The sequence below is a fragment of the Semicossyphus pulcher genome, unplaced genomic scaffold (genome assembly GCF_022749685.1).
Source record: "Semicossyphus pulcher isolate SPU_LCO1_2020_fin unplaced genomic scaffold, fSemPul1.0.p SCAF_10, whole genome shotgun sequence".
NCBI lineage: Eukaryota > Metazoa > Chordata > Actinopteri > Labriformes > Labridae > Semicossyphus > Semicossyphus pulcher.
The window spans coordinates 31,439,372-31,581,820 of NW_027211604.1; the positions used below are offsets into that span (position 1 = coordinate 31,439,372).

The 142,449-nt window shown below is 40.8% G+C and overlaps 10 protein-coding genes and 2 non-coding genes across 15 annotated transcripts in view; 4 read left to right on the forward strand and 8 right to left on the reverse strand.

The window, feature by feature from the left end:
* Window positions 1–35,096: 35,096 nt before the first annotated feature.
* Window positions 35,097–39,105, forward strand: lim2.1 (lens intrinsic membrane protein 2.1). The gene is made up of 4 exons (XM_069676055.1): window positions 35,097–35,271; window positions 36,697–36,846; window positions 37,177–37,311; window positions 39,044–39,105. Exons 1-4 carry the CDS (start codon window positions 35,097–35,099, stop codon window positions 39,103–39,105), a joined length of 522 nt encoding a protein of 173 aa, XP_069532156.1.
* A 2,634-nt stretch (window positions 39,106–41,739) lies between these two features.
* Window positions 41,740–43,512, forward strand: bsx (brain-specific homeobox). The gene is made up of 3 exons (XM_069677387.1): window positions 41,740–41,983; window positions 42,537–42,727; window positions 43,255–43,512. Exons 1-3 carry the CDS (start codon window positions 41,740–41,742, stop codon window positions 43,510–43,512), a joined length of 693 nt encoding a protein of 230 aa, XP_069533488.1.
* Window positions 43,513–50,073: 6,561 nt separating this feature from the next.
* Window positions 50,074–71,313, reverse strand: jhy (junctional cadherin complex regulator). The gene is made up of 9 exons (XM_069665462.1): window positions 70,949–71,313; window positions 67,666–68,344; window positions 62,766–62,840; window positions 59,928–60,343; window positions 58,258–58,531; window positions 53,034–53,120; window positions 51,018–51,023; window positions 50,656–50,778; window positions 50,074–50,283 (listed from the first exon to the last, which is right to left on the reverse strand). Exons 1-9 carry the CDS (start codon window positions 71,311–71,313, stop codon window positions 50,074–50,076), a joined length of 2,235 nt encoding a protein of 744 aa, XP_069521563.1.
* Window positions 71,314–74,884: 3,571 nt separating this feature from the next.
* Window positions 74,885–79,167, reverse strand: hspa8 (heat shock protein 8). Its single transcript, XM_069677046.1, has 9 exons — window positions 79,081–79,167; window positions 77,849–78,058; window positions 77,292–77,497; window positions 77,056–77,208; window positions 76,393–76,948; window positions 76,091–76,293; window positions 75,697–75,895; window positions 75,386–75,618; window positions 74,885–75,312 (listed from the first exon to the last, which is right to left on the reverse strand). Exons 2-9 carry the CDS (start codon window positions 78,051–78,053, stop codon window positions 75,115–75,117), a joined length of 1,953 nt encoding a protein of 650 aa, XP_069533147.1. The 5' UTR covers window positions 78,054–78,058; window positions 79,081–79,167; the 3' UTR covers window positions 74,885–75,114.
* Window positions 75,962–76,054, reverse strand: LOC138605912 (small nucleolar RNA SNORD14). Its single transcript, XR_011309343.1, has one exon. It is a non-coding gene; the product is annotated as a small nucleolar RNA SNORD14 (small nucleolar RNA).
* LOC138605905 (small nucleolar RNA SNORD14) lies at window positions 77,568–77,660 on the reverse strand. Its single transcript, XR_011309342.1, has one exon. It is a non-coding gene; the product is annotated as a small nucleolar RNA SNORD14 (small nucleolar RNA).
* Window positions 79,168–79,862: 695 nt separating the features above from the next.
* LOC138604997 (cytotoxic and regulatory T-cell molecule) lies at window positions 79,863–86,205 on the reverse strand. Of its 3 annotated transcripts, none has more exons than XM_069677077.1 (11): window positions 86,135–86,205; window positions 84,866–85,006; window positions 84,584–84,736; window positions 83,751–83,870; window positions 83,186–83,341; window positions 82,533–82,754; window positions 81,612–81,686; window positions 81,357–81,425; window positions 81,033–81,182; window positions 80,682–80,768; window positions 79,863–80,206 (listed from the first exon to the last, which is right to left on the reverse strand). In XM_069677077.1, exons 1-11 carry the CDS (start codon window positions 86,178–86,180, stop codon window positions 80,031–80,033), a joined length of 1,395 nt encoding a protein of 464 aa, XP_069533178.1. In that variant the 5' UTR covers window positions 86,181–86,205; the 3' UTR covers window positions 79,863–80,030. The 3 variants fall into 3 exon arrangements, with proteins under 3 accessions (XP_069533178.1, XP_069533169.1, XP_069533160.1); XM_069677068.1 differs by having other exon boundaries at window positions 82,533–82,751; window positions 84,833–85,006; XM_069677059.1 differs by having other exon boundaries at window positions 84,833–85,006.
* Window positions 86,206–94,977: 8,772 nt separating this feature from the next.
* On the reverse strand, window positions 94,978–95,835 carry h2ax1 (H2A.X variant histone family member 1). The gene has a single exon (XM_069670053.1). It carries the CDS (start codon window positions 95,746–95,748, stop codon window positions 95,362–95,364), a length of 387 nt encoding a protein of 128 aa, XP_069526154.1. The 5' UTR covers window positions 95,749–95,835; the 3' UTR covers window positions 94,978–95,361.
* A 203-nt stretch (window positions 95,836–96,038) lies between these two features.
* hist2h2l (histone 2, H2, like) lies at window positions 96,039–96,730 on the forward strand. The gene has a single exon (XM_069670194.1). The coding sequence runs from the start codon at window positions 96,077–96,079 to the stop codon at window positions 96,455–96,457; it is 381 nt and encodes a 126-aa protein (XP_069526295.1). The 5' UTR covers window positions 96,039–96,076; the 3' UTR covers window positions 96,458–96,730.
* A 4,543-nt stretch (window positions 96,731–101,273) lies between these two features.
* LOC138594396 (zona pellucida-like domain-containing protein 1) lies at window positions 101,274–109,671 on the forward strand. The gene is made up of 10 exons (XM_069665472.1): window positions 101,274–101,367; window positions 102,101–102,327; window positions 102,404–102,588; window positions 105,503–105,575; window positions 106,284–106,381; window positions 106,497–106,577; window positions 107,121–107,292; window positions 107,678–107,795; window positions 107,911–107,931; window positions 109,520–109,671. Exons 1-10 carry the CDS (start codon window positions 101,274–101,276, stop codon window positions 109,669–109,671), a joined length of 1,221 nt encoding a protein of 406 aa, XP_069521573.1.
* A 2,216-nt stretch (window positions 109,672–111,887) lies between these two features.
* On the reverse strand, window positions 111,888–133,091 carry hyou1 (hypoxia up-regulated 1). Of its 2 annotated transcripts, none has more exons than XM_069673771.1 (24): window positions 132,935–133,091; window positions 131,022–131,097; window positions 130,722–130,815; window positions 129,064–129,142; window positions 128,776–128,930; window positions 128,307–128,383; window positions 128,028–128,209; window positions 126,163–126,278; window positions 125,636–125,822; window positions 125,210–125,344; window positions 124,728–124,810; window positions 124,435–124,567; window positions 121,723–121,907; window positions 121,249–121,387; window positions 120,502–120,559; window positions 119,119–119,195; window positions 118,758–118,961; window positions 118,477–118,640; window positions 118,303–118,390; window positions 117,032–117,288; window positions 116,853–116,937; window positions 115,220–115,481; window positions 115,004–115,108; window positions 111,888–113,527 (listed from the first exon to the last, which is right to left on the reverse strand). In XM_069673771.1, exons 2-24 carry the CDS (start codon window positions 131,089–131,091, stop codon window positions 113,478–113,480), a joined length of 2,985 nt encoding a protein of 994 aa, XP_069529872.1. In that variant the 5' UTR covers window positions 131,092–131,097; window positions 132,935–133,091; the 3' UTR covers window positions 111,888–113,477. The 2 variants fall into 2 exon arrangements, with proteins under 2 accessions (XP_069529872.1, XP_069529863.1); XM_069673762.1 differs by having other exon boundaries at window positions 118,477–118,643.
* A 2,641-nt stretch (window positions 133,092–135,732) lies between these two features.
* Window positions 135,733–142,449, reverse strand: part of vps11 (VPS11 core subunit of CORVET and HOPS complexes) — a 20,292-nt gene continuing 13,575 nt past the window's right edge. Inside the window, exons 9-16 of the mRNA XM_069671584.1 lie at window positions 142,319–142,449; window positions 141,251–141,448; window positions 140,988–141,149; window positions 140,678–140,811; window positions 137,314–137,516; window positions 136,986–137,157; window positions 136,500–136,722; window positions 135,733–136,310 (exon numbers count right to left, since the gene is read on the reverse strand). The exon at window positions 142,319–142,449 is cut by the window's right edge and continues 13 nt beyond it. Of these exons, the coding sequence (XP_069527685.1) occupies window positions 136,146–136,310; window positions 136,500–136,722; window positions 136,986–137,157; window positions 137,314–137,516; window positions 140,678–140,811; window positions 140,988–141,149; window positions 141,251–141,448; window positions 142,319–142,449 (1,388 nt within the window). The 3' untranslated portion in view covers window positions 135,733–136,145. The remainder of the gene's footprint in view (window positions 136,311–136,499; window positions 136,723–136,985; window positions 137,158–137,313; window positions 137,517–140,677; window positions 140,812–140,987; window positions 141,150–141,250; window positions 141,449–142,318) is intronic.

Below are 142,449 nucleotides of genomic sequence, written 5' to 3' on the forward strand. Positions count from 1 at the left end.
CGCAATTTTTTCGCAATTCAGTCCGCGTGTGCACGAGGGACGTTATTAATGACGTAGCGATCTAAACGATCGATCGTTACCAAATGACATCTCCTTTTATAATGCTTATATAGAGCGAGAATCAATGTATTTACAGTAGGGACGTACAGAGTTAGACAGACAATATCTCCTCATTTCAGTATAATATTGTGCAGCTTGCTGGAGGGAGATCGCCAGGGAGCTGAAAGTTTGATACCGACCGCACAGCTGATATGGGCATGTGGGTTGTTTACACTGCGTATTAGAACTGCGTGTGTATGCCGATGTCAGCGATGTGGAGCGGACCCTCTTTTGCCGTTAGAAGTAAACTGGTTCCGCTGTTGTTTATATGGTTGCCAAGATTTCACGAGTTGACTGTTTCAGTACCTAAATATCTTCACTGACCACCCCCAATTTAACCCCAGTGTCAGGGAAGTTAACAAAGTAAGAATGGCAATAACTCCAGTTTGAATTAAAAGTAATTTCTAAAACTTTTAACATGCTTACAAGTATGTACATAAGACTTTAAATTGCATAGTGAGAAGGATTTTGTGGATTTGGGTTTCCAGGGGCTTTAAGAATGTGGAAGAAGCTGTGGTAGGTGATCACAGAGAGATATACAGATGTAAGAACTCATACACAGTGAAATGTAGAAATGTCTGTCGGCCACGTCCTCACTGATGAACTGGTTTGATTTCTGTTCTTATAGAAGCATCAGTGTTCAATTGAGCATCTTCAAAAACCTCACAGTAAGCTTGGTATTTATTCCAAAAGGTGTACCTCATGAACTGTGAGCTGAGTGCACAGGAGCAGTATGTATTAACAAAATGTGCAGGCTGTGGAGAGACTGGTTCACAGTCTGTAAAAAAAGACCGGCCTGCCATAGGCATAGTGATACTGGATCGTTCAAGAGAGAAAATAGTGCCAAAAGAACGGCGCAGTATATAAAATTGTAGGATGATGATTTCATGTTGAAAATGGATCACCATCGCCTGCGTGTTGTCTTTGTAGGGTAAAACTTTTTGGTTTCATGACCCTGGCATCTCACCGGAACTACTTATTCCACGTACAGAACTGGCCAGAACTCCGACCACGGGACTCGGTGAGTAAGCTAATAGTTTTGCATCCTCTACACTTCTAGCAAGTATTTCATACAACTTGGTGTCTAAAAATCCGAACTATCTCTTTAATGGACATTAATGGCATAAGTCATCTGCAAAGAAGAACCCTCTCTTCTTCACCTAAGGTTTTAAAGAATTGGAAAACTGAATTTCTTTTAATAAAAGCTGTCCTCTTTTTGCAGCTGTGACTCTGGTTTTATTGAACAGCTAAAGACACGTAGCAAAAAGAACTGTCAAAACTTTTTTTTGATGTGACACGTGAACACGTTCTCAAAGATTCACATTGCTGCTGAAGAACTGTTGATCTTCTGTTTGTCTGATCTTTTCGGTTTTTCTCTGCCATATGGTTGTACGTGCAACTGGGAAAAACATCAACAAGACAAATTGAAAGCTTCTTTCCATTCTTATTTCATTCATACTTCATATAGTGAGAAACAAAGACGTTCAGAAAACTACTCTTGTATTAAACATTTGATATTATCTCTCACAGTGAAACGCTTCATGTGAAGCAGGTTTGATGAAAGAGACTTTAAGTGCAAAAAGAAGGCCGTATGCAGCTGTGACTGCACACCAGCCTCCCAACAGAAATGACTGCAGGATGCCAACATGTGAACGTGGTGAGAGCAGCGAGCCTCTTTGTATTCTGGCTGAATCTGCTGATTCATTAGGAAGCCTTTTCCAAGGTGCTTACAGGCTTTTCTTATGACCCCCTGCTGTGTCCACCTCTGTACACAGAGAAGCAACGCTTCAGCACTCGACTGAAATTGCTGAGAGGCTTTTGAAAGAAACCCAAAACTTTCTGCAGAAAAGAGCCATAGGTGAGCTTCTTCTCCACCTCGGCACAAAATGGCACAGGTAATACGAGGAAACAGCTGATCAAACTAAAAACTAGATGTGGCTTTGATACTGAACCCTTTTAACTTAACATTTACTTTCTAGTGAACATCATGTGTGAGTTACAGGCACCTGAGGGTTCATATAGCTGCTGATGCTGTTGTTGTTCCCGCTGTCATGGGAAGAAAGATAACATTTCCGCAAAGAACAAACAATCCATTCAATAAAATTATGAAGTGGCAATGATTGGGGTCCAAGCAGATTCAGAGCATTATGTTTGTTTTCATTGAAGTGCAAGAAGAAAAACATGTCATTGAGGTCGTCACTATAGACTGATGTTCTGTTAACGTATGAATGTAATCTCAGAGACGTTTAATGGAGCTTATGACTGTCAGTGAAAGACGTGTGCATAACTATATATGTAACTTCTCTTTACAAAGTTGATTTGCTCGTATAGTTGAAACAAACTGACACACTGAAGAACAAGTTAAGACCAGAGAAGCCTGTAGATAGCTGACTGATTGTAGCGGACGTTCATGAAGGGATTTTGAGAAAATTAAGGAGGAAATAAATCATGTTGCATTTTTAAAGCCGTTGATCAGATGCAGAGTAAGAGCAGCTTAACTGCTGTTACAAATGACTGTAGTTTCTACTGTTAAATTTAACTGTAACTTCCTGTTCTGTCATTTTACAAAGTTTAATTGTATATCGCAATGCATCATGGGTAAATAACATGCTGTTAAATCATAGCCAAGTTGTGTCCTGACTGTTGTGGATGCGTATTTCAGTTAAATATCAGACTGCTACACGTGGTTTCACAGAGGAACGTTAGAAGACAGACGCAGAGGGGTAACATGTCCATCCACTTCATCAGCTGTTTTTCTTGTGGCTATAATTTACAATTACTTTTGCATAATTGTATTTTGAATAGACACATTAGGGGATATAGGACGAGGCCATGCTGCTTATTTGTTTGTTCTTTTAAAGAAAAAAATAGCTAAAGCTAAATTAAAACTAGCTAAAGTGAAGTATTAAGTAGCTAATGTTGAATAAATAAAGTTTTGTTTAGACATTTGGAAACACAGCCACACAGTCAGCACATCCACATGTTTTCAAAACGTACATAAGCTCTGCTTTGTTAAACATGATATGGAATTGATCAGAATGAGTACATTATGAAAACATTTGTCTTTAACATGCAGTGAAACACGTCAGAAAAATGAGAACCTTCTGCTCATGGCACGCTTTGTCGAGAAACCTGAAACTAATGTTGCAGACCGATTTAAGTGTGAAATTATTATTGTATCAATCCTTTGAATATGTATTCTATTGGTAGGGTCTTGTTACCCTCAACAGTTGAGCTGAAGGTTAATTCTGAGTCTTTCTTGTTCATCTGTTAGGTTTAGTATGAGCCATATGTCAACAGAACACTGCAACTTCCTGACTCATTCAATCATTGTCTAAGGTACTGTATACAGTTTTATAAGTGTAGTGAAGCATAGAAAGACCAATAAAGGAAACAGAAGAGTTGTACAGTTGTGGACATATTTTTTTACATGATTTTTACATGCTTTTTTTGTGACAATAACAAGAACGGTTAGTATTTTAATCAGCAGCTTTTGCCCCAAAGGATTACGTTGCAGCATTTACGGCCTGTCTCACAGCTGCCAGGTGAAGACATCTATCAAAGCAATTCAGAAACTTTTATACAGATTTGTCATTTAGACCCTAAAATGTGTAAAAATATAGCCAGGGTTTAAAGATATCAGAATTCAGCTCTAAGCTCCTTTTCCCATTTCATGCAGCTTTATGTGAACCTGAAGTTTTTTCTGCGTCTGGTCCCTCCTACTGATTCACCCTGTATCTCCATCTCTCATCTTCAGCCTGACTCAGCCCGGCTGTTCTCCTCGCCCCACTTTCAGACTCCGTGTGTAATCACATTATCGAGTTGCCAGTGGAAGAGGCCTTTATTGAATGTATTCTAGCTTAAAACTGTGGTCTCCAGGGGTTCGGGAGGCTGTCTGAGTTTGTTTGCGTTGTTTTCCGTAAACACTTCCAGCCAAGAGCTCAGTCTGTTTGACTTCATCACTCTCTCGGATTTGATGCCTCTGCAGCTGCCAGCAAGTCATCACTGGAAGACATGAAGGATGAAACCTGGAGGAAGAAATGTGAAGTGATTAACTCCTAAGACACTTTATTCCCCTTCAGTCGGTTTAGAGAAGCTGCCAACTCCTCCCATAATGCCGCTGTCTGCTCTCTTAGGAGGTTTTTAGCATTCATTACATATTCAGGGAAAATGACTGGCGTTCTCCTCTCCAAGCCCTTCCTGCATGTCGGAGGACAGCTGTGACCACAAATAAGATCATTAATAACAGTAAGAAGTGAACATTTAATCAGAGTAGTGTGCTAGTTGTTAATGGGTGAAAGGTCTCGTTGTTTCCCGACATGAGTGTTTGACTCCAGTCTCAGCCGGATCTGCAGCAAAGCAGATCACTGCAGAGAAGCCTTGACTAAGGGGATTTAAAGCACGGATATCTCATCCCTCTGCTTTTAAACTGAATGCTTAATTGGCCCGTCTGTGTTTTCAGTCATGCATTTGTGGATTTACTGTTTTGCCACAGATGGTGGGAACGTGAACATTTGCTTTTTATAGTCACAACATTTTATCTGATGAACTGAAAGTAACGAGGACACAGTCAGTCAATAAACAGGTTGGATGTTATCGTGGCATCCAGGAGATGACCTGGAGTAAAACCAGAAGGAGCAACAACGCAAGCTGAGAAATGGAGACGGATAATGCCAACAAATGTCTGACCAAACAGGAATGTGATCGACATCAGGGGGAAAACTAGAGTCAACATCGGCAGGGTATGCAAATCATGGAGACCTTCGATTGCTTTTGGGGATCAAAACAGACCCACAACTAATTGTTGTCATTGAAACAAAACCCGCGTGCAGCGTTCTCTCACCGGGTGTAGCGTTTTTTCTCTCACAGCACAAGTGCTTCATCCCAGCTCTCTCCAGCCGCCCTGCCATGCCTGGTTAACTGATAATGATAATTGATGTGATAGTGATAATTTGCTGGTTCACCGGCGTGATTTGCTGTTTGGTTACAAAGCACAATGCTGGAGTCATGTGCGTCAGTGGATAACATCAGCTAACTCACGCAGACTCCCGGGAGCTGGGGTCCGTTTCACAAAGCAGGTTTATTGAAAACTCTGAGTCTGTTAACCCTGAAATGAGGGAAACTCTGAGTTTTCCGTTTCACAAAGGAAGGTAATTTAAGCTCTCGGTCAGTTACCGTAGTAACAGACTCTATGAACCTAACCTGGTCGTGAGCAGGTTTTCTTCAGGAAACTCAGAGTTTCGCTCTGTCTCCTCCCTCTAGAATATAAAACCCTCATTACTTCCTCATTCATTCAGCCAGTCTCACGCATGTGTTTGAGCGGTTACCGAATTTAAGAAGAAACGTTGCGTCTCTGTGCTGCTCTGACCCCTTTGCAAAAGTCTTTTATAATTATGATAAAAAAAATCAAGAGACAAATCTGTGTTAAAGTCATCATTTTTAGATTTTCCACCACCACTGCAGAGAGCACTCAAATAAGACACCTTAAGTTATTGGATTTTTTTTATTTATTTAAACTAACACATTCAGTTTAATCAACATAAGTTATAATGTATGTGAAGTCAGCATCATGTTAGGGATAAAGCTAATGCACATTAAAACAGCCACTGAATGGTATTTAATCTGTTTAATATTTAAAATATGATTGAAGTGCTTCCATGTATGTTTTTTTCTCCCGCTGCATTACTCCTAAATTAATATAAATTTTAGCTTCCGGTCGTGATTAAGTACAAAATAAATAGACCAGTTTAAACTTGCGCATTTACTCGAGCAGCAGTTTCTTCCCACGCCGATCGACTCAGAGTTCAGGGTTAGACTCAGAGTTTGTTGAACCTGCTTTGTGAAACGGACCCCTGATCTGGCTGGTAATTGGGTAATTTGCCCTTTGGTTACAAAGCACAATGCCAGATCCATGTAGTGTAGTTATGTTAGAGCTAGTTGGCTAACCTTAGCATGCTCGCTAACGTGATGATAACGGTGTTGTCAGTCTAGTAAATAACTTAGCCAGCTAACATGATATTAGGTATTATGACAAACAGTGTTGATTTTGGACAACATGATACCGGTCAATAAACACGTCTCGTCTGTGAAAAGTAAACAGAGCCGGTGAGTTCCCAGATTGAGCATGCTCTTCATTCAAGCGTGCGAGTGTCCGTGCGAGTGTCCGTGCGAGTGTCCGCGCGAGCGCATTCAAGAAGGTTGACTGCAGTTCACTCAACGGCCGGTCAGTTCAGAGGCAAACTCGGAGCTGGAGGCAGAATTAACGCTGCAAGAACTGTACACGGAAATGATGAGTTTGCAGAGCGGCAGAGCTCCAGGGATAGATGGCCTTCCTCTCAACTTTTACAAGTCCTTTTGGTCCCTCATAGGACAAGACCTGCTCGAGGTCCTAACAGACAGCCTCCTGAAGGGAAGGCTCCTTCTGAGCCAGTTTCCTTTCGGTGCCCATGTTAACCGATTGTGTTGTTCACACCAGACGCGTCGCGATCATTTCGGCGTCTGGTCTATTTTTTGCGCAAGCCGCGAGCGATCGCGTCAGTCCTGGCAGGAAGTCACACATGAAACAACGACAGAATCCGGTCAATTTTCAAAAATAAAACAATTTTCAAAATAAAACACCGCGATTGACAAATGCGATGTTATATTTGTGTGCTTTCATATATTTGTCAATATCTAAACAGAGCGCGAGAGAGATGAAGATACACACAGACACACACACACGGACATAGACACAGACACAGGCACACACGCACACATACACACACACACACAAGAAAGAGAGAGACACAAAGTGGGCTGGCTATAGGGGGTGCGGGCGGGGTGTCAAAACACACACGCAAACAGAGAGAGAGAGCATGATGAAAAAACATCTCCAAATGTGAGTAAACGACAGCTGAGGAGCAGAGGCGCTTGTCGACCGGCGTGAGAAATGCACGTCTGGTGTGAACGGAAGTGCTACGGCTCGCGCGCAATTTCCATTGCGCGGCGCTTCGCAGCGCTTCGGCATCCGTTGTGTCCCCATCGTTAGAAGGGAGACCTGCAGCAAATAAAGAACTGGAGGCCGGTCTCTTTGCTGTGCACGGATCATAAGATCCGGTCCAAAGCTCTGGCCCCCCCAGACTTACTGTGTACCTGGCAGGTTCATAAGTGACAATGTCACTTTGATTCGTGATGTTCTGGCTGTTTCCAGTAAATTGGGCACAGAAACTGGTCTTATTGCCATAGATCAGGAAAAGGCTTTTGACCGGGTTGAACACCAGTACCTGTGGCGGACTTTAGCCGGGTTTGGCTTCAACCCTGGTTTCATAGCCAAGATCAGGGTTCTCTACAGTGACATTGCGAGTGTCCTGAAGATTAATGGCGGGCTGAGTGCACCCTTTGATATTGAGAGGGGGGTGAGGCAGGGCTGCTCTCTCTCTGGCATGTTGTACTGTGTAGCCATCGAGCCTCTGCTCCACCAGCTGAGACACAAACTGACAGGTGTGTATTTCCCCAGTTGCCCTGTGTCTTTTAAAATGTCTGTGTATGCTGATGACCTCATAGTACTTGTAAACACTCAGAAAGATATTGATGTTTTAACTGACACTATTAATATGTTTGGTTTTATTTCTTCTGCCAAGGTGAACTGGGGAAAGAGGGAGGCTGTGATGGTTGGGGAGAGGCTGGGGGGTTGGCTCAGTCTGCCTGCTGAACTCACCTGGAAGAGAGGAGGCCTGAAGTACCTGGGGGTCTTCCTGGGGGATGAGACCAGTACAAAGAGAAACTGGGATGATGTCCTGGACAAAGTAAAAGGTCGGCTCAATAAATTGAGGTGGCTCCTCCCTAAGATGTCCTACAGAGGCAGAACCCTTATTGCAAACAACCTGGTCTCATCCTCCCTGTGGCACAGACTGGCCTGCATGGATCCTCCAGCCTCTCTCCTCTCTCAGGTACAACGTCTTTTAGTTGATTTTATTTGGGACAGGATGCACTGGGTCCCACAGAGTGTCCTGTTCCTTCCTAAAGAAGAGGGGGGACAGGGCCTGGTCCATCTAGCCAGCAGGGGGCCGCTTTCCGCCTACGGTTTATTCAAAGACTGCTAGATGGGCCAAAGGACACTCTGTGGAGAGCTCTAGCCTGCTGCATCCTGAACCGTTTTAATAGCCTGGGTATGGATTTTAATTTGTTTTTAATGGACAGCACCCATTTGAACAGGTCGTCTCTGCCTAGTTTTTATAAAAGTGTTTGGAACCTGCTTAAAAAGGAGAGACAAGAACAGGCAGACTCCCTGTACTGGCTGCTGCAGGAACCTGTTCTCCATGGGACGATCCCGGACTCCCCCAGCTGGGCGGGGCCCTCTCTGTTCTCTATGTTCCAAACTGCAGGGGTCACTACTCTGGGCCAGGTGGTGAAGCTGGCTGGGCCCCGGCTGCAGGACTGTGCTGGACTGGCTGTTAGACTTGGACTGAGGTCCAACAGACTCACCAAACAACTCCTGGACTACTGGAAAAAGAAACTGAGTGAACATGAACTCCTGCTGTTGGACGTTTTTTCCTCTGGTAGGACTACAGCCAGCACACAGGACCCCTTCCCCTCCATCCAGCTGACTGTAGACCTGCAGGACTGTACAGGCCCTCTACTGGACAGAAACAAGCTGAGCGGACGTACTGACTCCCCATGGAGAAGCCAGCTCGGGTTGGGGGGTTCAGGGCCAGCCTGGAGGGCTCTGTATAAACCTTCACTGACAAAAAGACATGGGGACTTACAGTGGAGGATCCGTCATGGGGCTGTTGCAGTAAACTCTTTTATCTCTGTTGTGAACACTGATGTGGAGGACAAATGTCCGTTCTGTGCAGCGAGAGAGACTGTTTTTCACTGTTTCACTGAATGTCACCGATTGTCTGCACTGTTTCTGTTTTTACTGCTTTTTCTGAGGTTTTTACCAAAGAGGTTTTTATCTGTGGATTTAATTACACTCGCCAGAAGAAAGAGAAGAGCCAGCTTTTAAACTTTGTGTTGGGCCAGGCCAAAATGGCGATGTACGTGAGCCGGAGGAGGAAGGTGGAGGGGGAGGAGACCCCCCCCCCCCCCCCCCCTCGTCCCTGTGTGTGTGGGACTCATCCAGGACTGTGTGGTGTGAGTGTTTTGTGTGCTGTAGCAGATGATGACCTGCTGTTTGGGAATGTGGTGGAAAATGTATTTATTTACTTTTTTTTTTAACAAAAAGAGTTTTTTGAAATGTGCAGTATGAAACTGTACAGTGTGTAAGAGCGGCAAATAAAGTCGTGTTTTAAAATAAAAAAAATCTCTCTCTCTCTGTGTTTATCTGTCTCTCTCTCTCTCTCTCTCTCTCTCTCTCTCTCTCTCTCTCTGTGTTTATCTGTCTCTCTCTCTCTCTCTCTCTCTCTGTGTTTATCTGTCTCTCTCTCTCTCTCCCTGGTTATGATTTGGCGCTATACAAATAAAATTAGAAATATCTTTATTTCTGCACCGTGGTCATAAAAAGTCTGCGCAATGTGTTGGAAACGTTCTTCTGAAAAGGATTTGTGAAAAGAACTAAGTTTTAAATCACAGATGTCTTTGGTGTCACTGCGAGGTGCTCAGACAGACACTGAAAATATGACAATAGAACACAAATGCAACTTTGAACCATGTCATACAATGTTGTAAAGGATTTCTGACGTCCTGAATCATTTCCATGTTTGTTAACTGCATATATCTCTAAACGATGTCTGTGACAGTGATACACTTCTGTTATCTTAGAAAATACATTTTTAGTATTAATGTTTTTATTTGATTTTGTTGTTTTTTCAGGATCAGCTCAGTTTGTGCTTCATGAAATGACCCTGAAATACAAAGATCATTATATGTACTGTAACCTCGACTGTGGAGGACAGACGCTGCATTTATTTAATGATGTTTTATTAATAACTTTTTTTTAAGCGCTGATTCCTCACAGCTGGAAGGTCACTGGTTCAAACCCCAGTTTGGACAAAGTGGGCCTTTCTGTGTGGAGTTCGCATGCTCTCCCCGTGCATGCGTGGGTTCTGTCCGGGGTCTCCGGCTTCCTCTCACAGTTCAAAGACTTGCTCGTTAGGTTCATTGGTGACTCTAAATTGCCCGTAGGTGTGAGTGTGAGGGCAAAAGGTGTTCTTTCTCTATGTGTCAGCCCTGTGATTGACTCGCAACCAGTCCAGGGAGTACACTGCCTTTCGCCCAGCGACAGCTGAGATAGGCTCCAACCCCCAACAACCCTGAACAGGTTAAGCGGTACAGATAATGGATGGATGAATATTTATTTTTTGCAAAAAATAATAAACAATAATAAACAAATTAAAACGTAAGTATTAATTTTTTGAATATTTTATCAAATAATTGATGAATTTTTATACAATGAATGTATTTATTCTTAATGTTATTTTGGTTCATTTATTGGAATATGAATTAGTAATGATTAATATTGAGTTGTTTATATGTGTTTATTTTGTTACTCAGGCAGTTTACGTCCTCCATCCATTATTGTGATGGATTAAACATTCAAACATATTTACATCATAATTAATATCAAAGACGTCTTATATGCACAATGAGAGATCATCATTCACTTACATGCACTGCCACTGGATTGTATTTTGGTCTTTACACGTTGTCTGAAGACGAAATATGCAAGAAGAGGTAGATTAAATATTCAGTCGGTCTTGATTAAATATATATAATTAAATATATATTAAATATCTAAAAAGTCTGTTTCTCAGTATGTATGTATAGTATATAAGTTTTATTTTGATGTTTGAACTGCTGTTGGTGTCTCAGTTTCACAGATTGAACACCAGAGGGCACTCCTGTTACACACGTAAAGATGGATGAACCAGGTCTCCACAGACAGGCAGCAGCATCTGTATCACTTGGTTTCATATCATGGAACTATTCTGCTATTGTTCATTCTGTGTTTTCATCATAAATAAATGTTAGTTTGTTTTACACATGAATGATTTTCTATCCGAACAGCACAACAACTTAAATACTGTCAGAATCCTCGCTCTGTCAGGTCATTCATCTGACCTGACAGAGCGAGTGAGCTTAAACTGTGTCTGAGGACACAAGATGTGCTGTCGATTCTCTGAGCCAAAACACATTTTAACTTTCTCTCTCCAACTTTTCCAGCAGCCTAGTCATTATAGGAGAAGAGAATTCCCCTTAACTTACTGTGCAAAATAAAGGGGATGTTGTTTCATGCTGGTGAGGCAACTTCAATTTTTTCATTGACTGTGTATGTTGGTGGATATGAATGTTCAGTGCTCACAAAACAGAGAAAGCAAAATATTCATGTGATTTATGATGAAAAATAAAGATACACTATTTACTCAACTGAAAAAGAAATATAAACAAATAATAAGACAAATCATAGGTCATACGGTTAATGACCATATATTAGGTCATTAACCCGTTCATGTTTCTTTCATTCAACTAAAATCTGTTGTCGACCAAGTTACGTTAGAGATGCTTGTCCACGCTTTTGTTTCTTCTTGACTACTGCCTCTCCCTTTTCCCGGTCCAGAGGGCTGCTGCAGGGTTGTTGACTGGGTCCAGCAGGTCAAGTCACATTACACCACTCTTATTTTCCAGCTTTCAATTAAATTCAGAATTAATTTTAAGTTTCTTCTTTTCATTTATAAAGCCCTACATGATCAGTCACCTGTGTACATCTCAGACCTGCTCCAGCCCTAATTCACCTGCAGATCCCTCATGTCTTCTGACCAGGGTCTACTTATCGTCCCTCATGTCCGACTGAAAACCAAAGGTGACCGTGCCTTTGAAGTTGTGGCTCCAACACTTTGGAACACTCTGCCTACTGATACTTTTAAAAAGCAGCTTAAGGATCGCCTTTATAAATTGGCTTTTGATCATCTAATGTAGTTTTGCACATTTGTTTCTCTGTTCATTTTTATTTCATGATTGTTATCACTATTATTGTAATATTTAGTGAAGCACTGCCAAACAAATTATCATTATTATTATTATTATTATTATTATTATTATTAATAATAATAATAATAATAATAATTATTATTATTATTTATTTATTTATTTTTGCATTGTGAGAATTCCGACTTTGTTCTGGACATTTTGATTTATTATCAAAATACATTAAAATCCTTCTTTTCTCATTAGCTTTCTTATGTTTGTTCATAGTTATCAATGACATCATTCTGATATTGTTGTAAATGTAATGAAACCGTATCAGCGACGCTTTCTATTAAACTGTATTCAGAGACATCAGTACGAGCTGTCCTCAGTTACAGTCAAGTGCAACTATACTCGTTTACAGTTTGGTCAGGGAGGACAGACTGACGGCTATGTCTCAGTCTGTCAGACCATGAGATGCTCCTCAGCTATGAAATATCAAATACAGGTCATTGTGACTGCACATTTTGTCTAATCCACTTAAGATGTTTGACAGTTTTAAAAAATAAATCTGTGTGGAAATAATACAATTTCTGTTAAATATTTCTATAAGACGACAAACACTTTACAAAGATCACAGATATCAAAGACATGTTTTTGTCTGTTGAAAAAGATTCTTTAAGCAACTTTAAATGTGACAAACGGGGCGGTGGGTGTCAACTGTACACCTCTCCGGTTTGCTCTAATTCAGATTCCGGTGGGCTGTGTTACATTAAATGAAGCTCCATTATTGTTATTGTTCACATAACATGTCTACGAGCTGATGATCAAAGTACTTGTGGGAAACCTGTATTGTCACTTTGCACAGATTGTAGGAGGGAGCGAAGGTGAAAAGCTTTAATGCTCAGCTGTGTGTCTGATTGTCAGAGGGCCATAGCAACCTGTCTGCATCCTCCTGAAAAGCTGGAGACAATTCATGCAAAGAGAGATTGTGATGTGAAGCAGAGACAGACGGTGTGATGGTGGAAGGGGGTCGTCTACAGTGGTGGGGTAGAGGTGCATTAGGGTGGACTAAGAGAGCACTTAACAATACTGGGGTGTGTGTGGGGGGGGGGGGGGGGGGGGGGGGGGGGTTGAATGAGGGTACAAAACTGCCTCAGAATAAGAGCACAAAAGGAGAAGAAGTGGCATTTCAGTGCTGTTCCTACTCTACACTGTAAGACTTAAAGTGCTTTCTCTGTGAGGTGATCTGTATCCAACAGGACCCTGATGCTTGTGGGCATTTTGAGTGGAGGCAGGCGGAGAACAGGCACAGTTAGCAGCACAGGTTTGAATCCCTGGCTTTTCCAATGGACACACAGTAGCAGGCCGTGCTCGAGGTGCCTGTGTTGCTGGCCAAGGCCACTCCAGTCTGGTCCATGAGACAGATTCTGCTCACCCTCATGTGAGTGTCTGCTGCCCGTATCGACTCCCCTCCAACACATAATTCCATTAATCAGTTCAATTTCCCTGTGGGCAGTGGTTTATTTCCGTCATCAAATGCCTGATGAAATCTTTAGACGCTGCGTATTAGGGAACAATCCCTACAAATAGCTGATAGTGTTAACCAGTCACAAGCTGCGCCGAGGCAGCGCTCAGCTCTAATTTGAAAGGGACTGAGGTGATAATGCGATGTGTCATCCTTTTGTGGGCGTGCATTAATGGCGCCAGCCAAGATGGCAATTGATGGCAAATCAACTTCTTCCAGCGGGAAGGGAAGAGAGGAGGGAGGGGGGCTCGGGCTGGAGGAGAGGAAAGAACATTGACTGGCAAACTGCAGAGCCACAGCGGCCTTTAATCCATTACTTCTGCTGATGGGGAAGCTTTACTGCATATTCTCCGTCTCTGTGTGGCTGAGCTGCTTGTTACTATGAGAGTGGTGGAGCCTAATGTGTGGAAGCTAAAGTCATTTTTGTCTTCTTAAATGCATCATACACATTTCAATACAGAATGGTTTTACAAAACCCACAGATGTACACACGGAGTCAGGTGTGTGCACACAAATAAAAACAAATCATCTCTCATTATTTTGTTGTATTTATTTATTGTTGTTTATTTTTGTGGGGTTGTTATCAGTCCCCCACAAAGACTGACTGCAGGTTTGGACTTTGCTGCACAGGATGTCTTCCCACACAGAATTGCTTGTAGCTCATCCAATTGTTTTCGCAGCGTTGAGATAAGAACACAGAATCATTGAAACCATGTTCAGCACATCTGAAATGCAAGGCTTTACACCTAACATGCAAACATGTAAAATATTTTCACTCACTGAAAAAGCCGGAGCAGAGTCTGTTAGTACAACTGACTGCACAGAAAGCTTTTATATGAATCTGATATTTCTTCTTTTTCTCCAAAAGGCTCCAACACCACAAACACGGCAGAGAGGCTACGATCAGTTACTGAATTAGCTGAGTGACCCCTAGCAGACAGCTAGCGGCACCTGTCACTCAAATCAAATCAAATCAAATCAAATCAAATTTTATTTGTATAGCGCCAAATCATTATCAGAGTTATCTCGAGACACTTTACAGAAAGAGCAGGTCTAGACCGACTCTTTGTTATGTTATTTAAAGAGAGGCCCAACATGAATCACCATGAGTAGCACTTAGCAATATTCGGCACATTGGCAAGGAAAAACTTCAAGAGGCCACGCCCCTCATTATTCATAAATTAAATCCTTTATATCGTTTAAAGCAGTGAGATGTATAAAGATTCACCCCGTACAGTTGTCTTAAGAAAATAGAAACATGAGCTATTGAGAAAAAAACAGGCTGTCAACCAGCATTGTAGGCAGAAATCACAGTGTGGGTGGGCAAAGAGAAAATCAGGTGAGCCTAGCCCATCCAAGACCAATCATACTCAATAGGTTCTGAATCGCATTTGTTAACCAAAATAGGTCATTACAACTATACTTGCCTGAATGCACCAAAGTTTAATCATGCCTTAATTCATCATAGGTAATGTTACAGACACAAAGACAAACATTTGGTATGTAACGGCCACATATTCACAAAAACACAGCTGACAGACGCAACAGCATCATTAATTAAGCATATGGATCGAGGTACACCGGCACCAACATGGTCAGTAACAGTAAAAATGACCACAAACCACGCATATGCACGCAGCCATGCCCCAAACCATGTATAACTGTATGAACCTCGACTGACTGCATGGGACCTTTTGGATGTGTAGAAAACACATTTTATTTCATTCTAGTTAGATTCTGACTCATCCTATCGGCATGTCTAGAGACTGAAATTACAGCGCTGTGTGTCGTGCGTAAATACGCACCGCTCCAGGGAGACGCACTCATCGTTTCTGCTGGTGGGATCACTACAGGTGATAAACTCAAAAATACCTGCAACCCAGTGATATGTAATTCGTGCATCACCCCATCACTACCCACTGCTCTTCCTGCTCTTCCCAAATTGCATCAAAATCAAAATCAATCAATGAATCAAACTATATCTGCAGCAGTGAGCTGTTGCAGTGTGTGCAGAATGATAATGAGCTGACTGTCAGCAGTTTATTGAAACCTAATAACAAACTAACCCTAACCGACTACCATCCTCCTTAACATCCAGTATGGCCTGTTACCTGTGGGTTTTCTGTTACCCGTGGATTTCTAAAGAGACAGTTTACAAGCTTTAACTGTTTGATGTTGAGCTGCCATCTTTTTAACTCCAGACTCTCCAGCTCTTTAAATAACATAACAAAGAATCGGTCTAGACCTGCTCTTTCTGTAAAGTGTCTCGAGATAACTCTGGTTATGATTTGGCGCTATACAAATAAAATTTGATTTGATTTGATTTGAATTTGATTTTGATTATTTTGGTGTACTTCCGCTAACCGGCACTGTGAAATTGCACATCAGCTAAATATTTAGTTTCACCAAGCATGTTTATATATAACATGTAACATTTTGATTTAGATATAATACCAATAATACATTTAATAAGATACTAATAATACATTTAATATTTAAATTTAACATTTAACGATCATATTTATATTTTTTTGAAGAAAAGTAAATATGACAAAGTTCACAAATATTGCTGTAAATCTGGTAAATGTTGACTTGAAAAAATTCACACCACTTTTGTTTGGAGCTAAATGTGACGAAATGTTGCTGTAAATTTCAGCATGCAACACTTTATAATTGCCCCATAGCAATTTGAGTAAGCGTTTAAATGATTTGTATTTTATCTGTTGATTTGCATTTCTTCGTTTTTTTTACTTAAACACATAACTACATATTTTACATGATAATGATACAATCTGTAGGTTTAACCTGTATTACAATGCCCTCTGGTATGTTTGCTTATTGTGTAGTATTTGTATGTTTTTGTATGAATGCTCTATCTGTTCTAGTTTTTATTTTAGATTGATTTTAGAAGCATGAAAACAATAATCAAGTTAAAAGACTGAGTCAGCCCACACTGGCGCACTTTGCATCTAAACGCATTAACACAACGTTATGAAGTCGTCAATGAACGTACAAAGTGATGACATTCTGAGCAAACAAAATGAAGGCTCTAGATCATAGTGTTATTATAGATCAATTCAAACTGTATTCTGTTACTGTATGCAAACTACAATCTCCCACAGCCCCTGCAGCAGGTCCGACTACCCATCATTAAGTTCCTTTTATTAGAGTGATTCAATCACTCACTTGCTTGTAGTGATGACTTTTGTTAGAAAATTAATATATCATCTGCATAGAGACGTATCTTATTATGTGTGTTGGGGCTTCTATCTACTCCTTGTTGGTGTTGGACAAATGGCTGTTGTTAATGGATTGATGAAAAAGGTGAAAAGAGAGGGAAAGTCCCTCTGTCCAACAGTGGAAACAGTGGCTGTAGGTGAGGTGTGTAGAGCCTTAGCCCAGCTAGTAAATGATTTACCAAAGCCAAATCTTTATAGTGTGTTGGTGTGAGGAATGGCCAGTTTACTCTACTGAACATTTTTTAGGATCTAAGGTGGCTGTGATGGTTTCTGCTTGTTTTGATATAAAAGGATAAATTACGTCGAATAGCCTGCTTTTGTTTCTACCTTTGATAAAGACTGTTTGATGTAGCCGAATCATGGATGAAGTGACTTTTTCTATTCTGTTAGCTAGAGCTTGGTGATGAATTTTATTTCTACATTGAGGAGCAAAATGGGACAATAACTGTATGGTAAGGTTGGGTCTTTATTTGGTTTAAGGAGAAGTCTAATTAACGCTGCATTCACAAACAACAAACTAATTGATGAAGGCAGTAGTAGACCAGCAACTCCCCTCTGTAGCAGTGTAAAATTATTGTTTTTGTCAATGAACTCTAGGGGCTGTTAGGGCCTGTGTCCACTAACGCCTTTTTTTTGTGCTGGCAGCGCCCACAACCTCAATTTCAGAGCGCTTCTCATAGGCATTTACTGTTGCTAGGTTACGAGAGTAGTCTGGTGGCAATTCCGCTTCCCTCAGAAGTGTGTGTTATGTCTGTATTAACTCGATCTGTATGCTCAGTGTTTGCTTTTATTCAATGACATTTTACAAAGAAAATGTAAAAACGATGGAAAGGAATCGTGCCCTGGCGTTAGCAGCCGCTCGACACCTGGAAATTGTACCCTCTAAAAACTAAACGATTAGCTTCTCCCCTGCCATTGTTGTTGACAGAGTTGATATTGGAAGCCGCGCCCCTTTTGATTTTGATTGGTCGGTGAAGGAGAAGTGACATTAAAGAGCAGGATAGCGTTTCAATCAAAGACTGTATATATAGATGGACGACATGACAGCTCCCTAAAAGTGAAGCCAAAACATTCCGAGCGCCCCCTGCTGATTGGCTGCAGTATTGGTCATAAAGCCCGCCTCCTCCATGTTAACAGGTCGGACATGGGTCAAACTATAAAATCAAAATACACGCCAAATACATTTTTCTCAAACATTTGTTTCTTTCATTATAACTAGTTATTATTATGCTGATTTACGTCCAAGTGTACTAATTAAAAATATACTTGTCAGTCACACTTGAGTGTAACTGACAAGTATATTTTTAATTAGTTATTTGATGCTGTAAAAATGATGATTGACAGCTTACAGCTCCTGCAGCCAATCAGTTCTGGGTTAACAGAGTGGAGGACGAACGGCGAGAGGAAATGTAACAAAAACAATCACTACAGTCATTGTAGTTTCCATACCTGTGAATGTTAACCTCAGACCAACACAGAGAAGCTGTTTTGCTGTTAAACACGCCGGCGAGCGAGATCCTTGCTGTTTTTTCGTATGTTTTTTTGAAGTTACGTTTTTTTAAGTTAAGTGTGTGTTTTGGTTGGCGGGAGTGGCTACGGCGGCGCCACCTGCTGATCTCTACTGCGCAGACTCTGGCTCCGTATGATGTCACCATCGCAAGATGGCAGCACCTATCACGGGGGCTATTTTGGCATCACTTTCGTAAAATGGGAGCAGATGGAGACACGTCGTCCATCTATATATACAGTCATTGGTTTCAATAGTTGAACAATTTTCTACTGACAAGTGACAAAAGACAGCTGACACTGAGGGCATTTTTGCGCTCAACTGCATTGGTTTTGTATAGAAAAAAGTTGCTGCCAGCACAAAAAAAAAACACTGTTAGTGGACACAGGCCCTTAAGACTGATTAAAAAAAGTATCTTACCTTGACAAAAAGGTTTATGCATGTAGAGATGTTCTCCATTATGTTGCTAGACCCTGTCTGTGGAAAAGACAAGCACTTTTAGTGGACCTTTGATCTGGTGCATTTGCCCTGAAAGATTATGTTGTAGCCATTACAGCCCTTTGGGCTGTGGGTCGACTGGAGCAATTCCAAATCTTTTTTGTCATTTAGATCCCAAAATATGTAACAACAACAAGGTTAGGGCCCAGGTTTGTGTAATACAAGAACTCTGAGACACATTGTTGTCAGGTTTATTATTCTGTATTTGTGTATATAAAAACTTATTTCATGAAGGAACCTAAAAGTTATACTGGACTGACTGAAACTAAAATATGTTGATGCCAGATTTGTCTATTAAAAACAAACTGAAAGGCCAACAACACATAAAAACAGTTTGGTGAATACATTTTGCTCTTAAACTACAAAAAACATTTTAAAAAAAAGACACACAGAGTCAATGGCTTCGTACTATGTGATAGAATATGTTTTTACAGGCAACTAAGATCCATATTTTTCTGCTCACACGGTAAAAGACTAACGTAGATGCCAGCTTCCTGATGAAATGAAGTATCATACATCTGTTCTTTGTGATTAGAATTGGAGCGGTCCAATCACACAGGAATGGGGCGACAAACTCTCAGAGCTTCCAGCGACTGGACCTTAATATTTGCATTAATATATGCGCTGCTTCTTTTCACAAAGACTCACACTTCAACAGCTACCTCCAGCCTTTTCAATGTACACACCAGCACCTCATTTCCCTACGAGGGGCGTCTTTATAATAGCCAATTGTTTCTCCATCACAACAAATGCACAAACTTGAGCCAATAAAGGAATCTATGAGTAACCCTCTGCACATTTCATCACACAGCTGCACTGAGTGTTCCCACAGTGTACATTACTGATAGACAGGCTTCACAGATGAAGAATGAAAGTAATATGCACAGGTCCTGCCCTTAATTTGTACATACATTCTTCTGCATTTACACAAAAAGCAGGCAGCAGGCGGGTGGCGAGGGCTGGGCTCTGCTAAGATTCTCCTCTTTGGCAGCTCTACAATAAGAAAGGCAACAGCTGTTCATTTGATACCGCCTGCACCTTTGTTGACCCCATTTCCGTCTGTGCGGTCGCAGAGACAGTGGAGAAATTAGTTGTATTACCCGCTCCCTACCGCGGCAGGTCTAGCTGTGATTCTGCCCAGATTCTGTCCATTACAGTGGCCCCTCTGTCTGATTAGCCCCAACACACTCACTAACATGCCAAATCACTGCCTCACTCAGCTGCCGCGAGCCTCCACTCTCTCACAAACAGACGGAGAAACAGCAAGTCCAAGGCAGACGTGTGGAAGACAAATGTGCTTTTTTCAATGCAGACAGCAGAACTATGTTGTTTTGTTCAAATGTCTGAAAGACGAAGGAGATAATTGAAAGCGTATCAGCAAAGATCATTTGAAAGTACAAAAACACATTGTAATCCATAGAATGACAGATTATCTTAAGCAAGCAAGGAGCAATCAACTGCAATCACTCCTCAGTACATCATAATAAGCAGGATCAGACTATTGATTTGCAAAGCTTTCATCTGCTGCATCAGTCCTGCTGTCCTCTATATGATATTGTGTTCTGATATTATAGAGAGTAAACACTGTTGGTCACTTTAGTTTATGTCCTCCTGAGTGATCGGATGTTAAAATAACAGAACTTTATATTTGCACTCACATGTAATTACGTGTAATTCTTGAAGCAAATCTGACTTGGACGCTGGATCTGAGGAAATGACAAAAAGCAAGACACAACATGTTCATATTTTGTATGAAAGTATGTCATAATTTCATTATGGTTACATGTTAATGAGGAAGTTAATGAGCTGCTGTTATGACCAGGAAACAGGACAGTGTACTTGTGGTACAGAGACTGCATTTCATCTAATAATTACAGCTGCATTACTAAAACATTTAGTGACTGAAATCATCCACATAAGTAGAGTGAGTATTTATTATATTCACTGTATTAATTTTTAATACGAAGATGCAGTAGATTTGTCTGCAGACACGGGTAACAGCTGGCCTTAGAATAGTCATTACTGAATGATTATAATATTGGGTTAGAATCTGTAGCTGATCTATCTCTGTTAACTCCGGCCAGCAGAGCTCTACTATGTGCAGTTTGCATGTGTCTGCAGTCTACTTCATGCAGGTTTTAATACCAAACTGTAAATTGTCCATGGTGTGAATGAGAGGGTGGATGGTTGTCAGTGTGTCGGCCCAACTATTGTATCTCTTGTAGAAACGCATGGCTGACAGTATTCATACAATGTAACTGTGATTATTATGACGACTATCTGAAGAAAACTCATGCAGATTCTGCAAATGAAATGTGGCACTGCAGCACAGAGTGTATGGTCTCCACCTCTGTCTACCCCCCATCCACTTTTATTGACTTTATGCACAAGAGACATTTGGACTGAAATACCCTTTTTTAATATTCACTCCCAACACGCCTGGCAGCCTAAGTCATATCGATTGTGGCTGAATTAAAAGTACCTGATGCAGAGAGTCTCTAATCCACAGGGTCTTTTAAGAGTCACCTGGTCTGACAAATGGGCCCTTTATAAAGAGTATAATGTGTTCTTAAATTATTTTATTGATGGGAGGGGGACCGCCACTCCAGGTACCCATACAAGCCGACTTAACACGCTGTGAAAGGGTCAATTTGGCCTCCATTTTCCATTTCTTCGTTATCTGCATTTAAAGTCATGCTGGGAGGCTCGACGTGAGCTGGGATGGGCTTTGAGGAGGTTTGGCAAATTTCAGCATTTGCTCACATTTAAGAGCTTCTTTTATTGGACTAGAAATTTGCTAATAGATTGTGTTTGCTGTGTCGTGGGCTCGTGGGTTATGTTGTTGTATTTACAGTTTATTTATACTCACACACAGTTTTTGGACGTAATGCACAAATACCTTTTTTCATTCATTGCAACATTTATTTATTTCTCTCTGTCCATGATTTAAACCAAAGAAGGAACTTTTTGGCCAGTAACTTAGATAATAATAATAATAATAAATGAAAACATCACTTTTTTTCAAAGCTCATAACTACTTAGTTCTTCCTGGCACATATAAATAAAAAGTCTGCCCTCTCTAACAGTGGGTAACACGCTACACAAAGCTTTTCAGCCCCTTCCTATAGACAACTTAAAAATCTGCTCCGTGCAGCAGCCAGCCAATATGACATCTTGTCTTTCATAAGCCCGGCAATTTCCCCTGAAAACGAATGATTAATGTTGAATGGAGCAGAAAAGGTGTGTAACGCTTTTCGAATCAGCAGACTCTGTAAAAGGGAGACCGCTAATTACATTGCTGTTTGTATGACCTCTGCTTAAGTGCATGAAAGCCTCCTGCAAACGGCAGGTGAAATTGCATTTTTAAGTAACATTTTAAAGGTCCATGTGGGCACTCTGACTAATAAAGCCATTTGTAAATGACTCCTCTTTTAGACTCCATTAGGAAGTGGAGCGAGGAACATTTCGTCATAGGATTCAAGTCAATAAGCATGTAATCAGGACGTCCAGAGAATGTAGCAAGCAGTGAAGGGGATAATTAATGAGATTGCCTTATGAACTGCTTAATTACTGACTGTTGGCCTCCTCAATTGTGCCTCTAAGTGCTGCATTTGTTCCCTAGTTGCCATTATGCCCTGATTGACAGAGGTGGCAACTATGGGAGGGAATCAAGACACCTGAGGGTTTATTAATAAGCTATTTACACATGGAAACCAGGCAGGCAATTACTGTGACCACTAATTAATATATCTAAAGAGGAGAGGCCGGGCTGCTGTGAAACATGATGCGCAGATGGACAACAATGTATCTGTAAATAAATATCAGGGCATCACATGTGACCAACATTTAGCTACATATGAGCAAGTTTTTCCCCTCAATGTTATTTTGCCTGTAAATGCAGAATTAACACTTTAACATACTGCTGCATGTACACATCTGTTCATGTAAAGTCATTACGCTGTTTATTGAGTGGAAATTCATGTTACACAGAGAGACAGAGAGAGACAGGCTGACACACGCAAAACCAGATAAAGACTTTCATGAATTAATGCATACATATCTCTCTCTCCCTCTCTAGAGAGAGCTATGTGTATATATACGCACTATACATATAAGATACTGTATATACATAGATATACATACATATTTATTTTAGTAGTCCAACTCCTACAGGCATGCTGTATGAATTATATATAGGTATAGATACAATTAAAGATTAGCACATACAATATAAGAAACTATTATGTTTTATATAATAAATGTGCAGTAAGTGATGGAACCGTCTGTTAAATGTTTTCTCTGCTACGCTTTTAATTCCTTCGTTGCATTGGGGAAACTTACAACTCATTTCTGACTCTAACTGTATTTTAAATTCTATCTCACTGTAAATGATGAATTTTATTCTAGTTTTTTTATTGTTAATTCTTTGTCATTCTAATTTGTCTCTTGTATGTAAATCAGGTCAGACTGCATCTGTGTTTGAAATGTGCTGTATAGATAAAGCTGTATAACACTGCGGGCGGCTGTTCGGAAGGATGGGGGTTCGACTGCTACAGTCACATGTCAGCTTTTGCAATCAGTGTGTGAATGAGTGTGTGAATGGGTGAATGTGACACGTAGTGTAAAAGCAGTTTTGAGTGGTCAGAAGACAAATAAAGAAAAGCGCTACATAAGTACAGTCCATTTACTATAAGCACACAATGGTAATAATATGGTATTTATTTAATTATAGTTGTTTACAGAGTTTGTCATTATTGTCACCATCAGAGGAGAAAAACACACACACACACGCACACGCACACACACAAACACACACACATGCACACACATGCACACACACAAACACACACACACGCACACACACGCACACGCACACACGCACACACACAAACGCACACGCACACACATACACACGCACACACACACACACACACACATATGTGCTTGCTCATCGGGAAGGAGGAAGAACAAGTAGTAAGACTGATGAGAGGGGTTAAAGGGGATTAAAGTAGATGAGAGTCAGGGAGGAGAACCAATCCAGGTTTTTAGGGTGTGTGTGTGTGTGTGTGTGTGTGTCTATTACATGAGTCCCTGCACCTCTGGGGTCCAGGTCTGGGCTTTGTACATTCTGATCAAAAAGAAAAAAAGGATAGCACCATGCGAACACTCAACAGGGGTGAAACTCAAAAACAGCCCCCTGCTACCATCCAGTGAACACACACACACACACACACGCACACACAGCCTGTTAACGGGTATGTGTGTGTCCACTGACCCGTTGTGACCTGTCCTTTCTGAAGGCAACAAAGGTGGGAGTGAAAGAGGTGTGAGATCACCCACATTTAAATCAACTGGATGAGTGCTCTTATTCATGCGATCCCCACCGGGCCGCACACTGACAATGTGCTGCTTGTTCTCCGCCTGCATGTTAGTCCAGCACCGGGTGACACTCTGCTCATCACTTTAAATCTTTGTTTGTCCAATGAGGGCTCTCTCTGTGTGTAATTAGTTCAATACCTGTTGTGTGACTGAAATGATTGACTAATTGATTACCGGTCTGTGTGACTGTCCAATTCATCCAAATGGAACTACAGTTCATAGTTTAGCTTCACTCCCGTACTGTTTCATGCTATCGTGAGTTCACTTTTTCATGCGTTAAGAATAAGATCACAAAGTAATGTTTGTGTACTTAAATTATTTGGCTTTAAAATGAGGGAAAAAATAAAATATATTTTAATTTCAGGGGGAAACGACAGCCTGCATCTTTGGTAGTGGTACATCTAAATAAAACAGTGATCTTCCTTCTGTGCGCTTTCACTCGCAGGAAACAGACAAGAACAATGTTATTAAAATCGAATAAAATAAATTTTTTAATGTTCTTTCTGTTTTTCTGACAGTAAAATGATTCAACGGTTGTTCTTGAACAAAATAGAACAATCAATTGAAAACTATGAACAACATTTGAGCTCCCTTGTGATCAGGACACGAAAAGGTTCGAAATGTGAGATTCAGATTTATTATCCAAGTGTGTTTAACATACAAGGACTTATTTTCCAGTGTTACACATATTTCCAAACACAAGGCAAACAACACTGATCACAGAGAGGTTCAAACATGTGACTAAATGTAGCAGGACTGATTGAATCTGAGAGCAGCTTTGAGCTTCCTGGCACCTGATTGGCTGTAAGATACGAGGCAATGACAACATTAAAATGTCACATGTTGACTGTAACAAATGTAACAACAACAAAAATGGGTCTCATTTTAGTTCATGTTATTATTGTATATCTATACACTTAACACAGTGTATGCACTGTGACCTTTCATTCTAAATTATATAACACATTATATAGGTTATATTAATGGACACTTTATGGCTCCATTCATGACTTCCTTTCTTTCTTCCTTTCTCCCGTTGTTTAAAAAGAGTACTTTTTATGGTGGTGAGTTTAAACTCACATATTGTGTAATTTATTGCAAAAACTGTGTGTGTCTGACAGTGCTTTATTGATACAGAAAATTCATAACACAAAGGTCATATTTTGGCTTTTTTGTTACAGACTTTTAATTCTTGTTTCAACAACTTTAATGATTTGTTTTGTTTCTTTCAGAAAGAACTGACGTGTAAAACGAATCAAGTGTTGTAATAACAATATTTAAAACTCACTATTATTAAAAACTCTGGATTTCTGACCCCATCTGAGATTTGTTCATATATTTATTTTGAATTATTATTGTAGATTATTTAACAATAATACATTATATTACTGGATATAAATATAAGGTTTACTTATGTTTATTATGTTTAACGTAAAGAGGTAAAGTTAACCTGAATGGTAATGTGACCATCATGCTGATCCATTAAATCCAGAGAGCAAACATAATCACATATAAATATGTCTACATTATATTTCTTTATATAACTGTGTACTTTTCAAAGTAACACCTGCTCCGAGGGTCAGGAAGGCAAAAAACTAATGAGATGCATTTCCAGAGTTATCCATGTAAGCGTGAACATTGCCTTAGTTCTACTCTCCTAATTTCAGAGTCAAACCTCCCAGAGACAGGAAGTGTTGGACTCGGGGGGTGGCGTGCTGCTTGAATGGGAGCGTTTGCTCTTGGAGTGGGAGACCCTCGCTGCTGCATGGATCCCTGCTGGAGCAGCAGAACAGGCCTAAGCTCCTCTTTTCTCGCTGCCCTCCCTGTGGATTAAATGGCTTTCGCTCGCCTCTTTTTCCTTCGCTTGCTGCCGACAGGAGTGGCATTTCACTTCCTCTTCCCATGGCCTCAGCAGATGAGGCAGCAGTTTTCTGTTTTTCTTCTTGCTCACTTAGAAGGAGCAAATGACCAGCAAGAATTCAATTAGCAACATGTCCCTCTCAGCCGGGGGTCCGAGCCGCCGCTTGTTCAGCCTGCATCACAGATCAAGCCGGACTAAGTGAAGTGACAGCATGCGAGAGAAAGGGCAAACGGTGTGTGTGTGTGTGTGTGTGTGTGTGTGTGTGTGTGTGTGTGTGTGTGTGCCTTTGTGTGTGTGTGTCGGGGGGGGGGAGCAGCATCTGCCCCCATACAGATTTGCTTAATTGGGTTTGACTCCCACAATTACAGGGTAATAATGGTCTTTTCAACCGAGCCATGTCGAAGTGAAAGGCAGTTGCTCTGCACAGCCGCATGCTGTCAGATGGTTTATAGCGGAGAGTGAGCGGCTGACGGAGGGAGAGGGAGAGATGGGGGGAATTGGCAATGGACTTTGGTTAAGCAGTGGTTATTGAGTCTTTGATAGGACTCCAGGAGGCCGGGGCTGCGACAATGACAGAATTAATGGGCAAGGCACGTTGAGAATGTCAGCCCAGCGGGGGGCTGCTGTGGCCTTTGAGCTGCTTTCTGACGCCTCTGTGATTGTGCTCTCCACAACACGGTGAAAAGGCTTGACCTGTTTGTTGGTGGATCTGCTCTTGAATGTGTTTCTTTTCACAAGCTATTGTGTTTATCATAGCGCTATATCCTGGAGTTGTCTCTGAATGAGTGACAAACGCAATGAGCTCATGATCAATGGGACATTATTTGGTTAATACACATGCAGTTGTCAGATAATTACATGTTGTTCAAAATAAGACACTCGAGCACACTGGAGTGTAGTAGAGCTCCAACACTGGGACACTGTGACAACGTTAAAACTAGATGATAACAAACCTCTGCTGACAATGAGGTAGACTCAGGCCCTACCACCTCATATCTACACTCACAATCACCACTCATATCAGCCATTTAATGGCCTAATAATCCCATTCAGCTGATTCCACAAAGAAGAATGAACATTTTTTAAATTTGTTTCAAAAGTTTTCATTTCGCGGCAAAGAGCCTTAAACCTGCATTTTATTGGTTAACAGAGCCTCTGAGAAGAAAATAATCACAGTAATGACAGAAATAGGAAATGTTAGCAGTATTGTAATATCCAAAATGTCTCATCACAGTAAATAAATCAGTTCACAGCCCATCACTGTAAGGATTACATTCAAAGATTGTATGTTCTGGTAAAGTCAATGTAAATGTAATGGTTCAGAGCATAGACTATAAAAAGATGGACATGACAGCTCCCTGAAAGTGAAGCCAAACCCTCTCTATCGCCCCCTGCTGACTGGCTGCTGTATCGGTCATAAAGCCCGCCTCCTCCATGTTAACAAATGGGACATGGGTCAAACTAAAAAATCAAATAAATTTTTCTTCAACATGGTTTCTGTCATTATAGTTAGTTCTTATCATGCTGATTTATCTCTAAGTGTTCATTTTTCTAGCAAGTTTATTTTTAATTAGTTATTTGATGCTGTAAAAAGGATGATTGACAGCTCTGTTGACAGCCGATGTGTTCCAAATTAGCAGAGTGGAGGACGATCCGCGAGAGGAAACCTAACTAAAACAATCACTACAGTTATTGAAGTTTCCATACTTGTGAACGTCTGCTTCAAACCAACCCAAGAAGCTGTTCTGCTGTTAAACACGCTGGCGTGCGGGGTCCTTGCCAGTTTTTTTTCAATAATGTGAGTGTGTGTTTTGATTAGTGGCGTAAGTGGCTATGGCAGCTCCACCCGCAGATCTCTACTGCGCAACTCTGGCTCCAAATGACGTCACCATCGGAAGATGTTGTACAATGAGAGTACGTGGAGACACTTTGTCCATCTTCATATACACTCATTGGCTCAGAGATTCAGAATGACAAACATTATTGGTTAAATACATTTTAGAAAATGTGGTGTGAAAATACACAGTACATAGAGCTCATAATAAGGTGAGTTAGGAAGATTAATGTTGTGGGTTTGTTTTCTCTCTTGTTTATATTTCCAAACATTTTAATCTTTACGTTCAGCTGATAAAGCACAAAGGGAAAATTTGACTGTCTGCTTGAATAATATTTTGATCGACATCTTGAAAAGGGAGAAGAATTGTGCATCAGAAAATACACATACAGAGAAATGTGCTCTGTCCATAAAAGCATCTGTGTGTATCAGGCTGCATTTGGTTTCCAAACAAAATCCACTGGTCTCATGCACACACACACATACACACACGCAAACACACACACGCACAGAGGAAAAGTTTCCAGTGTGGGCCAACTTGTATGGACTTTAAAGCACTCTGCTGTCAGTCATGATTAGCCGTAACGATGGGCCCATTTTGACACTTCAAAATCAAGTCTTGGCAAATAGCCCTGGGAAGAGGAGCCACATGCTACGAGATGGCTTTTCCCTGATATAATTTGTGGCTGCAAATTACAAAACAGAGGCAGAAATAATGTGTAAAGTCAAGTTTGGTGAGGGAGAAAATGGAAAAATTTAGGGCTGTGTGCCACTCTAATGGATATCCTTGTGGCTGGGAGAAAATGGGACTCAATAATGTGTCCTTAATGTCTGCCAGCGCTGTTTCAGGGAATGTATCAGAAGAAATGTCCCCTGCCATTTCTGCAAGCAATCACTTAATGGGACGGGCAAATCTCAACAAAATGGATGTAGTGATCTATTTCTGGGCTCGACAGATGGAATGAATCTGTGGCTCCTGGAAGACAAAAAAGCAAGAGGTAGAAAGGCAAAGAAAAGGACAGGCTACAAACAAGAGCGGATAAAAACAAGCCTTTCACGATTCATTCAGACTCACAGACCGCCCGCAATGTTTGTGTGTGGCTTAAGTGCAGACACTGACAGGAATTTCAATTATTTCATTAGGGAGGGAAAATGAAAAGACTTAAGTGTTGTGATTCCTGAAGTCTTTCATAGATCAATCTAATGTGCGCTCACATTGGAAATCAACCAAGATGGAAGAGGGGCAAGTGAAGTAGCGTCTTCCTAAATCACGCAATTAAAATGGCAAATTAGTTTCTTGATATATTCATTTAAGTGGTTAAGTGGAAATGTTTCTCTCCCCATCCACGCGGCTGTCTGTCTCCTGGGCGGCTGTGGAGAGGCAGCGCCAGCCGCATGCTCTTATGATTAAGGCCGCCGTTCATTTGCTGAGAAAACGCTGAAAGCACTTGCTGCACAAATTAGCCATTTGAAGGCTTGAAAATTCAATTCCGAGGAGTTGATTTAAGCATTTAGGCAAAGCGTATCCGGGACGTAAAGATTTAGAAGCATTTTGCCCACTAATGTCAATAACTTTCAGAGGCCATTATAGGTTTTTGTGGCCTTGTGCCCCGTGAGCGGCACAGCTGGAAAAGCATTCCACACCTTTTGGTTCTTTTTTGCACCTGCACACCTGTATTCTTATAAGACCTGTGGGCTGTATCCTGTTGAAAAGATTTGATGTTGTCATATTTTTGTTCATAATTAAAGGTCATCTAATGCTCAGCCACTTGTTCCATTCACACAAGGATGGATCGAAGCTTCTGATTGATATGGCTGGATGTGATGGCGCTATATATTTGTTGTTGAATCCAATCATATTGTTACATGTTAAATATGGATAGAGGTAAGTAACTAAACGTAAACAAAACCTGCAGCTGATGATTACCTTTCAATTCAGGGTTTTCATGTAATTTGCGATGTGATAATATGTGCTTGAGCTGAAAAAGTGTCCTGAAAATATAATAAAATAAATACTACTTGTCATCAAAACCTTGCAGTCCTGTGTTCCATGAGTGTAAATAATATTGGGTTTGCATGTGTCTGTTTGACAGCTTACAAGAAATAATGCAGAGTGCACGCAATTGTTAGAAAATTTAACCTACTATGTGTTAATAAAGAAAAAGTTTACTACAAAAAATGTGATTAGCCTGTTGCTGTGCACAAGATACAAATGCATCATTTTCAGTATTTAGTGTACTCACAGGGGCTGGATTCACAAACATATTCTTAAGTAAAAACTTCCATAGAGAAGAGCCGGAAGAAAAAAAACGTAGGAAGTTCTTAAGAATGTTCTTAAGTGCAATTCACTCTTATTTTCTTAAGAACAGTCTTATCGTGTATGAACTTCTTTATTTTCTTACTTACAAACTTCTTAGATGACATGAGCTATGTATGTAAATTAGGCCTGTCATTATTGACTACAAGGGACCAAAGTGTTATTTCAATTTATTGAAATAAGCATGGGTGTCAACAATATATTACAAATTATCAAATAATAATAATAACAATATTTATCTGTCCGTTAATTCATAAGAGAAAAAAAAAACATAAGTGTATTCATTGATTTAATTAAATAGGTACTTCAAGTACAGGAAAATATTCAGAAATTACTTACTGGCTTTGCTTAAAGGCCCTTTAAATGTTAACTGTGACATTTGCACGCTAGCTGTGAGACGTACACGAAAACAATAGTGATATGCTAACATTCTAAATAAATGTTTAAATACTAGCTATTGTACCTAGTAAAACTGAAATTCAGTGAATTGATTGTCTAAAGTATGTTTAAATGAATAAATGTAAAGGCTTATCTTTTCACTGTCACAATTTTAAGACATATGTAGGGTCATTTTAAGTTGTGAAGAAACTTAAGAAGAAATTTAAGAACTTTGCTTTCAAGAATCTCGTGTATTCTTGAGTTTTTTTATGTAAAAACATAAAGGAAGAAGAAGGTGAGGGGAAAAAACATAAGAACTTTATTCAGGAATATATTTTTTCTTTATACTAAAGTTAGAAGAAAATCACACTTAAGAAGATTTTTCCTAAGAATGCTTCGTGAAACGTGAAACCTGTGTTAACACGTCATCATTTATAAACAGATCGAAGGTTTTCAGTATTTCATGTTCTCAGATGTACGTCGCTGATTGAAATTATAACATTGTAACATATGTTAAAAGTTGCAGCATAAATTGTAAATACCACAGCACCTGAAACTTGTGTGCGATTGTTCTTTGTGTCTTTGCAGCACAGGTCAGGGTTTGGGGAACATACAGGTCATTTTGCTGAACTACCAGAATAATCATAAAGCTGTAATTATAAAATGAGCAGAGATTAATTTGACAATATGTAAACATACAGAACACCTTGCTTGGACAGCAGGTGCACATGAACAAGCCCATGTGCAGCAGGATTTCTGACGTCCCTCAGCTTAGTGACTTCACCACAATAATGCAAGCCCGCCAGCCACACACTCTGTGTAATTATCCTTCTCACATTACCTCCTGAGTGCTGCATGAGCTCCTTACCCACCCATGATACCACATAAATGTAGACTTTCCAAAACAAAATTAATCTCTCAAAAGCTGGATGGATTCGAGAAAACATGGATTTGCTCTGCTGTCACAGAGGCATATTGTCCACTTTGATGGTGCAGGGAGGATATCAAATGCCCTCCTGGCTGCCACACTCCCGATGGAAGAAAATAGGCTGTGGTCTATAAAAATGAAGTTAGATGTAAGTACAGCACTCAAATCTCAGGCAGAAAAAAAATGCTTTTTCTGGGGCATTTTGTTGTTGTCAATTGGTCTGAGCAACTTGCTGTAATGCAGGTAATGGAGCTACTCTTCTCCTTTCATCTTCAGGGTTGGTGCATGTGTGTGTGTGTGTGTGTGTGTGTGTGTGTGTGTGTGTGTGTGTGTGTGTGTGTCAAAGCAATGGGAGGCCCGTCTGGATGTGGGAAAGAGGCACAACAGGAGCAAATACAGTCAGATGATGGTCAGAAAGAAGGAAACATAAAGCCAGGGGGGATCAGTCACAGTGTGAGCTGCTTCTTCAAACATCTGCTGGCTCCATTTACCTGCAGTGCCGCCAATTTACAAAGTGTTATCTCGATAAATGTGAAGTATTTCAGCCAGAGAACATTGTTATATTTTTCATTTCAGCATTGTTACAAATGAATGAGTGTGAATGGTCCTGATTTCCTGAAAAACTAACAGTGTCCTCTTTACAAATGTCATCCAAAGGCGTGTCCTGCCATAACCCTGTCTCCTACAGAACACGGTTATAGACAGTTAATGTTTTTGCTGTAACCATCTTAGTTTTTGAAACGTGACCATATTTGGATGACAGGTAGGTAAACATTGTTACACCTCTCCTGGTTGACATACCATACCATGCTTTATACTGTACTGCATCAAGCTAAGAAAACAGTAATGGGCATAAACGTTTGCCACGTCATCAAAAGAAAGGGTTTAGCAACTGTTAAATCATCAGCTAACACTAACTAACTTTTTTAGCAAAGTGAATTTGTGATTGTAACTGATGCTAAAAAACAGTCCTTCAACAGACTTCCTGATACAATAATCATGCCACTCACCAGTATCTTTTAGTGCGATTGAAAACATTTTTCAGGTCACTATAGATGCAACTTGTGATATAAACAGATGTTCAACGTAATTAATTAGCCAGAATTAAATCCTGAACTTCCATATTACAGAACTAATTTCCTTTTGTATCAGTAGAGGTTATAAAGATACTTACATCGCATATTTATTGATCACATAAAAGGAGTAAAAGACATGAAATGATGCTCAACTAAAACTACAGCAAAATAGGATAAAACACAACAAGAGCATGTGGTTGATGTTATCTAAGTTCCTGTTCGGTCCTTGGGCATTTAGGCAGGGTTGCACCAACAAGGATTACTTTAATCTAAGACTAGTTCTCATCAGAGTTTAGCAAAACTAGGTTTAAAATGAGTAAATCCAGATTTAAAATTAAGCGAGCTTTTGCACCATTAAAAACTAATCTTTGTTTATTAACGTAAACCAAAATTAATCAGTTTAATCAATATTGAGACGCTTGCTCACCCAAATTTATATAAATAGATAAATAAATAAAAAGGTGAATAAGTAAATAAATAAAAATAAATACATCAGCATGCTGATTACAGTTTCCTTTGTGAACCGGTATCTTGATTGAAATACAGCAGCGTCGTAAAGAGTTATATACTTATACTCACTGCACCTCAAAACAGCAGCTGTTTAAAAATGTAAACCTCCTCAAGCGTGAGTTTAAAGTTAATGCATAATAATAATAATAGGTTTGGTGCAACAGAATTGAATTTAATCTGAGTTTAGAGTAAAAACAAAAAAATAAATAAACTGTGGTTTAAAAAACTCTCTTAATTTTAAGCTAGTTTTAAAGTTAAACCATGATTTGATGCAACCCAGCCTAAGTGTCCCAACAACATGTGAGCACAGTGTGAAGGGAAACATTACTTCATATTTACTGCAAAAGTGACTTAAATTCACTGGAACACATTTTATTTATAGAGTGAAAAAGTTCAAACCTAACCAGCATGTTAGGACTTCATAAAAATCTTTAAAATCTGCTTTTCAAATTAGACAAAAATCATGAGCAGAGTGCCAAAGACTAATTTAATGCCTGACTCGCCCTGCACTAAAGCCAGTTCAGCCCTCTAGTTTCAATCAAAACCATGCAGTCATCAGTATTACTTCAGCCTGCCAAGCTTTGGACATTTCTGTTTTTTCAGCAGATTCCCAAACCACGGCACCGCTGGGTGCTGATTGGCCGCTGGTGAGCCCGGCCTTTTGTCTCAGCACTGTGTTTGTTGTAGCTTCACTTTCTCCCTATTCACCCCGTCAAACGCTAGTGCTGCTAGCCTGCTGGAAATCTGCCTGTCTTGGCATTATACCATCTTGTTGTATTTTGTCAGGTCATCCTGTCTTCATAATCGTCTTCATTAAAAGGGTTGATTAAGGTAAGATGATATTGATTTGTCCAGTAACTGTTGGTATTCATTAAGTTACCTGTATTCTTGTTACTTTTTATGTTTGTGTGCATTTTTTCCTCATGTGAAGAAACAGCTCCGGCTCAGATAATTTGGCAAAAATCAGTTGCTGCCGTATCAGAAAACATTTACAGCAGTTTTTGTCTCATTTCAATTTGTCTTTATAGACAACACTCTCATAAGTCCTAGAGTGATGAAAATGTTCACTCTTCAGATGATTCTGTACAAATGTAAAGATGAATACGGCTGATGTGTAACTGCAATGTCTCCTCTAGAGGCTTCTAAACTAGAGCGAATAATATAGGAGGAGAAATGTAGAACAAGGGGATAATGTATGCAAGCATTGTATGACCAACATGAACAGACTTTCCCTTCATCTCTTAGGTGTTTTACAGGAATAAAAGACATTTACAGAAATAGTTAAAGACTTTCTGTGGAAAAGGTTTAGTCATGTGACTGAGAGGAACCAGTCGTCCTCCAGGTCAGCGTCTGAAGGCCTCTAACTGAGGAACGGCAAAGGAAATGACTTTTTAAAAACATTAACTCCAGTTGGCTTAAATAAAATAAAATTTTCTATGACTGAAACCATTTTCATTAGTTTTATCTGCTGCGGATCAAACAGGTATAAAAGCTGCTCTGGGATAGATTGAGACAGCTGCTGGAACCTCCCAGAGAGGACGCTCAGAGGGAAATGTGATCCAGAGCTCTTCAATGAATACACAGAGCTCTTCAACGAGCATCGTGTTCAGGTTTCAGACATAACAAGATACATCATTCTATCATCCTTTCCCCCCGAAAAAATCCACGGCAGCTCTCCATGAGAGCAAGAGGATGGATGCAGGATATTGCATCCAGGTGGAACAATGAGCAATAGATGTATCAAGTATCAAAGCATCGCTGGACTCGTGTGTGTGTGTGTGTGTGTGTGTGTGTGTGTGAAGGGAGGGGTGGGGGTGTATGTAAAGCCCATCTTCAGGGACTGATCTCCCAGAGAACAAAGTGGAGCATACACACACTGGCGACCCCGAAGCTCAATCCTGTGGAAATAATATGTTCATTACAACGCAATTACTGACACTTAGAGGCTCTCTCCCTGAAGTGTGTGTGTCTGAGGTGGTGGGGAGGGGGCCCTGCCACTGACCACTGATGCTAAGTGACCTTATGTTCCTCTGTGTGCGTGTGTGTGCGCAGGTGCAGGATGTACAGCTTCATGGGTGGAGGGCTGTTCTGTGCAGGCGTGGGGAACATCCTTCTGATTGTTTCCACAGCAACCGATTACTGGATGCAGTATCGGCAGTCCAGCAACTACATGCACCAGGGCCTGTGGCGCTACTGCATGCCAGGGAAATGCTTCCCGCACAACGACAGCATTGGTTAGTGTAAAGATTTAACTTCTTTCAAGTGTTACAACCAACCCATTCTGACTCACAACCTGTTTGAAACAGTGGCCCAACAGTTCAGAATCATGAAGGTTCACCTCCAGGGTGAGACCAGGGTTGGATTATTGTGTGAAACCAAAAATCAGTCTTTAAATCTTTGTAATGTTGACTTCTTTTAAGTCACCTAACGTACATAAGTTACGCAACATGCGCCATTGTTTTTGTTACTAATGAACGTCATGTAAGTCCTTATTCTTATCCTGAACGAGTTGCTTTGGTGCAGGGACCTAACCAAACATTAACCACAAGTCAATACACATGACAGTGTTGTTTGACAATTGCATGTTGTATTGTTGAATATACAATACAATTGCATTGTACACCAAGATTTATTTTAAAAAGTCTTACCATGAACCTTATTTATAAAAGCTGCCCAGACTGCTTTACTTTGAAAGTCTCACTGGAAATGTAATTATCATTATTATTATTATTATTATCACTCACTTACTTACTTACTTTACCAATGATCCCTGCACATGTAAAATAGGCAGCTACCAGTAAGTTATGGCCAGAATAACACAGTTATAAAATATTAGCTATAACAATCGATACAGAAAACGTAATCTAACTTTACTAGACAGACCAGGTGCACTGTAAAAATGCTTTTTTGACTGATGAGTATAGAGTGAATAATTTTTTCCATTAGGTGCATATTTAGTTGGATAATTTATTGATCCTTACTTAACAAAAGTGTTCATGCTACCAACTAGCTGGGTATTAATACAAGACATCATCAGCATACAGCCTGCACAATGGGTAATGTCATTTCTTTGGATTTCATTTGACTGTTTTAGTCATGTCTGACTGTCTGACTGTAACAAAGAGTCGGTCTAGACCTGCTCTTTCTGTAAAGTGTCTCAAGATAACCCTGGTTATGATTTGGCGCTATACAAATACAATTTGATTGATTGATTGATTGATTGATTGATTGATTGACTGTCACAAGCATAAAACATATATTATTATAGCTATTTCTTATTCCTTTATTCACAGCACACATGATGATAATGCTCTGGTCAGGATTACACATTTCTAGAAGATTAAGCACGACTGAGCTAGAGGAACTTTGGTTGTCAGCTCTTCTCATTAATCCAACTGTAAAGACTGACTCTGCCTCCAGAACATCAAATGTTACTGTGTGTTGGAGTGTGTTTTGAGCTGGACGACTTCTGTTGAAGAGTTGTTGGTTATATTTAGGATTTCAGTTTGTTTGAATCAGTATTCCCTCTAATCATGTTTCCTGACGTGTTCTTCCTCATACTGGCTTGTTAACATGGCCTGACCTGGGTCACATCTCAGATCATTTGACTTACACTGACCCCAGCAATGACTCCTATTGACCTTTGACCTTGTTCACAGCTCACCTGGATGCCACCCGTGCCCTCATGATCCTCTCTCTTTTGGCCTGTTTTATTGGCATCATCATCGGCATTATGGCCTTCATCCACTACTCCTCGTTCGACAGGTTTGACAAAACCTTTGCTGCAGGCATATTGTTTTTCATCTCATGTAAGTTCAACTGTATCGTTTTTAGAATTTTTCAAGGGGCATTCTGCTATTTACTTCTGGGCTCTGTTTTTACATATTTTAGGGTACAAAGGTTATAAACATTTGCCTAAAAGAAAGAGTCTTCATTCATTCAGTGTAGTTAAGCTCTTTAATGCTCTGTTTTGCGTCATTTGTTGCCTTATGTCAATGTAAAATATGTATATATTTTGTTTTGCTAGAGTCAATTGAAAAACCTAAAGAAGCATCATTTCACAGTTTTTTCCTGAAGCCATGGCTGCACGTTTGTACAATCAGGAACACTTTCCTGAAATCTTCATTTGTCTCGTGCAGGCTTTTTAGTGTTTCTAGCGATGGCAGTGTACACTGGTGTGACTATTAACTACTATGGCAAACGCTACGGAAACTGGAGGTTCTCCTGGTCCTATATCATTGGCTGGGTGTCAGTGGTTCTCACCTTCTTTTCAGGTAAAGACGCAACCCAACAAACTAAACTCTCTTTACTCTTTTTCCCTCTCTTTCACGAGGTCCCAAAACCTCTGTAGACATAGCAACTCCTATTTGTCCTCTTCAGGGAACATGACATTGAGGGTTTCATTTCACACACCATGCATGCTTACTATTTGAGTCCTAATGTGCTGCGAAAGGAACATCCTGGGCTTCCTCGTGATGTAACACACACAGAGGTGTGGTCAACAGAGCCTGTTTTATGTCTTTTCAAAATGAACGTAATTGAAGCAATCTTGTTAATGGGAGGTCACATTCTAGGTCTTCTTAATCTAATATTTACTATCTTAAACATTTTAGCAGTGTTTCAAAACATCCAGTGTAACCTGTGTCCTTTGAAGGGACAGTGGGATGAGCTTCTTGTCATCCTCCTCAGGAAGCAGAGTGCTGATTGAGGCAGAACAGATTGTGTCAAAAATAATTGACACATTACTGATGTTTTAGGAGTAAACAGAGAGAACTTGTTTCTGATACCATCGACCAAAAAGTTCTGAGGTCCAAAATTCATCAAATAGGAAAGAGTTCAATAGAAATGCAGAGCAAATGAAAATGTTTCATGACTTGTGATGAATCATTGACCCCACAAAAAATAAGATCATATATAAAACAAGTTAAAAACAAATGTGCTATATATAAATATAAGATATGTTTTTCTCTTTGTTCATGAGCCATGTTTTTACTCATGGTGTGTTCAGGGACATTTGGATGTTATCCTTTTCAGCTGAACTTGATTTCAAGTCAAACCTTGACAAACAAACTGCTGACGCACTCAGAGAGGGGAAGATAAAATCACTGCTGACAACAAATCTTATGTCCATGGTTTTGCACAGACAAACTCCTTTTATGTGTAAACCTGCAATAAACCTGATTCTGAACATGAAATCATGGTGGAGACCTGGATTAAAATTAATTTCATCTTCTCAATTAATTCTACAACTCACCATGTGATGCCTTTAAAATCTAAATATATTGTAGCTGACAGAATTGTGCTGTACTAGCACCAGCACACCTAATTAATGGTATTAATACTGCAAGTGTAATAAATAAAACAAAGATGATGTTATAATACAATATGATGACTCACTTCCTCAGCAGAAATCTGTCAAACAGTACATGTTAACTCATAGTGAAGCAGGTGGATCAATGATGTGACATTATCAGTAAGTGATGCTTGGAGTAAGTGCTCCTCCTCCACGCTGTGCAGCTCCTGCTGTTCAGACGGATTTACTCTGCTCAATATGAAAATGGTTTAGAGGGAAAAGCTTCCATATAACATTAAAAAAATGCCTTATATTTAAAATATATATATCAGTACTATCAGTTTCTGCAAAACTGTGTTAGAACTATGATGCACATGCGCAGTTACCTGCATTGAAGCGTTTTGTGAAGTGCCATAAATATGTCTTCATCAGGGAGGTGACTTTAACGTGAAAATAAAGCAGCTTCACAGACTTACATATGATGAATATTAAACACAAACGTTGTATTATATTTTCACTGTGCACATTTCTTAAATTTGACTTTCTTCTTGATGAATAAATAAAATTAAAAAAACAGTTACAGGGACTGAATGTGGTCCAAAATTAGACTTTCCTCACCGAAAAAAAAAAAGAGGCATTAGAGGCTATAATTCACCTGTCCACATTTTAGGATGATTACTCCCCTGATGCAACCTCTCATTCTTTCTTTACAGGTATTTTCTATTTTTGTGCCTATCGGATGCATGAATGCCCCAGGAGTGCCAACTCTCATTAGAAGACTTAAAGCATCATCCAGATATAAGTTGTGGATTGTGATCATGAGAGCTGCATCACAGCTGTGTAGATTCAACCATCCACCATCCACATGGATGCAGAATGTATAGCCCACCTGAGCTCATACCTCTGAAACATGAATGAAAAAAAATAGAATGATTTCAATAAAAGACTGTGGAAACATGGCTCTTCATTTCCATCCTCAGATATTTTACTTTTACTAACCAGAGTTTTTAATCTGCTGCTAGAATCCATGTGCCTGAGGCAGAGCCAAAGGAAGGAATCTAAAACAATTACTGTTATATCTATATTAGCGCACACAATCGCTTAGGGTAGAGGATCAAAGACAACTTGATATTTGATTTGCCTGAAATACTGCGCGTGCCATCGACTTGTAGGCCTTATTCATTTAAAGTCAAGAAGTGTGGACACGCGTATTTTCCGTAAATATGACTGTGGGTTACTCTCGTTCTTTCTTTGCTCTGCCGCTCACCATCAGCAGCACGGCTCTTTAAAAAACTGTAAGTATTAATTCTGCAAACCTCTTATCCAAACGTGCCACTTACCGGAGTGACGCACTGCCTGACCCGCTCAGAATTTTACTTAATTAAATGGCCACAGAAAGCCGCTTAACTGCGCCTCAGGAGCGGCTCCTTAAGACGATTTCATCGCCATTTGTTTCATTTACTTTCTAATTTTCCCCTAAAAGCAACATGTTATCCCGGTGCGCTCCGTGAAAGCGATGACGCACAGCCTGATGCAGCAGGGTTACATCCACCTGCTCCAGAAACGTCTTTAAGTGGTCTTTCCTTTTGATATGATTTAACTTACATTTAAAAATAGGTTTTTAAAAATAATTCAGTTAATTACATTTCACCTCTGGAATCTTGTTTTCCCAGGAACCTGCCAGAAAAATATATTTAAACTTGAATTACTTTTAATACGCGAGTGGGACATCGTTAAATGACAGCATAAGCTATTGTTGTGAAGCCTTTCTAGAGGAGTGTGCACATTTTGCAGAAGCATTACGCACGGATTAGATTTTTCTATGAGTTGTCTCCAGGCCCAACTAATGCACGGTCCCCAACGTGCCAAAAGGTGTTTGATTTGCAACCATCATGAAGCGCCAACCCAGTGTGCTGATTTACATTTTGAGCGCACAGTCCATTTAGACAAACCTCTGCAAACTAATGCAGCAAACAGCGTTTTTCCAGCGTAACTGATTCCAGTAATTAATTTGTTCTCCCTCCATCTGATCAAATGGAAATCCTGTCCTGCAGCCCAAGGATTACAACTTCCGCTCTAACATCTCCCTTAATTGCCTAATAGCATTGCAGCGTGAATTCTGCCTACATTAAGACACTTTCACATTAAGCGGCCTGATTGGAAATGTGATGACAACACCATATCAACAAATTACAGCGCGCTGCTTTCTTTAGCAAATGGGCACAGGAGCGGCACTTGTACTCTTCCAGATTTTAATACCGACAATTACAGCCAATTTGGGCGGAATTACTAGACAGGCCTGCAGCAGAACAATCCTCCTGTGACACAGGCTGCAGCACTTGATTCAGAAATACTATCATGAAGGAAGAGTTCAGAAGTTATCAAAGTGAATTACCCACAAAAACACTGTTCGCATGTTTAAGTTTCAGCACAAGTTAATTTCAAGTTTTGTTTCAAAGTCCATCCTCTGCGTGCAGGACAGGTCATTATAGAATACAGAATTACTGAGGCCTATGAATCTGAATATTTCACATTAATGCATGATAAATGACTGGTGTGAAACACACAAACAAAACATATGTGCACATGTGAAACATCAATGACGCCGTAAAGCCAAATGACAAAAACCCACCGGCACATAGTAAGCTTATTTTTTATGTGAAAAAATGTAGTCCACCACTGAGGCCAAAAACGAATTGTGTAGCTCTGACTGAATATTTAAATATTTTCTTTCACCGTAATGACGGTTTGGAATATTTTATTTGGTCACCAAAAGGCGCGCATGACCTTTCCATCATATTTTAGTAGGAAACATACTGCAGGTCCATAGATTAGATTCCATGAGAAATGTTTTGCTGTTTTGTGATGGTGATAATATTAAGATTATTGTAGCCTATATTGTTCAAATCGGCTATACAATACATTTCACAACAGCCTACATCATCTTAATCTACTAAACTGACAAAATAATTGGTTAATATTGTTTGGAAAATGTATTTCACGAAGAATCTTCAGGCAAAATAAAGAATAATTCTCTCACGGGGTCATTTGGTGCTCGCGAAACCCGGCAAAAACGCAGCATGGTTGCTAGGCGACCAAATAAGTACTTCTGCGAGTCCTGGTTTTCCGTCGCTATTAAAATGATGCGGGCTTGAACGCAACTCAGCCAATCAGAGCGAAGTACCGCCCAAACACAGCTCTAGTTGGCTGATGCGCAAATCAATTTCCCCACTCCGCTCCTCTGACTGAATAAATACTTGTTGTAAATCTGCCCTCCCACCGTCATCTAATGCCCGACGTGTAGAGTCATTCACTGATAACACAGCACTGCGCTAAAGCTGGCAGAGCTGCGGGAGGAGGCAGACACTGATGCAGGTGTGAAGGCAGGAAAACAAACCAAACTTACACCATGAGTTTGAACTACTCGTCCGCGGCGCCCACGCAGAGGTCCACGTCCTTTTTTATTGAGGACATCTTGTTGCACAAACCCAAGCCGCTGAGAGAGGTCCTCCCCTCGCCGTTCTGCAGCTCTCTGGCCTCCCGGATGCCCCTCCTGGAATACGGATACCCTCTGATGCCGACCCCGATACTGGCTCCGCATCCGCACCATCCTCTGCACAAGCCCGAGCATCACCAGTACTTCTTCACATCCGGTGAGCACGTGGGGTAGAGGCCTGAAGAAGCGAGCTACACTGTTATGGTGCTTGAGTCTAGGAAAAAATACAACTTTTTGCACATTTTAATTTGAAAGCCAGAGTCAAAATGATGATATTTACACTTTTGGAACACAACATAATTTGCTGTGAAAGAAGGGTTAAATTAATCTCATTCTCAAAGTTGGAGCTTAAAAAAAAAAGAAAATAAAGCAGTGTATTCAGTCGGGCTTATTTTTCAGAACAGATTCCGTTTTTCTTTACTGCATTAAAATGTATAGAATATATACAATTCATATAAGCGCCAACCTCTTTCCATCTTAATGGATGACCCACATTTAAAGGCAATTCGTGTTGCCCTGATATTATTTAAATAATGAGGCTAAAATGTGTCATAATGATGCAAGTTTCAAACTAAAGTTATAAATGAACAGACGCCTGATAATTCCTTTACAGTGAACAGTTGCTCTGATGTTGTATTTTAGTTTGTTTGTTAATTCATGTTTTTTTTCCTTTATAATTATAGTTTTTAATGCCTGTCCTCTGTCTGCAGGGATGCAGATGCCGGCCTTGTTTCAGCACCACGCGGAGTTACCGGGGAAGCACTGCAGACGCAGGAAGGCCCGAACGGTTTTCTCCGACTCGCAGCTGTCCGGCCTGGAGAAGAGGTTTGAGATCCAGCGGTACCTGTCCACGCCGGAGAGGGTGGAGCTGGCCACGGCGCTCAGCTTGTCCGAGACACAGGTAGGCTACACATCCCAGAAAGCCCCGCGCTGTTAGAGCAGGATGGATTGTGTCTTTGCGGGGCGCTGCAGAATGTGGCTACTTCGTGCATCATTTTTCTTCATGGCCAAAAACAGAGAGGCGATCAAAGAAAATACAAACACACACCGAAAATGAAATATTAAAAACTACATATGTTCATATTAAAAACCCAGCGGTGCATGTAGTTCAAGTGTGTATGCAATTTTACACCTGAAGAGCTGCGGTCGATGTGTTACATAAATAAAATACCTGCAGGGAATAGCTTGTATTTCTAAATAAAGTTAATCTGTGTTTCAGGCCTCCTCTCTCTGTTTGGTTAAGCCTAGACTATTTAAATAACAGGAAATTTTACTTCATAAAATTACAATAATTACAACAATAATTTTGCGTTCAAATTTAGTTGTTGTTTTTTTTCTTTAGATTTCAGACTAACAAATTATACTCTGCATATTTAGGATCTTTTCCCGCCTAAGAATCAACATCTATATTTACTCTCCCGCGTGCAGGTCAAAACGTGGTTTCAGAACCGGCGGATGAAACACAAGAAGCAGCTGAGGAAGGCGCAGGACGAGCGGAAGACTCCCGGGGAGCTGGACAGATCCGCGGACAACTCGAGCGAGAGCGAGCTGACCGACAGTAAGAGCGCAGAGGAGCTCAGACACGGACTGCAGCCGGACGCGTTCATGCTGCACGAGAACGACGAAGACGACGACGATGATGTGGACATCGAGGACGACGTTTGCTCTCCGGATCATCTACTATAGTAGGCTGCAGAGCTGTTTCATCAGCAGCGACTCTCACCCTGTAATGTTCTGTACATAAACTTTCTTTTAACTTCAAATATATAAGTTAGAATACTGTTTAATATTACTGTTAATATTTATTCAAACACGCGTAATGGACTCTTTGGATTTTTTTACAACTGCTTCTTTTACTCTGTGTACGATAATGTTTGTGTTTATGTCTGAAGAGACAATTATTATTATTATTATTATTAGCTAAATATTATAATTAAAATATCTACATTTGTTAATAATAAAATACTTATGTCCTCTTTAATTACAGACGACTGCTTCATACATTTTATTTTAAATAACTCAATCGAATATCAGTTTGCTTTGTAACATGAACGCATCACGCTGCCCCATCCTTCTGCACTTAAGCGCAGCTTTTTTAAATCATTATCTTTTTTTGTTTATTTGTCTACTTTGAATATTTTATTTGCAGTTTGTCCATATTTTTGTAAATGACGTTGCCGTCGCTTGAATAGCATTATGTATGTATTAAATATACATCCTGTAAAGGATATAAATAATGAATCGCTCACCGGCTCTGTTTGTTTGATTTGTTTAGTTTCATACCACAGCTAAGCATGCCTAAAAACACATGAGGTTACACTGTGTTATTGTTGAAGCTGCACGTGATGCTGTTATAACGGTCAGATGTTGACGTGAGTTCACGCGGCTCTGTCCTCGGCTGTTAGCCTCTGTCAGTACGAACCAGTCTGCACCGCGTGGAGCTGAGATTTGTGCGCAAGGCTGTTTGTTCTCTGCTGCGTCCTGCGTGGAGCCCGCGGTGCTTTAAGCCAACAAACAGAGGCGCAAAATACAGACAGCAAGAGTTATAGTCAGCAACTCTGCCCATGAATGACTTGTATGTTTTATTTATTTAGTAAAAGAAAGAGATCATTTCCAAAGAAAACTTCAAGTCGCTTTAAGGATGGTAGAAAAGTGATGCTTATTTGTGAATGAAGGATTCTAGTGGCACTGCTGAACTGTCCTTATGGTAGCTATTAATCTACAGGCCCGCGTTCAGGCTGCTTTGTTTATTTAAAGTCACAGCTCTGTTAAAAAATTATATGAATGTATCTAACCAAGAAAACCCATCAATTTCAGCAAAGAACACGATGATTTAAAAGGACAACAAATAAAGCATGCTGGAAATTAACTATAAAAAATCCTGGCATTTACCACAATGTGCAGGGCAGAATAAAGATCTGGAAACATTAGGTTTTAATATATCTTTTAATCAGCAAATTCCAAAATCATGTTATACAATATTTATGACACATATTTTTCGACTGTCATCAGAAAACGTTCTGAGCTTTTATCAGATGAAATAATGGAACAAAACCGCAACAAAAACTAAACCCAACAAAGAGTTATTTTTAGCATATTTTAATGTCAGTAAAGAATTATGCCCTTAGTTTTCTTTTGTGTAATTTGGTATGTTTCAGGCTTTTACAGCAGCAGTGCAGTATTGCCTTCGTCCTGATCAATATAGGTAAAAACAGCACAACATTAGTCTTTGTACTATTTCACGGTTATTTAATTAATTCACCAAAAAAAAGGCCATGCTGCAGGAATCATCTATAAGCTTCATCAACAGACATCCAGCACAACCACTGCCATACCACTTGACTGCACGCGAGTGTTTGTTTGTGGTGCAAATATAATGTAAGGCTGCAGGTCTGTGACTGTAGAAGCACATTTAATAAAGAGCTGTACTCATTGAGGGTTGTTACAAACATTTGTTCTGTCCATTTATTGCTCGGACCACAATGGAGGGTGGGAGAGTAGTTAAGTACTTACTGACTAATGATAAATATGATTACGCTCACTGAATACACATATGTTTCATGATCTTAAAACAGCTCTAATTATCTATTATCTTGTTCTACCACAAGCTGCATCTCTCGCTGGGCATTAGCACAATAACATGCTGTTTTCTCTTGTCATTCGTGCTGGATTAGCCTCCTTTCCTGCCTTTTGAAAAGCTATTCATGTCATCAAAATGTGATTCTGATTAACAGGCAGAGGGGAGAAACACTATGTGGAGAACAGGCCAAGCAGAAGGTGATCAATTAAAAGATTAAGCGTTTTGCAACACATGGACGCATCTGCATTTGGACCTAATAGCTGGGCCATCAGCTCATTTTCAGGAGGCCGGCCGCCTACTGAAAGCGTGCTTCTCACATCAAAGCAGCCACGTCTGCCTTGGCTTCCCAATGGGCAAAAAGGGATGCTAATTTGTCCTCCTTCATGTATGGCGGTGAAAGACTCCTTCAATTAACTGGATTTCAATGGCAAAAAACGAGGAGGTGGGACCTAAAAAAGATGCAAAGGACTCAGCCTGGATAGGCAGCGTTTCTCATTAAATTAAAAAGGGCTCTGTCATTTGTTTCCAACGGTGCATCTGTGGACTTAACACTAAAAACACACAGCTTCAAAGAGTCCATGATGGGTTAAATAGAGACTATAATCTAATTATAATATTGCACAGAGGTAAATAGTGCTTTGATAATGATCTGAGGGTTCAATTAGTAAAATGAGCTGCTTGAGAGTATTTTGTGTTGGGAGGAGTATAACGACTAAGAACATGGCTACAAACATATGACGAAGACCTGATCAGCTGAACTTCATCCATCACTCCAGCACCAGTTTCTACTCGATACAGCAGAGAAATTAGGAAAAATCAGACACGAACGAGTGTGTGGATTATCCGAGTTTAACAGTGCAGGCGGTGGTGAGGACAATCAAACAGAATGTGTAAGCCATCGGTCAGAAATGTCATTACAGGGGAATTCTGGTGTTTTTAAACCAGGGCTCTATTTTCACATGTTTGGGGTCTACATGAGTGATGGATACAAAAGGTTTTAGAAGAGGACCACTTCGACTGAACAGGCTGTAATGGTTACAACATCACCTTCAGGGCAAATGTGTCCTATCAAAGTACGTTCAATAAAAGTGCTTGTTTGCCTCTAACAGCTCAGATTGATTTCAAACTTTCTCTGACAGGATTATGGAAATGATCCCTACAGATATAAGTGTTTGTTAAAGTAGATAGCTGTTACCTCCAATTTTTAAAGGCACAAGACAATAAAAACAGTAATTTTTCTTTGCAGTTTAAAAAAATCATCTTACTCTTTTCTCCTTTTACTCCTCCTCTTACTCCGAATTACTCCCTTACTCCATAATTCTAGTCAGAAAAATACATCTGAAAATCAAACTCTTTGAATTGTTGTACTTTGATCATAGCACTTGCCCCAACAGACGGTAGCAGCCATTATGGCCTGTTTGCAGCTGCAGCTCAAACAAATCCACTGGAGCACTTCCAAAGCTTTTTGTACTGATTCATCAGTTAGACCCCAACATGTGTTACAATGGAACCCAGGTTTCAAAACTGCAGAATATTTCCTTTAATGCCAACAGGTCGTCAGTGACGTTTATCTCTTCCTCACCAATAACAAAGTCTGAGAGACACTGTTTAACATACTTGGATTGAATAGACAAAGCATGACATCACTATTGTGACCTGGGGTCAAAGATTAATTTCTAGCATGCTGCTCCGCACTCATGACTCAGGAAACAGCATTGTGCACTCTTGTTTTATCAGGTTTTTCCTACAGGTGCATCGTAGAAAAGGATTCGTCACATCAGACAATATAACTCGTGCTCTGAAAGTCATTTTAACTCAGATGCACAGAGGCTTCAATATCTGTGACTGATATCTTAACATGTTTTTGGTACAAGTCATTTTTGCATGTCGAGAAGAAAATTTCAAGATAATAATAAAATGTTCTGTCTTGCATTTTGGAGTATAGCACAGCGATTTCATGTGCAATAGTTCTCATGACACTATTCATCACAGTCGATAAACACGCTAACACGTCATGTCATGTATGACTCTATCATTAGTGTTGTAATGTTGGTGGGAACCATTTGTGAAAGTCAGACATTAAGAGAATCGAGAAATCAATGTCCAGTGCCTCTTCAGAGTTTTGTACATGCATGCTGAGGCACTGGAAATACACTGAGCAGCATGTAAGAGGAAATCAACAAATCAAACTGCTTCCCTTGTTTAGCAAAAGTGCTCACAATCAATATACACGCTATGAAACAATGTCATCATGACAATAACTATTATAAAAAACACTGAACAACAGATCAATCAATAGTGGGAATTTGTATGGTTTTTAAACATGAATATGTATGTGTATATATATATATACACTGAACAAAAATATAAATGCAACACTTTTGTTTTTGCTCCCATTCTTCATGAGCTGAACTGAAAGATTTAAGACTTTTTCTATGTACACAAAAGGCCTATTTCTCTCAAATATTGTTCACAAATTTGTCTTAATCTGTGTGAGTGAGCACTTCTCCTTTGCCGAGATAATCCATCCACCTCACAGGTGTGCGAAGTTGCTGGATATTGGCAGGAACTGGAACACGCTGTCGTATACGCCGATCCAGAGCATCCCAAACATGCTCAGTGGGTGACATGTCCGGTGAGTATGCTGGCCATGCAAGAACTGGGATGTTTTCAGCTTCCGGGAATTGTGTACAGATCCTTGCAACATGGGGCCGTGCATTATCATGCTGCAACATGAGGTGATGATCGTGGATGAATGTCACAACAATGGGCCTCAGGATCTCGTCACGGTATCTCTGTGCATTCAAAATGCCATCAATAAAATGCACCTGTGGTCGTTGTCCATAACATACGCCTGCCCATACCATAACCCCACCGCCACCATGGGCCACTCGATTCACAACGTTGACATCAGCAAACCGCTCAACCACACGACGCCATACATGCTGTCTGCCATCTGCCCTGTACAGTGAAAACCGGGATTCATCCGTGAAGAGAACACCTCTCCAAAGTGCCAGACGCCATCGAATGCGCGCATTTGCCCACTCAAGTCGGTTACGACGACGAACTGCAGTCAGGTGGAGACCCCGATGAGGACGACGAGCATGCAGATGAGCTTCCCTGAGACGGTTTCTGACAGTTTGTGCAGAAATTCTTTGGTTATGCAAACTGATTGTTGCAGCAGCTGTCTGGGTGGCTGGTCTCAGACGATCTTGGAGGTGAAGATGCTGGATGTGGAGGTCCTGGGCTGGTGTGGTTACACGTGGTCTACGGTTGTGAGGCCTGTTGGATGTACTGCCAAATTCTCTGAAACGCCTTTGGAGACGGCTTATGGTAGAGAAATGAACATTCAATTCACAGGCAACAGCTCTGGTGGACATTCCTGCAGTCAGCATGCCAATTGCACGCTCTCTCAAAACTTGCGAGATCTGTGGCATTGTGCTGTGTGATAAAACTGCACATTGAGAGTGGCCTTTTATTGTGGCCAGCGAAAGGCCCACCTGTGCAATAATCATGCTGTCTAATCAGCATCTTGATATGTCACACCTGTGAGGTGGATGGATTATCTCGGCAAAGGAGAAGTGCTCACTAACACAGATTTAGACAAATTTGTGAACAATATTTGAGAGAAATAGGCCTTTTGTGTACATAGAAAAAGTCTTTGATCTTTGAGTTCAGCTCATGAAGAATGGGAGCAAAAACAAAAGTGTTGCGTTTATATTTTTGTTCAGCGTATATATATGTCATATTCAAGGGGAATTATGGTGTTTTTGAACCTTGGCCTTCTTTCTAAATGGTGTTGAATAAAAATGATTTGTATATACAAGTATATCGTATAGACCAGCAACACCCGTGTTCTGCAAAGTAATGGAGTGTGGTGGCTTTTAAAAAGAGCACGTAATGGGTGCTTCACTTTAAAAAACAGAAGGTATTTCCCTGCACTTCTGTAATGTTGTCAGACAGTGTGAAAATAATCTGACAATTGTAAAAACAAACATCATTTGAGCACACGATCCGATGAAAGATCTCGTTGCACCATCGCCAGCGATGGCAATCTACTGAATCAATTCCAAATCATTTTAAACCAACTCTTCGTTCACACAGCAAACTTGCCAAAATAGGGCCCAAGTTCAAATACGCCCTGATTCCTCTTGATGGAACATCTGCACAATTACACTGAACTAATTAATCCACAGTCAAGGTGGCAGTGTCCATCTCACCTCAGATGAAACGTGGTAACGCCCTGTTTCTATAAAATATGTATGTTTGATTAATTTTTTTTTTTTTTATTCATTTATTTTTTAAAACCACTTTCTGGTTGGTATAGAGGACAAACATGTTTTGTGTTTTTATCATCATGCTTTGATTCTTCTAACCATTTTTCCTAACAAGAAACTTGAAAAGCTTTCGTTGTGTGTGCAGAGAACCGTCTCTGCAGAAAAGCACATAAATAAATGTTTGGTTAAATCTGACCAGGTGACACACACTGTCAAAGTAACACAAACCTGGGCTGAGGCTGCCATCCTCTCAGAAGGCCACTGTCTTTTTGAATTAATTTTGACTACGGAACCTGTGTAAAAATGTCATGTCATTTGGACACTATGCCCAACAATCAAGAGGCAGCATGTTGTGTCCTACATCTTCGGCGACATGAACAGCAGCTTGCCTCAGACAGCAAGGTCTTTCCTGAAGAGAGCCACCGCCTGCTTTTCTTCTTCATGCCGTTTTCTGAGGACGTCCAGTGCGGCTGGCTGGAACAGGTCCATGCCTTCCAAGTATGGAGCAAGCTCAGTGGGGCCTTCTGTCTGGTGTTTCTGTCTCTGTTTCGGTTTAGACTGTACAAGAGGTTTGGCTATGGTCTTAGCATATTCCAAAGCCTAAGAAAGAGAGAGAGAGAGAGAGAGGGGGATAAGGGATAATGATAATGAACTTGTGATAGTTGTTAAAATTTACTGATACATTCTAATATAACACAGTAATACTTATGTATAATTCTCCACGGCGGACTGCTTAACTAATCACCAGTAGATTTAATTTTATTAAACATGTAAACCATGTAAACTGGAGCAAATGAAGTTGAGAAACACTTCGGGATTTGTTCAGGATCAACAATATGTTTAGTAAATCCAGACATGTTGGCTCAAACGTCTTAAGTCAAAAATTGTCTCCCTAAAATAACATAATTACACATGCGTGTTTTGATAGAAACATGTGTTAGCGTTCACACACACACACACAAACACACACACCTTCCTCCTGGGAACATTCTTGTCACTGCCTTCCGGGTCCTTGGCCGGTAGAAAGGGAATCCTACTTATCTTTTTGTTCTGCTCGCGGATCACATTTGAATACAGCCTCTGCCGTTTCAATTTCTCAGCATGATGATGGTGAAAGAGTGAGAGAGGGAGTGAGCGAAAGAGAGAGAGAGAGAGAGAAAGAGAGAGAGAGATTATAAAAGGGGGTTTAATTAACTGAGTCATTTCTCCCTTAAGGCCCTTCTCTTTGTGTATCCCCTCGGCAGAGCCTCTCCACGCAGCTCAGGAAAAACTCCAAATACAGCGAGCCATTCAGCGGGCCTATCAACATTTACACATATCATTCACTAATAGGCTTGGCCCTGGAGATGCACAGGGCTCAATCTAGACTAAATTGGTCAAACATGCTCACTTTTTACAACTGGGTATTAACAACAGATATATGAAGGCACAATGAGCACTTAACTTCTCGAGGGGGACTCTCATTTGCTTTGTAAATGAAATTTTATCTGTGGAACAGCATGGGAGCCTTTAAATGTTGAACTCGGACGATTGGAAGGGGGTCAGTGGATACACGATGACGCTAGTGGACAGCAGGACACTGACTGAAAGACAGCTAATCATGCTTGTCCAAACAATGTTTAATCAGGTTTTTTCTGGGTGAGTCACTGCTTATAGCTCATGTTGCCTTAAAGCAAATGAATACATCATCCTGGCATCTTTGTCTCATGTTTGTCTGTACCATCTTCTATTTCTTGGTTGGAAAATTGATTTAAGAGGCTCTCATGAGGAGAAAGAAGAGACTTGTGGAAGCTGCAAACTGAAGTCTACAGATGGATTTCTGCCTGATGTTGGTAAAAAGCTCTGATCATGGCTGTGTGTGAGCTGTTGTAATGATCTGCCTGACTCAGACTGAACAATTCACCATTTAAATGATTTTATTATCTCGTTTGTTGTATGTTTTTACAGCTTCCCTACACATTTATTCTATATTAGTCTTTTGATGATAAATCAACCACTCACTTTAATCAATGGGAGCAATAATATAATTGACGTCAGAGGAAAAACAAACCTCATCTGAATTGTTTCCAATATAATTTTCAAATCATTTTCCCAAGGCCTGACCAGATCCTCTTTATGGTCCCATTTGTTTTGAAAGAAAGTTTAAGTAAGAGATTTTAATAGATGTTTCAACTTGTCAATCACTGGTAGCCACAACTTAAAGCATTCCCTTCTATATAATCTATTTTACTCTTAAAAAGAGCATGATTTAGATAGAAGAACCGTGGCCTCAAAGCAAGAAAGTTTGTTCTGCTGCCGGCCAGCTGAGTCCTTTGACGAGTACATCAAGGCAGAAGTTAGTATGTGAAGTGAGACTCTCCAGTGTGTGAGTAGCTGGGTCCCAATCCAGGGGCTGCAGCCTTTGAAGGCTGTATCTGAAGGCCGACACAACACAGCAGCGCGTCGAAGGCTGTCCCAATTCGAAGGCTTCTTCAGATGCGGCCGACAAATGTGTCCTCCTTTTCCCGGGCCACGAAGGATCCATCGGGTGCATCCTTCGCGTACCCCGAGTTTCATTGCACGCCAATTCAGACGAGATAGCAGACTCTTACTCAGCCGAAGAATACACTTTTTGAAATAAACGTTTTTGGTTTCAACTCAGTTAAATAGCTAGTGATACACATGTTTAAAATAATGAAAGGCTTGACTTACAACCATTCTACACTAGTAACTTAGTAAGCTAGTTAGCAGCTACAAAGCCAGGCTAAAGCTAACTGTATCATCATAAAGAAACCAGCCATCTCCATTCTTCAGTCAGGAGGACTGATGCTGAAAAGCGAAGTTTTAATTTATCATGTCAGCCTGTCTTTGCTGTCCAGAGTTGACAGACGACGCAGAATGTTAGTGCGTTCGGACACGTTCAGAATTTGAACTGCTTATGATGTTAGCATTGTTGTAAACAGGCAGCTCGTTTACAGGCACCTGGAACTCAAATGATTTTCTTTACTCTAAACAGTAAGTGTAAATAATTAAACTGAGTCCTTTGATGTGTACATCAAGGCAGAAGTAATTTCTGGTTTACTTATATAAAAGTAGACCTATTTTTGCTTTGGAGACCAAGAGGCCACATCAACTTAAATACAGTCTTTGGGTCCACCTCAACAAGAATAACATTTCAACAAATGACTATCAGTGGCTGCAAACTTCAAACAGGACATGGTAACAACACACAAAAACAAATTGCTTGTACATTAACGAACAACATCTTAATCTATCTGTGCAGCTTCAGGATTTATGAACACATCACACAAACTGGAGGCTCAGTGATGATTTCTGATGATGTGACACTGACGTTGCAGGTCAGTACTTACTGTCTTTTCAATGGCTGTGTAGTCAGGACCAAGGCCTTGCAGATTTATATCTGACTTCAGCTGCTTGTAGTCTTTAAGACTGTAAGCCTGAGAGAGAGAGAGAGAGAGAGAGAGAGAGAGAGAGAGAGAGAGATGGAATTACAAGTTGACAATTGCCAGACACAATTTGATTTGATTTTAGTTCCTTTCTTTTACCAAACATCAAGTGACACTTTTCATGACTTGATTTGAAGCAGACTTTTGTCGGACTGAACTCTGTCAATACGGCACCATCACGCAAACTTTACACTTCTGACTGCAATTTTGATCCATTTTGATGTCTCTCATTTGGTTCAAAAAGTTGCACTGACAATAAGATCACTAAGAATGTAACTAATGATAGTCAAATGTGGCAAGACAAAGCCTCAATGTGGGTGACACTGTCTTCACATGTTATAACACTTTATAATACCTCTTTCCCACAGAAATGAGCGTGTTGATGCAGGTGTTTCAGCTTATAGATGCCGATACTCCTGTGGGTCTCTTTTCTGCTGCATCACCATCTGACGTCACAAATGCGCCCGAAACAGGGTTAGTAAACAGCGAAGATGTTACGGTGGTTAGGTCTTTATTGTATCTATTACTCATTCAGTCTGTTTATCAAACTTGCGGTGACAAATTTGGAACGATGTTTGAGCGCTGCTCGGACGGAGATGGGCGGAGTTTAGAGCAGAGGTGACAAGGAGTCACAGACGTTACCGACGGACCATAGCATTGTGCCAGAAAGGGGGCGGAGGTGAACATGTCGGCCCGGGTTATGTGTTCCCATCAATGCTGATCGGAGCCGAGGCGATAATTACCCGGGTCTACTGCAAAGTCATTTGACCCGGGTATGAAAGCAGATCGTAGCCTTTCCCACTAAGCAAAAAAAGCTGGGTATTAGCAGGTTTTTTGACCAGTGCCGCTCCTCTGCGCAGACTCTGGCTCCAAATGACGTCACCATCGCAAGATGGCAGCGCCTTTCACGGGGGCTATTTTGGCATCAATTCCATACAATGAGAGCAGATAGAGACGCGTCGTCCATCTATATATACAGTCATTGGTACAAAAGACAGGTGATATTGGGCCATGGGGACCTTATTTTCATGTATTTTGGGGGTTCTTGACTTGAGAAAGCATGATATTATTTCAAGCTTAGCCACATGCATTAAAAACATCCAGTAATCGTGTTTGTAGCCACGCAACTGACGTGGCTCCAGGGATGGCCAGCTCAGATATTCAATGTGAAATCCCTCGTCAGCACATCCGAAGATTAGCCATGACATGAAATATCCGGGATGGCCAGGTGATGTATCCTAAAGTCTTATGTTGATCCTCTGACTACTCATCGAGCACCACAAGCATTTAACTTATACATAGGCTACATTATCTTCAAATCCACTTGAAGGATTGGTGTTATATTTTGTGAAGGCATTCATGGTACTAAATAATATCACAAGAGGATGGTCCAGACTTGCTTTATTTGTAAAGTGTCATGAGATAAACCAGACAATGTATGTTAATACTGGTGATCCTCTTGATGTGTAATTCCCTGGTCATCAAATAAAGATGCTTTGACACAACTTATAGTGTCATACAGATGCACTTGGTACCCTAAAGCATCTATATGAGACAGATACAGATTTCAAATAACTGATGCAAACAGAGAGAGATGGAGGGTCAGACAATCCAGGACAACAAAGGAGACTGGTCTCCTGAGTGAACAAAAGTAATTGTTGAGTCATTATTTTAATCCACACCTTGCTGTATTTTCAAAACTTAACCCAGTAGTTTGCCTAATCAATAAACCCACCAGACAGGCAATTTCAATCAATTGTCAATCACATGTCTGAAGGGAAGAAACAAAGTCTGGAAAAGACCCTAAACGTTGCGTTAATTCTTCTGCTAAAAAATGCTACCCTGTGCATCTGTGAGATACGCTGAGAGAAGGGACACTATTTCACCAATCAGGGGAGAACTATGGTTCCTCCTTGCTACACTAAGAACCTTTATTTCATTCAGTGTTGTTGAGAACATCTGACAGCTTACTCAGCAACCATCAGATGGGTTGAGTTGAATTGAGACATTCATGTTCCCCTCACTATGACTTGAAATATCTTGGTGATATCTTGCCCAGACTGTTCTCATTCCCAGGGCATAAAACACAGACGTTTAGTTACAGCCATTGGCATCTCGAGGCACAGGGCCTTCAACATTGTGTAAAGTTATCACATCTGTGCTCTGTTAGATGCTTAGAGAAACTGCACTCAGTGGCGTAGTAGAAAGACCAAGAAAGGCTTCTTGCAGCGGCTGCAGGGCTGCCATGGATGAGCCAAACACCACCTGTCTCGACCTTAAACCTTCGAGATAGGTGTTGATCCTGCTTGTGCACTGTACTTCAATGAGATAACCTCTCAATGACTCTCAGTGTTACACATGTTCAAAATAATGAAAGGGACCTTGAAACAAATTATCTTTAAAATAATAGGTTAACTTACTCAATGTTAGTTATGCTAGCTAGTTAGCCTGCTAGCTACCTGTTGCTAGATGACAGGAGCGTCGTTGGGTGGCAAAGGTAAGGGCAGGAACAGCTAGTGAAGCAAACAGGAAATCCTCTGTAGACGAGACCGTCTCATTTCAGTTCGGCTTTAACGTCTACACAGGCTATGAATGACACATCCTCAGTAGACCGCCTCCTTCAAAGGCTGCAGCTCCTGGATTGGGACACAGCTACTGTGTTCACTGCACTAAGTAAATAAAATAAAGCACCTCTGTCATGCAGCATATATGACTTACAACCATTCTACACTAGTAACTTAGTAAGCTAGTTAGCAGCTACAAAGCCAGGCTAAAGCTAACTGTATCATCATAAAGAAACCAGCCATCTCCATTCTTCAGTCAGGAGGACTGATGCTGAAAAGCGAAGTTTTAATTTATCATGTCAGCCTGTCTTTGCTGTCCAGAGTTGACAGACAACGCAGAATGTTAGTGCGTTCGGACACGTTCAGAATTTGAACTGCTTATGATGTTAGCATTGTTGTAAACAGGCAGCTCGTTTACAGGCACCTGGAACTCAAATGATTTTCTTTACTCTAAACAGTAAGTGTAAATAATTAAACTGATATCATAAATGTGCGATGATTAGTTGACCTTGACGAGCTTCAGTCCAGGGCTGCCCTTATTCAGTGATTCTTATTAGGCTCTGGTATGATATTGAATTCCTCTGGGACACTGATGGTGAGCACAAGTTGAAGTGATACAAATAATAGGGGCAAAACACAAAGAGATGTACTGTATGCCTGTTCCTTCGCAGGTGCTGGTGATGATTATGGTGCGTGTGTGTGTGTGTGTGTGTGTGTGACAGAGAGAGAGAGAGAGAGAGAGAGAGAGACCATGGGTCCATGCACTCCACAAGCTGCTCCAGACAAAAGGGAGCTAATCATTCCAGATTGTTCTGGCTGCTTTTCGGAAGGAGGATTTCATTTTGCTTTAGCCATCGGACACAACAGGGTACCTTTCTTTTCGAGCCCTCTCCCCTCTTTCTCTCTCCAACCCCTAAGTCACGCTCATCTGCTTTCATGCCCCAGCAGTGCTGCCAGACTGCTTTACAAATTGAGCCTGTAATCTCGTCAGACATGATGGCTAACATGGTGGGAAAGATGGGAGGTCAAGGGGTGGGGAGGGGTGGGCACCACAGGAGGACAACGTGTAGGCTCCAGTGTGAACACTACCCTAAGCACTTAATCATAGTTTTAGTCTTTCTTTGCTCTGTAACTATTACTACTATTACTACTATTAATGGCTTTATTTTCACTTTAGTGTAATTGTATATATGATAAAAAATCTGTTGTGGCCTGAGTGTTGCTGTTTGCCCACAATCCTCAAGTTGTAACCACTGCATTGGTTTCATCGCTGCCAGCTGAAGCACTCCTCTGTAATTCATACCTATTAGTCATCTAGACCCCAAAATATGACAGCTTTATCTATACTGTTCACATTATTATGGAAACAGTTCACTTGAAACATGTTTTACTTGTCAATCAAGTATTTCTTAAAGCCAAAACTAGCTTGGAAGGGAAAAGGAAGGATGGCCGAGTCACTCTCTACTCAGGGCCCACCTGCACAGATCGGCCTGACAAACCACAGGAGAGACAAAAAACAACAACAGCTAAATCATTAAATGCAAATGGGCATCTTTAGTGGCCCAGCGCCTCACAGACTCTCTCCTTTCTAATCACCTTATCCTCTAACACATCTTCAAATGGCTTTTCAGGACCTGCAGCTCTGTGGTTTATGTAGTCATCATCTTATAGCAATTAAGTGTATCTTAGTGGAGCTAGACAATTAACCTGATGTTTTGTGCCCTTAGTCACCAGAACACTCCTGCTGGATTAAGCAGTCCCAGCATGGAGACAGCTGAAGAGATTATGGGGGACTTCAAAGGGGCATTTATTTGTGTAACCTTTCGTGTACGTGGGGATTAAAGGGGAATGCCACTCAGTCCAAGAATACATGTGTCACTTTTGTTCGGTGAAACTGCACAATGAGTTCTTATTTTCTAACTTAAGACCAATTATTCAGTATGTGTTAAGTGAGTTTTGTGGCTCTGAGGTCCATTTGAGTACAATTAAGATATTCATGGATATCAAACAAAAGCTCAACAAGAGTACTTTCTTTTATCTGTTAAATCCCAGATTAGATGGCAGACATACAGACATTCAACAATACGCCGGTTAAACACACGTCACAACAGTTTACAATGAAAAGGTAAGTGCAGCAGTTGCCCTTAAAGAAACACCTAACCATGTAAGAGGTGATGATACAATAATGTTATAGCCTTAAAGAACTAACTGTCCCTTTTTTTTTTTTTTTTGCTGATCTTTTGATTAATATGTATTCTGCTTCTTGCATATTTTTATTTATGAGTTTATCATAAATAACCTCCCCCCCCCCCATTTTTATTGAAAAACATTGCGCCTAAAATGTAATAGACCTGAAAATGTCCATCAAATGAAATATTATTCTGACTGATCACGTGTTTGTCAGAGCCAAATAAAGCCTGGTTTATTTGGCTTTATTTGTCCAAAGTTATATCAGCTTAGACGGAGTGCCATGTTTTTTTTCTATGGTTATCTACACCATTGAATATCAAGAAAGATTTCCTGGACTTTTTGTACTTGTCTCAGTGTTTCACAGCAACACCAACCTTGTAAGTCCCTCTCGCCCTCTGCCTCTGTTTCTCCATCTGAACCAGGTAGCTGTCAGAGCTGCTTCTGTGGATGCGGTCTGCTGTGTTCACACTCAGCGCGGGGCTCATCTCCGCCTCTCTTCCGGTCAGAGGCTTTCCTATAGGGGGCAGAACTCTGTAGGATGTGGTTGTGTTTGTCCCAGTAAGGTCTTGTGGAACCTCCTGACTGTGAACCTCATTTGGACTCCTCCTCTTGTCGCCCCTTTCACAGGATGATAGACACCTAAATGCTCTGAAACACAAAATAACAAAAATAGATTACAAGAAATAAATCATTTGCTGTTATATATTTTATTTAATATATATCATATGCCTGTGTTCTCAGTGTTATTGTTGTCATTTGACATGTTGCTTTTTGGAGTGACCATATTTAAATGATGGTAGATATGCATTTCCATAACTCTAACCTGGTTGACAGGTTGCCATGGTAGCAACTTGTCAATCACAGGTAGCCACGCAGTGTTTTTTTGCACCCAGTGTTATCGCCCTTTACTGGCCATCAGAAAGAAGAGGCCTTTTCTTATAAACAGTCTATGACATTGTTTATCATATGGGGCTTATAATGATAGGATCTTTTATAAATGTGATTTTAAAACAAACAAAAAACAAAGCAAAAAAGAGACTAAAATATCATATCAGTATCAGGGAAAGTAGTTTGAATTCTGAATTTCAAACCCTCCCCAGACTTTGTGCCTTTTTTACAACGAGAAATAATTCAGAGGCAGGAAGCCAGAGAATCTCATGAGGAGTTTTTTACTTAAGCCCTTTTTACACTTCCAGTTCAAGGCGGGATTAAAACATCTCTGTCACGTTCTGTCTTCTATGTAGAACGCACGGGGGCATAATGGTGGGATGAAGTCGTTCCGCCTCTGAGCTGGCATCGAAGGTAGTAACAGAGGCAAAACAGAGGTGAAACAGCGTCAGTGAAAAATGCGGAGCAGCAGGGCGGAACAGGGCCGTGTGGTTTGTTTACACCTCACGCACGTTTTGCTTCCGCAACGCTGGAACCCTATGTAAAAACGCACACTGAGGCGGCTTTACGCCGGCGTTGCTTGGTCCAATGTATAATTGTAAAGGCTGCATGACGGCTTCGATATGGCGCTGAGGCGGAACCGCAGTGTAAAAAGGGCTTTAGTCAGTCGTTGTTTGGTATCACACACTGATGACCCAGCACAGGATTTTACTTCATAAATATTTTTTTTAGATTATTTTGTTTTGGCCTTTTATGCCTTTATTTATGGAGATGACAAGGGAAGCATGGGAAGAGAGAATGGGGGATGACATGTTGCAAAGGGCCAAAGGTGTCAGTCGAGTCTGAGGCCCTCACATCGAGGACTGTAGCCTCTGTATATCGGACACCAATTTAACCGCTGAGCCAAAAATCACCAAAAATATGTGCTGGTCAGGCAGTACTTCTGAAAAAATATCTCAAAGGGGGTAAATACATAAAAGAAATCAGTGAACAACATAGACCAGAACTATGCTATCATTTGTCAAAATTACACTGTTGTGTTGTGATTCCTTTCAGTCCAGTAATTTTTCTATTGTTTCTATCTAGCTACCATTTTTTCAATGCCTGTGATCCAATCTCCCAAAGTAAAAAAAAAAACTGTACTATATTGGTTCACCTTTGCCATTGTTCGGGACTACTCTCCAGGTTTCTGTGGTGAAGTTGTGGATTTGAACCCTTCTGAGACCTTTGTGAGGACTCCTGATTTGTTTGTTGATAACGAGGGAAGAGTGCGAGTTCAGCTTCAGATGCAGGGATCCAATGAGGACAACCATGAAGAGATGCTAGGCTAATGATGGCATCCTGGCGCTTGTGTTGGAACGGATGGAGGTGGGATGAAGTGTTGAGGTTGATGTTGAGGTGGATGGTGGGAGGCAGAGGCTGTGATGAAGACATCTTCAGAGGTCTTGCTAAAGGGGGGCTCACATCGTATCCCTGTTCAGCTCTGATCCCCAGGGCGGGGGGCTGCTGCTGCTGGGGAGGGCTGGGGTTCCCTTTCTGCTGGGCTTTCTTCCCTCTGCTGATCTGGGTCACCTGGGCTCCGAGCAGGATTAACAGTTTGAGGTTAAATAACAGGGCAATGAAAGGGTACTGACATAGACAGGATGTATTCAAAGGACTTACTCAGACTGAGAGGCTTTTCAGGGGTATATAGAAATGTGGGCTGTGCTTTTACATATTTTTGTGCTTTGATGACAAATAGCTACAAAAAGTGTTGTAATTGCTGCATTGGATTGCCTCAGCAATACGCCCAATCAAAATATGTCCACTAAAACTGCTTGTTTATGCCACTGACAGATCGTGAGTAATCCTGTCTGAAAAAATGACAGAGCAGTATTAGACCCATTTGTAAAGATAAGTTTTATTTAGTCAGAAATGATACATTGCTGTTTTTTTGTGTTATTGTTGGATCCGAGCTAAGCATTTGAAAATAGCAAACACACATTACGTGACCATCAGAGTAACCGAAGCAGCAGCATGCCAGCATGTATGGAATGGATGTATGGAATGGATGGATGGAATGGATGGATGGATGGATGGATAGATAGATAGATAGACAGATAGATAGATAGATAGATAGATAGATAGATAGATAGATAGATAGATAGATCACAACCTAATGAAAATGATACAATAGGATAGGAAGTATTATCACACATAACAATACGTTACAGATGTATGTTATACGTTGTAAGTTCAAGTATTGGGTCAGATGTGCAAAAGGCAGAGTGGTTAGTGCAGATGATATTTAGTTATCAAAAGAGGACCTCTTTTGCACTCTCCAGTATCCTGCACATCTGTACAGTTTTTAATTACACCTGTTGTACAGATTTTGCATTAAACATATTGTTTTATTATTTATCTTGTTCTATTTAAGCCTCTCGCTTATTTTTATTCTAGTTCTGTGTTAATTGTTCTGCACCAAATAAATTCCAGTTTCTGATTGTGATTGTGATATATGACATTTCTTTATTTGGCTGAAGCAATCTACTGAAGAAATTCCTTTTTTTTTTTTTTTTTCCTATTAGCTGTTTTATTTGTTTGTTTTTTTTATTATTATTTTGGCTTTTTGCCTTTGTTAGATAGGACAGTTGAAGACAGACAGGAAGTGTGGGGAGTAGAGAGTGGGGGATGACATGCACCAAATGATCGGGCCTGCGATCAGTGCGTTGAAGACTGTGGCCTCTGTACATGGGGTGCCTGCTCCACCAACTGAACCTATTAGTCATTTTGACCCCAAACTGTATAAAAAAACATTTCTCTTTGAAACACAACAACATTTGGCAAAATCCAAGTCCATACAATGTTTTTCATGCAGAAATGTCCAGACCAAAACGGAAACACTGCACATATACAGACATAATAATTATCTTACCCAGTTGTGTTATTGTGGTTCAAAGCCAGCAAACAAACGCTATATATGGATCTAATTCTTTCATATAAGTTCTGCCTGGCCTATTTCTGAAGGTAGTAGAAGCAACAAATCATCCACCTTAAATCCACCCATTTGCACTACGGAAACAACAACAGAAAAACATGAGCTCTATTCTATCCCAAGTGTAAGAAGGGCTGGCGCTCTTCTTTGCATGATCTCACCAAATTATTTAGCAGGAGGTCTGTGAGTGTGTGTCTCAGCATCTAATCCCACTGATTTAGAAAACACCAGCTTTGCCCATTCCAGTGGGGAAATATTCATACTGCTCTGCTTGGCAGCGTTAAGGTGGCTGCTCAAGTGCTCAAAATAATGATGCTTCTCCAATGCTCTCCTTTTTCACTCCTCTTTTTATCTTTTACATTCTCTCTGGCAAACCCGCCATCTGTGATTTTGTGCACATTCCCTAAAGGAAATTAAAAGTCATGTTGTCTTTACTGAGGAGCAGCTAGGTGGCCATTGTTGGTACTTGAGTAAAAAACAAAACAAGCAAAATGTTCTGCTTACTGAACAAGAGAATATCAAAATATAGTGTCAAATAATCCATACACATACACAAACTAGTGCAACCACACTAGAAACAAGACATCTGTCAACAACAGTTATTAACAAATATTTAGAAAAAAATTGTCTGTATATATTTCCTTAACTAAATGTTTAAGAACAGAAATGTAGAAACAAAGGAAAGATTTGTGCTGAGCCAATCCTGTTGAAATAAAGTAATGTAGCCTGAAAAAAAGCATGTTGTGCCTAAAACAAGTAATCCTGGGTAACTAGGGAAACGACTTTAGCTTGTTTAAAAAACCAACAGTTTAAAAATGCAGGTAACACAATTATAATATCTTTTAAGTAAAATTAAAGACAAAAAGCTTGGAACAGTTAACTTCTCTAATATATACCATCTATTAACTCAAGAAATCTTCAGTTAAAGCCTTAATCTAAGATATGTCATCTTACTAGGATGTCACTTTTTGCAGACATGCTGACATGGCAATCAAGTGAAAGGAGTTGGGGGGGTCTTACCTTCAACTGTTGTGTTTTCTGGAGCCACCTCAGCTCGGGGTCTGAACTGGTCATCTCTTTCCGAGTTTCATTTCCCTGTAAACAGAGAACAAAGAGAAAGCAACACGCTGATACAGAGAAATGTTGAAACAAATGGTCTTTATATGTGTCCTTTTTAAACACTGGAAGTAAAACATACACACCTACTCAGGGATATCAATACCGCATCCATTCCTTTCATTGCCTGTCATATATATGACATCAACTGTTTCTAATGTACCGTTTGTGGACCAGCAATATGTTCTGTTAATGCAGTAATGAAAATCATTTAGTTAACTTCAGGACTCCCCTCAGCGGCGAGGACCATCTGAGTGGATCGATGATATTGACGGGCTGAAGACTTTTTCACTGAATGCCACTAATTCTTTGTGCCTGAATACGTGAAGGTCACAAGGAGTGAGTGGCTCCAGTTGTAACACGTCTATCAATAAGTGTATTTGTGATTGCGTCTAATGGGCTGAGATGCTGCTATTAAGTCGAGAAACATTCAGGTCACTGACGGACAAACCTTCTGCTGTCTTAATATGTGTGTCTGTGGTGATTTGTCTCCAGTTTACAAGCTCATTAAATGTTTTTGGTGATTATCTGAACCAAACAGAGGAATCTTTTGAGACTTTTAGACATCGGGGTGGTGTTACAGATGATCAATGAGGAAACCGCAGTTGTTTGAAGATCAGGCACAGGTGTCATTGACTACTGTATGGCCAGCACTCACACACACACAAACACTTTGCGCTCACCTTTACCCATTGCCGCTGCCATTGCCTTTTGTCACCCATTATAAACATCCCAATCAGACGGAGCAAATGATCTAGCCTGTATTGCATTTCGAGCATGGTAAACTGTGTAATATCTTTTCTGCTAAATTGGGAGGCCCGTAATTGCTTCTCAGCGAGCCGATGTCACAACAAAGTCTGGCAATTGCAGCTAGCTGTATTACCTCCTGTACCCAGGAAACATCTGCTTTTCCCAATGAAGACTTCAAAGGGGCTGTGGATCTTGAATTGCATTTAGCTGCTATTGTGGCCGGCCCAGGTAATCTTGATTAGGTGTTTAGACTGAGGCAGGGTATACAGTGGCAGAGAGCTCCCCAGAGCTTTGGTCTAAAGCTATTAAAAGATTGTACATTATGTTCCCCCGGCTTTGAAGTGAGGGCCTCCGAGACGAGAAGGGACTCTAAGGGGTGAGTGCAATAGCAGAAGATTGATCTGCTACTTCTGTCTTTATCAAAGGAGGCCCGAGCCCCGATGAAGCCAATCATCGCTGCTGCCACTCTGCCACTTGGCTGGGCTAAACATTTGCTGCATCAGGAAATTGTGTACATTTAATAACATGTCTAATTATCACAAGTTGCCTTCAGATGGCCACTCTCTTCAAAGACCAAACGGGGTATTTTAAAGGGCCGGGTAACAACTGGCCTGTCTGGACTCACATTGATTTGTGAAACTGATGTGATTTGATGTGAGTGTTGCTATCTCTGCTGCAGACAAAGGAAGGATGGGAGGAAGTAGAGGAAGTTTTAAGATATGAGGTCATCAAATTATGGAAGGATGTTTTTAAGACGTCTCTCTCACTGACCTTTACGACTATATTTTCACATATCACATAAATGACTGGAGATAGAAAACTTTCATGTGTCACTTCTTGATCTTCAGTAATTCATTAAGGTGTGTGAAAATGAACAGCTCGACTCCAAAACAAAGGCTGAGAACAACACTACCCTACCAAGAGACATACCCATGAGATGTTGTCTCAATGACTGTGGACTCATTTGTGCAGCTGGTTTCAGTGTTCATGAATGAGATGAACAAAATTAACCTTTGTACTTAATGAGTCAATTAATGTTTTTAAACCTGGGCCCAGTTTTCTCAAATTGTGCGGTCTAAGTGATAAAACTGTACTAATAGGTGCATAAGGTTTCTGAATTGCTCCAGTAGTTTGCAATTAGCAGCAGTGTTAACGTTGCTGTAACGACTGCAATGTAATCTTTCAGGGCAAATGCACCCGATCTAGGTATGTCTACTAAAAGTGCTCTTTTTGGCCAAAGACAGACTCAACTTTACAGAAATGAGCTTTACAGAAATAGACCTTTTTGTTTAGGAAAGATGTGTTTTGTCTGACCATAAAGAGCCGGTACGCCGCTCACTTCAAAGGAACCAGATTCCATATAAAATAACCACAATTTGACCTCGTGGAACTTTACTGGTCTACTGTTGCCCCGGTTCATTTCTTTGTGTTGTTGTGTGACTTTGGTGTTTAAAATGTTAGTTTAGATCCAACATAATATTTGTATATCACACAGTAACACAAGCAAATTAATAGGTCAAGGCAGCCGTAAACCATCAACTCCTGTGTTTCGCCTACTAAAATGTTTTTGTCTGAATAGAGGGATGTAACAGCTGTTTCTGGTTAAACAATTATTCATGAACAATAAGGTCTAGCTCTGAAGGGATCCTTTCTGCAATGTTGTCAGACACTTAGAATAACAATCTGAGCCTGTGAGTGGCAAAATCAAGCACTAAAGCAAGCGATCTACTAGTCCATTTCATATTATTGTCATTTACACATTTAAACATGTAAAAGTACAGCCAAGGTTCAAATATAGCTTAAATTCAGACTCTTGTTTAATAAAGATCAATAATGCAGGTCAAAGAGAGTCTGCGAGTTTGTGGTCTTTGGTTTTGGAGAAACCTGCTCATGTTCATACAAATCTCATTGTTTAATTCTGTTTTGGGTTGTCCATGTAAAGTCAATGCTCTAATGAATTGTAGAGTTTTTAGTAAGATGTGTCTTTAAAGTCGAGATGAAACGGCATTTCGAGAGTATCTAGCTTCCGTATCGTGACGTATTTCCGAGTGAAACAGGACGTGCAGGCGGGACATATCATTAGAGGGATTTGATTTGATCGTTGAGAAGTGGGCGTAGACAGATGTTCTCCACAGCGCAGTAGCTAGCTAACTGACCAAGTATTCTTGGTGCTCTGCGGCTAAATGTTGCAGAGTGATTGGTTGAAATGGTTTGGTGCTAGCCTACGTAAGCACACAGGATACTTTTTTTTACAGGAAGAAAAAATGATCAGATTTTGATATAAGAATACGAAGAAATGGATTTTCTGTATTTTTTTGGCCTATATTGTCAAATAGATGCACAAAATTACCGGGGATGTGATCTAAAAGGATTAAAATGACATTTTTCATTTCACCTCGACTTTAAAATATGGTTTTAAAGTATCTTTGCTTTCATTAATTCTGATGAGCTTTCTTGATACTTGATTGTGTTTTCTATCACACACAATTCATAGATTAATCCTATGAAAAAACAAGAATAGACTGCATGCAAATTGGCGCCCCCTTCTTTTATGCCCTATGTCCCCCATTAAGTGAGACACGTCTTTGGGGAGACGGGGCAATGGAAAACTAATAAGCGAATTCAGAGGGAAAATGACAAAACACAAGGGTTCATGAGAGGGAAAGGCTCTGGCTCTGTTTACCATTGCACAAAGCTAACGGCTCTTGACTATGTAAATGGTGATGATATGAGACATTGTGGAGGGCCGGGGCTCAGATGGGTGAACAAGGTTGGGGGTATTATAGCCAGCAAACAGTCCTGTGGCCCGACAAATGGGGAATGCGGGCCATCCCGACCAATTATGCCACTGTGCCAGGTGCAGGGACGTCTAAGAGCCTATTGGTAACCATGCGTCTCTGATGTTCTTGTTGTACACATCAACTCATAATAAGCTGTGCATAGCCAGACATGGCTCTTTCATATGGTGGAGGGGAAGGAAGATGAAAACAGCTATGCTCCTCTGCCAAATGAATTTTCCAGACTGGGTCAGAGCATAGAATCATCATCAATCATAGAATATTATCTTAGTTGTTGTCTGACATGACAATAAAAGTCATCTAAATACCAATCATATTACTAAATGAAATACATGGCCTACTTTTGTCTCATGAGAAGAGCTGCCTTCAAGAAACTGCACATTAATGGTTAATTCAACATTAGAATAAACTTTCATGAGTTTATAATCTGTACAGTAAGACACGTCTCTATAAATATAAAGGAACACCAGCATGTGTTGTGTCTGTACACTGACAGGACCCAGAAGTGACCTCTGAGTTTTAAACATGTGAATATGTTGGTGAATTTAGCACTGTCCTCTATCATTAACTATCACAACAAAAGCCATTCTCACTGCCTTAAAGACACAACACCACATATTTGTCAATAGCTGTTCAAATCAATTATATAATTAGTATACCAGAATCACCTCCACTCATTTCCAAAGAACAAAACCGAAATATATATATAAAAAAACCCTGGAAAGATTTAAAACATATAGTTCAGATTAATCTTAATGCTTTGTTTAACTGAACAATAACCTGCAAGTCACCTAACAGAATGCAAAGAAAATGCAAAATGTATATTTAATACCATATTTTCCTTAGACTGTCCCCAGCCTCAGCATGTGAGAGTCACAATAGCTCGGCTGAATCATTTTCAATGTTAGTGCAGCTCCTGGTGCCTGTTTCTGAAATTGCACCTGTTTCAACAGAGGGCCTGTCCGACCAGCTCGACCAGCACGGAGCTGTCCCATAGCGACCAGCTCGATCAGCACGGAGCTGTCCCACAGCGACCAGCTCGACCAGCACGGAGCTGTCCCACAGCGACCAGCTCGACCAGCACGGAGCTGTCCCACAGCGACCAGCTCGACCAGCACGGAGCTTTCTGACCGTTATATTCTGTGTGATTATAACGGGGAGCAGATGCTGTTTGTTCAGAAAACTCTACATCATGAACTCTACATTATACACACCTTATTCACATGATGAGGCATTTCTTGCTTAATTGCATGTACCATCACATAGGAGCTGTATCCAGTTTTGTTGCGCCCCAGTGTGACTTTGTTGCGTTCCACTATGTCCTCTGTGAGTCTTTCCAGCTTTTTTGGGGATAAAACCTTTGGACTTGTCAATGTGGAGGTTGGATGTGTTTGAGTGGGTCTTGCTTGCATGCGTCTCTCTTCTTGTTGGTTGTAGGTCAGAAATTCTTGGACGTACACGGCATGTTTTTCCTCCATCAGCTCAGGAGATCTGCTCATATTTTCACTATCATTGTCACAAATGTTTTCACAGCTGTCTTTGAATCCTGTCTGTAAAGAGTCTCTTTCACTTTTAGTGGAAGTTCTGGATGGACTTGAAAGGTGAGCCTCTTGTGATCTCAGCTGTAAAGCGTGGCTGTGACAGTGAGGAGATGTTACTTGTGGGTGGAGGCGGTACGGCAGGTCTGACTCGTTGACAGCCACTGGAGGAGTTACCATGACAGCTGGATGTGTGTCAGCGATGTATCTGTACCCTCCTTTTATTACAACTTCCTGTCTGTCAGCATGTGTCTGACTAGATTTCTCTTTCGGGACTTGGTAATATTCCTCAACAGAAGTCTGTGGACTCTCTTTGAAGTGGGCGGCTGCCGTCAGGTTTCTCCTCCAGTTGGGGTCATAGCACAGGTCGGAATAATCAGCATCAGAGAGCAGCTGGCTGCGAGGTTAAAGACAAAAAAAACAATAGATAAGTTTAATACAATAAACCTGATACTAATATTTACATGATTGTCTTATTGCAGATAAAAAACTGGATTGAATGATCGCAGAACATGGCCATTTAGAATTTATCAGCAGTAATTGATTTAATCGTTGGTAAGAAGCATAATTAACGACATTTCCATATCCAAAGGAAGTTTCACAGACACCTGAATGCCACATACGCTTATAGTAAGAGGTCAAAGGAACAAGAGGCATTACACCATTATTAGAATGATGATGTGCTCAAACAAAGAGAGCTAGGCCTTATCAGAGACTTCTCAAATTGAAACAGATGAGGGGGATTATGAGCCTGTATTTACAGATAATTTTCGTATTTTCACCTCCAGGCTCACTAATGAGAGCGTATTTGAGAGCTACTAGCGGGGGAATGGTTCACAAACGGCAATTTTCAGCTTATGAAATGGCCTGAAAATTGCAGGCTAAAATGCTCTTTCTGATGGTGATGAAAAGATCTCATTAAAATAAATAGCAGAGAGCCTCTTTGTTGTGCTTACTGGGAGGACGAGGGGAGTCTAATTCTCCTGTCGTGATGTTGTGCGTTGGGAGGAGGGTTGCCTAGGTGTAGGGCCCTTCACTTCGATGAGGCCAAAAGGGTAAGGGATGTCTCTCTAATGATTCAGACCCAAACAAGTTGGAGAATGCATTATATAGACGACATGCAGCTGGGCGTGATGCCTAACACAGGAGAAACACCACAGTCTTTTCTTTCTCGACAAAGATACAGACACCTAAACACAAAGGACTGAAATATTGTGACAAACAGTGAATGGTAAATGAAAAAACTGGTCGTACGGACTATACTCGGATATCCTTTTGCAATATTGGCAGTAAGATGGGTGTAAAATACAGTGCAAGAGGGATGAATGGAGTTGCTTAAATAGGAATCTTTTGCTTGAATGAGGAATGCCCATTGGGTTTGCAAACTATGCAATGGCTCTGTGTGAAAAGGCTTATCGGCTCTGAGTAGAGAGGATGATGAGAACATGATGATGTGAATGGGACTGTGTCTACTCCCTCGGCTCTGTGAAATGGAGCCTTTTGTGAGAATATGTCACGGTCATTTTCCTCTGAAACAATGTACTTTGGAAGCGGGCAGACACTCGGTGGGCATCAATCTGCGCGGGTTAATGACAGGAGAAAGCAGAATGCCCCTTTTCTATTTTGGAGGGAGATGACTATCAGGCGGCGTCTGAAGGAAAAGACAAGAGGAAACAACAGTACGAGTAGACGAGTGTGTTCAAACAGATGTGGTGTTGTCCTCGCCATCGATGCCTACCTCTGCTCCATCAAAAGAGAGAAAGACAACAATGATCCCTGTTAATGGACCATGAGTGACCACTTAGTGTGATCCACCCAAACATAACAAAAATCTCATTTCTCTCAATTCCAAAAGCACTGAATTAGTCCAGTCTCATCACAATGAAGCATCAGTGCCTGCATCTCATTAAATAACTGACACCATTTCATTGTCCAGTGATGAATGCAGGCTATTTATCTATTATCATCTATGTGCTGTTTAAAAGTAAAAGGCTTGATTGCTGCGTTCTTTCTCCTGGTTATGTTCCATCTAGGCAGAACTATTATCTGCTTAATTTTAATGAATTTGTCAGATAGTAAAAGTGACAGTTCAATGGGCAAACGAAACAAGGTCGGTCACACATCTCATCATGGTTAATAGCTTATATAATGCCACACATTTAAAAAATACTGCGATGCACAAGGCTACACAGCCGTGCTCTGTCCGACTGTTTCACAACAATGTCTTTACCCACTCGTCTCTATTAACAACAATGTCAAATTCTGTTTTCATAAACTACTTGTTTTTATAGAACAAATACAGACTGCAGATGTCTGTTATTACAGTCAGTACCCAGCAATAGTGCCACTGAAATTAATCACTGCCATCTACTGGCCAAACTGCATAACTGTATATCAGAATTTGTTGAATTCTAGAGACACTGAAAGAAAGTCTGGTGATCATTGTGTTTGTCTTATAGTCAAACTATTCAATGAAAATGAAAATGAATACCCAAAACCACAAAGTAGTTTTGGGTATCCAAGACCTAATACACCTCATTCCTATGGAAAAGTACTGTGGACGGCATGAGTAAAAAAACATGAGAAGAGAAATTTGCATTTTGAGAATGAAGTCCAAAGGTTAAGGTTAAAGCCAGACTTTCTGTGCCAGAGCCAGGTAGAAGAACGAATATGGAGGGAGATATTTTACACTTAAAAAAGTATTTATATGTAGGCTTTAATCTCACCATTTCAACTCTGTTCTCAAAATGCCGGACCCTTATTCCCCTGCGCCATAGAGCTCTATTGTTGTCCAAACCTATTAGAAACACATCACTTGGTCACACTGTTGCACTGGGTGAGTTTTTCCTTGTGAGTCTTGTTGTTGTGACATATGTTTACAGTAATGATTAGAGATTATCACCAGCTGTTTCTCAGCCTGATCCTTGTTTTGCAGACCTGGTTGAAGTTTGAACTGAGTTTCTATTGGCACAAACACACAAACAGAACTTTTGGAACTTACCTTGTTCCTTCTCTCTGTAACAGGATGGGGCTCCCCTTGACATGAAGGTGTGCTGCTGCTGCTTCTAGACTATCATAAATATGAAGATATTCAGTGTCACCATCATGTACATATTCATCAGCTCCATCTCCAGGCAGCAAGCTGTAATCATTCTCCTTCTGAGGTTGTATGTATCTGCTTTGATGATGGCGGCTGATATTCATTTGGAGCTGCTGTTGGTAAGCTCTCTCCTGGGCTAAGCTCTCTGTGTCCGACTCCACTGAGTCCCACTGGGTGACCTGAAAGGCTGGTCTTACAGAATGAGGCTTCTCTTGCTGTTTTTTCAACACCCGATGCATCTTTTCATATTTAGGTCCTTTATCCATGTTTATGTCGTAGGTAGACAGTCTGCTTCATGGGGATCGTCTACGTGGTGACTTATAAACACTGGAAACAACAAACAAACAGAGGTTCACAAAGCGAACAGCAGAGCGTCAAAGTATATTGAGTATTAATGTACTCTTTTCATTTCTTTGAGCAACACATATCTGTTATTGTAAAGTGCAGGTATGAATCACAAAGCATATATCCCATCCCATCAGACAAATGCGCCTGTTTGAAATCCTCCACCATTTTCTGACATCTCAACAAAAAAGTCAGAAACAAACAAAGCTTACAATGTGGACTTGAAAAGGTCAATCAAACGGGAATTCCACTACTGTGTTGGGCCCTAATCTTACATGTCTAAATGACCGAAAAGCACATAAAGGTTAGAAATTTCTCCAGTAGATAGATATGAAGAAGGCTACAGTATGTTGGCTTCAACTTAATTTTGAATGGTAAATGCACCTGTTGAGAAGTATGTCTATTAAAACTGTTGTTTTTGTCAATGACAGGCTCAGATTGTTATTTTGAGTTTTTTTTAATTTAAGGAAGAAAAACAGTGATAAACTGAGATAAATCCCTTTTTATAAACTTTTGACAGCCTATCTTCATTGCTCCTCAAAGCCACCAGACTCCTTTGACAAGAACAATCATTTTACCTGCTTGTTACAATAACTGTAAGTACTGTCACAAATACTTTGTTTACTCTGAACTGACCCATTAAAACCAAAGTCACCGAGTAGCAACACAAACAAGCACCTGTGGAGGCATTGGTGGACCAGCAACTCCTGTGTTCTGTGAGGTAAATTTACTGGTCTGGGGCCTTCGAGGAGAGTGATGTAATGGCTTAATACAGCTTGAGTCGTGAGCGTGAGGTGTGTCTTATTGTTTTATAAAAAGGTATTTCCCTTTAGGGGTCCCTTTGAGTAATGTTGTTAGAATAACAAACTGAGCCTGTCAGAGACGAACACAAACACAGGTGCATTTGCCTGGATAGATAACATTGAAACCAATACAGCCAGCCTCGAGGCTGCCGGCGAAAGCAAACTCTATGAGTAATTCCAAAATCTTTTGTAACTATCACTCATTTAGGCCCAAAAATATGTAGAAATGAAATTTGAAATTACTTGATTTCCCCCTTAGTGCCTGAACTAAACATGTCACTTTTAAGCAGCATCAGATGAAAGATTCAGCTTCATTCCTGCATCCAAAGCCAGAGGTTGTATTGTGTTTATACACAGGTGGCTGAATGTCATCTGGATAATTAACAACTTAGTCTGTAAAGATTGCGGAAAATAACAGAGGACATTTTCAATATACCTTTTTTACAGCAGGCATGTTTACATGTCATTGAAGGAAAGGACAAAAGGCATAACTATAATATTAACCATTGTTCCATTAAGCCAAGACTCATGATGAAGCTTGCACATTACTACTGTATTATATATTGCTATTGTACATTTTTAGAACCTTAGTGGACTTCAGCAATCATTTACATTATTTACACCAATGTTTTCCTATTGTGACATGTCAAAATCTCCTCTAAATGCTACTTTGTAATTGAAAAAGGCTTTTCTCATTCTCTGTTTTGGGCTTCCTCATCTTCTCCGTTCTCCTGTCTGTGACCCACACAATTATCTCAGAGCAAAATTTTACAGGACATCTCAATTCCAAAAAGGAGTCTTGAGAAGGAAGGAGAGAGGAGGCTGCCAGAGGAGCCATGTTAGTATAGTATAGTGTACCTTTTTTACTGGTAATATGAGAATCATATGGAGTGTAATCCATTAGTTTGGAGAAAAAATGACAAATACTTTTTTTATACTTCTTACCCTGTTAGGGTCGTGGGGGAGGATGCCCCTTTGCAAGATTTTACGTAAGGTTTTATAATAACAAAGTTATAGTCACTTATGATTTAATTACCCTCTAAATGTGTCTAATTAAAAATACAAATGTACATATTATAGTGATATTCAGATTGTATATATTTTGAAAGAAAAAAGACATTGTTCTTAAGGGGGGCGTCTTACCCAGGTTTACCCTATATTAGGGGTGACATATAATTGGATAGCAATGACAGCTCTTCAGCATGAAATCTGTCATTTTGTTAAATGTCTGTTGCCTTGACTCCTCTCTCCTTGTTTGTACTGGTTTCCTGAAGCAGTAAAAACAATAATTTAAAAAGCAGGGGTGAAGCCAAAACAAGTATGGCTGACAGCCTTGGTATTGTAAACTACATTACCGTGGCTCTGGAACTGTCCCAATTAAATGGGTTGCGGCCACTATAAAGGCTATTGATTGCGTTTGACGAGTCAAAATATCTGCGTATAAAAAGTTCAAAAAGCTTAACGTTTAGGGAAAATTGAAATGATAATATTTGTGGAATAAAATCCCATGATGCCCCAAACAGACTCACTTTATATTAGAAGATACCGGTGTTTAGAAATGTATTTCGTTATTAAAACATTCATTTGAACTTTGATAATTTCAAGTTAAATAGGAGCATCCGTTGTGTGAAAGGCTTGTTTCTTCTTTACCCCTCGAAAGAGAAAATCAAACAAAACGTTTTTAGCGTGTAGCATTTTCTGTATGTTTTGCCATTCCCGATAGCAATTCATTATTATAGTTATTAAGCTTTGGCTGGCTTTACAGCTCTTGTGTAGTTTGACAAACGACGCGGAGGGAAAACACAGTTAAATCTACCGCGTCTTCTACTCACAAAGACGGAATTAGCACATACCTGTTCAAAAGTACCTCGTTCAGAGACTCGCCTGTTTTCCTCTGTCAGTTCCCCACAACAATGTAACCATAGAAACGCCGAAGCACGGATGCTGCCTTCAAGTGCTCCTCGTAAAAGACTTAAGTTATAAAACACGATAAACCATGCTTGCCTTTTCGCAGCCGACATTGTTACAGCCATAACAAAGAAAAGACATTGGCGTTAATAAAAAATTACAAAAAACGCTTAAAATAGTGGCCCAGGTTTCATTGATGTAGCTCTAGTTGACATAGCCAAGAAAACTGGTTTGGCCAGCAGGTGGTGCTGTATAACCAAGTGCTGATCCCTCGCCTATTTCACATGTTCTGTACCTGCATTGCTTCAACTTTTCAGGTCAATTCATACCCACAAACACTTCATACACTAAACAGGTACATACGGGCTACACTTTAAGTTCACGGATTTTTTTATGCCAATGTAACAAGTCTATTAACTACACCCAATGAATTTTTTTTTTTAAATAAATGTTTATTTTAAATCCCTTCCTGCAAATGAGGCATTCGCTCTCGCCTTGACATTTCAATGTTCATAACCTTGTGCAATAGAAGTTCTTACTACATAACTGTCAATACGTGTCACCATTACTTCCTGCCTACATTTGTAGAATATTGTATTAGTTTTTCTTTAGGCACCATCTCTTTTGAAATAGCCCATACACATATTCTCAGTTTGGAGTTTTGTTTCTCTAATTTTGTAGAATTATTTTGGAGCCATCTGGCACGATAATTTCCTCAGGATTATTTAAGTGCCATCTTAAAATAAATGACATTTAACTTTGAGTCAATTTGAAACAGGCAGAGGGTTGCAAGATCTTTATTGGGCAGTAACATCTCAGTATACAAAACTCTTAACCAGACATGTGAACTCCGCTCAATTGTGCCCACTCCAAGTTTTTCCCAGTTTTTTCACAAAATGATCTCTAAACCCCATTTTTATTGTATATTACACTCTATAGCATGTTGTTACTTGGCTATGAGGGTTACTTTCTTAGAAAACATCTCAGGAGTGGATGAAGTGATGGAATGACTTAGTCGACCTCCTCGATGGTTGGTCCAGAGGATCCACCACCGGGAGCGGCACCACCAGCTCCAGGGAAGCCACCAGGCATGCCCTCTGGCATACCACCGGGCATGCCACCAGCACTCTGGTACAGCTTGGTGATGATGGGGTTGCACACCTTCTCCAGCTCCTTCTGTTGATGCTCGTACTCATCCCTCTCGGCGGTCTGCAAAAGAAGAATGTTTTAGTATCCAGGCAAACTCTTATAAGGACAAAATGATATAATAAACACAATGTACCTGGTTCTTGTCCAGCCAGCTGATGACCTCGTTACACTTGTCCAAAATCTTCTGCTTGTCATCATCACTGATCTTGCCAGCAAGCTTTTCATCCTCCACAGTGGACTTCATGTTGAAAGCATACGACTCCAGGCCGTTCTTAGCAGAGACCTTGTCACGCTGGACGTCATCTTCAGCCTTGTACTTCTCAGCTTCCTGGACCATGCGCTCAATGTCCTCCTTGCTGAGTCGACCTGGGAACAAATTTCACTCTCATCAGAAGAACTGGCGCAGAGGCTTTAAAGTGCACTCAAATTCAACACTAAACTCACCCTTGTCATTAGTGATGGTGATCTTGTTTTCCTTGCCAGTGCTCTTGTCTACAGCAGACACATTCATGATGCCGTTGGCATCAATATCAAATGTAACCTCGATCTGGGGAACACCACGAGGAGCAGGGGGGATGCCAGTCAGCTCAAACTTGCCCAGCAGGTTGTTGTCCCTGGTCATGGCACGCTCACCCTCATAAACCTGTTGAAAGAATGCAGTGTTAGGAGACAAGTATGAGACTTTGTTTATAGTTCTTTTAACTTTATTTCGCTCAGACATCCAAGGAAGGTCAGTGCCATCTTTGGTCTTGCGACCTCTGGTGGAAACTACGAATGGCAGGAAAACATATCATCACTGCAAAAAGAATGGACATATGTAATATCATGTTGTGCTTACCTGGATGAGCACACCAGGCTGGTTGTCAGAGTAGGTGGTGAAGGTCTGGGTCTGCTTGGTAGGAATGGTGGTGTTACGTTTGATCAGGACAGTCATGACCCCGCCAGCGGTTTCAATACCCAGAGACAGAGGGGTGACATCCAGGAGCAGCAAGTCCTGCACATTCTCAGACTTGTCACCAGACAGGATGGCAGCCTGGACAGCTGTAAAGATCAGCAACAGTTAGTCCCAAAAATAATTTCACAAAAAGAAAAAACTCATTAAGGCACAGTTTTAGTGCTCCATGTAACTGAAGACATTACCAGCTCCGTAAGCCACAGCCTCATCTGGATTGATGCTCTTGTTGAGCTCCTTTCCATTGAAGAAATCCTGAAGCAGCTTCTGGATCTTGGGGATACGGGTGGAGCCACCAACCAACACGATGTCATGAATCTGCCCTTTGTCCATCTTAGCGTCACGAAGAGACTTCTCCACGGGGTCCAAGGTGCCACGGAAGAGATCAGCGTTGAGCTCCTCAAAGCGAGCCCTTGTGATGGAGGTGTAGAAGTCAACTCCCTCATACAGTGAGTCGATTTCAATGCTGGCCTGGGTGCTGGAAGACAGGGTGCGCTTTGCCCTCTCACAAGCGGTGCGCAGACGACGGACAGCCCTCTTGTTGTCACTGATGTCCTTCTTGTACTTACGCTTGAACTCTGCAATGAAGTGGTTGACCATGCGGTTGTCAAAATCTTCCCCACCAAGATGAGTATCTCCAGCAGTGGACTTGACCTCAAAGATACCATCCTCGATAGTCAAGATGGACACATCGAAAGTGCCACCACCAAGATCGAAGATCAGAACATTTCTTTCTGACCCAACCTGGAAAGAAATTGGTGTTAAATATAAGGTAGATCAGCACTGTACTGTAGGATAACTGGAAAATAATTAATCATGTTCAAATTGTATACAAAGAGTACAAGCTTTACCTTCTTGTCCAACCCGTAAGCAATAGCAGCAGCGGTTGGTTCATTGATAATTCGCAGAACATTGAGGCCAGAGATTGTACCAGCATCTTTTGTGGCCTGGCGCTGGGAGTCGTTGAAGTAGGCAGGCACGGTAATTACAGCGTTGTTGACAGTCTTAAAGGAAACAAGCAAACTATTAGCGTAATTTAAAACCAAATCTTGCCATATTTTGTCAAGATACATGCCAAATAACTTACTTTTCCGAGGTAGGCTTCAGCAATCTCCTTCATCTTTGTCAGCACCATAGACGAGATCTCCTCTGGGTAGAAGGACTTTGACTCACCCTTGTACTCAACTTGGACCTTGGGACGGGTGTTGTCATTAATTACATTAAATGGCCAGTGCTTCATATCTGACTGCACAACTGTGTCGTCAAACCTGCGGCCGATCAGTCGTTTGGCATCTGCAAAATAAATATTTTCTTTAAGAATCACAAGGAGAATATGCTCATATGTCAGCTTCCATTAAAGAGATCACTCAGACATCCAAGGAAGGATTTGGGCCATCTTTGGTCTTTCAACCTCTGGTGGAAACTACGAATGGCAGGAAAATCGTCATCACAGTGATAAAGTGCTTTAAAAAGGGTCACTCTGGACCATTTTATATTATTTCAGTCTTATGTCATTCTCGCCTCAAATTAAAGTTAAAACTTTAAGACATTGTTGTGATACATAATTTGAACATGTTTCCAGTTGATGGGAATGACACAAGACCATATTACCACTAATTTGAACACTTAACCCTAAATCCTTACCGAAGACTGTGTTGGTGGGGTTCATGGCAACCTGATTTTTTGCTGCATCCCCAATCAGCCTCTCACTGTCTGTGAAGGCCACATAGCTGGGTGTGGTCCTGTTGCCCTGGTCGTTGGCAATGATTTCAACTTTTCCATGCTGGAACACACCAACACAGGAGTAGGTGGTCCCAAGATCAATACCAACTGCTGGTCCCTTGGACATGTTTCCTAAATAAAGAAAGAATATTAGCATCATCGGGTGAGCATGTTCCTTCAATTTATCACTTATGCAAACCAAAAGAAAATTCAGCTTATGACTAATATCCAAACACCTGCCAACATGTAAAAAGACAAAAAATACTGCCACATTTGAGGTGGATAATGTAAAATGATTGTAGAACTGTACTCTGTAATGTAGCTCCAGTCTCAGAAAAGTAGCAGTTTAAACTATAAAACTCAACTCAAAATGGTCGAAGTATTGTTCTGCACTTTTTGGAGCCATTCAGAAGATCAAAAAATGTCATTGCCCAAATAACAGGATATCTACCAATAAAAATTGGTAAAAGGATGTAATAAGTATGACATTACCACTTCAGTGTAAAAGAAAAGTCACTTAGGCTAAGGGCTAACAATGCGGCAGAAGACCAGGAAGGGTGAAAACATGGCGCTAGCTGACCATGTGACAGTGAGACGGCAAGTTACCACTGACAAGCAGAGGTAATACCGGAAATGGACAAAATAACCCCGTCCTCAACATGTCAGCATTCATTAGAATTTTACCTCCGAAAACAGTAATCATTACACAGATAACCCTAGTTGCATTTCGAGCCAATACAAATTACATTTAAGCAACTTGCGATGAACAAAGGCATTTTACGCTGGAAAACCCCGGAAGTCTTATGTTGTTTCCGGTTAGCTTGACATTGGTTGTTCGAGAACATTCTGGAACGTCTCAGAGTGAATTTCTTCACCCCTCCCCCACGCTCCCCTCTCCATCATCTACAAAACGTTAGTTTATGCTTAGGCATAAACCCCCCTAGGGGCAGATGAACAAGTATTCTACATTTTAATTGTCTACATTCAGCAGCAACGATTTCAAACCAAATAACATTGCCTTTGTCAGCGGATAACGGCAATGACTTAACAAAATAGCGTTACTGTGACTACTCGTTCCTGGAGGCACCAAACGATGGATGTGAAATGTTTCTCATAAAACACATTCCTGATTTAGTTATCAAAGAACAACTTACCGGATTAAGGGTGACTTTGGGTGTTGGGTTGGAATGGACAGCGGCGAGGCGGACTTGTCCTAGCCGGTAAGAGAAGGGAAAGGAGGATGACCAGTTATCGGGACCTTATATATTGCCGGTAAAGCAGCCAATCAAACGTCGAGTCTCCGAGTCTATCGTCAGCGGTCCACCAATAACGCTCAGTATATTTGATGACGTGAAAAACCTCCCGGGCTACTTCCTGCTTCATTATCTGTATTTCATAATCTCTGTGGAATACCGCGTGGTCCAGGTTAATATCTTTGTCCGAAGATACACGATACAGATAGGAAATTGACCCTTTCATCAAACATTGTATATTCTTACTGAGTATTGCTGCGTCTTATTAGAACTAAAAGGGCTTTTATTCCTCTAAGAATTACTGAGGAAGTTTAAGTAGAGCCAAGACACGGCTCGATAGGAAGCTAACTGGGATGTAGACTAGATGTAGCTGTTGGAGATGCTTTTTAAGACATATAAATAGTTCTGTAATTTATCTAATCCTGTTCTGTAGTTTTCAAATATTGTATACTGCTTTACATTATATTTATTATGTTTTCCAGCACAATAAGGTATGGACAACCATTGTTCGCAGTCAGGTGACGTATCGTCAGCCTTTATTGTGTTATACATGTTAAGATAAAGCTGGAGAGAATTGATTGAAAAAAAAAAGTTAAAATAATTCTTCAGTTTCCCTCAATGTACAAAAGAGAATGCCTTTATGTTATATCAAAACATAATTTATTTGTACATGTAAAAATACATCTTTACAGTATTTACACAGTAGGCAACATAACATAAAAATGTACATAGGTATAAGCACATTGTGTTAGCACATTCTTTTCTTTGTAAACATACTCTGTTACAGTGCAGTAAGAGAATCATCTGTGAGAGTGATAATGCTACTGTTGACATTAACATTTTACAGATCGTTAGAGCTCTGTCTCCTTTATGTCACATTTAGCTGAAGTTTGTCCCAGGGTTTGACGTTGAGAAGTCTGCTCTTTATTTAAACTCTCCGTTGTTGCCATTGCAGTTGTGTTTATCACTGAGGTGATCACTGTTGGTTCCTCAACCACATATTGTGTGAATGCTGTGTTGAAGAGCCCTGTGTAAGAGAGAGTATTTGAGATATTTTGAAACCGGTTACCACTTAACACACTTGCCTTGCTTCTCAAAAAAGATGCCAGTTATCTGATTTTTTCACATCACAATGTGCTTTAGACATTGTGTCAGCGAAAGGGGCACTGGTCATCAATAGGCTATTAATCATAGCCTACAATATCTAAATATGTGTACAAAAATAATGATACACAATGATGTACAGAAAAAGCACCAAAATGGACGATTGATAAGAAGTTAATGTTATTTTCTTAATTCGAAATTAATTAAATGTTTGGAAATATAAAATTACTTCAAGTTTGAAATTTAACTCTAAAGTCCTGTTTAATCACATGACATGGGATCAAGGGGGATTCAGATCTTTGCAGTTCGATCACTCGGCTGGCATAAATGTTCTTTCAGTACATTTCCGTCTTCCTTCCTGCAGAAGCCATAAAAGGAGTGCTGAATCATCTGCTTACCTCTGCGCCTCTGTCCTTGGGTGCTCTTCTCTTCCTGGCTTGATTTTGATTTGCTGCTCTCCTCTGACGGATCAGAGTCTTCGTTCTCTGAAACAGTAAACACTGTTATATATATATATATATTTAAACACATTTATTTAAAAAAAAAAACTGCTTTTTCCTTTGTCTAAGATGATTGATTTAACTGTTATTACAGCTTTTTCCAGCCATGGGAAGATATTCCTACACACCAGCAGTTTCATTTATGGTTCCCCTGTGAGTCAGGTTCAAACTAGCTGCAGCTTTAGTATGATGTAGTTGGTATGATTAGATGAATGGCCTGCAGAAATAAGAATGATCTGGTCTGCTTACCTCTCTTCCAGGCGAGGTGTGCTCTCCTCAGTTTGATGGTGAAAAAAATCACCACCACCAGAAGACAGAGAATCAGGAATGTCACCAGGAAGACCAGTAATGATGAACTTCCTACAGCTCCTGCTTGCATCTTCGGGTTGTTAAAGCTCCCTGTGAACAGACAGCAAGTTGGTAGTTAGTAAGGAAAACCCTCATCACTCTGAAAGACCAGCGCTCAAGTTTACTGTGTGCACATAAAATGGCTGTTATGTCATCAGTTTTATACCAGAGAAACTGATCTTTAGTCTCAAACATACAGACATCACTGTTAACAAAGTGAATTACCTGTTGTGTTTCCATCCGTGCTGTTAAAAGAAGTGATCTCCTCTGTTGTCTGGGCGACAGATATCCAGTCTTTAAGAGTTACAAAGGAGGAAGATACAGTTATTAAAACAGGCCTTAATAAAATGCTGCAGCCTAAGTTTACCCTGTTTTCTGAATCCAACAACTCAATTGTAGTCATTCAGTGTAACCACTAGATGGCATTAGACAGGCATTTGTCCTATATGATCTTACACTACAGTGCACTGCACATTGTACCTGCTGTGCTGGTTGCATTGCTGACGGTTTCATTCCTCCTGGTTGTGACGGATGATACAGATGCTCTTGAATCAGCTACAAAAAGTGGAGACACATGTTTGAATGAGCTTCATTAGAAAACAGAGGTCAGGTTAATTCTGTAAAGAAAATGTTCTGAACACATGCAGATGAATAACCTCTGACCTCTAATAAGACCACTGGGGTCAAATCTTTATTATGCTTTATTAGGCAAAGCTCTTCACATGCATCAAGCTCACATTTCCATCCTCACAATCTGTGAACTTTAAGTGAGATTCACATGACTCTCTGAGACTTCCGCCACAGGAAGCAGATTTGGTGGTATCATAACTACAGTGGTGGTTAAGCAGCTCATCTAAATACACTGTGAACACTGAGATATGTGTAGTTCCTCTCAGGGTTATACAGATTATGTACTGTATATCAATAACACAAAGTAATAAAGCATTTAGTATAGGGTCATGCCATTTATGATTCATCTACATTATTTTTAACAGTGTAAATCCTTTTTTAGCTACTGTACAGCTTGATAAATTCATGTAGCCATTGTATGTAGTTTGTTGTATAAATAGTCTCAAGTTCTTGTCATCTATAATTTAAAACTACTGGTCACTTTCACCTTATTTTGAACTCTTACTGCACTTTATTCTTTTGTTGGTTTCGTCAATGTTGATCGGCTCTTGCTGTATTAGATGTGGTTTATTGTATTATATAATTAATTGTTGCCCTTGTTCTTTTAATGATGTCTACCTGTTTTAATGCCTGTTTATGGCACCTTAAGCACCTTGGCTCATCACCTGATGTTCTTTTTAAATGTGCAATATCAATCAAGTGACCCTACCTGACTTAAAGTCTGTGCTCTGCTGTGACTTGTTTCACCCAGATGAAAAAAGTCTGACTCACCAGTAGCGCTGAGATGTGAGTCTGTGGAGGGAACAGGGCTCAGAGGAAATCCGGTGGGCACTGTCACTGGAAAAGTTGATAACCTTACAGAGCTCTCTGAAGATGTCGGACTCACAACTCTGGTTGTGATTCTGGACCAGCTGGTTGTCCTCAGCACCTCTGGTGAGCCTGGAGGCCGAGCTGTGGGGGAGTTGGTCGTGGTTGTGCGGTAGAACTTGTCTGCTGACAAAGAGAGGGGCTTACATTATGAACAAGGCCTTATATTAGCAGCATACAGTGTATTACAAAATTTATATTAAGTGAAAATTCATGCTGTCAAATCTACAAATCACACATCTGCTTTAGAAACAGGAAACAAGACTATTTACAGAAAAAAGAGGAAATTACATGACAGTTGTTTTTTTTTGTTTGGGTTTTTTTGTTAGTTCCACAGTCCATGGTGGTGCTGTGGACACAACTCATGAGAAAAGAAACTCCGGTGCTTTCCCCGTTTTGTGACGACATGACTACGCTTTCACAGTTCCTCAAAATGTTAGAAGTACATTGAAGTAAACAAGTAAATTATTGTAATTGTAAAGTTAAAGTTGAGAACATTCGATCTGGTAAAGAGTGAGAGGAACAGACGTATTTCACTTTAAATGAATTACACTCACCTTTCCGTCCAATTTTTACAAAGTTCATCAGAGGTTGTGAATGCAGAGCCGGATGTCGAATGAGGCATTTCACTGTGACTCTCTTCCCCAGTGGGTCAACAGTTAGCATGTCCATTGAGACATATTTTTTGTCTTCGTGAACAATGTCGGCATAAGCTGTGGAACAGGACGAGTCATAGGATCTTTATCTTAGAAGGTGAAGCCACTCACATAGCAGTCAGACAACTAACATGTTACGCAGTTTGCTGAGACCTTTGATGAAAACAAGATTAATACTTAACAAAGAGAGCTTAAATAAAAAGATCTCCCTCCTTTCAGGACAACCAGAAGTTTTTTTATAGTGTGCTGCCACCATGTAACATTACAAGTGCTAGATGTTCAAAACAACAACTGTGTCTGAGCATACACACACATGTATTTACCCTCTGCACAAAACTACTGGACCAAATGAAGCATGATTTAAAAGAACAGTTACGCTCATATGTTCCCATCTTCAGTTACTTTCATCCACTTTCTTATTACGATCTAGCTTTGCCATTTATCTAAACACAAGTTACCCACTCACCTTGAATTTCAGGCCCATTGTTAAGTTTCCAGAAGATCTGAGGAGCGTAGCGGGTCCCCTCTGCAGTGCACTTTACCACAGACTTTCCTTCATGCTTCGCTACACTCATTTTGGGAAGACCTTGAAAAGAATCAGAGTAAATGTAATCAGTGGGTTGTAAATGCTCATCCAACCAGCCAAATCAGGGTGATGTTAAAGTTGTTATGTAATTGTCAACATCATATCAAGAAAGGTTTTACTTTTAAGATGTAATCACAACTATTTCTTCTTAATATGCTGTTATTTTTTATAGAATGTCCCTGGCCGTAAAAATAAGGTCAATCTTTTCCGGAAATGTACATCACAAATACATTTTCATTCACCCTGCATTTCTATTTCATTCTTTCTCTTTGATCAAACCTTCATTTATGTGTCACTAATTTCTGTGGCTCCTCTACGTCTGATATGACATTATCTCCTGACTGATCAATATCTGTCTTTCCTCTCAGTCATTTTCAAATACATCTACTACCACTACACCTTTTCAGTCTCAATAGGTGATCTATTTCCTGAGGTTAGGGAAATAATGTGATAACTTAACTCCCTAAATACTGTAAAAACTGTTTACTACTTAACTAAATAGAAAATATGCTCAGTTAGTCCTGCATGTGTTTTAAGATCACTGAAAGCCCAGAGTGTGATTTTCACACCACATTAGGTTAACTGTTTCATGGTGTGAAATAAAGGCCTCAGTGTCATGTCCCCCACACAGAACCAATATGAACAGCCTGGTCTGAGGATATCTTTGATAATAATATTATCTGTCACCAAATCAACTGCAGCATTATACTCACCTAAAACTGTGACCTCCACTTTCTTCACTGTCGGGGGACTGCCGTATTGAGTGCATGTGTAGCTGCCTCCATCTTTAAAGGTGACATTGGAAATACTGACGGTGAATTCTGACTTGGACAGTTTGATGATGGTGTAGCGTTTGTCCTTTAAAGCTGAGGAGCGAGGGGGAATCAAAAAGATGATTGATATCCGTCATTCAAGATTCTTGCAATTTGCCATAAAAGAAAACGCATATATGAGACAATTACTTTTGTTGTTTTGACTGAAGTTACATTCGTCACCTTTATTGTGACTGAAGAACATGACATATCCCTCAGGGTTCCTCCACTCCACTTTGGTGCGGTGAGCGTTAGTTATTGAGCAGCTTAAGTTGACAGTGTGACCTTGTTTTATGGTCATCTGCTCCTGCACCGCAAGTGAAACTGCAGGATGAGAACACAATCAACACCATGGGGTTTAGTAACACAAGGACATTTTCACAGATTGACACCAATTCTAAGCAGCAACCTTCAAAAACAAGAGTAACTTTCTAATGGTCCGGTAAAAGGTCAGATCAGGTGGTTTTTTTTGTTCCGAGGTTGTGGTGGGTTGAGGTGTCCGAAGCTGAAAGCCTTTGACTCATCTCTTCCTGTCAGTGTATTTCTGTGTGTGAACACAGAGGTGGTGTAAAGGAAAAGGTAATGTTGACTGTACTGAAGCAGCCCCCTGTCACACATCGGATAAACGTCTATGTGACAGGAAGTAATGTGGTCAGCCCTTCTATGCTGAAAGAGAAAGTAACAGCGGTTTCAAGAGAAAATAGAAATAAGCTGTGGGCCGTTCACGGGGGCTTTAGGTGCTTTTTCTTTCCTATGGGGGTCAGAATGACAAACTGCATGGAAAACACAACTGTGTGGGTGCACTGACACTATGAGGGCAGGGGGCTTCAAATATCGGACGTATGTCATCAAGACTGGGGGTGGTGTGAGGATAAAACATTACTTTAACAACAAGTGCAAATGCATGAAAACCACAGGAAACTACACAGGTGTGCCTTTTATACTGCCTGAAACCTGTTTTTGACACTTTCCCCTTTCTACACAAAAGCAAATAAAACAATATGCAGGATATATTCATATAAACAGGCATGCAAACATACACATACTGTACTCAATTGTGGCTGACTTAAACGTAAAATAAGTTACTGAAATAAGATAAAAATGAAATAAAACAGAGTATTTGGATGAGAATCCAAAGGAGGATTAAATTCACCATAGGTACTTGCTTCTAAATCAAAAGCTTCATATATAAAACATACAACCCTAATCCCACAACAAGCATAAGCTCTGGTAACAAAGCATTTTAGTAATGAAAGGTGGAACCATTTTATTTGTCAAAAGCAGCATAGTTAACATAACATTTTGCTCTATTTTCCAATAAACCATCACACACTGCCAAAACAAGATTTGACTTTCAGTTGATACATGTGCCACTTTAAATAATCAGATTCTAATTTAGCATAATCGACTTCTGATAAAGGGTATGTCAAAGTACTGAAGTGTGGGACTCACCCTGTACGAGCACCATGAAGACGCTGAGCTGCAGCTTCTGTCCCATCTCTGACGCTCAGTAGCGATCGCGCTTCGACTCTGCCATTTCCTCATTTCTACCATCCTTTTGTACTCTGCTGAGGGACCTTCCATGACATCACAGCCCAGTGGTTTCCACAGACTTTTTCATTAAAGGGATTCTCATGTGATGCTTACAGTGAAAATGTCAATAGTTCAGGTTTCATGATCCTGAAACTGACCGTTGTAGTCATCACACCTAAAAATGTTTTAGGTGATTTATGAAAAAGAAGAATCTTAAAGGAGATTATACTTTTCCTTATTTTCTGTCATATGTATGCTGTTTCAATGTTCAATGTTCATATTGAAACTTTAAATATATTTTTTTAAATGTATGTAAAAGGCTCAGGCTCAGTTTTCAGTGTTGTTTCAACTCATGTGTTTTTCAAAGTAGAATTACAGTTTTTGTCAATAGAGTCTGGTGGCTTTGAAGTGAGCGATGTAAAGGCTGATTCTGGTTAAAGAAAAGTATCTTACTGTGATAAAAAATCTTCTGGAGTGATTCGTCATTAGTCATTTACACAAGAAAACATGAAAAAATAGGGCTGTGGTTTAAAAATACTGCAAGATGTACTTACGGACTAGCATGGAGGACAACCTTGAAAACTAGATGTATTGTAATTTCCTAAACCAGTGGTTCGCAACCTTTTTTCCTTGGAGCCCCCCCTGCTTGTATCTAAGAAAGGCTGAGCCCCCCAGCCCGCACACACCTACACCAAAACAATAAAGTGATTAATTTCAAATCTTTATTGCCAAAATGAACACCAATCAGCCAATAGTTGGCAGAGGTGGGGCCTACAAAGCTTTGAATGAAATTTGAATGAGGACCAAAAAATCGTTTTTTTTTTAATAGTTGAACAAACTTTTGATTATCAAGTAAGTTTTTTAATGATTTTATTTAACAGGTGCAAATCTAATCTTGACAATCTCAGTGCAGACAAAGCATCGCGCACCCCAGTGATCTTTGGTGCCCAGACCCCAGGTTGGGAACCACTGTCCTAAACCAATGCAGCTGTTTAATTCAGACTAAAGAGTCATCTGATAGAAGACTCCTTTTAAAGCACGTGCCTCTGTCAGTTTAAATGTGATCAAATCAAATGATTGTCATCAAATCAAATAATATGATCGGACTGGTGTGGTCTAGGGCTGCACGGTGCTGCAGTGGTTGGCACTGTTGCCTCACAGCTAGAAGGTTTCCTAGTTCAAGCCCCGGTTCAGACGTAGTGGTCCTTTCTATGTGGAGTTTGCATGTTCTCCACGTGCATGCGTGGGTTCCCTTTGAGTACTCCAGCTTCATCCTACAGTCCAAAAACATGCTCCTTAGGTTTATTGGTGACTCTAAAATTGCCTTGTAGGTATGAATGTGAGCGTGAATGGTCAGTCTATGGATGGATGGATGTTGTGGTCTATGTAATGTGTCACATGTTCTGTGAAGATGCTGATCCAGCCACCGTCTAGTTTGAAGAGAAACGAGTCAGGACTTTGACATTAACTGACCAAGTTTATGACAGCTCTTGTAATATAAATATAGAGTTAATATGTACTTTGAGAAAATCATGATGTGTTTTTTTTCCCATTTGACCATTCTCTTGCACTTATGGGGCCTCATGTAGGATTCTGAGGCATTTCCAGGCCTGGTATATTACCTCCAGTGAGTTCTTGATCCACCCAAGGGTGTCCTTCCAGTTGCACATAAATGTAAACTCTTCACAGGGAGCAGCCAAGGGGGTATCTAATCAGATGCGGAAACCACCTCATCCAGTTCCTTTTGATGCGAGGGAGCAGTTGATCTCCTGAGAGCTCCCTCTAGGGGTCTTAGCTCCCTACCCTTTCTCTGAGCCGAGACATGGTACCAAGGGAACTCATTTTGGCTGCTTGTGACCTCATCTCTTACTTGGTTACTTACCCAAACCTCATGTCCAAAGGTAAGGGTTTGAAAGTAAAAGGACTGGTAAACTGGAAGCTTTGGCTTCTAACCTTATTCCCTCTTTAGCACAACAGTCCATTACATTCCCCCCATTACAACTGATGCCACACCAATCCGCCTGTGTATGTCCCCCTCCAGAGATTCGTCACCTCACAGGTGGAGGGGTTTGCTCGTGTTGTGCTGTGCTGTGGTGTTGGGGCAGTAGCCCTTGGTAGCCCCCAACAGCACAGTCCAGTGGTGTCCTCAGGCTGTTTGAGGGGCAGGGGCACCAGCGCACAGAAAGTTGGTTTAAATTTGAATGTTATATTATGTGAGTATAACTACTGTAAATAAAACTGTAATAAAAACAAATGGGGAACAATGAATTATTTGAACATTTATTTAATATTGTCTACCTCACTTAGACGAATGTCAAGGTTATAGCTCAGACTGTGCTGAACCCACTGCACTGTTCACACCATACTGGTCAACTCTCTCTCTCTCTCTCTGTCTGTCTGTGCGTATGTGTGTGTGTGTGTGTGTGTGTGTGTGTGTGTGTGTAGACAGACAGACATGCTTTTATTTTTTAACATGTTCACAAACAAAATCCCTGGCTCAAACTGAATGAAAATGAGGTGGAATCATGCTGCCAATTTTTAAAAATAACAACAACAACAACAACAACAACAGGGGCATTTTCAACTTTAGATTCCCATGAGGGCACATTGTCTCACACCTAGTGAGAGTGTGTGAAGGCCAACTAGTTATCCAACATGTATCAATTATCCACTAGAAGGGCACCCAGAGGGCACTTTATCACGTTTTATCCATTGAAAGGCACCTTGGCCACCTTTATAAGCTGATTACTTCAAACATTTTAAATTGTGATAATTGTAATCTGCAGCAGAACATGCTCAGTATCTTTTTTTTTTAATCACTTCTAATCAGTTTACCAGCACCATACCAAAACTCCCCCTGCACGGAGGACAGCTCTTTCTCCAGCTATTTCTGTCTGTAATCTTTCTTTTTTCAAATAGGTTTTCTTTTTTTTTACAGTCTTCCGGGGTTCACCCAATCACAAGATGCTACTCAAAGGGAATCTGAAGACTGATTTAGAAAGTGCTGGAAGCTCACTGCTGTTCTGCAAGCCGATTGGCTCATGGAGGATTGTGAAGCCTGTACAGATTCAGTGAGCCTGGTGTTCCTGCATCCTCTGTCTGTATTCATGTGGTGGCGAGAGTCACACTGCAGCGTCCCTTTACCGCCACATAATCTTCCAGATATGACAAGATGATATTTAATTAGATCTATGAATAGTTGTTCCTAGTAAGCTAGTTGCTTCTTACAGCCAGATATCACTCAGGACACCCCCTTTGTAGTCTGTGACATTAAACCTCTTTTCCGCCTGTCTGTCATAATCAGGACACATAGCTGTAGCTGTAGCAGGATTATTCTAACTATCATGTGCCCACTCTTCTGTTTCATAATCTTATCACTTAAACTTGAATTAGAAAGATCAGTTGAAAAAATCAGTTGTTTTTAAGGTATAATTAACAGGTGCAGTGACCTTACTGTCTGAATGGATCTTGCAGCCAGGTAACTTTGTCCTGCTGTCACAGGCAGTGGGGGGAGGTGTGCGTGCCTTTCTCTACTAGGTGGTCCAGGGATCAGCAGTTTGAGGGTCGTTCAAACCTGATGCTGCAAAATGCTCTCTGGTGTCATGACTCAAACCGGTCGGCGACAAGAGCGGGCTTGGTTGTTTACTTTCCTGTCAATCACTCATCATGGACACAGCTTACAATAGACATTCCTACATTCAAGGAAAGCTTTATAGCATTCTTATAACTTATTTAACATGGTGAACTTTTTAGTTTTTAATACAGAAAAACTCATAAGTTGAATAGATTCACCATCTCTATAAAAGTCACCAAGGCTCCATCTGTTTGTGTATTTGTTATAACCATTAGTGTGACCCATGATCCATCTGTTTGAATTATCCGATAATGAAGAGTAAAATGAAGGGCATTACAATGTTGAAAAATTCTAGTGTTGATGAATATTCTAGTCATAATAATAATAATAAACATGACTACTCACATCTATAACAGAAAAACATTTCTCATACAGTGACACATCCAACCGCACATGACCTCCTTTCAAAGTGTGATGATGTAATGCCTGATTTCGCTCTCTAACACACACACACGCACACACAAACACACACACACACACACACACACACACACACACACGCGCACACACGCACAACCACACACACACACACACACACACACACACACACACACGCTCACACACACATACACACACACACACACCCTTAAAGCTGCTGTGATGAACTTTCGGTGTGTGTTGATTTTGGCGCCCCCTGTGGACAAAGCCGTACAAAGGTGTTTGCTGATTTTGTCCTGTAGCCCTGGGAAATGTAAACAAAGGCAGCATGCAGTTAATCACTTCGACTGACACCTCAGAATTAATTTCAGTCTGTTTCATAACCAGCAGACAACTCCTCACAGAAGCTTTGAATTAAAAAAACAACACCGACATGTAAAATGACTCTCAACCATAAAAATAACACAATTACTCCTTAACTGTTTGTGTCTCATACAAAGTCGCCAGCAATAAATTAGCATGACATCCTGCCTGATGAAACAGCTTCTTCTCGTTTGGATGTAATAGTGACCGTGGCAACCAACCAATGAGTCAACCCCGGTTCCCCCTAAAAAGAGTCTTTGCTGACATCTGATCCAGGGCAGATATGAGGCTATTCCATTACAGCACATTATAGCCGTCTTTATAGGTCATATAGTTCATATAGTTCACCACCACATCTAAAAGCACCTGACTACATATCAACAGTATATGCAGACTTTATCCCCCTGGACGTTATTGCCACCTGCTGGAGAGACAGTAGGCAAAGTGGAAATAATTAATCGTTGTGTTAAGTGTTTCATTGGAGGACAATTTGAGAACCAAAAAGTTCAGTCTGACATGAAGCACTGGACATTTAATATAATCAGAGAACGTGTTGTCCCCAGAGATGTTGCTGCCATTACAGCTCGCTGTGCAACTGCAGGCTGAATCTACAGGAGCACATATTTCACATATATTTGACTGCTAATATGTGTAAAAAATAGGGTCCAGTTTTAAAAACACTGAAATATATGCTGACGGTAACTTCATAAACAAATATGTGAGGAAGCTGTCAAGTGTAACTGCTGCCTGATGGACAAGACTAAGTAAGCTACACAGCCAATAAGATCTGCGGCTAAACGGATACATATACCCCGATGTATACTACTATGTGATGAGCAACAGGTCATTTTCCCTTTTTATCTTGTCCATCATAACAGGTTATTCAAAGTATTTGAAACCTAATTATGAGCCACTTAGAATCCTTTATGAAGGTAGTTTTATTGTGAAGTGGTGCCATCATTTCATTGTTCAGTGTGTTGATGATTTTGCAACACATCTGCTAAATTTGATAGAAATTCCATTCATGTCATCACAGACAGGTAATTTCATGTGTAGCCACAGCGTTGTGTCAGTCCATGTTCTCCTCATCTGTGTTGAAACAATAACTTTTTTTTTTCATATAAAATACTGTAGATCCAACATAGGCAAAAGTTACTACTTAAATAGAACACCTGACCTGGTCCTAAGGTGTAAAGTCCTCAGTAAAATAGCAGTTAGACCTTACCCTGTCATAGGGCTAAAACTGGTTACTTTACTGAACTTGACAATTAATGTTAGTGTGTAGACACTAACATTAGTGTTTTCAAGCTGCTAAATAGGGTTAGATAACTTTCTAATAAAGAAGTTATCAAAGTTTTCCTGTTGTTGTTTTGCACTTGTTGTGGATTAAGTTTGTTAGTTATTAACAAATGCTTTGTCCTTGTTACCTTTTGTTTTTTGTTTTGTGATTAACGCTAGCTATTTTTAAGGTTAGCCACGTTGCTAGCCTATTTACTTGCAAAGTGTTTAGATACATGGTATTGGCCAAAGAAGTGAATATACCATTTTCTGCAATAATATCTTTGTTAGCATGGACTTCACACACCGAGTGACTACAATCTCTGTTTGGTTAAACATTGACACAGCTTTAGCATTCAAATAACTAGTTTCAATGTTTAATGTGGAGATGGAACATAGACATGATACATGATAAGTTTTAAGGTGAAAGATGTTGAGAATTTGGAACCATAAATTGAAGTACTTTAATTTAATATTGATTGCAGTAATGAGCCCTGATATAATGACGGTGTAAATAGATTGGAAGTGTGTTTTACGATCTAATTCTTTTGAACAGCTCTTTGGTGCGAACGGCGGGAACCAAGTCGTAGGTGAGAGCCATTCCTTTTGTTGTTCCCAAATTTCACTGCCTGCCCAAGATCCACTCCCCTTTATGCTGAATAACCACAGGCAGCTTTTTTCAACTGCGACTTAGCTATACTAGGTCACGTGCAGCGGAATCATGTCACCACAACATAGTGCCAACGGTGAGCAACATTATAACCCTCCGCCAAGTGTGTTGTTTTTTTGTTGACGTCTCTGTAGTTATACAGAGTTGTATCATAAATTATTAGCGTGAGTGTTGACACGGGAGAATATAGTGCAGGCACGTTCGCGAGTCTGACCACTCTCTACCTCGTAGTGTTGTGACGTTCGCAATGAAAGGAACGGAGCCATAAGATCCTGCAGTAACAGAGCACAATAAACTGAATAAATGAGAGCATAGTGTACAAGACAAATATAGCTGTCAGTATATTGATTCCAACTGTCAGGCATGTGCACATATAGAACCCAAGGGTGGCTGAGCCCCTGTCCTTGTGCCCCCAGAGTCGAAAAGAGCCCTTAATTTAAAAAAGAAATAATATATATATTTTTAATTCTATCAAATATAAAGACGGAAATGTTTCAGAAATTATTTTATTATGAAATCAACCAAAACAACACTTACTTTTACAATCAAGCTTGTCTAATTTTCATTAAAACAACGCTTTCTCCGTCATGCAGGGCAACTTACAAATATGCTATCAATTTCTGAAGCAGGTAGTAACATTTAGCATGTTTTCGAGTTTTAGTCAGCCCCTCTCTTTACAGCCAGCTTTTAAAAACGTAATGTTTAAAAGTCTGTGTGAGTTTCTGTTGTAGACAGGTTGATACAATCTGTAGAGCATGAACCATGCCACATTAAGGAAGTGTACATACTGGAAAGGTATGATCTGTTTGAATGCCATTACATCCTTCCTACTGTCTTTCTCACCACTGATCTAATGAGACTGAATGAGTCTAAACAACTGAACACTGACTGACTGCATTACTTTCATTAAACATGTCAGGTCTATGGTTTCTTTGTGGAACAATGTGGCTCAGTAGAACATAAACAGTTGCTATGTTATCAACATAATGTGTGACTATGGATGGAGGTGGTGTGACAACATCAGGGTGGGAAATAGTGCATGTTAGTGGGGCATTTTTTGCATGAGCCTCTGCCCCCAGAAATGTCTGTGCACGGCCCTTCCTACAGTAATATACATTATAAATCAAACTCTTTAGTCTAAGTGTATAGCCATTTATAAGTTGTCAAAGACTATTTATTACTACTGTTCTTTTTTCTGTAATATTTTAATTGTATTTGTTGCTGTCAAAGTCAGAGAATGACTGTGCTGCAATAAAGCTAAAGAGAGTCAAATATGAACTGTTTTTTTTTTGTTTGTTTTTTACAGCTATACGCCTTACTTATAGCTGTAAAAAAAAAAAAAAAAAAAAAAGGCCCCAGTCATCATCCTCAGACAGAGGACAGTGAGAGGGTTGACTCATTTTGTTGGAGTGAAATTCTACTTCTAAGAAGATTCCCGATTTCATTCTGCTGCCGTGCACTTCACAGTAATACAATAGAAACCCTTATCGCATGCAGATGACTTGGATTTGCATTCCAAGTCACGTTTGACTCTTCAACTCACACTTGTACCAAACCAGACTTCAGCTCTCAGGACAGAAGTCAAGAACATGAAAATGTATACAAATATTACCAATTATACGATTACATTCTGAAGCAGGGCTGAATAATGCAGGATTCTTGTGGATTTAATGCAGATTTTAAAAGAATTCCAAACATTAGTTCACCGTTTCAAACAAACGTTAATGAATGTGAACTCACTTATTCCACACATTATTTGATATGCATGACATGACTAAGATTAGTTACAATATCTTATTGGATTAATGGTACATTTAGCATTAATTACCTATGTAACTGAAACCCAACTGATTTGATTGCTTGTTAATGAATGAAGTAGCTTTACATTAACAAGGGTGTAAGTGTGAACTATCATAACGTCATGGCGACCTGGTCATTTGTTAATGGTGAACAAATATAACATTGCCTGGTGTCATTAATCATGTTTCCTGACCCTTTTAAACCTTTCTGAAATTATTCTTTGTGGGGAAAAAAGTTGCCATGACTACAGATTAATGCCCACTGAGATATTGTAAGATTATCTCTAAAACACTTCACTGAGGCTTCTACCATCAGCTGTAGTGGAGAATAAAGATGATCATGTGTCTGAGCTATAAACAAACAGCATGATCCAAAACTACATTAATCTTTAATAATCATTCGTTTCCAGTTTCTTTGAGGGATCGAGTCTTTTCAGAATTTCCCCTAAAGAGTATGCACACCAAATGTGGATGAACTGATTATGAGGTGAAAAACATTCAGCACGCTCACTGCTTCCATAAATACTAAACTGCACCACTGTAAAACCTGCAGCTCATTCATGCGCCCCCGCGCCGTTTGATCTCCCACAAAGACCAACCGCAAAGTCCCCGGATGTCAACAACAGAAATAAAGAGTGAATGTATTAATACTGTGCCAAAAGGCTACACATTTATTGAACATCATGACAGAAACACAACAATGTAACAATTTTGCACGTTTTGTAGCAGCACTGCGAAACTAAAACAACCCCTCCTTTCAAAATTGGTCCATATTAAGAACAGGTTTTTTTCCATGGCCTTCATCATCCCCAGCTTCAGAAAGCGCCTCCATTTTCCGGAGCCAACAACAGCACAGCGCAGTCTATGAATAGTCCCCATGAGAAGCCAGTGTCTGTTATTTTGTAGAAACAATAACACCAAACACTACCCCTCCTATGGGAAAGGTTGTTTATCCAAAAAACGAACACTGATATGGAAAAAGTGGCCCTTTGTCCCGACTGAATCCGGGCCTGCTGGGAGTCTTTTACTTGCTCTTAGCCGGTTTCTCCGTCTTCTTGGGGAGGAGGACAGCCTGGATGTTGGGCAGCACGCCTCCCTGAGCGATTGTCACTCCTCCCAGCAGCTTGTTGAGCTCCTCGTCGTTGCGCACGGCCAACTGGAGGTGCCGGGGGATGATCCTGGTCTTCTTGTTGTCTCTGGCCGCGTTGCCTGCCAGCTCCAGGATCTCGGCGGTCAGATACTCCAGCACTGCCGCCAGATACACCGGAGCCCCGGCGCCGACACGCTCCGCATAGTTGCCTTTACGCAGTAGCCTGTGCACACGACCCACCGGGAACTGAAGTCCGGCCCGGGAGGAACGGGATTTGGCCTTAGCTCGGGCTTTGCCTCCGGTTTTCCCTCTGCCAGACATGCTCGTGAAAATGTGATTATCGGTCAAAACGATACCCTGTGAATCGCTGGATGGAAGCGCTAGGACCTTTACGTAATACTTTGTGAGTAAACGTATATAAACCGCGGAGGCTCCTCCGATTGGTGGATGGAAACTGAAACGCATGAACCAATGGCGCAGCGCGTCCCCCGGTAATGACTGTCCTCCGGTGCAGGATGCTCCAATCGCAGAGAGGGAATGGCACACACTCATTTGCACAGCCATGTTATCAATAAGGGCCAGAGGAAGGGGCGTCAACCTGAGCTGTGTCCCTTCCCGTAAGAATATTGACACTTAAACGAAAGAGAAAATGCCTGATCCTGCAAAATCCGCCCCTGCGCCCAAGAAAGGCTCTAAAAAGGCCGTGACCAAAACTCAGAAGAAAGGAGACAAAAAGCGCCGCAAGAGTAGGAAAGAAAGCTATGCTATTTACGTGTACAAAGTGCTGAAGCAGGTGCATCCAGACACGGGCATCTCATCCAAGGCCATGGGCATTATGAATTCTTTTGTCAACGACATCTTCGAGCGCATTGCCGGAGAAGCGTCGCGCCTGGCGCACTACAACAAGCGCTCCACCATCACCTCCAGGGAGATCCAGACCGCCGTCCGCCTGCTACTGCCCGGCGAACTGGCCAAGCACGCCGTGTCTGAGGGCACCAAGGCCGTGACCAAATACACCAGCTCCAAATAGAGTCGGACAGGGGCTCGACACGAGGGAATAGTCACTTAATCACCGCCAAGACGATCCACTGTGTCGGATGTTCACTTTGCCAAAACTGCGTTTGTGATTTTGCACCATTGCCGCTTGTCGGAGAGAATGAATGGAGAGAATGAACCCGGGCCTTACGTTGAATGTGTTGATATTCATCGGAACTGTAGCCTGCCATTTTGTTTTAACACGTCGTTTTTTTATTTAGAGCTGTGACATTTTTAACAAATCATTTAATAAACGAATGTAAGTCGGTGCTGTTCAGCAGTGGAAGCCTCCTTTGCTTTGCATCATTGTGATACTGATTTGTACGCACCTTATAAAATGACCAACAGATCACATTGTATGTAATGTCACAGTGGAACCATTTTGAGATTAAAGCTGTGACTAAATACCAGTGGGAGGCTTCGTTTCTAACTGTAGTCCGTTTAAATTATTTTTCTCTGTCAATCAGTGAAGCTGTAGGAGGTGTACAGTGTTATGCCTGGAAGAGTTGGAATAAAGCGACACCAAACGGTAGCTGGAGTGAACGTGCATGGGTGAAGGCTGCATGTGTTCAGTATACATCACTGATAGTTAATTTTTTTTTTTTTCTTTTTCGATATTGTTATTCTTTATTTAAAACAAAACATAACATGCATCACCAATACATAACAAACGTAACACACCAAGTCACATTAAAGTAAAGCACAAACACAACATGTTTATACACCAAATATTCTCAGGCCAAACAACCCAAATTAAGATTAAGTAACAATGTTACTTACTAAAGGAAGTTAAGATTATATAAATAATGTTTTTTAAAAAAAAACCTCAATCCATAGCAGAAACAATTCTAATCATTTTAAGAAAGTTAAGTCTGTCAGAACGATCCTGTCCAAAAAGGAAAGATAAATAAATGATAAAATAAAATAAATTACATTTCTACCAGCCTTCCACCTTTCCAAATGTTTTGAACGTCTCCATTCATATTAGCAATATAACCTTCTAAGATAAAATGGTGTTTGATAAACATTCTGAAACTATATATATTCAAGGAGTCTGCTCCAGCAGCTTGAAAGATAAATATTTTTCCTAAGAAAATAATCAAATTAATAATATAGCAATCTGTCTCTGTAAGGTCGCCAAATATCACCGAGGGGAAAAATCCAGTTTAAGGCACAGTTTCCTTGCATTGCACATCTCTTCAACCGCCCTCCAAAAGTCAGACACCCATTAAACTCACACCCCTACATTCATTCAACAGTCGGAGGTTCGATCCCCAGCTCGCTCAGGCTACATGTCGAAGTGTCCTTGGGCAAGACACTGAACCCCAAATTGCTCCCGGTGGCATAGCCAATGGGTATGAATGTGATATCTGATTGACAGTTGGGCACTTTACGTAGCAGCCTCTGCCATTACTGTATGAATGGGTGAATGTGATATGTAGTGTAAAAGCAGCTTTGAGTGGTCGCAAAGACTAGAAAAGCGCTATATAAGCACAGTCCATTTACCATTTACCATTTCAACAGACGCGTTCAGTGACGCGCTAAAGGTTGACAGCACCTCGCTGTGAAATGCTGCGTTTAAAATCTTACAGAGAAGTAGGGGAGACTGGGGACAGTTTCAACATGTGTTTCATTTCACTAGACTGATCAAATGTGTGTGTGTGTGTGTGTGTGTGTGTGTGTGTGTGTTTGATTTTACATAAAAATAAAAAATATATAAAAATAAATCCTCCGTAGACCTCGTCCACATCCATGATTATATTCAGTGCAACCTCACGACCTCAGGTGTGATATTGCTTGAATATAAATCCACATTGGTTAATAACAAAATATTTGTTTTTGTCAAAGTGAGTATATTATTCTGAAAACGCTGCACTGCATACAGTGCATACCCACTTTTTCTGCCACTGCTGACCATGCCACTTATTTGTCCACAAAACAAAGAGTCATAGTTGGAGTCAGTCACAATAAAGTTTGGGACCATATGACAGAAATACAGCTCATAGAAAAATTACTCATATCCATCCAATGAAACTTCTTTTGAATATGTGCAGCAGATTGTGTCTTTTGTCTTCCTGGTATGTGGAATGTCATACTTAGCATGTGCAAGTTGAGTACGATATTTGTAACATCTTTTTAAGTGTTACATCTTAGTGATTACTGTGGTAAAATGAAAGGAGCAGCTTCAATCAGGAATCAAGGTTTTGCCCTCAAGTGCACAGAAACCAGAGAGTGAGTGAGAGAGAGAAAGAGAGGATGTCGGACAGGGAAAATACAGGAGTATAACTTATTCCACCATCACAACAAATGTGACCACAAACACACAGCACAGGTTCAAGTTGAAATTCTACCTCCAGGCAGGATGGAAATGAAACAACTTTTCAGACATGGATAGAAAAGGTGAGGGGAATGTTGCATAAACACACGGATCTGTCAGTGAGGACAGGACAGCTCCTTTACATACATACATATTATATTTATATGTATCTATCTATCTATCTATCTATCTATCTAACTATCTATCTATCCATCCAATTCAGATACACTTATGGCTGCTGAATGGGAAAATGACAGACAGGACACCTACTTAATGCTAAGCTGCATGTAAGCTCATCTCAGCTCCATTGTTCGGATCCGGTCTCAGGGTTCCTGCAAGGGATCTGGGGGGGATTCGTGGTTCAGGTGACAGTTGTAGAGGTTTTGTTTGGCAGGGTGTGCCTCCCTCTCCAAATGTGAGATGATGTGTTGGAGACCTAATTTCTTAACAAAGAGTGGTAGCCCCTGGCACAAGTTGGGGGATGTGACCAAAAAACAGCTCTTTTGTGGTTCATCACTTGGCCTTTCAGGTGCTCTTGCGTAAATATGTCTGATCAGTTCAGCAGGTAATTATGTTTAAGTTATGCAATGTTTTCAGAGCAGGTTGCCTCAGGTTCTGTGGTTTGTGCTCCAACTGTAAAATATTGATTGTTGTCTTTAATATATTGTTGTAATTCTTGTTATTGTGTCTTTGAGTTCAAATAAGCATCCCATCCAGTCATGTTCAAGTAAAAATCAGCAATAAAGAAGAGAACACTGACTTTGTGGAAATATTGTTTTTTTCCTTTTAAATAGAGTCCATCTGTAGAGACATTATTTTAGGTGCGTTAGAAGCCGATGGCAGTTGAGGTCATCGCTCTAATGACGAGTACAATTTAAAGCTACTTGACATAATGTTCCTGCAGACGGTGGACACTCCATTTAGGCTCATCCATTGTTCCAGCTCTGTCAGATGATCCAAGCAGCCTGTGTGGCTCTCGTCTCCTTCTCTTTCTTCACAGCTGGCTTCCTGTTTGCTGGAAAGGAGGTCAGTATAAATGTGTGAGAGTCATGAAGGTGAGAGCAGACGTAGTAAAGACACACTGAGGGAAAGAGGTGTGGTTCACTCTGGGTCATCATCACAAGGTAAGGAACGACTCAAAGGGAAATCTCATAGCATGCAATGTTGTTTTTATCTGTTATAAAATAATTGGATTAAATTGTTTCATCTGCAGTTTCTGACTTTAGTCAGAATTGTATGATTTACACAGACTAAGTGTGTAGTTTTCATTGTAACACTGGTGGGGATGACAACTTCTTATTTGCTACATTCTGGTGTAAACTAAAATATAAAAATAAATATATAAACTAAATGTATATATTATTGGACAAAATTATTGGTAGGGACAATTCAGTAACTAGGGACGAGTCCCTACTGTCCCTACCCCATTGTACGCCCTTGACATAGACAGCCAACAAAAGTGTATTGCTGCCTTTTATCGTGACTTAAGTTTTTATTTCTCTTTGAGCTCTCTTCCTTCCAATAGATTGAACAAACAATGATAGGCCCCCTAAAACTACAGTTAAAAACAACAATGAAAGCAAAAAGTTATTTTAATTCTTTTGAAAACACTGTTATGTAATCTAGAGAAAAAATATATTTAGAGTATTAAGTAAGGGTTAATCGTCATATTGTGTAAGGCGAGATTGTGCCCCTACCCTCCCTGATAGAGTTCGGTACTCTAAACAAGGAGCCTTCGCAAACATAAATACAAACACAAAAACACAAAAACACAAAAACATAAATACAATCACAAAAACAAAAAAACAATAAATAGTTCCATTAATAAAGAACTGCGTGTATTAGCACAGTTGGCTGCAGGGTTCCATGCAGGACACCGATTCATTGGTTTCAGCTGCACCAGTTAAATGGTAAATGAACTGCACTTATGCAGCGTCTTTCTAATCTTCCAACCAGTCACAGTGCTCGACATGCCATTCACATACATGCCCCCACACACTGATGGCACTGATGGCGGTCTGGGGTTCAGTATCTTCAGCTTAATGACACTTTGAGATGCAGACTGAAGGAGCTTTTCCAAGCTCATACAGGTTAATCACACATAGGACACAATGAGGTGTAATTGCAGCTGCTTCGGATTATCATTATTTATTTAATAAGAGATGATGATCAGGCTGATCCTTCCTGATGATTATAAAGCAATTTAGTGATACATTGTATTGATTTTGCATTATTCATATCTTTAATGTCTGAAAAAGTTGACTCCAGTACTTATTTCAGCTACATGTACTTTACTTGAATAGTTCTTCTTCAAACATAAATTAAGGTTATACAGGGTGAAATTAAAACTGGGGCCCAAACTTCTCTCATGGTTTAATCAAAATAACTGTCTCAGGCCTGATACAAAAATTTATTCCAGAACATGATCCATCGGAGCAGTGACCGTGTGCACCTCTCATGTCTGTCATCGTATTTTTTTCAGAGTTTGAGGACAATGTGGCTGCTGCTTCTTACGTATCAACTTGCCACTCTCCTTCTCGCCCAGGCTCAAAATGCCTGCATCGGACACTCTACATTCAGAAGTCCAGGTCAGAGTACAATGCTCGCTCTCCCTTCCTTTTCACCGACTCCCTCCCCCGTTAGTTGCAACACAACATGAAGAGTTCCCCAAACAGCCACTGATGAAAGAGAGTTAACTTGGTTCACATAATCATATGTGTCTGTGGCCATCAAATGGTCTGAGACTCCTGGCTATAAGTCTCAAGGCATTTCCAATTTGTCTCTTATTTTCTTGGGAAACATACAATTGTGTTCACAGGCTGTGAAAAACTCCTCAAGCAAATAAAACTGCTCAGGACAGAGTAGGGCTGCACGGTGCTGCAGTGGTTAGCACTGTCGCCTCACAGCTAGAAGGTTCCCAGTTCAAACCTCGGTTCAGATGTACTGGGCCTCCCTGTGTGGAGTTTGCTTGTTCTCCCCGTGCATGCCTGGGTTCCCTCCAGGTACTCCAGCTTCCACAGTCCAAAGACATGCTCGTTAGGTTCATTGGTGACTCTACACTGCCTGTAGGTGTGAATGTGAATGTGAAAGGTTGTCAGTCTATGGTGGATGGATGGATGGTGTGGTCTATGTAATGTGTCAAATGTTCTGTGAAGATGCTGATCCATATCGTCAGCCCTGTGATTGGCTGGCGATCAGTCCAGGTGTAAGCCACCCCGCAACCCTGAACAGGATAAGCAGTATAGATAATGGATGGGTAATGGAAGGACATCAGTAATCTCATTCCAAAATACTAAAACTGATTCTGTTCTTATCGTTCAGCTAACTCAGACATCGAGGTCCTCTGTGGCTCTCAGACAGTAGACCTGCAGATCCTCCTGTGTCCCGTCTACTTCAATGGATACAACGAGTCGCTGCTGGCCCTCAACTCAGAGCACTCCAATCACCAGTGTAAAGGGACTCCTGACTGGACCGCCGACCCGCCTGTAGTCAAATTTAACTTCTCAATCACAGAAGAGGGGATCACTGGCTGCTCCAGCAAGCTGACAGTATGTTTTCTAAACCTGTAAACACTAAGCAGATTCATTCACACAGAGTCTTACTCCTAAAACTCTTTCTTCAAAGGTCACTCAGGAGGTTGGAACCGGACTGTTTGCAGACTTCTCCAACGTGCAGTACATCAATATCTCAGGCATGGTCTGTTCGGAGGACCCCAGCACAGGAGCCATCACCTACCACCAGGAGGTGATGTACCAGTTCTCCTGCCGCTACCCACTGCAATACGTGGTCAACAACACTCAGATGAGCGTGTAAGAGGCATTTACAGTTCAAAAGTTCGGAATTATTTTCTGTTTGTCTTTGCTTTGTGTGCTCCAAAACTGTGTTCTCGTTTGCCAATCAAAAAATAATTGGGCTATTGTTTAGTGCTGTGGTTGTTGGTGAAATCAGATTTTTTTCATCTTTATTAAAGGGGAATTCAGATATTTTAAATCTTGATGTTATTTATACGCATTTTGCGTATACATGATTAACAGGTACAAAAAAATTCAGGAATTACTCCAGCCAGCCGCTGAGAAATGGGCTGTAAAGTAATATTAGTTAGCTACATCGCTCTCCTCATCACTCTCCTCATCGCTCTCCTCATCACTCGCCTCAAAGCCTCAAAGACCCCATAGACAAAAGTAGTAATTTTACCTTGCAGAACAAGAGCAGCCACGATCAGTTTGTTTATGTTAATGTGTTGTGTTGGATCTGAGGTAAACCTTTAAAACACCAAAGTCACAAAATAACACACTAACTAACACTAACTGATGAAGGCAGATGAGCATCTCCTGTGTTCTACAAGGTAAAAGTACTGTTTTTGTGAATGGAGTCTGCTCCAGCTGTGTCACAGCTGTTTCTGGTTTTAAAAATAGGATACTACCTTAAACAATGTGTATCTCTGTAGGGATCCTTTCTGTAATGTAGTCAGACATTTAATAATAACAATAATAATAATATTTTTTATTTATATAGCACCTTTAAAAACAACAGTTTACAAAGTGCTTTGACAAACATGCAACCATGAACACAGTAGGTAACAAAAGAACCCAAACGACATGGCTGATACAGCAAGATAATACAAAGTTAGTCCATCTGAAGGTAAAGCAATAGGACAAAAGATGTAAACATGTTAAAACATGGCAGAGAGGAATCAGCATTAAAGGTAAAAGGAATTAAAATCAGTAAAGGAAAATAAATTAAATATGAAGAAATAAAACAAAACAAATAAACACAAACATCCCATCACACATGCCATCACATAAAAGCAAGTCTATAAAAGTGAGTTTGAAGAGGTGATTTAAAAGATGTCATTGATTCTGCAAGCCTCATCTCCTCCGGCAGGTCGCTCCAAAGTTGAGGGGTCCTGACGGCAAAAGCATGATCTCCTTTACTTTTAAGCCTAAAACTTTAAGAAAGTAGGAACTTTCCCCAGGAACTGGGAAGCTTTTGAGGAACTGCGTTTTCATAGCAGGAAAAGTTCCTGTTACATTTGGTTGAAAAGCACCTCTAGAATAACAATCTGAGCCTGTAAGTGGAGAAAACAAGCACTGTTAATGAAAGCACTTTGAGCAGGCCCATTTTCTTCCAAAGTATTTGCAGTCATTACATCCCTTCCTGCAGCTGTGGGCTGGAGCAATTTACTGGAGCGAATCAGAAGATATTTGTAACTATCCTCCAATGTTTCACATAATGTTCCATATTGTTTTATATATCTACACTACCAGTCAAAAGTTTGGACACACTTTCCCATTCACTTGTATGAGAAAAACTTTTGACTGGTAGTGTATATATACATCGTACAGGAGGTGGTGAGTTTTGCGTTTCCAGTTTGGAATAAGAGCGAGAAGAGCTGGCTGGCTGGCTGGATGGATGGATGGTTTATTGATCCCAAGGGAAATTAAGCATCCAGTAGCTTACAAGCCATATGACACTTTCTGTTCACTTGGTTTGGCAATTTTAAACAGGTGACGACAGGCTGCATCACATATTAAAGTGGGTCAGTAAGATCAGAGGTGTTAAAACTGCCTGATCAGTCTCTATTTCAAAGGCTCCAGTCATTTTAGATTCCTCAATCCTCTGTGTGGAGAGTTTCAGCTTCCTCCCTCTGGACACCCAGGTTAACCATGCTGAGTATGTTTTATCTCTCACCTCTTCAAACTGTGAAATACACAAAGGATGAGTTACGAGGTGACCACTGTAGTCCAGTTTTAACCAAGGGTGACTGATGGGTTGAGGTGAAGAGCTGGGTGGGACAGAATATAATGTAAGACATCAACGATGTACTTTGCTTCTTGGAGCCTTTATGGAGCTCTCAGATATGTATAGTTATTCCAGTTTTATGGCCATGTTTGTGTTAGATCCATATTCCACATTTCCTCTTTGGGAAACTTCATGACAAGGTGAAGATTGCTGACTCAATTTTACAGGGAAATTTGAATATTTTTGAACCTGGGCCCTGTTTTTACACGACTTGGGGCCAAATAGTTTGTTGTTGGTTTGATTTTGTTTTTTTAAATGGTTAGTTTGCATCACACAATGCAACACAATGATGTAAAAAACTAACTAACTTAGAGCATGTGGGGGCAGGACTGATAATAACAGACAGGTTGCTATCATTGTGATCACATTGTTTTGAAGCGGAGGCTAGTGGTGATTAAATGTAGAAGCATAGTCAATAACCCACTGCTTACAGACCGGTCAGCCAGTTTTTAGCAGAAATGATGGTATTCAGTACCTTTTTAAGCGTTTAGAGATTTAGACCCCAAGAATGTAAAAATACAACCCAATAAAACCCCCAGAAATCCCCTTTAAAACAGAAGAAAACAAATAATCAACAACCACATGACTAAACCATTATTCATCTTTGACAAAGCAAGACCACAGTTCAGCAGCATACCTGTGATGTTTGTCACTATTTGTCAGTCCTAACTTTGAATGTCACACTTTGTCACAAAAGTTTAAAAGAGAAAGTATCCATTACCATCTTTAGTTACGCCTCACGGAGCAGAGTGCGTCCTCAGAGGTGTGTGTTACTCTTGTGTGGAGGTGAAGCCGGGCTTGAATCTCACCTTGATGTCTCGTTACCTCATGTATCAGATGGAAGATGACCTGGTTGTTGAAGACTTGGGTTTTTCCCACAACGGTTTCCAGCTGCTGACAGAACTTTATTTTGTTCAACAGGTCAGGGGTTAACCTGGCAGTCAAGGACATCAACGGGAGTTTCATCAGCACACTGAGCATGCGACTATACTCGGTAAGAACAATGAGGAGCCAGCAGGAAGCTGCTTTGAAATCTGAAAAAAAACAAAAAAACATATTGAAACAAACAGAAAATCACATCTAGGTAAAACATTACTTAAAGTTACAGTTGAGTTTCGAACTCACCCTGATGCAGAGATTTGCGTCTAATTTCAGGCCACAAAATGATCATACAAATACAGCTAGTACATATTTCTGTTATATGTCATAATTTCTTTAAAGTTATAATCTCGAAGATCTCAGATTCGTTCTGAGCGTCGAATTTGTTTCTTTTTCTTTGGATTTTCACTTATTTTTAAAGTTGTATCTGTTGTCATCCATCTTTTCTTTGTTTGTTCAGCCATAGTAGATTACTGTTTACTTGCAACACTTGCAGAGACCGGAAAAAGCAGCCGCTTAGCTCTGTCTTCCCTTGCAGACCAACCACTGTTGGGTGATGGAAAACGCTTCACTAACTTCGCGGCTTGTGATTTTTTTCAGCGAAAGTCGTAACAGACACCCAGTCTAAGAAGGCTTATATTAGTGGGCCATAGGCACAATCACCATTGTGTTACCTCATTCGGCGATAGATCTTTGATCTCTTCTGTCTCTTATTTAACAGGCTAACAATGGCAATGCTAAATATACAAAACCCTCTGTCAAAGTGACCAACACGTTCAAACTAAATCACATCCTTTCCTGTCGCCTCTTCTTGGGCCTCAAGGACGACAGCTACTCCTCCATGCTGCGGATCCCTCCAGGAGGCCTGGAGCTGAAGACCAGGATCTTTGTAGCAGTGAAGGCATCCAACCTTACAAACAGGTACTACACACCTCACACAGGTTTGAGCAACAGAAGTTTTTTTTAAATACGTTTTAAACGTTACAGAGCCACCAGCTCTATTCGTCTGTGCTGATACCAAAACTGTTCCTCACAGATTTAACGTGCTGCTGGACCGATGTTTCGCCTCCGCCTCGCCTTTCCCCGTCAACACCACATTTTACGATCTCTTTGTTGGGTGAGAACATACACACACACACACACACACACACACACACACACACACACACACACATGCCCACACATACATAAAATGTGAATAAATAAAATAAAATGTGTTAGCATGCAAGGTGTTTGGCAACTGTGTGTTGGAAGAACAGCTTCAGTGTGTCAACTCCAGTTGAGGGATGAACACAGTTCTTCTACAAATGAATTGTGTGTTCAATGATGGTAATGGAGTCCTGTCTAATACATTGGTCCAAACTCACATCATGTACCAAGTACGAGGGTAATGTTGGAAAACAGTTGCAGAGGAGTTACATGTAGGCACTAACACTACTTTGTAAGGTTTAGACATCGTCTGCTTAATCCTGGGTGAAAAAGCTTCCATGTTCCATGTTCTGTAGGCAACCAGTACCTGCTAATCACAGCACAGTGGGCTGGGGTAGGGTATACTGTTTATGGGAAAAGAAAATTTAGAGGGGTCATGCATTCAGGTTTTTCCTTTAATTTGTCACTTGACTTTATGTAGAAATAGTAAACCTGAAGTTTCCTCTTTTAGGTGTAGCCGGGATGGCCAGACTGTGATGGGAATCAATGGAGAGCAGCAAGAAGCCCGCTTCTCTTTCGAGGCTTTCCGCTTTGTACAAAGCTCGGATGCAACCCTCTCGACCTACTACGTCCACTGTGCCACCAGGCTGTGTGTGAACTCCTTCTGCCCCAGCCTCCGTCAGGTCAGATTCTGCCTGCAGTTCAGCACATCACAAATGCAAAACTTTAACCAGACAAGAACCTTGATATTGAAAAAGTTATTTTTTCACTTCTGCTTTCTGCAACATCTTAGTGTGAAATATTGAGAAAAACATCCAGTGGCACTCAACGATTGATTTAAGAAAGTTTGATTTTAATTTTGAGGTTAGGAGATCTTTGCATGGGATACTTAAGTGCACTGATACGTCTAGATAAAAAGCTAAAATATAAAGCAGTTGGTGTATTTTCCTGGAGATTCATAATGGCAATCAGGAGTGTTCTTCTCAAATAATCTATTATACTGCAACAGCTTAGGGGTTGCTTTATTTTTCTCTAAAAATGTGTGACTAACATGATGATTACCTGCAGAACTGCACAACAGGCACCAACTCTAGGAGGCGCCGCAATGCCAACAACAACCAGGGCACCACTGTGAGCGACATGGCCACCATCAGCTCAGGCCCCATCACGACCCGCCTGGGCCGCGGTGAGAACATGAATTGTCTTCATAGGTTTAAGCCTCAGCATTCAGAGATACTCCAGTAATGAAGAAACAGTAATACGTTTGCTGAATCCTACCTGTCTCTCTTGCTCTCTCACAGGGTATCTGATGGCCCCTGGAGGTAAGCACACTGTCCCTGTGATCCTGCATCACATCAAACTAAACAGAACATTTGGTTACCCTGATAATATTATGGGAAGGATTTTTGAACTAAGAACCTTTTTTTCATTACATTGCTCTCTTCATTACATGGTCACCAAACTCCAGAGATGTGGACTTGAGACTTGGAGTCGAGTTGACTCGAGTCACTTTTTCGATGACATGTGACTTGACAAAAAAGAAATAACTTGAGGCTCGACTTGGACTTGCAAGTTAATGACTTGACACTTGACTTGACTTGAGGCATGGTGACTTGGATGACTTGTGTGTGTTCATAAGTTTGAATGTTAGCTGTTAAATATAATATGATAAAATTCAATGTTGTCAAGTTTGTGGGGATCATGATTGGATGACTCATAAAGCTCCCCGGTTTGTGAATGTCATGATTGGATGACTGGCTGTCAGTCAAACTCCTCGCTATGGCCACGCAACATCTAAGACCCTCACTACCTGATGTTTTTTCCCTAAAGAGAAGCCTCATCAGTCATACTCATTACTACTCAATACGGTCTCAGACCAGACCACCATTCGCGGCTGCGTCGGTGCCAAGATAATACAGATACAATTCATTGTCATACTTTTTGAACAGGTTATATAAATTGGCCAATAATATCATTATTAGAGGAGCTACTAACACCTTGTCTTTTCTCTTTATAAAGACTGGACACTACAGGTAAGAGTGCTGGATCTTGGGTGAAAAAAAAATGACTTGACTCCGGACTTGACTTGCCCAAGAAGAAATGACTTGAGACTTGCTTGAGACTTGGACCAAATTACTTGAGACATACTTGGGACTTAAGAAGAGATGACTTGGTCACAACACTGCCAAACTCCATTGAAAAAAACAGTAATTTTAACTTACAGGTTGTTGTTGTTGGCCTACTGCTGCCTTGATCGGTTAGTTTGTGTGGCTTTAGTGATTTTAATTGCGTTAATTCAGAATTAAAACAATATTTGGGTAACGTTCAATAATAAAAATGAGCTCTCCAATCAAGGCAGCAGTAGACCAGCAGCTTATGTGTACTGGAAGGCAAAATGAGTCTGGTTGCTTTGAAGAGTGCATTGTCACAGCTGTGTCTGGTAAGAAACGTTTGTCTCTGTAGGTATCCTCTCTGTTCTGTCAGTGGCAAAAACAAGCACTTTCAGTGAACGTACTTCAATAAAGTAAATTTGCCCCCAAGGATTACGTCATTTCAGCTCGGTTCACAGCTGCCAGCTGAAGAAACCTACTGGAACATGTCTTTAACTGTTTGTAAAAAAGTATTAACAAGAGGGGCAAGGTTAGAGAACATACAGATATTCCAGGGCCTTTGCCGGCTAGAACTTATTGGGCTGCCAAAGATGAAAGAAAAAGGATCTCTAACTGTAAGACGTGTGCACTCAATGATTATCAGGGAAACCACTTGGCTTGATGGTTGAACACATAAATATTGCACATTAATATATATATATATATATATATATATATATATATATATAACAGTCTCCATTATGCTCATATAAATTGCTCTACATAATGGTCTAAATCTTGACGTCTTTTTCCTTCCCAGGATCTCAGCAGACTTCTGTGGACAGCACCGTGTTGGCTGTTTCAGTTGTAGCAGGCATTGTTGGAGCTGTCTGCCTCACTCTGGTGGCTTTCATCGTTTACCACATGTACAACTCCAAAATCAGTTTCAACAAGACGATCCTGCAGGAGTGACACAGGCTCAGGAAGATTGAAATGGTTATGTAATGTTCAGAAACTCACATAGGATGGTTTAAAATAACAAGTTCCTGTAAAACAACTGGGTTTCATGGCAGTTCGTGAAATAGTCATGAAAATACAATATCTATAACTGTGTCCATGGACACATATGTATGTGTCATTCAGCATAAATTGAAGTAATTTAATTCAGTTGCAAGCATATCACATTCTTTTAACATGGAAGTCTTTAGAAAGGCAGCTCATGTCAAATATAGAGTAAGTAGGTCCACCTGAGTGGCTATCATGCATCAATCAACATGACTACACCATCTTGTAACCACCACCAACACCATGCTGACTGGCATAAACAGCTTTTATGTTGCAGGTGTGAAATATACTACCAGATAAAATATGTTACTTTGAAAAATGGGCCTGACTGACAGGAAAAAGTGGAATATGCATCTAAGTACACCTAAGTTCTATAGTTATTACATTTCCATGAGAAGAAAAAAACCAGAAATGTTCTCAACTCATTGTTATTGTTTTAAGTGAGCATGAACTGAGAACCAAAGTAAACAGGACTTCTGAAAGAGTCTCAGGTTTACTTACATGTTAGTTCTCTCCTATCGATGAGTCCCACTGAAACCACCCACCTTTACATGCACTCACAACTATCCATGCTTTAGGGTGCTGGGTTCATCGTCAGTTTTTTTTTTTTATGAAATGTTTTTATATCTCTTCAAGGTGAAGTTTTTCTAATAAAGGTGTTTGACAAAGTATATGCAGGCTTTATTTCTGTTCAATTTCAGGGTAAAAAAAATAAAAGCAAACATTGTCACATTCCACACACATTTCTGTTGGCTTCATCACACGGTTGAAGTGATTGGGATGACTCGTCTGAGGCCATGGTTCTCTGCCAGAAAACAATTTATTGCCTCCTCTGGGTGGGGAGTGAATCTCTGCTTCAAGTGAAGGAGTTTAAGTATCTCGGGGTCTTGTTCACGAGTGAAGGCAAAATGGATCGTGAGATTGACAGGTGGACCGATGCAGCATCAGCAGTAATGCAGGTGTTGTACCGGCCTGTCGTAGTGAAGAAGGAGCTGAGCCTAAAGGCAAAACTTCTGATCTACCAGTCTATCTACGTTCCAACCCTACCCTATGGTCATGAGCTTTGGGTAGTGACCGAAAGAATGAAATCGCTGATACAAGCAGCCAAAATGAGTTTCCTTTGGAGGGTGGGCTCAGCCTTAGAGATAGGGTAAGGAGCTCAGACATCCGGAGGGAGCTCAGAGTAGAGCTGCTACTCCTCCACATCAAAAGGAGCCAGTTGAGGTGGTTCAGACATCTGATTAGTAAGGGCGTCTCCCTGTGGAAGTTTTCTGGGCACGTCCAACTGGGAGGAGACCCTGGGGCAGACCCAGAGCTTGCTGGAGGGATTATATAACCAGTCTGGCCTGGGAACGCCCCGGAGTCCCCCAGGAGGAACTGGGAACATGTTGCTAGGGAGAGGGACGCCTGGGTCACCGTCAGTCAGCTGCCACCGTGACCTGGCCCTGGATACACGTGAGATAATGAATGGATGTCACATTCCTGAGGTCTTGTTTTCACAATTTGAATCCTCACAGAATTTCACACTTTGCTTTAAAATGTTTTGTTTTTTTTACAATGAAAACGTGATTTCTGATAAATGGATACTTTTTTCTCTTTTCTAGTCTTCCAACCACTCAAAGTGCTTTTACACTACATGTCACATTCACCCCTTCACACTCACATGGCAGAGGCTACTAAAGCAAATCTCCAATCAGGAACTAACTACATTCTTAGGAGCGATTTGGGGTTCAGTGTCTTGCCCTAGGACACTTCGTCAAGTAACTGTAGCAGTCAGGGATCGAACCACCAACCTTCCGATTATGAGACAACCAACTCTACCACTGAGCCACAGCCGCCCTATATTGGTCTGGCATCACTCATGTCAGAGTAAACTCAAGTGTTTCCATAGTAGTAGAAAGTTGAATACTGAAATACTGTAGCCCAACTTGGCATGACAGGTGCTTTCACCACATAAATGAGAAGCCTCCATCATGCTCACCAGAGTCATAGTTATCTTGAATTTTGACCAGCAAACTCTAATTAGTTTATCATGGTGTCCAAGTTGTAAGACATTCCCTCCAGTCAATCCTGAGATAGCACGAGGGGGGCATAGACAACTCAAAAACACAATAACAATCAAATTAAAAACAAAAGAAGATTTTTTATTAACAGCTTAAACACACAACAATATTTTCATCTCCTGTTCCAGATTTCTTGTTTCCTTAGTTTGCCCTTCAAATAATACCGAGTGCTACAACACAGAAGCACACATGTGATCCAAAGTCCCCCCAGTCAAGGTAAAGAGCAGTGAGAACTCTAACACACCACCTCATCTACAACATTTGGCAGCCTATTAGACTTAATATGGACTTTAAGTGCCAAAACACATTCAGGGTTGGCATCAGCAGAACAAAATGATGAGTTCAGTTCAGTCAGTTGGCTCAGAAGATTGATGGGAAGCAGATACATGGAGACACTGTTGAATTATGAAATCATCCTTATTTGGCAGCTCGGTGTATAACTATTTCTCAATCTGCATATAAGTGCTACACAATGGACCCAAGCACGTGCTTCCGTTTCACTTTCAAGAGGGGTTATGATTCCAATCAACAACAACAAAAACTGTAGATGAGCTTCAGGGCGTGCGTGATGATGGAAGAAATCATTTACTGTGCATACTCAACATAATGCAAGTGACTTATACTGAAGGACACACCCTCAGTCGTTCTAGCTTCTGCATGGACATGAATGAAGCACATCTGTACCGGCATTTCTGGTCAAATATATCAGCCAACATTGACCATTACTCTCATTTAACTGCCACTTTTCAGTTGCTGCGACGTTTATGAGGACAGACTTCAAGTTAATGATTTGATTAACCAGATCAATTATTTCCTTCCATTCAAATCAACTGAATGTACTTCGAATAGAGTTACACATGTACTGAATCTAGAAGGTTTGCTTCCACTTTTCTCTTGTTTTCCACAAATACACCTCAGTTTAAAGCTGGGGTAGGTCACTGTGAAGAAACCAACTAGATTGTGAAAGTATCCAACAAGAGAACAGTTAAAGCTACGCCCCTAAACACATGAACGTGCTCTGCCTCACATCAATGCAGGGAAAGTCCACGAGAGAGCATTGGAGAAAGGAGCACAGCGTATTGATGTCATTGTTAACCGTATCAAACTGCTTTACTCTGCAATGAGCAAACAAGCAGACCATTACCATTACCATCAGTAGCCATGAAAAGTCAGTGAAGGTACAGGAGATGAGACTCATGGTAACCTCCCAACAACACACAATGGTTAAGGATACAATGCAGAGGCCAAAGCAGGAAACGAAAAGTTCTTAAATGATGAAATAGAGTGACAAGGATGAGTTACACACTCCTGACGTCTCCGGCTGTGCCATGTGATCATTGAGGTGGTTTGGTCCTGCATCCATCACCGATCAGACGCAGTCGTCAAGACTGATCATTGATTAGTTGAAATGCTTCTTCGAGGTGTTTGAGTGACTGTTGCTTACATAATCCATGAGAGACAGAGGAGATACCAACAGAGAGGGGGGGGGCAAGATGAGCAGTCTCCATTGCTTATCCGATCAGCTTCCAGCAGTTTAGTTAGCAGGGACATAAAGAAAAAAAAAAAAACTGAAAAAAAAAATGTGAGAAGGAACTTTAACATTTATACACTGTCAATAAATATAGTGATTTTTTTCCCCAGTTCCTGATGTTATAATTCATCCTCTATGTGGTTTTCAGATTGGGCCTTCTCTGTTGGTCCTGAAAATGAGAGAAAGAATCAACGATTACTGTGTGTAAGGGTCATAAGTACAGAGTATGTTCCAGTCCACAGCCATGAGTGCGGAGCAACTCAAGACCAGATTGACGGATTCAATGCGATTACACCTCACACAAAGCTGTTGCTATGGTGACGCCTTTTAGCTGTAACATTTGAAAGGCCCTGTTCGAAGGCAATGCAGATCTATGTCATATCCTTGTCATGTGACCCTTACATCCCCTCATGCCTGAATGTGACCAAGGGTATTTTTAAAGGCAGTAGAGAAATGTAAGATCTCAAATTATTTACAATTCTGTTGTAGAGCCTGAGAAGTTACATTCCGCATTTGAAATGTCGGTGGAAGAAATATTTACGTAAGCTTTGCGTACCAGTATACGAACCAACTTGGTAGAGGAGTAGGAGCTTCTGTATTAACAAAACTAGAGTGAAAAGCAATTTTACAAACTGATACTAGCCCCGACCTGAGAGGGGGAATATTCACAGATAACAGCAAAGGCAGCTGATACAGGGCATTTTTGAGCTGGAATGAAATAACCCTTTTCTGTGTGGATTGTGCTCAGATCAGAAGATGGACTCTGCAAAAGGTACTTAGAAGGTTGCTTTCTCATATATCAGCCAATAATAATCAGCTGTCAGATATATCTATTGAGCTCTAGACATAACTTACTCTGAGAAACTAAATTACGTAAGGATTTGTAAAAACATAAAAACAAAAGGCCCTGTGGATGACGTGAAGGTGTAATGCAACCTTTTAATGTAATACATGACATCACATTACTTTGTCAGGGTCATCACTCGAACAGGTGTGACACAGAAGCACCATCGATCATTCAGATTTCAAGCCATTGATATCATACCTTTTACTATGCATGCCAATTTTTCAACTAATATAAATGCAAGTTATGTATTTTAGATGAACAAACATGATAATATATAAATTAATCAACTTTCTTTCACAGAGCTGCTGTACAGATCAATTTACTTAAGTTGCAGCACTTCCTCAGGTTCACTCAGGGGATGATAAGTTAAGAGGTGGAAAGCTTTTGAAGCTCACTGTAGAGGCGATTACATGACAAAAATAACCACATAGCCACGTTGGCATTTTGGATGAGCCCATAGTACATTTAGTGGAAGCACTTTGCTGTGAAACAGGCTGTGATGACTGCAACATAAACCTTGGGGGCAAATGCAATCTACTGCAGCACAGCTTAGTGTACCTGTTATTCATATCCAACCCAAATGTTTAAAAAATAAGGCAAAGGATTAAAACATTAAAGTTGTTAGTGGATAAAGTAACACATTTACTGACAAGCTGATGCAATCCATTACACTGCGAGGAGGTCATCTGTTCAATGGTGACTATCTGAGGATGTAGTTTAGTGTTGTATTAGACCATTTAAATTATTTTGTCCACCCCTAGAGTTCTCCATCATCAGCGACAGGTATGGCAGACCAACCTGGAGTTGTTTCTTCTGTGGGCTGTGATTGGCTGTCTGAGTCTGTACCTACAGTGCTCTCCTCAGAGGGCGGGGCTTCGCCCAGTGGTGCCTCCTCTGGGCTTTCTGTGTGTAAATGAAAACATACATGAGAACTTATTTTTAGCCTTATTCCAATCATGATTTTTTCAGAAGTGAACAATATTATGCACATATACGTTTTGCTGTGTGACCCACCACTCTTTGTGTCCGTGCTCTCCTCTGTGGGAGGGATGACCTTCTCCTCGGCTGTGTTGTTGGCCTTGCTGCTTTTATCAGAGCTGGTGCTGTTCTTGGCTTTGGTTTTAGACTTCGGCTTAGCAAATTTAGCTTTGTTGAGCAAATAGTTGACCTCTCGATCCAGAAGAGCCAGTTTGGACTCAATGTCTTTGGACAGTAGGATAGGCCGCTCCTTTGGAGAGCGTTTCTCCTGCTCTGCTACCGTCTCATTCTTCCACGTCTGGAGCAGAGAAAGATGATTTGACAAATGAAGGTCAGTTTACTTGATGCAACGAGAAAAACCCTTGTTCAAATAGTTATAAAATGTACTCTGGGAGGCTTCTGAGGGACCTTTCTAACTCTGGTGATGTCGTAGTGATTTATGTGGGTTACCTCAACTCAAATGAGTTGACTAAAGCCATGACAGCAGATTTGACCTTTGACCCTAAAAATGCAGATAATCAATTTGCCCTTGCATTGCCTTAAATGCTTCTAATAGCTATCCAAAAGCAGAGTGTTGTAACTACATTTTGTGGAGAGAAGCTGTCTGTACCTCCACTCTCTGCTGCGTGGTGCTGTGCTCTCATGCATTAGAGCGCACACTGACGGATCTCAGTGATTGTTAAATGTTGTTTCTGTAACCCTGTAATGTGCAACTCTGTCTCCTCCTCATGCAGTGTGTGGGAGTGTGTATGTGAGGGTGTGTCTGTGGGCGTGTGTAGGTGGGATGCTGAGGCAGGTGCTGACTTTCATTGGTCAAGAGACTGCTGCTGATGGATTGGCTGCTGCTGCTGGAATTGGACAACCAGTGAAGTCCCAGTTTTTAAATTCCAACTGACTGCAGCCTGCTCTGCCCTCTTCTCCTTTCCACTCTCAACTGCCAGCATTAGTTCCTGTATACTAGGTTGTGTGGTTTTTGATGGATTAAGATTTGCTGAAGCCTGTAAAATTTGGTAGTTGGTCACTACTACCACTACCGGTTTTACTAGTTTAACTGTTTGTTCTGTGGGTTGAGACTCGCACAGCCCCGAACTGATTGGTCTCCAGATTCTGTTAATAATATATTGTCATTATTCAATTTAATAATATTGTTAATACAAAAATATTATAATATTGTTTTTACAGACAAACACATTTTCTCAATCACACAAAAGGTGGAATTGCCGTCATAATCACTGGAAACTCAGAGCGTGACAGCCCTTATAATACTGTGCTGTAGTTACCACCTGTTCTCTGCAGGAGGTAACATTTTCACTCACTGCGCGGTGCCGTAAGCGCTGGCGTCTGTGCGTATTTAAATGAGTCATTATGCAGACATTTGGGGCAAATTTGGCCCCTTTCTATGCAAATGAGCCTCGTGGCAAAAAGCACCTTATTCACAAACAGCACCGGAGCACAGAGATGCTGTGTGCTCTGCAGCGCACTTTAGGGTGCATTCAATTCTCTGCCTGTGCTTGGAGAATGAGGCGGAGTCTTTTTGTGTCATTTGCAGGTTTAGAGGCGCAAAAGCCACAGAATCCTTTAGTGAATCCCCCTTAATCTTTTGCAAGTTCCACAGCAGTCCTCAGTAGTGTGTTGACAACGTTACAACATTAATACTTTAACCACCTACCGTTGTTTCGTTGATCACTTTTTCTAACAAATTCAGCTCAACGTCAGTGAAGATTTGGTCATCCACTGGAATCAGTTTGGCACTCCTTTAAAAAAAAATATATATATATATATTCAGCATAAAAATACTGACCAGACTCGACATCCTCAAACCTTCACCCTCTTTCATGGGACACTCACCTCAAGAAGAAGCTAGAGGTGTTGAGCATGCTATTCAGCGCAGCCAGGCGGTCCGGCCACTTGCGTCGCTCCTCCACCCTGAAGAACATGTCCTTGCACAGGCTCTTCAACTGAGACAGTTTCTCTCTCAGCTGCTTGGTGGTAGCCGTGTATCCCTCCTCGTCCATCCACTCCGATGCCTCGCTCAGCTTTCCAGAGATCTGCTCCTTCTCCACCTCTGATACCACCAGCTGGTAATCCTCCTGGTATAGCTTATCCTGAAGACAGAACACAAGCCTTGTATGTTTTTGGGAGCAGTGTGACAGATGATCACATCACTTATATACAGCATCCTCTTCTCTCACTTGCAGCTACTTTCAAGTGTTTTTTAAAAGATTCTCTTTTTGGCCTTTTGCCTTTATCAATAGGACAGCTGAAGAGAGACGGGGAATGCTAACATCTAAGACTAAAGTTGGCTTGAGTTCCCACTTAACAAGGGCTGGGCAATAAACCAATCTTGAAATGGGATCTTTACAAATTTGTTTGTTGATAACAATGATTAATTTTGCACTATTTAACTTCATATTGATAGATCTAACAGGATATTACATAGCAGAAATCTGAAACAGCAAGTTAGTCTGCAGCTTTTAGCATGCATGACAGGCATTCAAACATTTCCAGCAGATTACTTTGCGCCACTTTTTAGATCCTGGTCATTTCTTGCTATATCATTAAGCAGAAATCCCGAATTTCCACTCTTGGGATCAATAAAGAATTATCTTTATTTTATTCTATATTTCAGTCATCGAATGTCTAGAAATTATCAGAGGAAAAATGCTAAGCTAATCTTATATAGCGCTTTTCTAGACTTTGCGACCACTCAAAGCTGCTTTTACACTACATGTCACATTCACCCATTCATACACTGACAGCAGAAGCTGCTACGTAAAGTGCCCAACTGTCAATCAGTTATCACATTCATACCCAATGAATGCCACCGGAGCAATTTGGGGTTCAGTGTCTTGCCCAAAGACACTTCGACATGTAGCCTGAGGGAGCTGGGGCCTCCGACCTTCCGTTTGAAAGACGACCGACTCTACCACTAAGCCACAGCCGCCCCAACATGTTAGCAGCAACTTTGCTCGCAACCCTCGAAGCCCAGCAGAAAAAGAGCATCGATTTTCAACATCGGACTGCAATAGTTAGCTCGTGAGTTTCTGTGTAACCTTCTGGTTTCTTGAAGCCTCCATAATTATTGGGGTACTCTTCAAAAGAAACCGTCTGATTCCTACCTGTGTCTCGAAGATAAAAGCTTCCAGGCTGTTCAGTGTCTTCTCTCTTTCCTGTTTGGCAAGGTCTCTGTTAGTTAAATCCTGCAACCTGGAGAGACACAAAGCCTTGTTTTTAGACAATTAAACTGAGAACAAAATGACTCATCAGTGGAAAAAAGTGAATCACTGCTTTACTTCTTCTTAGAAGAGGTGACATCATCTGCAGTGGGGTTGAGGATGTCGTTGATGACCAGTTCCACTGTGATGTCTTCAGAGATCTTGCTCTTTTTCTGAGGTTTTGCCTTCTTCTCATCATTCTTCTCTCCCTCTGCGTTTCCAGATTTCTCTCCATCTTTCTCCTTCTTCACCAGAAAAAAATGTTTACTTTCAATACAAAGTCTGTAGCTTGAACTTAACTTTAACCTTACAGAGACAGACAGTAAATTCACAGAGAGATTATGTTTGACAGATCTTACCTTGGTATCAGTTTTGCTGCCTGCCTCCTCAGTCTTCTCCTGACTTTTCTCTTCACCTGCACTTTTCTCTGAATCATCCTGCTTCTCCTTGGTAGCCTCGTCCTTCGGGGCCTCGTCCTTGCTGTCCTCGTCCTTGCTGTCCTCGTCCTTGCTGTCCTCGTCCTTGCCTTCCTTTCCAGATTCTGGAGGCACTTCCTCCTCGTCCTGTATACAAGCGATAAGGGAACAATGTTAGCTACGATCACAGGCCAGGCATGCATAATGTTTAATCAATTAGTTCCTGTAACAGAACAGCAGTAATTTATACTTCATACAGTTTTCATGATAAACTGTGCTGTGCCATGTGTGGAGCTTTAAGTACCTGGACAGGTTCAGTTATATTTGGAGCTGGTTCTGATGATCCTCCTCCAAACAAAGTGGAAATAGTGTTACCCAGCTCTGAAAGACAGCAACATGACGCCTCAGTTAAGTAATAATGAGTATTAAGCCCCTTTTACACTGCCAGTTCAAGGCAGGATTATTATACCTCTGTTAATAAGTCTTGTTTTCTATGTAGAACGCGCGTGTGTGTATTTGAAGCACAAGCTATTTGTTTACACCTCGCGCACATTTTGCTTCCACTACACTGGGCCGTTGTGTAAAAACGCACACTGGGGCTGCTTTACGCCGGCATTGCTTGGTCCAATGTAAAATGGATGCATGACGGCAGAGCTTCGTTATGGCACCGAGGCTGAACCACAGCGTAAAAAGGGTTATAGTGTTGTATTAATCAGTAACGGGCAATGTTCATAACATGTTCAACAGCAGTAAATATTTTAAAAGCATTACAGAAAGGTGACAATGTGGACAATTTTTTAAGGTAAAGATGGCGTACATATTATCAACACTATGTTGTTGTTGCTGTTTACACTCCCCATGACATAACTTCTAACTAGAATCACCGCCTCCCTGTTTGATGCCTCCACCAACCATCCAAGCTGCAGATTACATCCATCAGTGATTTACACAGCATAATAGTGAAACTGTGCAGGACGGGGATGTTTTCTTACATTGAAGATATTTGAAACAAAACACACAAAACCTCATATTAAAGTAATAATCTCGAACTTTTTCATGTAAATAAATCTGTTAAGTCCCTATCTATCGCCGAATGAGGTAACACAATGGTGATTGAGCCTATGGCCCACTGATTAAAGCCTTTGCATTTGCAGTATATAGTATTATTATGGACTGGGTGTCTGTGGCGACTTTCATGGAACAAAGCACAAGCTGTTATTGACGCGTTTTCCATCAGCCAGCAGTGGTTGGTCTGACACAGAGGTTAGGCGGAGCTAAGCGGCTACACTTCTGGTTTCTGTAAGCATTGCAAGTAAACGGTAATCTACTATGGCTGAACACACAAAGACGACACATACCACTTCAAAAATAAGTGAAAAAGAAAAAGAAACAAATTCGACTAAAAAGGAAAGCGAGGAAAATCACGAGTTAGAACCATGACAAAGGGAGCCAGCCGTAGACTTCTACCGATTAATGCCAAGAGCACGAAATTGAAATCTTCTAGATTGTATCTTTAAAATACAAGTACACCTATATTAGACAGGGGAGGTTGCACACACTCTTTAATACGAGACAGCGTCTCCATCTCTCTTCATGTTTCTCTGCACAGAGACATGTGGTCAGAAGGCGCATCTGAGTTATCAATGATGATAGTTTTATATGTCTAAGGTTAGTATGTCAAACCTACTAGTTAATGTTGATTCCTCTTCTTTCTCCTCCACAATAGTTTCAAAGACAGACTCCACCTGTGGATGAAAATTGCAAAAAATGAAATTGATTAATTAATTGTACAAATGTAGTAATTTAGATTCTATGATATTACAAGTAAATAAAAAGAAACAAAATATGTATCCTGCCTTTATCAGAATCAGAAACACTTTATTAATCCCTGGCGCGATATTCGGTCATTGCAGTTGCTCTCATACAGACAAGAAGCATGAAGACATATAAGCTGAAGTAAGTAATATGTAAAATATGTGAATTATATACACAAGTGTACAAAACTATATATGGCGATATCAGAAAAGAATAAGATCAAAATGTGCATCCGGTATACGAATATATGAAGTATATACAGATGTGTGCATAGAGTGTAACGTATGACCAAGTGTAATAATATAAGAATAGAGATAAAAGCTTCTATTCTGACAAAGCCTGCCTGCTTCATAGTGCAGCGAGGCAACTGTTTGAGTTTATTCACTCAGTTAATCCTGTTAGGTTTGGCCTAAAAGTTAAAAAAAAAGTTAATTTGGATGCATTTCAATTTGGAAGTGTATCAGGGTAAGTTATGATTAGGTGCCAATATGTACTCAATGTTCGTTTAATTTTTTTTGTTAAATACAGTGTCCTTACAGCAAACAAGAGCTAGCAGTTATTGGTTCTGCGGTGTAAATAATCAATAAGAAAGCTGAGTCTATCAGACAGTGTGACTGACCCGATCCAGCAGCAGCACTCCACTTTCATCCATGTTGAAATGGGCTTTGATGCCTTTTGACTCTGCGTCTGTGTGCTTCTGAAAGCTGCTCCCTACTCCAGACAGTTTGACTGTGGTCAGGTTCAAAGAGCCAAACACACTGCAGAGAGAGCAGAAAAGGGTTTAATCCTGGGCCCCACCTCCTACCTGAGCAGCACATACACAGAGCAAAACCTCAGCCAAGCATCATGAAGAGATTCTCAGTCTCACAGCGAAGATCATACAATCAGTGTTACACCTTTTACTACAGTTTCAGTGACAGAAACCAACATATACCCTTTTAAATTTATGTCTAAACTGAAATGAATGAGTCTATTATTGTTTATCAGAGGAAAACTTTGTTTCAGAAGACAGATTTCATTTTTTAAGTCATTCAATTTCTGAACACAACTTTTTTTAAGAGATCCAGGAAGCCAAAAAGCCGAGCTACCCCACCTGATGTCGTCCTGACTTAGGAAGCTGAGGTCGCCGTAGTTGATGTCGAAAGCAAAGTCGTCACTGTAGCGGTTAAAAGTGATGACCTTACGCTGGGGGTAGGGCGCCATCCTCTGGAAGAGGATACGTTTGTTGTGTTTCAGTGTCTTGACACCCTCCTCCTCTGTCTCACGGGTGAACTCCACCTAATGGAACAAAACAACATGTTGATAGTGTGAACATGAATTCTGTTTAGCATTCAGTTTTCATGTGACAAAAAGCAGCTATTCCAACATCACCTGCATAGCTGAGTGTTGTTAAAGCACAGGTTTTAAAGGGATTTTATCATCCATCTTAGGACTGGGCGATATGGTAAATTCTTATATCATGATAAAGGATTTTTTTTATATCTCGATAACAATATATATCACGATAAATCATACTTTCTGGTAATTTGATAAATAATTAGTCCATATGAAATAACCACATGTTAAAGTTTATTTGAGGACTTTCAGTCAGGATTTAGAGTCCACCATAGCACCGAGACAGCACTGGTGCGAGTTTCAAACGATCTATTTACTGCTTCAGACAGAGGACTTCTCTCTTTACTCGTCCTGTTAGATCTTAGTGCCGCTTTCGACACGATAGACCATCACATCCTGTTACAGAGACTAGAACATTTAATTGGCATTACAGGATCTGCATTAAGTTGGTTTAAATCTTATCTATCAGATCGATCTCAGTTTGTTAATGTTCATGATGTGTCCTCTATGCAAACCAAAGTTAGTCATGGAGTTCCACAAGGTTCTGTGCTCGGACCGATTCTTTTTACCTTATATATGCTTCCTCTGGGTAATATCATGAGGAAACACTCTCACAACATTTTCATTGTTATGCAGATGATACTCAATTATACTTATCTATGAAGCCAGACGAAAGCAATCAGCTATCTAAACTAGAAGCATGCCTTAAGGACATAAAGATCTGGATGACTAGATACTTTCTGCGACTTAATTCAGACAAAACTGAAGTTATTGTGCTCGGCCCAAAACACCTTAGAGATTCTTTCTCTAATGATATAGCTGCCCTAGATGGCATCAGCCTGGCATCCAGCACTACTGTTAGGAATCTGGGAGTTCTATTTGATCAGGATATGTCCTTCATCTCCCACATAAAACAAATATCAAGGACAGCCTTCTTTCATCTTTGCAACATAGCAAAAATCAGACACGTCTTGTCTCAAAACGATGCAGAAAAACTAGTCCATGCATTCGTTACTTCCAGGTTGGATTATTGTAACTCGTTACTATCAGGCTGCCCTAATAAGTCACTAAAAACTCTGCAGCTGGTACAAAATGCTGCAGCACGTGTGCTGACAAGAACTAGGAAGAGAGATCACATCTCTCCTGTATTAGCCTCTCTGCACTGGCTTCCTGTAAAATCTAGAATAGAATTTAAAATCCTTCTTCTTACTTACAAAGCTCTTAATGGTCAGGCACCATCATATCTTAAAAGAGCTCATAGTGCCATATTACCCCTCTAGAACATTGCGCTCCCAGGATGCAGGCCTGCTTGTGGTACCTAAAGTCTCTAAGAGTAGTGTTGGAGGTAGAGCCTTCAATTACCAGGCCCCCCTCCTCTGGAACAATCTACCAGTCAAGGTCCGGGAGCACCCTTGTGCTCCCTTGTCTTGAAGGTTCCTGAGGATCGTTGCTGCAGACCACCTGCTGCTGTGGACCTGCTCGAATCGCAACAACTACTAACATCAGCCTTCCCCATAGTATCATTATTGTTGCTGCTAATGCTAATAGTAGACCTGTTGACTTCAACTGTTACAATTACGATTACCTCAGCCTTTATCATTACTCTGCTTCTCTCGCTAATTTATTTATTTATTTATTTATTTATTTAGCCAATCTTCACCCTAGTCTACCACTATTATTGGCATTGTAACCATAAGTATGTGTCTGTTGTTGTTCATGTAACAAGGACATATGTTGTTGTGGTAACAAGAACATATGTTGTTGTTGCTCTCTTTGCCTGTCTCTATCCTGCATCTCCTTCTATCCCATTTTCGGCCCATCCAGTCGAGGCAGATGGCTGTTCAACATGAGTCTGGTTCTGCTCGAGGTTTCTGCCTGTTAAAAGGAAGTTTTTCCTTGCCAATGTGCCGAATTGCTAAGTGCTACTCATGGTGGATTCATGTTGGGCCTCTCTTTAAATAACTTAACAAAGAGTCGGTCTAGACCTGCTCTTTCTGTAAAGTGTCTCGAGATAACTCTGGTTATGATTTGGCGCTATACAAATAAAATTTGATTGATTGATTGATTGATTGAAAGCCTATGTGCCTATTAAATACTGAATTAAAAGTACTGAGTTTCTGTTTTCACTTGGGCTGAGCCGGAGTCCTTTTCTGCACATTAATGTCAATGTTAGTAAACAGCGCCTCCCTCTTTGTGCAAGGATTAAAAAGTAAAGCGTTGTCAAAATGACGTAAAAATTGCCGTAAAGCAGCTCGGCCGCTGATTTTGTGACATCACGACAGAGACGATATAGAAAAACACTCGATAGACATTTTCATATCGTTTTAACGATATACATTGTCATATTGCCCAGCCCTAATCCATCTATAATGAAAGCTGAAAAGTCCACAAATTATGGATTATATTATGGTGCATAACGTAATTTAAATCTGTCTCCAGCCGCTTGTGGAGTCGAGTGTCCTCCACTGACCTGAATGGGGAAGACAGCAGCATCTCTGACCAGGAAAGGTTTGACTTTGAAGGCCTTGCTGAGGGCAGCAGCCTGGTACACAGCACCCATGGCTGCTGCCTCGTCGGCATTGATATTCTTGCCCAGCTCTTCTCTGCAAAGAAAAACACATCATTTCACTGAATCCACCTAAACGGTTTAACAAAAACTCTTTTTCAGGTCAGTTATTAAACTCTGTGCCAACTGTGTTTAACAAATGTTTTTGAAAGTGAAAGGTATTCAAAGGAGAGCGACATCTCAGGGGTGACACTTACTTCCCCACTGCTTTGAGTAGAACTTCCTGAACCTTGGGGACACGAGTGGAGCCACCCACTAAAATCACCTGCTCAATTTCATCCTGTTGGCAGAAATGTATGAATTCAGATTCACAGCAGTAAAAAAAATATCCATTAATTTACACTCACTGCTCGTTATTCAAGTTTAGTAGCTGTACTCCGCCAAGTTGTGATGTTTAAAAGAGGGTTAATTTGCATTTGCATTCATTAGACAGTATAAAAAGATGCAATTACATTCTACACATTGAACAAGTACTGACATCTAAAACAAGAGTTCGAGTAGTCATGCCGACCAATAGTATGTACTTGTCTACTGTCAATACTCCCTTTTCTTGTTTTATCTAGCCGTGTGTCCTGCACCTACAGCAGCCTACAGCCAAATCTCTCTGCAGAGATCATTAAAGTTTTATCTTATCCTGTCATGTGGGACAACACAGCTGCATCTGAGAGGGAATACTGACCAGCTTCATTTCTGCAGCTGTAAGGGCATCCTGCACAGGCTGAGGCACTCTGTCGAAAAGATCAGCACACAGCTCTTCGAACTCTGTCCGGGACACCTTGGCTTTGAAGTCGATGTCATCCATCAAACCTTCCACCTGAAATCACACTTTTTTTTTCACTGAAATGATACTACATCCAACTGTTACGATCGTCTAGACTGGTCTGTATAACTAAAATGACTTCTCATAAAAATACCAAGAAGTTGCAACATCTCTGAGACCTTAACTTTAACAGTGGATTTAAGATTCAAAGCTGTATTTATAATCATTTTTCAGGTGCTACCGACAGCTCGTTGCATTGGTTATATTTCTGACATTTAACATTACTGTAAGTCACACAACCGGCAGGATGGACTGAGGGTTGCGGGCTCATGTCCCTTGGCTCACCTGGGCCATGAAGTCCATGTTTGCACTGAGCACCGTCTTGAGCCTCTGAGCCTCTTTGAGGAGCTTGGCCATGGCCCGGTGGTTCTCCCTCACGTCTTTCTTACTCTTCTTCTGCTCGTTGAACAGTTTAGCCAGATGGTCCCGGAGTCGCAGGTCCATCTCAAATCCACCTAACCCACGGTCAAACCTACAGTCCCACCAAGATAAGCACACAGAGTTCATATTGACAGCCTGTAAGTGGGCTGAGATACGAATGTCATGAAAAATGCCATTATGAAATATAAACATGCTTTTATCTGTTTATATTCAACACTTTGAGATTCTATAAACACAACACAAATTACAAAAGTTACTTAAATTACATTGGAGCAATGTGCACCTTAAAGTTTCCTAATGTTTAATCAGCATATTAACACGTTGTTACAGATTTCTTAACATCTTTGAGACATCAGACCGGGTAATAAGAAGTTTGTCTCACTGAACCAGAAACAAATCTTTTCACATAGAAGTATTCTCAGTGAACTCACCCGACACCTCTGATCTGTAACTGCGGCTGGGTGCCAGCCTCTTTGGTTTTGACTGTCTGATAAGAGACGATGGTGGCAGTGGTGCTGCCTGAACCCATGTCATAAAACATCACATTCTGAAAAGGAACAAGACCAGACTTTACTACATGGTTACAGATACATCAATGTCCACATCACAATGTGGACAACATCAAATAAGATTCTCATCAAGTACTTCTCTAGCACACGCTGAAACATATTTTAAAGCGGCTGATAGTAAGTATTTTTGTTTCTGTCAACAAATCAAATTAAAGACCAAACACCAGGTTAGTCCATCTTTCAGCACTGTCTAACAGATGTCTGTGGCATTCGGCTCATTGGTTCCTGCTAAATATAAAGTCTCATTTCTAAAAATGCTCAGTCATTTCCTTTAACATCTGCTCGATGCATTTGTGCCAAAAACTGAATTTCCACGAATGGCCATTTAAGGCTGGCTCCCAAACTGAATTAGCCCCGTTCAAAAAAAATCTCACTCATCTCATCTTGTTTTGTTTTTCCCATCAATGACAACTAGGGTAGCAATGCAAACATTGAAATATCTTTTTGTTCTGTGATATTTTTTATAAAATTCATAACGGATAAACGCAGTGCCTTTTCATGTAGCCTACATATAAACAATTACAATCATACTACCGTAGTTATATATTTGGGACTTTTAAGTATTTTCTTAAAACAAAACACCCCTTCTACTTTTTCCACACTTGGCTCAGTGACTCTAACACCCGCATGAAGAAATAGAAGGTTCAGGTGGAGCGATACGTTTCTTTATAAAATAAATACAAACAGACTTGTGGGCTTCAGTTGTATTACTCTTACGGTAAACCATCTACCATTTCTAACTGCGTTCAAATGTATGTTTAATCAGCGTGACCAGCCTGTGATGGTATCTTTTGGAAACTAAAGCTTACCGTCGCCTACTTCCTGTCGGCACACACAACCTCATGCCGTGTGTGCGCTACAGGTGTAGCCGCTAAGAATAAACACTCCGCCACTTGTCTGCTCTGTGAACAGTCCGTTTATGTGGCCACAGCTTAATTGTATGGTGGTTGATCGGCTTTAAATAATATCTAGCCCTTAAATTATGCTGATTTTGGGGAGTGACCACTTTGAGGGGACAGATGGGCGTTGATAGCTAATTCTTACATGTGATGGGTTAGTTTTCTTTAGCCACTGTTCACACTCCCACCAGAAATGTGCAGGCTAGTGACAAATACTCTCTGCTCCACAAGCTCTACCAACTTTTTCTGTCTCACAAATAAACAACTCATGTCAGCTTCCACCACAAATAGACCCTCATTGTGTCAAAAATACTGTTAACTATCAAATTAGCAAGCGAATGAAATAGCCTTAGACAGAGACTGTATAGCTTTAGTAACGTGGTGAAGGCCAAAATGCCAAACTCAAAGCTTCAACACGATGACTTCATGATGTCATTTTCCACTTTTTATATTTAGTCTGTGGATATAAAGCATTTGTTGGGGAATATTTTCTGCAGTAGATTAATCCACATTCTGCGCTCCAGTCAGTATTTCTACCGCTGGACAGTGTGACTAATTAACATTTTAAATACAGCGTGCATTCAAACTAATGTAGGAACATGTCACAGATTGCAGATGTGGCTTATTGATGTGTTACTGAGTTTAATGTGAAGCTCTATAGCACAGATGAGTGAGATATGCGTGGTTCTGAGTATAAACAATATTTTGTTGTAATATATATTCATTGTTACTTTTGGTCCACTGAAGGATTTGTTAAGAATAAGATACCTTTAAAATGTCAGACTGATTCTTTAATGTATGTATTTGAGGGTGATACTGGATGTGCACCTTGGCTGTGTTGTCTATATCTTTCCTCCTGAAGACCCCGTAGTTCAAGGCCACAGCGGTGTTGTCGTTGATGAGCTGAAGAACCTTTAGCCCTGCCATCTGTGCAGCCTGCAGGACGGCCCTGCGCTCTGCCTGGTTGAAAAAGGCTGGGACAGTGATCACTGCATCTTTGATTGGTTGTTCTGTGGAAGATTAGAAGGAGAAAAGAAAAACAAATCAAACCTCTTCACATATTCAATCATGTTGTAAAACTGCATCATCCTCTGTGAGCCGACAGACCTGCAAAGTCCTGAGCCAGTCCACAGGAATAATTGAGCACCATCCCGAGCAGCTCCTCAGGTGTGTACTGCATTTCTCTGGCAGATAAAAAGCAGGTTAGATGCGCCTGTCATGAGCCACGCTGTGTTTCTCTCAATAACCTATTGATAGCTGATGTTTCCATGACAACTGCTTCCCCCAGGAAAGCTATAGCAACTGTCATGTTTTTATTGGAAAGAACTGTGTTTATTAGCAATATAAAATGTTTCCAGAGGTGAAAATCATAAACGTATGCACTACTGGGGAAAAAGCTGACACAGCACATACTGTACACAGAGAGTCTTATTGACAGAAATAACAACCTTGTGACATGTGAGGTTAAAGAAATGACATGAAAGCTATTGTAATGACCAATATGACTAATTAATAGACAATAAATGTTTGTAAATGTATGTACAAAAAAAAAAACAGGATACAAACAGAGACTCACTCCGAGTTTTTAAATAAAGCTGTGCCTCTGACTGCGTCCTGCTGCAGCTGGTGCTCAGGGAAACGTTTCTGGTAGACTGCCACCTGGAGATTGTCGTATTTTTTGCCCAGTAGGCTTTGGAGGTGTCTATAAACCGTTTTGGGGTTCTTTACAGACTGAAAAGTACATCACATGAATCCCATTAACAGCAAACAAGGAAAAGATCATTATTTTGAGGTAACTGAAATATTGCATCGATCCATTCTAATCGAATGCTGATATTCTGACTCTATTTAGGAAAAGTCATACCACTCCTAGTGCACTGTCGCCCAAAAGTCTTTCATTTTCCTTGAGACAGACAGCCGTGGGTGTTTTCCTCCTGGACTCCCTGAAGAAAAATACAACAGACAAAGTGGTTAAATATCATTTCATGCGTTATCAAATTGTATTCGCGTTTGTGCTTTTGTTGTTTTTAAAAAAGGGGAAATACGGTAATATTAAACCCAGTTCTTCATATTTTGGGGTCTAAATGTTTTGGGATTGATTGTAAAGTGTCTGGCAACATGACAGAACGGATCCGCACAGATATTTAATTAAGATTTTGTTAAGGTAAGACCCTTTTGTTAAACAACACACAGCCGTTACGATGCTTTCTTTAAAAAACAGTAATGTTCCCGTGAGACCTGTGATCTGTTCATCCTTACAAAGCTATTCAGTGCCGCAGGAAGCCAAAAAAGTTTGACTTAACTTCCCGGGCTTTGAAGTAGCTTCCTTATCATGAGGCCTATAGAGCAAGCACGCTTTCCTTTAACCCTGCCCCTGAACCCCCCTGGCTCTGATGCATTATTATTAGTAAGAAATTAACCCTGGATTCAGATGTTGGTGAATTTTACACATTTAGAAGCTAATGGTTAAAAAAAAAGGTGGTTAAACAGACATGTATTTTACAATGGGCCTGTGTGAATCACTTGACAGCCCGGTAGAGTAAATTATATAGTTGCACTTCCTGGGGGCTTGGATTAAGTGGTTACAAAAAAAAAATCTTTCTTATGAACAAAAAGCTCTCTCTTTAGGGATCCTCTCTGTAATGTTTTGGAAATGAATATAAACCCGAGCCTTTAGCCCCTTTCCCACTGGTCAAAAAACCTGCTAACACCCTTTTATGCTTAGTAGGAAAGGCTACAGTCGGCAATCAGACCTGGGTCAAATGACTCTGCAGTAGACCCTGGTAATTATTGCCTTAGCGCCGATCGGCATTGATGGTAACACAAAACCCGGATTGACATGCTAATCTCCACCCCCTTTCTGGTGCGATGCTATGATGCAAATTGAAGTTCCAGCCACTACCATTTAAACACAACACCAAATTTGTTCTTTGTTTCGTGAAAGATATCGCATCACTGGCAAGACAGCAAGGTGAGAGAGCTTTTTCTGATACGAGGGGAAGAAGAAATAAGGGGACAAAGCGACCCCGTTTCCAGCACGTTGGTGACGTCAGACGAAAAGAGACCGAATGGTGTATGCTTCACTGGTAATGGGAAAAGAGACTATCTGTATGTATTAGCGTGTCTTCCCGGGACTGAAAAATCTGCGTCAACGCGCTAATTTTAGTGGGAAAGGGGTATTTCAGCAGCACAAACAAGCGATTTTAGTAGATATACTTGGATCAGGCACATTTTTCAGCAAGGATCAAGTTCATTACCAAGTAGGTTTACACATACAGGGAATTTGAGCTGGTGTTTCGGTGCAGAACAAACACAGAATTCCTGGGTGCTGGCTGAAGCAATCTACTAAACTTATTAGTCATTTAGCCCCAAACATGTGTAAAAACATAGGTTTCCCCTTTAGAAAAATACATGAGGTCGTGAAGTGTAAATGAGGGCATTTTCAACATTTACATTTAGTCTACCATTAAAGACACAGAGGTACATCCACTGTACCGTGATCAAGACCACTGGCACACTCACTTGTTAAGAACAATCTCCATTGGTACACCAGGTTTCACTATTGCCATTTTCATCCACTCACTGCCTAGGTCAACAGACATGACAGCTACGGTCTCTGCAAACACAAAGACATATGTTACAAACTGCTGATAAGGTAGACAGGTGATAGCAAATATAATGAGGTACAGTAGAGGTGCATTATCGACTGAGCTAATATATATCTAAACACTAATCATTGACAGGTGTATGTATTCATGAGTGTAGCTAGGCAGGGCTTCATGTTAGAAAAGACTGTCCGTGCATGTTGATGGATCATATTACCTGTGTGAGAAGGCAACATTGCCAGAACAAGGCAGAAGAGAGAAACCAGCGGCAGCTTCCTGCTCCCCATGATGAGCTGTAGAGATGAGCAAATGATATGTTTAAGTGAAAACAATACAATAAACTGGATTTTTAAAAAAAAAATATTTGTTTGGTCTTTGTCTTTTTAGATAGAACAGTGAAGATGGACAGGAAATGTGGGGAGGAGAGAGTGGGGTTAGACATGCATCAAAGTTTTGTCCATATTTACACCAAACCTTCAGCTTTGAAATCGTTCTTACAGGGACTTTATCAGAGACCACCATAAATAATAATAATAATAATAATAATAATACATACAAGGCGCCTTTCTCGGCACTCAAGGACACCGTACACATACATATACATACATATACATACATATACATATATATATATACATATATATATATATATACATATATACATATATATATATACATATATACATATATATATATATATACATATATACATATATATATATACATATATACATATATATATATATATATATACATATATACATATATATATATATATACATATATACATATATATATATATATATATACATATATACATATATATATATACATATATACATATATATATATATACATATATATATATATATATATATATATATATAGCCAAATACCAAACACCCTTTATTTCCTGCTCAACTTTGTGCATCCACCAGCAGTGTAGAGGTGCTTTTTGTCCAGTGTTGTTGCTTGTCCTTCTGATTATTATGTGGGAGCAGGTGCAATCCCCAAAAGGAAGATTAGATCTTCCACTTGAACCACGGATATTTGCATCATATTCAGTCTTTCGATAGATGCCCACTCACTAGTTTCTCAGTACATTCGTCTCTGTGAACTACTTTCGGCGTCTGTGGCACAGTGGTAGAGTCAGTCGTCTCTCAATCAGAAGGTTGTGGATTCGATTCCTGACTGCTACAGTCACATGTTGAAGTGTCCTCGGGCAAGACACTGAACCCCAAATTGCTCCCTGTGTCATAGCCATCGGGTATGAATGGGCATAGATCTGATTGGAGATTGGCACTTAGGCCTCTGCCATTAGTGTGTGAATGAATGGGTGAATGTGACATGTAGTGTAAAAGCAGCTTTGAGTGGTCGCAACTCGCAAGACTAGAAGGGCGCTATTTAAATGCAGTCCATTTACCATTTACTTAAAGCGGGGTCAGTGTGACACTGGCAGGTTGAGCCTCGGCCTTTGCCCAAGGATATGCAAATCATCCAATGCACCTGATCCCACCCACAAAGGTGTAGACAGTTTCCAAACACGTGGCATTAATATAGTTGTCAATCTTTGATGCTTGCAATAATTATATCTCGAGCATCAACTGTTTATGCAAAGGAGATGCGTTTTATTTCTAACCGTGCAAATCCATAATGTAGCCACAGCTTAAAAATCTTCAGTACATCTACAACCAGAACATTGTTTGTGTTTAATGGAGAAAACAAGAGAGCTTCATAGAAACTTCTAGCCCCCCGGTGAAACAGAGAAGCATGGTTACAAGATGGATTCACAGCAGAAACTCTCATCATTAAAAATAAAATGAACTCTACAGCTTCTAGAAATGATTTGGATAACCTGGTTAGTCGTGGGATAACTTACAGATGTGTATTAGCAATGTGGCTAAGCTAGAAACAACATCATTTTGTAACGTTACACCATCAACCTTTCACCGTTGAATTCAAACACACCTGGACCATGTGGACCATCTTTTGACATTTCAAAATAAAAGCTAACACAAAAAGCTGAACGAAATCGGGAATATAAGTTTACAGCTACTGTTAGCTAGCTCACTCTCTGACAACTATCAATATGAAGCATGATGGACACACTGTGCAGAGGCATGGACTTACCTCTCCTATGAAGCAGAAAAAGAGGCTTCCTACAAACTGTGCTTTCCCAGGTGGGCTCTGATGTGTGAAGTTGCTTTGCTTTGCCTTTATTCAAAGCCTCTTTTGTTGTCACACTTGGTAATTTTAGTTCCCCATATAACCGGCTTGCTCTCTATAGTCGGGCCCGAACGCGGCGTCACCTCATTGGATCCAGCTTCCAGCCGCTACCGGGAGGAAAATCTGTTGTCAATACACAACAACACAAGATACAATTTCCGGTTTGTATTCCAGTACAAAACACAACGTAGGTAAACAGCCCGGTATTAAGACAGTTATTAGTTATTTTGACCGAATATCGATTTGTAAATATAGAAGAAGTCTAAACATGAAGTTTCGTTGCCTTATGCAGACCATCAGTTATATTCGGTAATCAACGAAGTGTGTACGCAAAAAAAAAAACCCAGACAATTTATATGGTCTTATTTTGAAAGAAAGACCCACTTACCTCCGGGAATTAACTCCAGCTATCTTTATGCCTTGTTCAACAACCAGCGATGACCCTCCAATCAAAGCCCCGCCCACCAGTCTCCACGCACTGAGACGTGATTGGTCCACGTGAAGTGAGTCACCAAGAATTACGAGTTTTGGCTACACACAATTGGTCCACGTCCTGGTAGTGGGCGTAAACTAAATGACGACATTTCCAGGTAAAGTCAAAGCAAACCACATGCTTCCTGATATTAAATTCGTTATATCATAAAGGTATTGAAAAAATACAAATTCTATGTGAAAGAATAAAAAGATGTATATGGAATTTGAAAGATTGAATTCATGCTGTCTCAAAGAGTGTTATGAATGCCTGAATACATTTATTTTTTTTAATTAAAGTTAATTTTGGCTCCTTATCCATACAAGGGAATTTCTAATAACAAAAATTACAGTTATTGAAAAAAACACCCATAGCGGCATCGGCCATCTGCAAAATTGTTGTTTTAAACATTGGTATCTGCCCTGATTTTCTCAATCGGTGCCTCCCTAATAATTAGTGTTACAAAAGTAATATGACCTTTGCTGGCTGATGGTTGATAATGGAGAAATATCCAAAGCAGTTGAAGAAAAAATCCTAATCTCACTGGTAAAGGGAAAAACAAGGCTTAATAATTACATTGACAAGAGGGAGGAGACCTGAATGGAGCGGTCACAGGGTCCAAGCACCCAATGCCAGATGGAACCTGTTTTATGGACCAGTGTGATTTTGAAGCTAAGGATATGTCATATTTGAAAATATTCTTTCATGTATAGTAATGTAATGTGATCTGACATGACTTTCATAGTAATGTTATATATGACAAGTATGTTTATGACAAGTATGTTTATGACAACGGCCTCAATAGCAGAATATACACTGAACAAAAATATAAATGCAACACTTCTGTTTTTGCTCCCATTCTTCATGAGCTGAACTCAAAGATCACAGACTTTTTCTATGTACACAAAAGGCCTATTTCTCTCAAATATTGTTCACAAATTTGTCTAAATCTGTGTTAGTGAGCACTTCTCCTTTGCCGAGATAATCCATCCACCTCACAGGTGTGACATATCAAGATGCTGATTAGACAGCATGATTATTGTGCAGGTGGGCCTTTCGCTGGCCACAATAAAAGGCCACTCTCAATGTGCAGTTTTATCACACAGCACAATGCCACAGATGTCGCAAGTTTTGAGAGAGCGTGCAATTGGCATGCTGACTGCAGGAATGTCCACCAGAGCTGTTGCCCGTGAATTGAATGTTCATTTCTCTACCATAAGCCGTCTCCAAAGGCGTTTCAGAGAATTTGGCAGTACATCCAACCGGCCTCACAACCGTAGACCACGTGTAACCACACCAGCCCAGGACCTCCACATCCAGCATCTTCACCTCCAAGATCGTCTGAGACCAGCCACCCAGACAGCTGCTGCAACAATCAGTTTGCATAACCAAAGAATTTCTGCACAAACTGTCAGAAACCATCTCAGGGAAGCTCATCTGCATGCTCGTCGTCCTCATCGGGGTCTCCACCTGACTGCAGTTCGTCGTCGTAACCGACTTGAGTGGGCAAATGCTCGCATTCGATGGCGTCTGGCACTTTGGAGAGGAGTTCTCTTCACGGATGAATCCCAGTTTTCACTGTACAGGGCAGATGGCAGACAGCGTGTATGGCGTCGTGTGGGTGAGCGGTTTGCTGATGTCAACGTTGTGAATCGAGTGGCCCATGGTGGCGGTGGGGTTATGGTATGGGCAGGCGTATGTTATGGACAACGAACACAGGTGCATTTTACGAGATACCGTGATGAGATCCTGAGGCCCATTGTTGTGCCATTCATCCACAACCATCACCTCATGTTGCAGCATGATAATGCACGGCCCCATGTTGAAAGGATCTGTACACAATCCCTGGAAGCTGAAAACATCCCAGTTCTTGCATGGCCAGCATACTCACCGGACATGTCACCCACTGAGCATGTTTGGGATGCTCTGGATCGGCGTATACGACAGCGTGTTCCAGTTCCTGCCAATATCCAGCAACTTGGCACAGCCATTGAAGAGGAGTGGACCAACATTCCACAGGCCACAATCAACAACCTGATCAACTCTATGCCAAGGAGATGTGTTGCACTGCGTGAGGCAAACGGTGGTCACACCAGATACTGACTGGTTTCTGGTTCAGCTCATGAAGAATGGGAGCAAAAACAAAAGTGTTGTGTTTATATTTTGGTTCAGTGTAGAAACAGCAGAACCTATAAAACAAGAGTCAAAGCTACTTGAAGGAAATGCACTTAATGACTTTATTCACAATTTTATTCATGAAGTTAAGGTGAAACACATCGAATAATTGTATTAATGACAGATGACTGAACTTCTTTTGATATGTGCAAGATTACATATTCAGGACAAGGAAACACATCAAAGCAAAACCCTCCAAGGTGTAATTCTGCAAGGTTTTAGGACACAGCATTAGATGTTCAAAACGTAAGTGCATTTATAGTTTCCAGGGAATCATGACTGAGACTAGAAGCACTGCTATTGCAAAGAGGATCCATCAGGGGTACTAAAAGCAGGCAGAAGCATTTGCTGTTTAAAACATGGCATCCTGTGCAGAAAAGCGTGTGGTGGAGAGCTCGCGCTGATATGATGCTAGACACAAAGTGCCTGCTCTGGCAGGATTCAGAGCACAATCACAAGCTGGGGCTTCTAACAGTTTCTCTTGGTGTGGATAAGAAGATCTCTCTGCAGGTTGACTTCTAGACTCCCAACGGTTTTGCTACCAGGCGGGTCGGTGACCAGAGTCAGTTTGTTAAACACTCCTCGACCGAAGTAGTCCGCCACAACAGAGAAACCATCATTAGAGCTGCGTAGCTGAAAAGCATAATAAAGACATGATGAGAGCAGTCAGATGCTAAAGATGCACGACTTACGGTAATTACTTACAGATGACTAGATTACATTAAAAAAGATTATGGAAGGCCACAATAAAAAAGTGAATGTTTGTTAATGTTACATTGTTTATGGTGAAGTGTCTTCTGGTCAAAACTCCAGTACTGTTACCTGTCTGTTGAAGTGGTCATGCAGGTCCCGTTTCTGGTCCTGGGCGCGCAGCATGTCCATGACTTTACGGTTCTCTGGCGTGCAGGTTGGGCACTCAGCCTCACTTTCTGCATAGCTTTCGAAGCAGTGTTGGTGAAAGGAGTGGCTGCACAGGAAATGAACAGACGGCAGCTCCAGGGGGCTGTTACACATGTTGCACTTGGTCTTCTGGAATATCTTGGCACTGTGGAAATATTGGGGGAGAAAAAAAATGTTTACCAGCCTCATCTGCGCCAGTTCCCCCCCTTTGAGCTATACTGGCTGTAACAAACAGTAGCAACAATAAAAGTCACAAGCATGAGGATGACAAGCGTACGGTTAGTAACTGCTAGAACTGGTGTTGTTTATCAATAAAAACAACACCTGGTAATGATAAATATGTCTCCTGGCTGGTTACATACCCCAAGAGTAAAGTTAATGGAAAATCCCATCGTTCATGTGACCCACCTCGTTTTGAGCTCCTGAATCTCCGAGCGGAGGTGAGCCGTTTCCTCGCGATACTGGCGGATTTTGCGCTCATCATCTTCTATCTGCTGGCTCTCCCTCTGCAACTTGTTGATAAGGTAGTCTTTGATGACGGAGAGAGTGGCTGTCGAGTTGTGTGCCAGTGTCTGCACCACTATGGCAGGTCATAAAAAAATAAATCCTTTATTGCAGTGCTAATTTTCAAACATCACCACCAGTGATGTAATCTTCACTTTTACCTTCTAATGTGAGATTTGGATCAGAATCAAGCACGCAGGAAGTATAAATATAGAAATGTCCACAAGCTCACCTAGTAATGGAGGCATGAGGTTGTTCTGGTCAATGTGATGAAGGACCTCACTAATGTAGGCCTTGCAGTCTTCTTCTTTTCTTGCAAAGTAACCCAGCGCCTGCTCCCAAAGGCATCCCTCTTGGTCCCCGTAGCGCTTGCAGGCCTCGACCACCTTTCCGTACTCCTCATTCTGCATGTGGTAATGCATTATCTGCTGATATCTGCACACAACGGCAAATCATGTACAACTTATCCACAGTTAAGTTAGGTTATTACTTCTGTTTGTTAACCAGGTTTGGTTCACCCTTTGTTTAATGTACAACAGCTTAGTTGTATTTTTTGTATTGTTTTCAGTTTCACCCTTTCCTGACTATTAAACCTGTGGACAAACCTGCATTCTGTCTATGGAGTCGTAGTAAAAGAGAGGCATTTAGCTGACTGTTTATACATTGCTCATGTATAGAAGACAGTACAAGCAGGATGAAATTAAAAAAAAAAATCCTGAAAAATATGTGTTACACCTAAAGAGTTAATAAGTCATATAAATTCATGTTTATATTCAACTAATCTGATATGTAAATTATAAGTTTTAAAGAGGACTAAATCATTCATCATCTGTCCAAAAGTGTTCATCTGTTAAGTTTGCACTTGTGTTTATTAATCACAATCATTATAACTTCTTATCAATGATAAACACACATGATCTCTTTTAACACATTCCCGTACAATGTCCACCTTAGCCCAGCAAACCTCTTCTGTTGGGGCAAAGTGGAGTCTCCAAGCAGCCCACTGTGCTCAGAAGGAGGGACATTGCATTTAGGCATGTAGACATGGTTGAGACGATCTGCGGAAGTTCAAACCGAGCATCAGAATGGGGAAGAAAGGTGATTTAAGTGACTTTGAACGTGGCATGGTCGTTGGTGCCATGCGGGCTGGTCTGAGGATTTCGGAAACTGCTGCTCTACTGGGATTCTTACGCACAACCATCTCTAGGGTATACAGAGAATGGTCCAAAAAAGAGAAAATATCCAAAATGAATTGTTGATGGCAGAGGTCAGAGGAGAATGGCCAGACTGGTTCGAGCTGATAGAAAGGCAACAGTAACACAAATAACTTTGTTACAACCGAGGTATGCAGAAGAGCATCTCTGAACGCACAACACATCGAACCTTGAAGCAGATGGGCTACAGCAGCAGAAGACCACATCGGGTGCCACTCCTGTTAGCTAAGAAAAGGAAACTGAGGCTATGATTCGCGGGCTCACCAAAATGTGGACAATAGAAGATTGGAAAAACGTTGCCTGGTCTGATGAGTCTTGATTTCTGCTGCGACATTCGGATGGTAGGGTTAGAATGAACAATTGTCATTAACAACATGAAAGCTAAGATCCATCCTGTCTCGTATCAACAGTTCGTGCTGGCGGTGGTGGTGTAATGGCATAGAGATATAAACTTTGGGTCCCTTAGTACCAATTGAGCATCGTTTAACCTGAGTATTGCTTCTGACCATGTCCATCCATTCATGACCACAGTGTCCCCATCTTCTGTTGGCTACTTCCAGCAGGATAAAGCACCATGTCACAAAGCTCAAATCATCTCAAACTGGTTTCTTGAACATGACAATGAGTTCACTGTACTCAAATGGCCTCCATAGTCACCAGACCTCAGTCCAATAGAGCACCTTTGGGATGTGGTGGAACGGGAGATTTGCATCATGGATGTGCAGCCAACGAATCAGAATCAGAATCGGGGTTTATTGCCAAGTAGGTTCACACATACTAGGAATTCGTTTTGGTGATTTTGGTGCAGAACAATTAACACAGAACTAGAATAAAATAAATCCTGGCAAATTTCCTGCTGAGTCCAGATGCTAATCTGCAGCAACTGCGTGATGCTATCATGTCACCATGGACCAACATCTCTGAAGAATGTTTCCAGCACCTTGTTGAATTTATGCCATGAAGAATGAAGGCAGTTCTGAAGGGGGTACAACCCAGTAATAGCAAGGTGTACCGTATAAAGTGGCCGGTGAGTGTATATTTAACTCCACTACACTTAGTGTCATAACCAGGTTCTGAACCCCATTGCAGAAGTCATCAGCAGCCACAGTAAAAAACACACACAACCAACTGAGCTATTGCTATTAGGAACCAAGTATGGACAACTGGTCACTGACTGTCGCACGCAGGGCTGGAAAACTAAATGTATGCCCATCAAGGTAGGCTGCAGAGCTGTTGTAGGGCACTCACTCCAAAAAGCCTTCTGTTGGCTGGTATCAGAGGACTCGCAAGGAGCAGAGCCATCAAGAACACTTCTGAAGCAGCTGAGAAAGCCTCAAGGTGGCTCTGGATCCACAGAGCAGGCTTGTGAGGATTAGCAAGCGCCACATGAATACAAACCATGCCCTGGTCAACCATGGCTGGGTCTCCTGGATAAGGATGTCTGATGTTTGAGAGAAGGGACCAGGAGTGAAGAGAGGAGCAGGAGGGCAGAGATGGCGGCTGTGGCCCAGTGGTAGAGTCGGTCATCTTTCAATCGGAAGGTCGGAGGTTCGATCCCCAGCTCCGTCAGGCTACATGCCGAAGTGTCCTTGGGCAAGACACTGAACCCCAAATTGCTCCCGGTGGCATAGCCATCGGGTATGAATGTGATATCTGATTGACAGTTGGGCACTTTACGTAGCAGCCTCTGCCATCAGTGTGTGAATGGGTGAATGTGATATGTAGTGTAAAAGCAGCTTTGAGTGGTCGCAAAGACTAGAAAAGCGCTATATAAGTACAGTCCATTTACCATTTACCATTTACCATTTACCATGATCAGGAGAAAAGAGTAGGAAGGAGGCAAAGAGGAGCAGGAGGAAAGAGAGAAGCCGTAAGAGAGGAGAGAAAACTAAGACGAAGGTTGGGACGCTCAATGAGCATCAATGAACTACCTCTGGGTGGGTTTGCATTTGGCCTGCCTTGAAAGAGTATTTCTACAAAAGAAATGAATTCAAAAAAATGGGGTGCTGGTTTAGCTCTGTTGGTAGAGCGTTAGAGGTAGGTTTGGTGCATGTCATCCCCCACACTTTCCCCCCACATTTCCCGTCTCTCATCAGCTGTCCGATATAATAAAGGCAAAAACCAAAAAAAAAATCTAAAATTATTAATATAAAACAATCAAGAAAAAAGGAAGTGCTTTCAGCCAGACTGCAAACTTTGCCATTGAGGCTAATATTCTTCAGTGTCCTCTGTACGTAGTTGGTCAGTGACATTATGTGTGAATAAATTGTTGGAAATAAATGTGTTTTAAAGATTGTGTCATTAGATTCAACATTCATATTAACTATTGATTAGTTAGATGTTAGTTTGATTGATTGTGACACAGCTGCTCCCCTCACTTACAGTTTGCCCTTCTCGTAAAGGTAGAGGACGCCTTCTTTGAAGTTGTGCATCTGGCAGAGGACCAGAGCTTTGTCAAACACAGTGTTGTCACTCCTCAGCAGCGATACAGCTTCCCCCTGCAGGACATTTTTTCTCTGTCAAACATATACATGAGAAAAAAAGTTAAAATGATTTCCCCCTTGACAACAAGTTTTCTACCAAGCCTAATATTTTTGTGAGAACATTATCACACAACAACATAAATCAACTGCTAACTTCATTATAACGTATTGTGCAAGGATCATGGCTGGTCTGTGTGTTTTGGACCTACCTCAGGGTCTTGTTCGTGTGCCCAGTCTTGCAGCCGGAGCTCCAGCAGTGTGTCATACACACCCTGAGGAGAGTGGGGGTCCACCTCGATCATGTGCTCCAGGAAAGCTTTCAGCTCCCGAGGGTTGTTTGCAAAAATTGGGATGAATTCCTCAGAGTTGGCCTTCAACAAAAACAGGTGTGGACAGTTGTTTATGAGAACACATACATGCATATGATATCTCCACAGGGCTATTACAGTGCGCTTGTAAATGACAAGCTGACCTTGTCAAACCGGCCTCTCTCCAGACTGTCTCTTTCAGCAGTGTCTCCACTGGGTTGGTAGTTGGTGCATAAGCCCTTCAGGAGCAGCGTGGTACCTTCAGGAACGTGGTGCATCAGCGTCTTGCCGTAACGCTTCATGTTGCTCTCAGCTTGTTCAAAAGGCAGACGTCCAATGTAACGCAGCCCTTCCTGATAGTTCTGGGTTTTGAGAAAACACTTTTCAGACATGAAATACATAACACTGCTGGCTTCTTCTGTCTGTAAGTGACCCATTATTTTGTTCACACAAGTCTTTGGACATATGTTATATGTTATATGTTGTTGTTGTAACAAGAACACATGTTGTTGTTGCTCTCTTTGCCTGTCTCTATCCTGCATCTCCTTCTATCCCATTTTTCAGCCCATCCAGTCGAGGCAGATGGCTGTTCAACATGAGTCTGGTTCTGCTCGAGGTTTCAGCCTGTAAAAAGGAAGTGTGCCGATGTGCCGAATGTTGCTAAGTGCTACTCATCGTGATTCATGTTGGGCCTCTCTTTAAATAACTTAACAAAGAGTACGGCCTCTGCCGGCTCCTTTTTGTAAAGTGTCTCGAGATAACTTTGGTCATGATTTGGCGCTACACAAATACAATTTGATTGCTTGATTGATTGATTTTTTACATAAATGTTCCCTATGCCGTCATTTAACAAGTCTTTTACTTGTCAAGAGGCGTGTAAGACAGCAGAGAGAGAGGGAGCAGGCGTGAGTTATAAATGTTACAGTGAAGAGTAAACCGACTCTTTTCTGTTCTCTCACAGGCTGCAGCACGTTCCCTGTCTAAACCTGGTAATTAAATGAGACCCTCAGTGATCCGATCAGAAGTGGACAGCTCTAAGTTCTGGTGGGACCACACCCAAGACAGTAAACCCAATGAAACACTTTGACATCACTTTCAGCAATCGCTCTCCAGTCCTCTGAGAAACTTAACAAGAATATTCAAGACTGAACAAGCCAGTTCCTGATTGCGAGAGATGGATCTTAAAACATGTCTCTTACAAGAGTTTGCACATCAACAATAAAGGTTTTTACCTTGAGGTCTTCCAGTTGGATCTTCAGGTACCATTCATGGTGCATGTGTTTCTCAGCCAAGAACACAGCGTGGCTGTGGTAGCCGGCCTGCCGCAGAACCTTGATGGCGATCTCAACATCAAAGTGGACTT

What these genes read in the sequence shown, in the direction of transcription:
- lim2.1 (XM_069676055.1), top strand. Translation starts at nt 35,097, where the DNA reads ATGTACAGCTTCATGGGTGGAGGGCTGTTCTGTGCAGGCGTGGGGAAC. An exon ending in CCCGCACAACGACAGCATTG is followed by an intron (nt 35,272 to 36,696) that starts GTTAGTGTAAAG and finishes CCTTGTTCACAG; the next exon opens with CTCACCTGGATGCCACCCGT. An exon ending in GGTTCTCACCTTCTTTTCAG is followed by an intron (nt 37,312 to 39,043) that starts GTAAAGACGCAA and finishes CTTTCTTTACAG; the next exon opens with GTATTTTCTATTTTTGTGCC.
- bsx (XM_069677387.1), top strand. Translation starts at nt 41,740, where the DNA reads ATGAGTTTGAACTACTCGTCCGCGGCGCCCACGCAGAGGTCCACGTCC. An exon ending in CCAGTACTTCTTCACATCCG is followed by an intron (nt 41,984 to 42,536) that starts GTGAGCACGTGG and finishes CTCTGTCTGCAG; the next exon opens with GGATGCAGATGCCGGCCTTG. An exon ending in TCAGCTTGTCCGAGACACAG is followed by an intron (nt 42,728 to 43,254) that starts GTAGGCTACACA and finishes TCCCGCGTGCAG; the next exon opens with GTCAAAACGTGGTTTCAGAA.
- jhy (XM_069665462.1), bottom strand. Translation starts at nt 71,313, where the DNA reads ATGGATAAAGGACCTAAATATGAAAAGATGCATCGGGTGTTGAAAAAA. An exon ending in GATACAGCTCCTATGTGATG is followed by an intron (nt 62,841 to 67,665) that starts GTACATGCAATT and finishes CTCTGTTTACAG; the next exon opens with GGAAATGAAACTCGGAAAGA. An exon ending in AGAAAACACAACAGTTGAAG is followed by an intron (nt 60,344 to 62,765) that starts GTAAGACCCCCC and finishes CTCGGAGCCCAG; the next exon opens with GTGACCCAGATCAGCAGAGG.
- hspa8 (XM_069677046.1), bottom strand. Translation starts at nt 78,053, where the DNA reads ATGTCCAAGGGACCAGCAGTTGGTATTGATCTTGGGACCACCTACTCC. An exon ending in CCCCACCAACACAGTCTTCG is followed by an intron (nt 77,498 to 77,848) that starts GTAAGGATTTAG and finishes TTTATTTTGCAG; the next exon opens with ATGCCAAACGACTGATCGGC. An exon ending in AGCCTGGTGTGCTCATCCAG is followed by an intron (nt 75,896 to 76,090) that starts GTAAGCACAACA and finishes TTCTTTCAACAG; the next exon opens with GTTTATGAGGGTGAGCGTGC.
- LOC138604997 (XM_069677059.1), bottom strand. Translation starts at nt 86,180, where the DNA reads ATGGGACAGAAGCTGCAGCTCAGCGTCTTCATGGTGCTCGTACAGG. An exon ending in CTCACATCTCAGCGCTACTG is followed by an intron (nt 81,687 to 82,532) that starts GTGAGTCAGACT and finishes CACTTTTTGTAG; the next exon opens with CTGATTCAAGAGCATCTGTA. An exon ending in CAATGCAACCAGCACAGCAG is followed by an intron (nt 81,426 to 81,611) that starts GTACAATGTGCA and finishes TAACTCTTAAAG; the next exon opens with ACTGGATATCTGTCGCCCAG.
- h2ax1 (XM_069670053.1), bottom strand. Translation starts at nt 95,748, where the DNA reads ATGTCTGGCAGAGGGAAAACCGGAGGCAAAGCCCGAGCTAAGGCCAAA.
- hist2h2l (XM_069670194.1), top strand. Translation starts at nt 96,077, where the DNA reads ATGCCTGATCCTGCAAAATCCGCCCCTGCGCCCAAGAAAGGCTCTAAA.
- LOC138594396 (XM_069665472.1), top strand. Translation starts at nt 101,274, where the DNA reads ATGTGGCTGCTGCTTCTTACGTATCAACTTGCCACTCTCCTTCTCGCC. An exon ending in GCTGCTCCAGCAAGCTGACA is followed by an intron (nt 102,328 to 102,403) that starts GTATGTTTTCTA and finishes CTTTCTTCAAAG; the next exon opens with GTCACTCAGGAGGTTGGAAC. An exon ending in TGAGCATGCGACTATACTCG is followed by an intron (nt 105,576 to 106,283) that starts GTAAGAACAATG and finishes TTGGGCCTCAAG; the next exon opens with GACGACAGCTACTCCTCCAT.
- hyou1 (XM_069673762.1), bottom strand. Translation starts at nt 131,091, where the DNA reads ATGGGGAGCAGGAAGCTGCCGCTGGTTTCTCTCTTCTGCCTTGTTCTG. An exon ending in ATATAGACAACACAGCCAAG is followed by an intron (nt 126,279 to 128,027) that starts GTGCACATCCAG and finishes GTTCCTTTTCAG; the next exon opens with AATGTGATGTTTTATGACAT. An exon ending in GAGTGCTGCTGCTGGATCGG is followed by an intron (nt 120,560 to 121,248) that starts GTCAGTCACACT and finishes TTTCATCCACAG; the next exon opens with GTGGAGTCTGTCTTTGAAAC.